The 113,140-nt window shown below is 39.1% G+C and overlaps 3 protein-coding genes and 1 long non-coding RNA gene across 11 annotated transcripts; 1 reads left to right on the top strand and 3 right to left on the bottom strand.

Annotated features, from left to right (window-relative positions):
* Nucleotides 1-18,904: 18,904 nt before the first annotated feature.
* Nucleotides 18,905-41,336, bottom strand: DRAM2 (DNA damage regulated autophagy modulator 2). Of its 3 annotated transcripts, XM_032249786.1 has the most exons (10): nucleotides 41,181-41,336; nucleotides 40,669-40,801; nucleotides 38,632-38,696; nucleotides 32,746-32,890; nucleotides 28,190-28,257; nucleotides 26,795-26,934; nucleotides 22,553-22,730; nucleotides 21,954-22,036; nucleotides 20,545-20,637; nucleotides 19,425-20,020 (listed from the first exon to the last, which is right to left on the bottom strand). In XM_032249786.1, the coding sequence occupies exons 4-10, from the start codon at nucleotides 32,874-32,876 to the stop codon at nucleotides 19,913-19,915; spliced, it is 801 nt and encodes a 266-aa protein (XP_032105677.1). In that variant the 5' UTR covers nucleotides 32,877-32,890; nucleotides 38,632-38,696; nucleotides 40,669-40,801; nucleotides 41,181-41,336; the 3' UTR covers nucleotides 19,425-19,912. The 3 variants fall into 3 exon arrangements, with proteins under 3 accessions (XP_032105676.1, XP_032105677.1, XP_032105678.1); XM_032249785.1 differs by lacking the exon at nucleotides 38,632-38,696 and having other exon boundaries at nucleotides 18,905-20,020; nucleotides 41,181-41,335; XM_032249787.1 differs by lacking the exons at nucleotides 38,632-38,696; nucleotides 40,669-40,801 and having other exon boundaries at nucleotides 19,653-20,020; nucleotides 41,181-41,320.
* CEPT1 (choline/ethanolamine phosphotransferase 1) lies at nucleotides 40,871-85,348 on the top strand. 5 transcript variants are annotated; one of them, XR_004260281.1, is made up of 10 exons: nucleotides 41,349-41,448; nucleotides 49,145-49,574; nucleotides 59,867-60,014; nucleotides 62,072-62,213; nucleotides 67,785-67,869; nucleotides 75,297-75,381; nucleotides 82,552-82,683; nucleotides 83,163-83,321; nucleotides 83,816-83,941; nucleotides 84,541-85,348. XR_004260281.1 is itself a non-coding variant. In XM_032249783.1 (9 exons), the coding sequence occupies exons 2-9, from the start codon at nucleotides 49,236-49,238 to the stop codon at nucleotides 84,658-84,660; spliced, it is 1,251 nt and encodes a 416-aa protein (XP_032105674.1). In that variant the 5' UTR covers nucleotides 40,871-41,058; nucleotides 49,145-49,235; the 3' UTR covers nucleotides 84,661-85,348. The 5 variants fall into 5 exon arrangements, 4 of the variants coding, with proteins under 4 accessions (XP_032105674.1, XP_032105672.1, XP_032105675.1 ...); XM_032249783.1 differs by lacking the exons at nucleotides 41,349-41,448; nucleotides 67,785-67,869 and adding an exon at nucleotides 40,871-41,058; XM_032249781.1 differs by lacking the exon at nucleotides 67,785-67,869.
* A 4,659-nt stretch (nucleotides 85,349-90,007) lies between these two features.
* On the bottom strand, nucleotides 90,008-107,442 carry DENND2D (DENN domain containing 2D). 2 transcript variants are annotated; one of them, XM_032249779.1, is made up of 12 exons: nucleotides 107,206-107,442; nucleotides 102,210-102,385; nucleotides 101,210-101,322; nucleotides 100,513-100,582; nucleotides 99,745-99,822; nucleotides 98,474-98,614; nucleotides 97,136-97,284; nucleotides 94,739-94,916; nucleotides 91,983-92,024; nucleotides 91,481-91,565; nucleotides 90,935-91,174; nucleotides 90,008-90,506 (listed from the first exon to the last, which is right to left on the bottom strand). In XM_032249779.1, the coding sequence occupies exons 1-12, from the start codon at nucleotides 107,261-107,263 to the stop codon at nucleotides 90,430-90,432; spliced, it is 1,407 nt and encodes a 468-aa protein (XP_032105670.1). In that variant the 5' UTR covers nucleotides 107,264-107,442; the 3' UTR covers nucleotides 90,008-90,429. The 2 variants fall into 2 exon arrangements, with proteins under 2 accessions (XP_032105670.1, XP_032105669.1); XM_032249778.1 differs by lacking the exon at nucleotides 107,206-107,442 and adding an exon at nucleotides 102,982-104,338.
* Nucleotides 98,848-99,738, bottom strand: LOC116531122. Its single transcript, XR_004260280.1, has 2 exons — nucleotides 99,311-99,738; nucleotides 98,848-99,232 (listed from the first exon to the last, which is right to left on the bottom strand). It is a non-coding gene; the product is annotated as an uncharacterized LOC116531122 (long non-coding RNA).
* Nucleotides 107,443-113,140: the final 5,698 nt, after the last annotated feature.

Below are 113,140 nucleotides of genomic sequence, written 5' to 3'. Positions count from 1 at the left end.
TAAACATGTGTGTACAAGTGTCTTTTTTGAATAATGACTTCTTTTCCTCTGGGTAGATATCCAGTAGTGGGATTGCTGGATCAAATGGTAGTTCTACTTTTAGTTCTCTAAGGAATCTCAACACTGTTTTCCATAGTGGCTGTACTAGTTTACATTCCCACCAGCAGTGTAAAAGTGTTCCTTGATCACTGCATCCATGCCAACATCTACTGTTTTTTTATTTTTTAATTATGGTCATTCTTGCAGAAGTAAGGTGGTATCACATTGTGGTTTTGATTGGCATTTCCCTAATCATTAGCAATGCTGAGCATGTTTTCATATGTTTTTTGGCTGCTAGTATATCTTTTTTTGAGAATTGTGTATTCATATCCTTAGCTCACTTTTTGATGGGGTTGTTTTTTTCTGACTAGAGTTTGTTGTAGATTCTGGATATTAGTCTTTATCAGATGTATAGATTGTGAAGATTTTCTCCCTCTCTGTGGGCTGTATGTTTACTCTGCTGAATACTCCTTTTGCCATGCGAAAGCTCTTTAGTTTAATTAAATCCCAACTATTTATCTTTGTTTTTATTCCATTTGCTTTTGGGTTCTTGGTCATGAAATCCTTGCCTAAGTCAATGTCCAGAAGGATTTTTCCAATGTTATTTTCTAGAATTTTTATAGCTTCAGGTCTTAGATTTAAGTCCTTCATCCATCTTGGGTTGATTTTTGTATAAGGTAAGAGATGAGGATCCAGTATCATTCTCCTACATACAGCAAGCCAATTATCCCAGCACTGTTTATTGAAAAGGCTGTCCTTCCCCTCTCTAAATTTTTGTTTGTATTGTCAAAGTTCAGTTGGTTGTATTTGGGTTTATTTCTTGGTTCTCTATTCTAATAGAAAATTCTATTTTAAGTTGTTGATGTGGGACCATTGGGTTCCCATGGTCTAAAAGAGTATACTCAGAAATATACATTTATGATCTACAACACTGACATTTTTAAGGAATGGTGCCAGTTGTTTGCTTAATATACCAAAGAATTTCTCTGTGATATCTCATTGTCATTTAACTTTTTTCTCTGTCTTCAATAGAGAATAGAGAATATTCCATTGGTGCCCTATTTTTACAGCAGTACCATACTGATTTGGTGACTATGGCCTTACAGTATAGTTTGAAATCAGGTAGTGTGATGCCTCTAGATTTGTTCTTTTTGTTTAGACTTGCTTTGGATATGCAGGCTCTTTTTGGTTCCATATGAATTTTAGAATGTTTTTTCTAATTCTATGGAGAAAGATGGTGGAATTTTGATGGGCATTCCATTAAATTTGTAGATTGCTTTTGGAATTACGGTCATTTTCACAATATTTATTCTACCCATCCATGAGTATGGGATGTCTTTCCATTTGTTGATGTCATCTATGATTTCTTTCAGCAGTGTGTTGCAGTTTTCCCTGGTCTTTTGACTCCTTGGTTTGGTATATTCCTAAGTCTTTTATTTTTTCAGCAGCTATTGTAAAAGGGGTTGAGTTCTTGATTTGCTTCTCCACTTGGTCACTGTTGGTGTATAGAAAAGGTATATTAATTTTGTATCTGGAAACTCTGGTGAATTATTTTATCAGTTCTAGGAGCTTTCTGGAGGAGTCTTTAGGGTTTCCAAGGTAAATGATCATATCATCAGCAAACAGTGACAGTTTCACTTTCTCTTTACCAATTTGAATGCCCTTTCTTTCTCCTGTCTGATTTCTCTGGCTAGGACTTCCAGTACTATGTTGAGGAGGAGTGGTGAAAGTGGGCATCCTTGTCTTGTTCCAGTTCTCAGAGGGAATGCTTTCAACTTTTCCCCATTTACTATAATATTGGCCATGGGTTTGCCATAGATGGCTTTTATTACATTGAGGTATATTCCTTGAAGTATATGCTGATTTTGCTGAGAGTTTTAATCATAAAGAGATGCTGGATTTTGTTGAATGCTTTTTCTGCATCTATTGATATGATCGTGCAATTTTTATTTTTAATTCTGTTTATGTGGTGTATCACATTTATTAACTTGTATGTTAAACCATCCCTGTATCCCTGGTATAAAACCTACTTGATCATGGTGGATTATCTTTTTGATATGTTGTTGGATTCAGTTAGCTAGTATTTTTGTTAAGGATTTTAGCATCTATTTTCATCAAGGATATCAGTCTGTAGTTTTCTTTTTTGATTATGTCCTTTTCTGGTTTTGGTATTAGAGTGATGCTGGCTCCACTGAATGAATTACAGAGAGTTCCTTCTTTCTCTATCTTGTAGAATAGTGTCAAAGGATTGGTACCAATTCTTTGAATGCCTGGTAGAATTCTGCTGTGAATCCATCTGGTCCTGGACTTTTTCTGTTGGTAATTTTTAAATTACCATTTCAATTTCACTGTTTTGTTATTGGTCTGTTCAGGGTATCTAATCCTTCCTGATTTAAGCTAAGATGGGTTGCATTTTTCCAGGAATTTATCCATCTCTTCTAGGTTTTCTAGTTTGTGTGTGTAAAGGTGCTCATAGTAGCCTTGAATAAACTTTTGTATTTCAGTGGTGTCAGATGTAATACCTCCTGTTTCATTTCATGATGAGGTTACTTGAATTTTCTCTTACTTTGTTTAGTCTTACAATCATTTTATTTATTTTTTTCAGAGAGCCAGGTTTCTGTTTCATTTATCCTTTGTATTTTGTTTGTTCATTTCAATTTCATTTAGTTCTGCTCTGATCTTGCTTAGTTCCTTTATTTTGCTGTGTTTGGATTTGGTTTGTTCTTTTTTCTCTAGTTCCTTGAAGTGTGACCTTAGATTGTCCATTTGTGCTTTTTCAGTCTTACTGATGTAGCTGCTTAGGGCTATGAAGTTTCCTCTTAGCACCACCTTTGCTGTACCTCAGAGATTTTGATAGATTGTGTCATTATTGTTGTTCAGTTTGAAGAATTTTTTAATTTCCATCTTGATTTTGTTTTTCACCCAATGCTCATTCAGGAAAACGTTATTTAACTTTCATGTATTTGCATGGTTTTGAAGGCTCCTTTTGAAGCTGATTTCCAGTTTTATTCCACTGTGGTCTGAGAGAGTGCTTGATATGATTTAAATTTTCTTCATTTCATGTTCTATAATATGAACTATCTTGGAGAAAGTTCCATGTGTTGTAGAATAGAATGTGTATTCTGTGGTTGTTGGATGAAATGTTCTACATATATTTAGGTCCATTTGTTCTAAGGTATAGTTTAAATCCATTGTTTCTTTGCTGACTTTCTGTCTTGATGACCTGTGTAGTGCTGTCAGTGGAGTACTGAAGTCCCCACTACTATTGTGTTGCTGTCTACTTCATTGCTTAGGTCTATTAGTATTTGTTTTATAAGTTTGGGAGCTCCAGTGTTAGGTGCATATATGTTTAGGACTGAGATATTTTCCTGTTGGACAAGGCCTTTTACCATTATAAAATGTCCCTCTTTGTCTCTCTTAACTGCTGTTACTTTAAAGTTTGTTTTGTTTAAGAATAACTACCCCTGTTTACTTTTGGTGTCCTTTTGCATAAAATGCTTTTCTCCGCCCCTTTACTCTATGTGAGTCCTTACATGTTAGGTGGGTACCATTGCATTCATTGTACTATTTGTTGCCTGTGTACTTTTTTTTTGTTTGTTTTTCTTTTTAACTTGTGTTACTGTTTTAGAGGTCCCATATGATTTATGCTTTAAGGATGTTCTGCTCTGATGAGTTGCCAGGATTTGTTTCAAGATTTAGAGCTCCTTTCAGCAGTTCTTGTAGTGGTGGCTTTTCAGTGGTGACTTCTCTTAGCATTTGATTATGTGAAAAAGATTGTATCTTTCCTTCATATATAATGCTTAGTTTTCCTTGACACCAAATTCTTAGCTAGTAATTGTTTTGTTTGACGAAGCTGAAGATAGGGCCACAATCCCTTCTTGCTTGTAGGATTTCTTCTGAGAAAACTGCTGTTAATCTGATAGGTTTTCCGGTGCTTCTGTCTCACAGCTCTTAAGATTCTTTTCCTTCATCTTAACTTTGGATAACCTCATGGCAATGTAGCTAGGTGACAATTTTGCAACGAATTTCCCAGGCATTCTTTGTGCTTCCTGTATTTAAATATCTAGGTCTCTAGCAAGGCCAAAGAACTTTCCCCCCAATATGTTTTCCAAGCTTCTAGAATTCTCTTCTTTCTTAGGAACATCTATTATTCTTAGGTTTGCTTATTTAACACAATCTTGGATTTCTTGGAAGCTTTGTTCATATTTTCCTATTCTTTTTTCTTTGTCTTTGTTGGATTGGGTTAATTCAAAGATCTTGTCTTCAAGGTCCAAATTTCTTCTACTTGTTCAATTCTATTGCTGAGATTTTCCAGGCATTTTCCATTTCTGCAAGTGTGTCCAGTGTTTCCTGAATTTTTTATTATTCTTTCAGCTATTTCCTTGAATATTTCTCCCTTCATTTCTTGTATTGTTTTTTGAATTTCCTTGTATTGGGCTTTGCCTTTCTCTGGTGCCTCCCTGACTAGCTTAATAACTCATCTCCTGAATTCTTTCTTGGGTAAATCATTTCTTGATTTGGATCAACTGTTGGTGAACCAGTGTGATTTTTGGGAGGTGTTAAAGAGCCTTGCTTTGCCATATTACCAGAGTCAGTTTTCTGGTTCCTTCTCATTTGGGTAGGCTCTGTCAGAGAGAAGGCCTAGGGCTGAAGGCTGCTGTTCAGATTCTTTTTGTCCAAGAGGGTGTTCCCTTGATGTAGCACTTTTTCCCCTTTTTCCTATGGATGTGGCTTCCTGTGAGCAGAACTATACTGGGTTTAGTCACCCAGCAAGTCTACCCAGCTCTGGGCTGGTAGTGGGGGTTATCCACAGAGTCCTGTGATATAAACCATCTATGGGTCTCTCAGTCATGGACACTAAGACCTATTCCAGTGGAGGTAGCAAGTGGGGGGTGCAATGGACTCCAAGAGGGTTCTTAGCTTTGCTGTTATTTTTGTACTTGTTGGCCTCCTGCCACGAAGTGGCACTTTCCAGAAAGCATCAGCTGTGACAGTATGAAGAGAAACTCATGGTGGATGGGGCCCTAGAACTCCCAAGATTATATGCTCTTTGTCTTCAGCTACCAGGGTGAGTAGGGAAGGACCAACAAGTGGGGACAGGGCTTGGCATGTCTAAGCTCAGACCCTCCTTGGGCAGATCTTGCTGCAACTGCTGTGGGGGATGGGAGCAAGGTTCCCAGGTCAATAAAGTTGTTACCTAGGAGGATTATGGCTGCCTCTGCTGAGTCATCCAAGTTGTCAGGGAAGTAAGGGAAGGCCAGCAGTCACAGGCCTCACCCAGCTTCCATGCAAACCAAAGGGCCAGTTTCACTCCCACTGTGCTACCCCAACAGCCCTGAGTCTGTTTCCAGGCAGTAGGCAAGCCAGGCTTGAGAACTTGCCCCAGGCTACCTGCCTCCCAGTTTCAAAAGGGCTTGGTTCTTCCCCTGCCTGTGGAGTCTGCATGCTGGATTCACACCTTCCCATGAGTTCTGGCCAGGAGGCTTCTCAATCCATTCAAATTATTACAAAGTTCAGCTGGAAACTGCCTTCTCCCTGTGGTGCTTATACTCCCTCCTCCTCTGGCCACCCTCCTGATGGATTCCTGTGGTGCCAGATGGGAGTGGCCTGCTTTGGGACCCAGCAAGCTCCCAGGGTATTTCTGTTGCTTCCTTTACTCCTGTATTTCACTGGGCTCTCTAAATTGACTCAGCTCCAGGTAAGGTCGGAAACTTCTGCAAACAGACCTTCAGTTTCTCCAGTGGATGTGTGTATTTGGGAGAGGAGACTTGCCCTTTCCCGTTTCCACAGTTGGGGCACTCACAGGATCTGGAGTGTCTTATGGGTCCTGCAGGAGCAGTCTGCGTCCTTCGGAGAGTGTGAGAGTCCTTTTGGGATTGCTGGTTCATTCTTGAAGTCAATCTGGCACTAAAATTCAGTGTGAGCCTCTGGATGCTGTTCTGTCCATCCAAGATGGAGCTGCAATCTAGTCCTGCCCTCTGTCATGACCTGTCTCTCCCTTGGGATTTTTAGATCCAAAAATGTCTTCGTATATATTTCAAATCGATATGTTGATTTGACATACAGATTAAGTTGGCAATATGTTCTTTTAGCTTTCTTACTGAATCATTGCCTTCATTACCTTCTACTTTCTACTATTTCTGTTAGGAAATCACTTTTGAGTCTTATTTTCCTCTCTGAATGATAATGTATCTCTTCTTCCCTTATTTTAAAGAAGTTCTCCTTGACAATGATTTTTAGTAATTTTTGTATGATGTAACTAAGAATAATTGACTTTGATTGACATTACTTTATAACATTTTTTGAATTTTCAGATTTCTTTCTTTGGTCTTGTATCAATCATTCTTTAGCCAGTATTTCTTTAAGTACTGTTTCATCCTATTCTGTCTCCACCATCCTCCTTCACTCCAATCACAATAGTATTTTTCATTTTAGCCAATGCATCTAATGCTTCACTTAAAATTATTTTTTGTCTCTCTGCAACTCCACTTAAACCTTTCAGTATACTACCACTCTTTCCTCTATGTCTAATGTGTTTTCAAATGGATACACTAGTTTCTTAATTTTAATTACCAAATTTTACTTCTAGAATATCCATTTTCTCCTTTTTTACAATTTCTGAGTCTCTGCAAAACATATTTGTCAGTCTTGTTATTTCATTTTAACATCCATGTTTGTTAATTCCATTTGGGTTTCCTTGTGTTATAAAATAGTTTCTTGGTATATTTATAAGTCTTGTTTTCCCATATACTCAAGTGGTTGCCAGATACTTTAATGTCCAATGTAATGCAAAAACTTACAGATGAACTCTAGATGACTTTATCCTCCACCAGAGAGAATCTACTCATGCTTCCGTTAGGCAGATGGGCTACAGGAACTAGAAATCCAGGAGTACATTGATTTATTCAAGAAATAATATCTGAAGCTGGAATTCGTACTCTATGAAGAAATAATATACATCTACTTCAGCCATACACTTGTTAGAAGTAGCAACTGAAAGTTGGGCTTGTTTGCCGAAGTCTCATCTCCTTCCCAATTATTTCAACATTTGTAATTGTACCATGAGTCTTCTGAAAGTGGTGCCTGGTTTTGCATCCTCTTAGCATCTGCTTTCAAAACTGGCATTGCCACAAGTTGAGAAAAAAGCAGTATCAATGGCAGGCTCACTTCTTTGGCCCCATGATGGACCAGTATCTGTGCAGCTCTTTGATGCCTTCTAGAAGACTTTTATATTTCAACACAAAACGAATTAAAATAAAACACATAAAAAATGCATCTATGATAAGAATTACATTTTTTTTACAATACAGAAATGTAAGCACTATCACAATCAAGAAGGAAAAGCAGTCCAAAACTCTAAAAGTTTCCTTTGCAGTCACTTGCCCCATTCCCAGGCACAAACACTGTTTTGATTTGTATAATTACAGATATTTTTGCCTTTTCTAAAATATCACAGAAATGAAATTATATCTGTCATTTCTAGCTACATTAATTATGTTTTTAAATTTCATTTTATTTTTTAACGTTTAATTCTCATGAATACTTTTGATATAAGCATATAATACATTATAATTAAATCTGGGTGATTAGGATATTCATCGTTTAAAACATTTATCATTTCTTTGTGCTGGGAACATTCCAAATACTCTTTATTTTATTTATTTATTTATTTATTTTTGAGACAGAGTCTTGCTCTGTCACCAGGCACCAGGCTGGAATGCAGTGGCGCAATCTTGGCTCACTGCAACCTCCACCTCCCGGGTTCCAGCAATTCTCCTGCCTCAGCCTCCCGAGTAGCTGGGACTACAGGCACACACCACCACGCCCAGCTAATTTTTGTATTTTTAGGCCTTCGATAAAATTCAACAACCCTTCATGCTAAAAACTCTCAACAAACTAGGTATTGATGGAACGTATCATAAAATAATAAAAGCTATACATGACAAACCTACAGCCAGTATCATACTGAACGGGCAAAAGCTGGAAGAATTCCCTTTGAAATCAGGCACTAGACAAGGATGCCCTCTCTCACCACTCCTATTCAACACAGTATTGGAAGTTCTAGCCAGAGCAATCAGGCAAGAAAAAGAAATAAAGAGTATTAGATGAGGAAAGGAGGAAGTCAAATCGTCTCTATTTGCAGATGACATGATTGTATATTTAGAAGACCCTATCATCTCAGCCCAAAATCTTCTCAAACTGATAAGCAACTTCAGCAGTCTCAGGATACAAAATCAATGTGCAAAAATCACAAGCATTTCTATATGCCAACAACAGACTTAGAGGGAGCCAAATCAAGAATGAACTGACATTCACAATTGCTACAAAGAGAATAAAATACCTAGGAATACAACTAACAAGGAACGTAAAGGACTTCTTCAAGGAGAACTACAAATCACTGCTCAACGAAATAAGAGAGAACACAAACAGATGAAGAAACATTCCATGTTCATGGTTAGGAAGAATCAATATTGTGAAAATGGCCATACTGCCCAAAGTAATCTAGAGATTCAATGCTATCCCCATCAAGCTACCAATGACCTTCTTCACAGAACTGGAAAAAACCACTTTAAACTTCATATGGAATCACAAGAGTCCCCGTATAGCCAAGACAATCCTAAGCAAAAAGAACAAAACCGGAGGCATCACACTGCCAGACTTCAACTTATACTACAAGGCTACAGTAATCAAAACAACATGGTACTGATACCAAAACAGAGACATACACCAATGGAACAGAACAGAGACCCCAGAAGAAACACCACACATCTACAACCATCTGATCTTTGATAAACCCAGCAAAAACAAGCAATGGGGAAAGGACTCCATGTTTAATAAATGGCGTTGGGAAAACTGGTTAGCAATGTGCAGAAAGCAGAAACTGGACCCCTACCTGTCACCTTACACTAAAATTAACTCCAGGCGGATCAAAGATTTAAACATAAAACCTAACACCATAAAAACACTAGAAGAAAATATAGGCAAAACCATCTAGGACATATGCATAGGCAAGGACTACATGACTAAAACACCAAAAGCAATAGCAATAAAAGCCAGGATAGACCAATGGGATCTAATTAAACTCCAGAGCTTCTGTACAGCAAAAGAAACCATCATTAGAGTGAATCAGCAACCAGCAGAATGGGAAAAACTTTTTGCAATCTACCCATCTGACAAAAGGCTAATATCCAGAATCTACAAAGAACTAAAACAGATATACAAGAAAAAAACAACCCCATTCAAAAGTGGGTGAAGGATATGAACAGACACTTTTGAAAAGAGGACATACATGAGGCCAACAAACATATGAAAAAATGCTCATCATCACTAGTCATTAGAGAAATGCAAATCAAAACCACACTAAGATATCATCTCACACCAGTTAGAATGGTGATCATTAAAAAATCGGGAGACAACAGATGCTGGAGAGGATGTGGAGAAATAGGAACACTCTTACACAGTTGGTGGGAGTGTAAATTAGTTCAACCATTGTGAAAGAGAGTGTGGCAATTTCTCAAGGATCTAGAAATAGAAATTCCATTTGACCCAGCAATCTCACTATTGGGTATATACCCAAAGAACTATAAATCGTTCTACTATAAACACACATGCACATGTATGTTCATTGCAGCCCTGTGTACAATAGCAACGACCTGGAACCAACCCAAATGCCCATCAGTGATAGACTGGACAAAGAAAATGTGGTACATATACACCATGGAATACTACGCAGCCATAAAAAACGATGAGTTTGTGTCCTTTGTAGGGACTTGGATGAATCTGAAAACCATCATTCTCAGCAAACTGACCCAAGAACAGAAAGCCAAGCACTGTATATTCTCACTTATAGGTGGGTGTTGAACAACGAGAACATGTGGACTCAGGGAGAGGGGCATACACACAGGGGACAGTTGGGGGGGTAGAGGAGAGACAATGGGGGGTGGGGAGGGATAACATGGGGAGAAATGCCAGGTATAGTATGCACCTAAAGTAAAATAAATAAATTTTTAAAAAAAGAAGAAAGATAGCTTTGCTGGATACAGTATTCTCAATGGAAGTTTTTTTTGTTGTCCTTCAACACTTTAAATAATGTCTTCCCACTTCCTTCTGACAAGGTTTCTGCTAAGTCTGCTTCCAGATGTATAGCAGCTCCCTTATACATTATTTTAGGATCCCTTTTTTTTGTCCCTGATCTTTCAGAGTTTGATTATATGCCTTGTGGTATTCTTATTTAGGTTTAATTCTCTTGGTGTTCTCTGATTTTTTGTATCTGGATATTCATATCTTTTTCTAGGTTTGGAAAGTTCTCTATTATGTCTGAATAAACTTTCTACCACAATTGCTTTCTCTACATCCTCTTTATGGCCAATAACTTTGTATTTGCTTTTTGAGACTCTTTTCTACATCTTATAAACATGCTTCTTTCTATTCTACTTTTCTCTCCTCTGTGTATTTTCAAATAGCCTGTCTTTGAGCTCATTAATTTTCTCTTCTGTTTGATCAATTCTGCTGTTAAGACACAGATACATTTTTCTAATGGTCAATTAAATTTTTGGCTCCAACATTTGTTTAGCTTTTAATAATTATTTAAAACTTTGTTAAATTTTTCTGAAAGAAACCTTATTTTCTTCTGTTTTACTGTAGTTCACTGAGCTCCACCCTCCCCCAGAAATGTATATTGAATTCTCAGTCTGGAAGGTCACGTATCTCTGTCACTCTAGGATTGATCACTGGTGCATTTAGTATATTTGGTGAGATCATATTTTCCTGGGTGAATGTGATGCTTTTGGACATTCCTAAATGTCTGGGCATGCATTGCAGATTTAAGTATTTATTCCAGTCTTCGCAGTCTGACCTTGCTTGTAACTCCTTTTTCAGAGGGCTCTCCCAGAGTTCAAAGTGGCTGTTGTTAATTGCAGCCACTTCAGCAGTACAGGGTGCCCTAAACCTAAGTATGCTATAACACTTGCTGATGCCTCGCCCTAACACATTGAGGTGAGGGGGAATTCCTTGGGTTTCCAGGGAAATCCTTCACTCTCTTCCCTGTTTCCTCCAAGCCAAATGAGTCCCTCTCTAGGCCTGGCTTCTTAGTGTTGAGGGAGTGTAAATGCAAGCACCGTCAGAGCCACCACAGCTGATACTGCAATGGATCACAATCAAGGTCCAGTCTGCCAAACCAGCACAGTACCTGGGTTTGTGCAAGGCCAGAAGTGCTACTGTCTGACTGCCATCGAATTTTATTCAAAACTGAAGGATAATTTAGTCAAAGGATGGTGAAGCATGGTGGGACTTTGGTACTACCAAGGCAGCAGATTCTCTTCTGGCCTCAGATGAGTGTAGGCACCATCCAGGAACAATGGTCTGGCATCAGAAGCTTCAAGATTTCTGCCAGTGCTTTATTTTACTGAGGCTGGGCTGCCACTCTCCTTTCCTAAAGCAGAAGCCTCTTTCCTGTGCTGCACTGCCTGGAGTTGGAGAACAGGTGATCCATATACTCCTACGGTCACTGCAGCTTGCGCCTTGCTGAGTCAAGCCCAAGCAAACAGCCTCTGAAACCAGTGCAGCACCAGGGCTTGCTCAGAACTGCAATTGACATGGCCTAGCTGTCAGAGAAATTTATTCAGGGCCTCAGGGAACTTTAGTCAGTTGGTACAAAGCAGACTGTCTGGGGTTCCTGCTGCTTGGGTGGTGAATTCTCCTCTAGCCCAGGGATATTTTAAGTGCTCCCTCCATGGGCATTGGTAGAATTCTCCCCAGTGTTGTTTCATTATAACAAGGCAGCACTGAGTTATAAAGCAAAACTCCACTCACATCACTCTCCCCCAAGCAGAGATTCTCTCTTCTTGCTATGCTGCCTGAGTCTGGGATAGCAGTGTTGCAGGCAATGTGAGACCATCCTTCCTACCCTCTTCAATGCATTCCTTGTTATTATGCTAAAACTGTGATCCCCCTCCTCAATTATTGCTGGTGAGGTACTGGTGACCCCTCACTTGAATTTTTGGTTCTTATAAAGGTGCTTTCTTGCTTGGATAGTTGTTCAGTTTGACATTCCTGCAGGGTGAACAATTGCTGGAGGGTTCTATTTGGCCATCTTTCTCCACTTGCATCCATGTTTTTGCATGTTCTTCCTTTCCTTTTATTGATTAGCATTTAATTCCATGAATATAGCATAATGTATACATCTACTAATCTTTTCTGGAACACTTATTCCCAGGTTGGGGTTATTATGAATAAGGTTGCTATAAAATTTCAGGTACATGTCTTGGTGTGAATTTCCGTTTTCATTTCTCATAGGTAAAAAACTATCCTATGGAATTGCAGTTAATCTGGTAATTCTAGATTTATAGTTCTTTAAAAAAAAAAACTGTCAATTTTTCAGAGTGACTATGAGAAATGTGTACAAATTCCAAGTCGTTTTTAAAAAAGGTGATCAATTGACTATTGCATTTGTCTGTTTCAGGACTCTACTGTGCTATTGGTCTATTTGTCTATCCTGTTAACACTATATTATCTCTTTTACTGTAACATTATAATACATCTTCAAAACAGATACAATAAGTCCTCCACCTGTTTCAAGATTGCTTTGGCTATTCTAAATGTTTTGAATTTTCAGATTTTAGAAACAACTTGTCAATTTATTTAAGATATACTGCTAGAATTTTGCTAGGGGTTACATTGAATCCATAAATCACCAAACAGAAATTGAAAATCGTTAACAATATTGAGTCCTCCAATACATGTAGTGACATACCTTTCCATTTATTTAGGTACTTTAAGTTTCTTCTCATCAATGTTTTGCAACTTTGGTGTAAAAGTCTTACATGTGTGTCACTGAATAGTTCCTAGATATATGGCTGTTTTATGCTACTGTATATATTTTATGTTCCATTTTCCAATTATTCGTTAATATAGAAATGCATATTATCAGCTGGGTGCAGTGGCTCACGCCTGTAACCCCAGCACTTTGGGAGGCTGAGGCAGGCAGATCACCTGAGGTTGGGAGTTTGAGGCTAGCCTGTCCAAGATGGAGAAACCCTGTCTCTTCTAAAAACACAAAAAATTAGCTAGGCGTGGTGGCGCATGCCTGTATTCCCAGCTACTTGGGAGGATGAGGTAGGAGAATCACTTGAACCTAGGAGGCAGAGGTTGCAGTGAGCTGAGATCACACCATTGCACTCCAGCCTGGGCAACAAAAAAGAAATAAAGAAAAAGAAAAAGAAAGAAATGCGTATTATCAATTACCAAATTACTTTTTTGTATCTGCTGATAATAATCACATGGTTTTTCTCATCTTGCTATGTGGTGAATTATATTGCTAGGTTAAACCTCACATATATACAACCTTTTACATTACTAAATTCTATTTTATCTTAAGTATTTTTGCATCCATGTTCACATGGAATATTGATTTTTGATTTTCTTTTATTGCACTATTTTGTCAAGTTTTGTACTGGGGTTGATATGGTTTGGATTTGTGTCCCTATCTAAGTCTCATACTCAATTGTAATCTCCAGTGTTGGAGGCAGATCCTGGTGGGAGATGACTGGATCACAGGGGTGGATCCTTCATAAATGGTTCAGCACTATTCCTCTGGTGCTGTTCTTGAGACAGAGTTCTCATGAGATCTGGTTAAGAGTGTGCAGCACTTTCCCCCCTCTCTCTCTCTTCCTCCTGCTACAGCCATTAAGACATACCTGTTTCCCCTCCGTCTTCTGCCATGATTGTAAGTTTCCTGAAGCTTCCTCAGAAGCAGAAGCTTCTATGCTTCCTGTAAAGCCCGCAGAATCATGAGCCAATTAAACCTCTTTTCTCTACAAATTACCTAGTCTAGTTACTTCTTTATAGCAATGGGAGAATGGACTAATACAAGGGTTATATTGGTCTCATAAAACAAACTCAAAATTGTTCTGTTCTCTAATGTTTGAAAGAAGCTGTGTAGAGTTTAATATTATCTCTAACCTACACATTTGATATAATTCTCCACTGGAGCAATCAGGAATTGTTTTCTTTTTGGCAACATTTATGATGATCAATTCACTGCTTTTGTAAATATGGAGATATTTTCATATTTTGTATTGTTTTTGACAAGTTGTGTTTCAAAAGGCATTTGTCCATGTCATCCAAGTTATTGAATTTATTGGCATAAAGTGGTTCATAACATGTGCTTATCTTTAATGTTAATAAACTATAATGTCTTCCTTTTTATTCTCCACATTAATAATTTGTGCTTCCTCTTTTTAATTTGATCAGTTTTAGTTTCCTAGGCTGCTATAACATATCATAAACTAGGTGGCTTGAAACAACAGAAATTTATTCTCTCACAGTTGTGTAGACTAGAAGTCTGAAACTCAAGGTTCCCTCTGAAGGCTCTAGAGCTGTCTTCTTTGCCTCTTCCTTACTTTGGTTGCAATCTTTGGCTTAAAGTTGCATCACTCCAATGTCCGCCTTCATTTTAACATGGACTTTCTATCTTTGCAAGGCCTTCTTATAAGGAAAGTAGCCATTGAATTTAGGGCCCACCCTACCTAGTATGATTTTATCATAACTAATTACATCTGCAAAGACCCTATTTTGAAATAAGGTCACATCTGAAGTTTCAGGTGAACACAAATTTTAGAGGGATATTATTCAGCCCAGTATATATGTCTTACTAGGTGTTTATCAATCTTATTTCAAAAAACTCACTTTCAACTTCATTTTGTGTGTTAATTTCCATCAACTTTGAAAAAGTTTTTAGTAAATATCTCTTCAAATATTTGTTCTGTACCATCCTTTCAATCTTCCCTTTCTGAGACTCAATTACAAGGATGGTAGGCCATTTCACTTTCCTTCAAACCCGAGACACTCTATAATTTTACTCCATTTTCTCTTTGCTTTTCCATTGGTATACTTTGAATTGCTTTGTCTTTGTTTATTGATCTTTTCCTTTATGTGTGCTCTTACATCATATTCATTTCTAGATTTCTATGTTTTGCTGTTGTTTCCATATTTCTGCTGAAATTCTCTATCTCTTCATGTATGTTTTCTACTTTGTTTTACTAGATCTTTAGGCATGTTTATCATCATCATTACCCTCTGATAAGGTAAACATCTGGATAATCTCAATTGGCTTCTATTGACTGATTGCTCTCTGGATCAAACTTTTTTTCTCCTTTGCATTTTTTTTTTTTAACTGTGTGCTGTAGACTTTTACAAAAGGACAGTAAGTATCAAAATAATAGTTACCACCAGAAAACAGCATGCTCCTTTTGTTAGGTTCAGAGTATGTATGACACTGAATCAATCTGATGTATGGTTGAGAGCAGTTGGGCTTTGTTGCAGCTGTAGATTAACTTCCTCCCTCCTTTCAATTACATATATAAAATTGTATTTTATATATATATATATATAATTATATACACACACACTCACATATATATATGAAACTAGGTCTCACTTTGTTGTCCAGACTGGAGTGCAGTGGTGTGATCATAACCCTGGGCTAAGTGATCCTCCTGCCTCAGCCTCCCAGGTAGCTGGGACAACGTGCATACACCGTCATGTCCAGATAATTTTTAATATTTTTTTGTAGAGATGCAAGTCTTGCTATGTTGCCCAGGCTCGTCTCTAACTCCTGGCCTCAAGCAATCCTCCTGCCTTGGCCTCCCAAAGCACTGGAATTACAGGTATGAGCCACTGTGACTGGCCCTTTCAAATACTGAGTGCATAGACAAGATTTTCTTATAACAGAAACTGGGATATGAGCACTGGTGAGATTTTAGTGGGTTTTTTTGTTGTTGTTGTTTCGTTTTGCTTTTCAGCTGAGCTGCCAGTTTTTGAAAGAACAGATTTTTCTTTGCACTAATCATAGTAGTTTATTTTAAAATTTCTGGGGCATTTTCCTTATAATCTATTCATGTCCTTGGCTTTCTGTGCCTCAGGTGAACTCTCAGTCATATTATCATGCCCTTTGGAGGACACAGTTCTTGGACCATAATGCCTCAGAATGAGGTCTGTTATTTTTCTTAGCTTCCTAATAAATGAGCACACCTTTTCTAAAATCAGCACACTGGTTGTTTAAAACCAAGGAAGATTTACAACACTAGACTTACAAGGGTACTAACAAGCCACTATTTCCTTTCATTTTGCAGCTAGTCTCTATTGGACAATCAAAGATAAAAGTTATCTTCCTCTTTTACAAATTCATTGAGTAGTTAAAAATATATGATATCTTACTACAAAATATAATATAATCTTAGTAACTTGGATGAATGTAAATGAAGTTCCTAAATTATATCAGATTTTGAGTTTGATTTTCTAAAATCTTATTAAAAGTAGACTAGTTCAGGGTCCTTCTAACTTGATTCCACCACATTTTTTTTTTTTTTTTTTGAGACAAAGTCTCACTCTGTCACCCAGGCTGTAGTGTGCAATGGCACGATCTCAGCTCACTGCAGCCTCCACCTCCTGGGTTCAAGTGATTCTTCCGCCTCAGCCTCCCAAGTAGCTGGGATTACAGGCAAGTGCCACCACACCTGACTAATTTTTGTATTTTTGTAGGAACAGGGTTTCACCATGTTGGTCAGGCTGGTCTTGAACTCCTGAGCTCAGGTGATCCGCCCACCTTGGCCTCCCAAAGGGCTGGGATTACAGGTGTGAACCACCATGCCTGGCTGATTCCACCATCTCTTACAAGCTTGTAATCAATATTCAGTTGGTACAAAGAGAAAAATCTGGGAGAAAGCATTATGAATTCTCAAAATCTTGATATAAAAATAGCAAATACATCCACTCCACCTTCTAATATTCAGTTTTGCGCCTACATCTAATTGCATGTGAGACGAGGAAATGTAGTCTTGCTGTATACCCAGGACAAAAAGGAAATATATTTTTCACTATTGGTTCACAGTATTCGCCAATTTTGTTAGCTTAAAACATCTTACTTTAAAAGTTAAACATTCAACTCAAAAATGTTGATGGAATTAAAGAGAAATGCCTTATCTGTTCAATCAAGCGACTGTATCTGACAATGGAGGTAAAGTATATTTTGAGATGAGAACTGTCTTCCATCACTTCAGCATCATGGTTAGGGTTGAACACACATTCCAAATTCTCTTTACTTGTAATCCCTCCACAAACCTGTAGTAGTCTCCCCTTATCAGTAGGGATATATTCCAAGACCTCCAATGGATGTATGAAACCACAGATAGTACTAAGCCTTCTATATAGTGTTTTTCCCTATAGATACATACATACATATGATAAAGTTTAATATATATATATATATATATATATATATATATATATATATAACTATGATAAAGTTTAATATATATATATTAGGTATAGTAAGACATGAACAACAATAACTAATAAAACAGAACAATTATAATAAATATGCCAGCATACTACTCTTGTGCTTTGGGGCATTAAGTAAAATATGGGTTACCCGAACACAAGCACTGAGATACTGCAATAGTCCATCTGATAACTCAGAGGGCTACGAAGTGACTAATGAATGGGCGGTGTCTACAGCATAGATATGTAGAAAAAAAGAGACGATTTACATCCTGGGCCGGAGGGCAACAAGATTTCATCACACTACTCTGAAGAGCCTGCAATTTAAAATTTATGAATTGTTTATTTCTGAAATTATTTTAATATTTTCAGACCATGGTTGACTGCAAACAACTGAAAATGCAGAAAGCTAAGCCATGGATAATGTAAGCCAACTGTATGAACATTTTTAGCCTATGTTATTTCTAAGGGTAAAAGTTAACTAATGGAATCCAATATTATCAAAGTTTTTTTTGTCTTAAAACAATTTCTTTAATGCATTGGTATGTATCATTAAGGCTCATGTTCTAGAAATGAACAAAGTCCATGTTTTTCCCTGAGCCACCTTCCACATACAAATTTTATAATTTTATAAACTTTGATTCTATCAATTTCCTTCTCCCCACACTACGATGCTTCATAACTAACAGTTTCCTTGACATAGGAATCAGGACTAAATGACATTTTGCAGACGTGTTACACCATGATTTTCAAAGGCATGATACTTTTTTATGGTTTGTATCCAAATTATTTCTAGCAATGTCAGCATTTAGTAAGTCAATTCTCATGGAAATGTCTCCTAGGTTTGCTGCTGTTTAATATAGGCATAGTATTTTATTCCATTTCTGTCTTACTAGTCCAGAAGACTTCAAAAATATTATTTATTGATTCTTGTATCTAGCAACTAATTTATAATTGAGGTCTCCAATACATAAGCATTTTTCTTTCTTTTTTTTTTTTTTTGAGATGAAGTTCCACTCTTGTTGCCCAGGCTAGAGTGTAATGGCGCGATCTCAGCTCATTGCAACCTCCACCTCCTGGGTTCAAGTGATTCACCTCTCTCAGCCTCCCAAGTAGCTGGGATTACAGGCAGCTGCCACCATGCCCAGCTAATTTTTTGTATTTTCAGTAGAGATGGGGTTTCACCATGTTGTCCAGGGTGGTCTTGAACTCCTGACCTCAGGTGATCTGCCCGCCTAGGTCTCCCAAAGTGCTGAGATTATAGGCGTAAGCCACGGCACCTGGCCCACCATATAAGCATTTTTCTTTGAATTGCTCCACTTGACAGTTTAAATGTTTCCTCACCATCTTTTCTTCTAGCCAGGGAACCATCTCTTCTAAATAGATAAACCTGATTAATCTTCTTCAAAGATTATTTTGCAAACCAGTTCATCACTGGGCACTTTCCAAATTAGCATTTTTTTCTTTTTAATTTCAGCAGGGATCTGTAAACTATTCTTTACCTGTACATACAGAGGTCCAAAGAGAAACAATCCAATCATTTGCATAACCAGAAAAAATGAGAAAAATGTTTTTGTAGATGCATGTATCACGATTATTTTGCATCTATTTTAATTGGATTGCCAATTTTGTTCTTTAGAATTTCGGCTCTACAAAGGTTACATTCTATTAAAAAGGCTCAATATTTACCCATACAAGACTATTTTTACAAGTAATTATAACTTGCTACAAATAAAAATCTAAGAAGCTCTCGACTACAGTTGTGACTTTTGTTTGATATTAATCATATCTGCTGTTATTCCCATACTTCTGAATATTATATGAATACTCACCTTTGTTTTATATAAAATGTGACTAAAGTAAATTTACCTATAGGTACCTCTCTCCTTCCCTCGTGATTAAAGTCTCACACTAGAGACTAAACTTCATGAAATTACTGCAAACATGTGTATTATAGAACAATTAGCTTAGGATCTGGCATTGCGGCCAGAAAAAAAAAAAAATCATTACCTACAAAATTTCTTGGGCAAAACTTAGGCCATGAAAGGGCTCACATGAATCCAGGCATACTTTCCTTTACAGGTAGATTTCAGAACAACAACAAAAAATTTAAGACTATACAAAATGATTTAATATGATAAAACTCCCATTTCAAAACCCAATTCTAAAGGATTTACTGACCAATGCTGATTATTTAGTCATGGAAAATGTCTCTTATAAAAGTGCTCCCAACAAAACATGATCTGCAATGATTTACAAAACCTGAAATGCTGGGCTGTGCAGACTGCTTGGTGCATGTCAGGTTGTTTTTTTCTCTTAAATAAGGTATAAAAAACTATGATATCACAGTCCTTCGACTTTATTTTCTGGGATAAAAAAGTATAGGCATAAGTGTTTTTAATAGTCTTCTTGATGATACCCTTTAAAATAACCTATCAAATGGCTTGTTTCGTGTTTCCTGATTATCAGTATTCATCAATGTTACTGTCAGCCTTGATTAACTGGTTGAAAATTTCAGAGCAGAATAAGCAACTTCCGTGAACCTTTCCCCAATCCCTGAGAATCATAATCATTACAGAAATATTTTATCTTTTCATCAAATATCTCTGGAAAGTAGCCGTGTTCGCTCATTGTTAATAGGGCAAGGTGCAGTGTCATAGAGGGTTAATCCATGTAAATTGGCTTCCACCCGTAAAGAAATTTTCTGGAACAGAAAAGAAAATTATATAGAGAAGTTTACTCCTTAAAGAGAGATCACTTCTTCAATATGTTCTATAGGCTACCTTGTGATTACAAATGTGAGTCAATTCTAATGGTAATAAGAGTGAGATTTACTGTCAAAGGTATTCCCTTTCGTACCAGTTAAAATCTGGAAAAACCAAGCTTCTCTATTCATAAAGTTCCTTGTTTTTCTTCGGTTTCTACAAGGATCAGTAAAACCAAATATTGTGAATGAACTATGTAAAGGTACTCAGAATCCATAAAAAAATTCTATGTAAGAATTTCTGAAATGTATTTTATAGCCCCATTTTCAAGGCTAAATCTTGCTAGCAATTCACTACTTCTTTAAACACAGAAACAATTTACCTGAAAAGTTACATCACTTGTTTATGGTACCAAATCATAAACAGTTAATTTTCAAAAAGGCTGGAGAGTTGTCTATGGGAAGTTCTCTTAGTCCACCTGAAGGCAGTCTGAGTGCATAAGTCTAACACTGTATTTTCTTACCTGAAAATCACGAATATAAGTCAGGAAAAAACCAAAGAAGGAAAATGACATAGACCATTCTGCTGCGGTAGTGATCATGTGAAGCACATAACCCTGAGTGAAAGGGGGAAAAAAAGAATAGTTTTGTGAAATTTCATTTAAATGATCTATATACTATTTTTTTTTTTTTTTTTTTTTTTTTTTGAGACGGAGTTTTACTCTTGTTACCCAGGCTGGAGTGCAATGGCGCGATCTCGGCTCACCGCAACCTCCGCCTCCTGGGTTCAGGCAATTCCCCTGCCTCAGCCTCCTGAGTAGCTAGGATTACAGGCACGCGCCACCATGCCCAGCTGATTTTTTGTATTTTTAGTAGAGACGGGGTTTCACCATGTTGACCAGGATGGTCTCGATCTCTTGACCTCGTGATCCACCCGCCTCGGCCTCCCAAAGTGCTGGGATTACAGGCGTGAGCCACCGCGCCCAGCTATATACTATTTTTTAAATAAAAAAACACACAACTCTTATAAAATAATCTGGCTTCTGAAAATCAACTCTTGACTTACCAGGCATATCATATCTCTAGAATTAAAGAGTCAGCATTAGGCAGTCCTCCTAAATGACACTTTGTTTCACTGGGAGCAAATAAAATTTCCACTTAAAGAGCTAAAACAGAACAGGATCATTTTTACTCTACAATCGAGAAATTACTACTGCCTTTCCCAAAGCCATATGATTCATAATATGTGACTAAGACAAGTTTGACAATACTCAGAATAAACTTAGTAAGTGCTATATTTATGATATTGAATTGTATATGGGTTACAATTGGGAAAATCCAGTAAGTTATTTCATTCATTCATTTTCACAAACATGTCCAATTTGGGACTAATTCTTAAAATATTACTTAAAACAAAACACCACCAAGTGGTTTGTGAAAACAGATGAATTCATGTTATTATTTCGTATATGTCCCTCCTCCTTTATTCTCAGGGTCCAAGATGCTATCCATTCAGATATCCACTATATTGAAACATAAATGCAGAGTCCATAATCAATTTCCAGATAACAAAAAGTGGAAGAATACATCTTTTCAATTCAGAAAACAAGTATGCAAAAAATAAATAATCTCAGTTGGGTATATTATATAATATACCCATATTTAGGTATAGTTTTCTGAGTCAATTTCTCAGAAAACTCTTTTGCCACCACAATGCTCTTCATATTTTGATAATATCTACATATCACAGGTGACAGGAGAATATGGATGATTCTACATAAACCCTACCATATCTAGAAAATAATCCTAATACAGACCTGATTATTCTACCAGAAGACTTTCATTGTTACTGATGAAATGAAAAATACATCAAGATTAACCAAAATAATTATCTTTAATATAAAACTAAGTTTTATAGACTGTAAGTTCTTACTTTGTCCTCAGGGTTCCAATGGAGTTTCTGTTCTAAATCAGTCCCAAAATTGCCACTGTGCAAAACTGATGAGCAAATCAGCACTATAAAAACACAAGTCAAGGAAGAATCTCAGAGAAGAATGAAAATCACTTTAAAGTCTAAAAGGATTACTCACATATTTATTGCTAAGGTCTGAACCCATTTTCTTAAAGACTGAATGTTACACAGCAGTGGACTGTAAACTAAAAATGTGCTCTGAGGGTCACAACGATATGGTTCTCACAGTCAATTCCCACCTCTTTGTTCAGAAAACTAGCAGTTCTATCATAATCTTTAACTAGATAATAGTTCTCAGAGAGGACCTTTACTCATCCTTCATTTCTATGAAGTGAATATGATCAGGCTAAACAGTTTTTTGTTCCTAGCTCAATTACTGAGGTACTGTGTACAATCTGAATTTCATATTTTAAAACCTTTAGTTTAGGATTGTGAACCTAAGAATCTCTCCTACCAAAAAAAAAAAAAAAAAAAGTTCTTACAATGCACCAATAGTGTTCACTTACATTTTGTCATTCAGTTCCCTTCCAAGTATAGCCACACTGTACTGTGAAGGATACTGCTAAATGCACTTACTCCACACCAGATAGCCAACAATAGTCTGATCCAGAAGACTTGTTTGCCATGGATTTTAGGCTGCATTTGGTAGGAAAGGATGGTCTGAACAAACATATACAATGAGCCCATACTAAAGGTGAGCACAGCTCCACTTACATGTGCAGCAAAAAGGGCTGTTTTCTGAGAGAGAGAAAGAAATAAGTCAACAAAAGAAACCCAGAACACATTGGCAACACAACATTTAAAAGCACAAGCCAAAGATTTCAACAGGACATTCACTAAGTAGAGAAGCTCAGCCAGTTCTACAAATTACTTTCTAAAGTAATTTTCTCTCCTAATACTCAGCATAAACCTGAGAATTAGAGTAAAACCAAACTATTTCATATACTACCACTGAAAATATAATATGAATTATTTATTATTTTCTTCACTTAATAATTATGTTTACTTGGTGCCTATTAGGTGCTAGGCACTGTTCTAAATCTTCAGATCCACTAGACAGTAAAACAGACAAAAATCCAGCCCTCACAGACTTTAGTAAAGATACATAAACAATAAACATAAACTTTAGAAATACGGAAATTCCAGTGTATCTGGTGGTGATAAGGGTCATAGAAAAAGCATAGTACAATAAGAAAAGATTGGAATGGACTGCAGTATTGGGCATAGGGAGTTTCCATTTAAATTCAATTTAACTGTAAATAAATTTAAAGACTCAAGAAATTAAAACATGCTTCCTTGGCTATAGTTTGATTGGTTTTATATAGTTACACTCCCATAAGCCAAGGAACACCAAGGATTACTGGTAATCCCCAGAAGCCAGGAACAGATTCTCCCTCTGAGCCCCCGGCAGAGAATCAACCCTACCAACACCCTGATTTTAGACTTCTGGACTCCCGAACTTTGACAGAATAAATTTCTACTCAGTCACCCAGTTTGATATTTTATTATGGCAGACCTAGAAAATTAATAATTCTGCTTACTAAACTCTTACTACTCTCCTTTGATACATTTTGTAAGAAGAAAAAAAATTTCCTTCAGTAGATAGTGAAGACACTTACCATGTATTTATTTTACTGAACACCATATACAAATTTGTATAAAAAGAAATTCAATTTTTATTTTTTAAGTTAGATTTTTCAAATACCATCTTATAGCAATTATCAGGCATCTCTCTAAATGCAGGCAGCCATAGCAATAAGAGAATTTTTTCCAATCCTGCATAGTTCCTTTAGCCTCTTAGTAAGTTACTAAACAATTAATGAAAGCATGTTTGTCCTAAGTACTAAACTAGGTGCTGGAGATACAATGGTGAACAAAACCATTGTGCTTACAATTAATAAAGAAATACATCAACTAAGAAATAAAAATAATAAATTTAAACCACCATGGATATAAAAGGCATTATGGCATACCAAATAGAGGAAAACAGCATGTGAAAGGGAGTTAAATACGCTTGTGCTATTTAAGGAGCACAAAAAGGCCAGTGATACATACAATGGAGACATTAAGAAGGGGAATAATGTAAAGTTAGGCTTCAGACGTAGAAATAAGCCAGATCATACAAGATCTTTGAGTTAGTTAGGCAGTTTGGTGGTTTAGCAAATTATTTTTTTCTCTCTTGATTGTATCTCCTTTCACATAATTTTTAAACCTGTAGAGCTTTAAGCAAGGGCACAGGGAAGCGAAGTAAGATGTATCTACATTTCCAAAAGATCACTTTTACTGCAATATGAAGAAATGATTAAAGGAATGTAAGAATGAATGCACAGGAACCATTAAGGAGGCTATGGCCAGTAGCTCAGGTGAGAGATGATGAAATCTAAACTACTTGAGAAGACAATAAAGATGGAAGTAAAGATAGAAATGAAAAGAAGTGAATGTCTTCAAAAAATCCTCAAGAAGTAAAACCAGTAAGTCCCAACTCCATTTAAAACATAGTGCTAGCCTCTCTTCCTAGCCAATACCTGCAAGGGCAAACCTTATAGACCTGACTTTGTAAAATTTTTCCTGTATAAATCACCTAGGGTTTGTCCCATAAAAGAAAAGGGGGAAGTGGAGGAGGAAGCAGTGCACTCACCACTTTAATTAAATAGTAAAGGTTTACTCTGGAAATGAGGGAGATCCTGACTAGTAGAGCGGTGAGAAAAGAAAAAAAAAATTTTTTTAATTAAAAAAAAAAAAGAAAGGTAAGAGTTGTTTGATATTTGGGTGATGCTACAGGGTCTGCTTATAAACAGTGCTCAGCAATACAGCCATCAGTGAAAGATGAAGAGGGCATCTAAAGTTGCATGAAGAGATGTTATCAAGAGAGAAAAAGTAATTTAATTCAAAATTACAAGTCCAAAGGGACTCTTGTGGTGAAGGTAAACTAGAATAAAAGCTAAAAGCAAAACAATAAAGTATATAGGCTACCTTAAGTAAGTGAGATAAAAGGTGGAAAGGCAGCTTGTGTGGGTGCTATCAAGAACTGTTACTGGAATTTGCTGGGCTGTGTAAACAAATATTGGAGATTCATTTTTACCGTAAAAGTAATGAGAAACATTGTTATATTGACCAAGAGACAAGTGAAACAGAGAATCACCATTTTTAGTGTGACACTAAAATTCCCCAAAACATTTAACAATGAGCCACAGAAACTGATTAGGGAAGGCAGAACTCTATTTGTGGTACAGACAGCTAGCTAGTTGTCCATTCAAATTGTTGTTCTCCTTTTATAGTATAAACTAGCTGCTGGGAATTAACGTCAGCAAAACTACATTTTTTTCCAGGGTCCATTTCTTCCAACTTGTGTACAACCCCCTGCACCTCAATATCTAGCAAACATGAATGTCAGTGGAATTACATGAAATTACATGAATTTTTGTCAGGTGACAAAAATTCTCTCCTTCACCAACCCCAGCTTAGGTTCCTTTGAACTCTCTTATCAACTAGGTCCTGACTTCTGGGTTGCTATGTTCATCTCTGCATTGCCCAATTTTAGCAAGAATCTTGTTAAGTCAGTTTAGCCAGAATCCACCATCCTCCACATCTTCACTATAAATATAATTATCACCTCAAGTGATGTCTAATCATCCTGGCCTGCCTTAACCAAGAATCCTATTAGGTCACTGCTATGGTTTTGACATTTGACTCCTCCAAATATCAAGTTGCAATTTGATCTCCAAAGTTGGAAATGGGGCCTAATGGGAGGTGTCTGGGTCACAGGGGTGGATCCCTCATGAATAGATTAACATGGGGGTTTGGGGGTGGTAAATGAGTTCTCACTCTATTCACTCCTATCAGAGCTGGTTGTTAAAAAGCGCCTGGCACCACCACCCCTTGCTTCCTCCCTTGTCATGTGAGTTCTGCACACGCCAGCTCCCCCTTTGCTTTCCATCAAAAGTGTAAGTTTCCTCATCGTAACCAAATGCTGGCATCATGCTTCCTGAACAGCCGGCAGAACCATGACCCAAATAAACCCCTTTTCTTATAAATTATCCAGCCTGAAGTTTCTTTCATAGCAATGCAAAACAAACTAAGACTGTTTAACCAGAATCCCTTAACCCCTATGCTTCCAGCTTAGTAATTTTCCATCCACTAACCACTGCACCCTGCTCCACAGCTGTAAATTCCCACTTTTACTTTTATTCAGAGTTGGGCCCAATGTTTCTTTCCTACTGCTCTCTCTGTGGAAAACTGAAAAATATTTGATAAAGGTTGACCACTACTTTAAGTATTTGACATTATCTTTTCCTGAGAAAAAGCTAGAAGAGTTACAGTTCTTCCTTTTATTTCCTCATATACAAGGCAGGACACCTACAAATGCAGGCAATCAATGAAAATACCCACCAAACCAGTAAATAAAATAGGTAAATGACTATAAATTGTTAGACATATTAAAAACTTTTAAAATCTATAATTGTGTCACTTATAATTTATATTAATTCTGTTTCAGTACTGAGTTGAAGTAATCTCCAACTAAGTAGTAATGAATAGTCTAATAATTCATTACTAGAATTACTAGAATTTAGTGAATCCTAAAAAAAGTTAAAACAATTTGTATTTGTTCAAATTTTTAAATATGACTTTTTCTCATTGCACAAATAGCTATTTCTAATAAGGTCAAATAATTTAAAAGAAATGATTTCTATTTTGTTAAGGTAAAGAAATAACAATAGCATGTAACTAAATGCTTCAGGTTTCCCTTTATATGTATATTTATGTACTTAAGGAAAATACCTATGCTGGGCTAAAACACAAACCTGGAAGTTTGCCACAACAGAAAGTCCTAAGCAACTCAGTATTCCAAGTATAAGGCCAGCCTTGTTCAATTTGATGATAAGGTTCTCTTCAGGACTCAGAGCATGAACTTGCTTATAACGAACATAAATGGTAGCAATGCCTGGGAAAAGATAATCCAAAAAACAACAAAGTAATAAATAACTAAGAAATACAGTTGCCAATGAAGAGTTCACAAAGGTCACTGCTATCCAGCACCACAGATTTTCCTTTTAAAATTAATCAGAGAGAATAAAAAGAAATAAAACAAAAAAGCTGTAGTTTTGTTTTTGCTTTTAAGTCATGGGGTCTCTCTATGCTGCCCAGGCCAGATTCCAACTCCTGACCTCAACTGATCCATTGATTTCAGCCTCCCAAATTGCTGGGACTATAGTCACATACCTGTGTGCCTGGCTCATGCTGTGAAAGTTTAAGAACCTTAAGATTGTATTATGGAACTACTGATGTCTCCAGTGACTAAGCAAACCATTTGCCTTCCACGGGTCTCATATTTACAAATACTTACAGTCATATAAAACACAAAATATTTTTGTGATTAGCATCAGAATCAGAAGTAACTAGTTCTAGAATATGTATAAAATGGGCATAGGCAAAAATCTCAAAAGCTTGTATGTGTCACACTCATATTATTTTATTTCAAATTACAACTTGGCTCAATAAGATGCAGTAGCCCACGCCTGTAATCCCAGCACTTTGGGAGGCCGAGGCGGGTGGATCACGAGGTCAAGAGATCGAGACCATCCTGGCCAACATGGTGAAACCCCGTCTCTACTAAAAATACAAAAGAATTACCCAGGCATGGTGGCACGTGCCTGTGGTCCCAGCTACTCGGTAGGCTGAAGCAGAAGAATCACTTGAACCCAGGAGGCGGAGGTTGCAGTGAGCCGAGATTGCGCCACTGCACTCCAGCCTGGGTGACAGAGACTCCGTCAAAAAAAAAAAAAAAAAAAAAAAAATAGAACGTTGCTCAAAATCAAAACATGGTTCCAAGTTTATTCTTTATTTATCCCAAAGAAACTTAGTTGGGGTTAGTTGTGGTCAGCTGCATCTATAACCCTTTGTTCCTTACTGGTTGCGTAAGAAGTCCACTAAAGTCCTCAAGAAGTATTTGGTTATATTTAACAATTTCCATTTGAATGAATAGTAGAATAATCCTATATATATTTTTTAAAGGTTTATTCCCATAAGTCAGCATTTCTAGAAAAGTGTTTTTCTTTTAAAAGTAACATAATTATGATCCATTGTTTAGTGATAACATACTCTCAAGTATAACAAGTAACACTACAGTGTTGAAAAAAGAAAATACTGTAGCAATTTGGCTACTAAATATCATTGTTAATATCACTTTCACTACTTACATAAAACTGCTGCGATATTTAGCATTGCCCCAAATAAGCATTTTTCTGGAGCTACTGTACCAGTGTCACTGAAAGAAAAAAAAGGGAGGTATGTGGATTTCTCACTAGATAGACACATATATTTCTTCTAAGGGATAAGAATACCAGGAGCTACTTCAAACCTCTTATCTTTTATAAGTCCATGAGTTCAACTCATATATCATTTTATACAGAGAACATAACAATTTGAGTTCACAAATATATGCCTACTTCACTTTTTACTCACATCATTTTAGGATTATTTCTCTTCCACATAGTAGAAATCAATACATATTGATTTTTAAAAGCTATCCTCAGTATGTTAAGATTCTGTTATTGACTTACTATCATTCAGGCAGATGCATTTATCTGTCCCACCAGAATATTCCCTAAACACCACATCTTTCACAACTGCCTTTTTGCACCTTTTGCTGACTATGCCTGTATTCAATTAATACCTATTCACTGACTGATCAAATATTAAAAGTATTATCAAGCACTTACCATGTGCCAGGCACCATTTCAGGGACAGGAACACAGTGGTAAATAAAATAGACAAAGCCCCTGCCCTCGCAGAGCTTACATTCAAGACGTTTTGAGTCTCTTCCTCTCTATAGTCTTGGAAAACTCCTCTAGCAGATAGTGACTCTCCCGGCATGCTTTCTGAACTTTTATAACTTCACGCTTCTGAACTCACTTACCACACAGCATTGCAACGTAACCACTTGCATGCCTGTCTTTCAGAGCAGTATGCAACACACAGGGCCAGATTAAAAACCTACCATTTACTTACTGCAGGACCTTACATTCATCCTTTTATCTGCCTAAAAGTATTCCCTTCATTTGCAAAATGGGGTTATTCATTCCCTCCCAGCCTCATCATATCACTATAAGGATGAAATGTAATAGTAATGCATATTAAGTATCTAGCATAGTAGCAGGCTAATGAGAGATACCTATTAAATATTAGTTCCTTTTTCCCTTCCTCAAACTACTACAAAGATTAAAAGGACAATGTCTCTGGCCTTAAATTGATGTACTACAAGAACGAGATAATCAGGGTCTCAACTAAGACAATGCAATGGGAAGAAAAAAGAAATAGAAAGTTACAGCTGGTAAGAACCCATAAGATTTGTAAACATTTAGATTAGGGGCATTAGGAAATGGAAAGTATTAAACATGAATTGTAAGGCTTTCTCCTTCTAACTTTACAATTCCATGAGTCTTTCTCTTAAAAAAAATAAAAATGTAAAAATAGAGAAACAAAAAATAATGTATTTGTAAAGAAAAATTACAAGATAATAAAATGTATCTTTTGCTACAAAAGATTTTAGTACTCTTTGACCATCTTCAGGAGTAGGGAATAAAGGGTTTTTTGTTTCTTCTACTTTTCAAATTTTCTACAATGTATATGTATTATTCTTAGAAAAAAGAAATCTGTAATTTTCATAGGTATACTCCAAATGATGCATGGGTTTTGGATTACCCTGTAAGTAAACAAAGGCATGCATTTCCAAAATGGTTGGCTAACTGTTCCTTCCTTTGGCTCAGGACAGAAAGACATACACTGGCCTACAAATGGAAACAGCCATGCCCATCACCTCATTACCGTAGCACTTCATCTCAGTAGTCACCAAATGTTGATCATACATCATCACCAAACAATGTCTGACCATCTAACATCAAAATATATGGTTAACATTATTCTATATGTTAAATATTGGCAAAGTTTAAATGTTTTTAGATTATATATATATATAAATTGTAATATTTCTTCTCTCACCCCAGTGGCTAGTCACTCCCTTGGGCAGCCACTGCTTGAACCAACTAAGAGAGCTCTTGAAGTACACTTGTAGCAAAATTGCCTTTGAAGTGAAATTTACATTTGGTTATGTCTACTGGAGCTGTTAACAGCTACACTTTTTTTTTTTCTTTTTTTGAGACAGAGTCTCACTCTGTTGCCCAGGCTAACAGCTAAACCTTTTGGATAGGATGTAGGAACTGAAAAGAATTTTGCAGACTATCTAGCTTAACTCAACCATTTTGCAGATGAAGAAAATGAGCCTACAAGAAATAAAAATAAGTACTGGAGTTTAAATATGTGTGTCAGAATGCTGGAGAAAGACCTCAGGGTAATACTAAGTTCAAGAGCAGAAAAATTTAAAAAGCAGAAGGGGCAGAACAGAAAAGGAAGTGTCTAGGGTGCTTTAAAGAAAATCACATGCAGTCCCATCAAGGAACTGAAACTCTGAAAAAGAACTAAATGGCCTCTTATATTACAGTAGTCCCTTAGTATCTGTGGGGGACTGGTTCCTGGATCCCCATCGTATAACAAAACGGGGATGCTCAAGTCTCTTATATAAAGTGGTGTAGTATTTGCATATAAACCATGCACATCTTCCCATATGCTTTAAATTGTCTCTACATTACTTATAATATCTAATACACATCATTCCATTCCTGTGGATTCAATATAGTACTTGGCAGTGGGCAAATTAAAGTTTTGAGACTTGATATTTATTTCCCCAAAATATTTTCAATCTATGGTTGATTGGATGTATAGAAGTGGAACCCATGGATATGGAAGGCTGGCTGTATTAAAAGTTCTTCAAAATGAAAGTTCTCAGATGGAGACAAGTTCGCAGATGGAGAAAAAGAAATACTCGGAAAGACTCTCAAAAATCTTAAATATGTATCTTCCGGAGTTACTAAAGAATAATGTGGCTACTTAGGCTACACGTTCCACTAGCAGAGTGGTAAAATCAAATTATTCCTCGAATTGGAACCTTAAATTATAAAACATTTTTGGGTTTTGTAAATCTTCCCAAACTGCATCCAATCTGTTTACATCCTTTGTGCCGTACCATACCACTATAGAAACAACACATGCAGACAGTAATGCCCAGATCTTTTCTCGACATTTGTAAAAGATAAATTTAACCTTCCAATTTATCATTCTTTAAAAGATTACTATTTTCTGTGTTGGAAAGGTTATTTTTCTGAAGGTAAACAAATGAATAAATGAAACAACCACAACTGCAGCAAAACAAAGAATATTACTCAACAACAGCAACAAAATTTGGCATCTCTGTGAGGAGATGATGTTTCAAAGGCATCACATAGAGGTTGAATACTTTTAGGGGAGGACCTAGGTGAAAGCATTTAGATTAAAACACTGGTAGTTGCTTAATCATATTTAATAATAACAGTATTTTAATAATTACGTTTTCATCATCTCCCTGTCCTATGTAATTCATTCAACTTTTATACAGAGGTTTAAACCTCAATAGCTCAGAAACCATTCATATGATTATGATTTCCTCATATCTTTTCTGTGAATGCATACATTGATGCAACACTTTTAGAGGTATGTTTGGAAATGTCAAATAAAAAATGTAGATGCCCTATTACCTGTTTAGCAATCTTACTTCTAGAAATCTACCTCACATCAGTATCCATATGTTGTTATACGTAATGAAACCTTCATTATAGCACTGTTTGTAACAGCCAAAAAAAGGGAGGAAGAATAAGCAATTTGTATATCAATATCCTATCACTTTTTAGTATACGTGCTGCCGAAGCGAGCACCATCCTATCACTTTTTATAAACAGAACAAAATTTAAAACGCAAAACAGTGAGAAAGAAGGAGAAAAAAAAGAGTTTTGAACAAAAGTGATAACAAGATAAACCAAACTCTGGAAGGAAATCTACCAAACTATGAATTACCTCTAGGGTATAGAAACTGGAGGCTGTCAGGAAGGGATTTTCACTTTTTATTTTTATAATCTCTCTAGTACTGTTTAAAATTTGTTATAATAATTACTTATTGCTATTGCAATTTTTTTTTTTTTAAAAAGAGGGTTATGGACATAGCATATGCAACTAACTACCCATTCTTCATTCATTGTAAGATTTCAAAAACATTATTGATAAATTTTTGGCAGCATAAAGAGTAAGAGCTTAGCTTCTAGAGTCAAACTGTTCAGGTTTAAATCTTGGTTCCAACACTAACTGAGTTGTATTCCCATGAGCGAATCACTTGACCTCCCTGCACCTCATTTCCTTTTCTCTCAAATGAGGATCACAGTTCCTACCTCATCTGGTTGCTATAAGGATTCAACTATTTAGGATACGAAGAATGCTTAGAAAATCACTTCCTACACAGTAAGTATATCAAGAAATGTTTGTCATTTCCATTATCTTTTCATATTATTATTATTGTTTGCAGCATATTTTTTAAATTTAAGGGGAGAATCATTCTAATTCTATATTCTCAAACAACTTCAAATACTTAGAAAACAAGGCATTAAGGAGTCTCAGTTCAATAACCAGTTCACAAACTGAATCTTACTGGGCTGTCTCTACATTTCTCTATCACATAAAAAAGTCAAATTCAACTCCTTTTTACATTCCCTTTATTGTTGTAATGTCAGTGTCAAATCTGATTTTTAAAAGCTTGACATTAAATATTGGCTTCAATGTTAAAATAAGAATGAGGCATAAAGAGTCTGCCATACAAAGAATACATTTCACTTACCTGATATAAGGTAAAGCTGGGTCTATATGGTGGAGTGTTATTGCAGTAATGTATGAAAATATGAAAGCAGCAGACGTCCAAATTACAAGGGCTGAAGGAAGGAAACTGAGGCCTTGCTGAAACCACCACATTTCAAACAAGTTTTCTGAAATAGAAAAAACAAATTAGAAAAGATAATTCACAAGGGTTTCCTCATCCTACTTTAGCCATCCATGCCCACAGCCTTGTACTTACCACCCCAAGCTGTTCCACCTCTGAAATCATCCCTTATGCCATACCCCAACACCCGCTCTCCTTCACCTTCTTAGTGAGTGGAACCAAGATTCACCACCCACTTGACATAGCTAGAAACTTAACTTTCTGTCCCATATTCCCATAGGAAGTACTGAGTACCAAGTACTGTTTATTCTACCTCCTGAATTCATTTCAAATCTACCCCTTTTCTCCATCTTCACTGTCACTACTTTACCCAACAACTATCACCTCTTGGCCAATTATTATAATTTCCTAAGCAGTCCCTATGATATTGCAAAATATAACGTATTTGGTCTTCATCCCATTTCCTGGTAAAAAGCTCTTAAAATCCTTGGCATCTCCAGGGTCTTCTATATGCTAACAAGGCTTGCAGCCCATAGATAGCTTCAGGATGGGAGCTGGTCACATGAAACACCAAGGCCTAATTAGAGGATTGGATGTTCAGTCCTCCATCCCCAATTCCAGGAAGGCAGAGAGAGGATAAGAGTTATGTTCATCATGCCTGTGTAATAAGGTACCGATAAAAACCCAACAGGACTGGGTTCAGAGAGCTTCTAGACAGCCAAGCATGTGAGGCTCCTGAAGGATGGCACACCCAGAGAGAGCGCAGAAGCTCTGTGCCCTTTCCCACATCGCTGGCCTTATGCATCTGGTAAATATAAGCATATCCCTGAGTTCTGTGAGCCACTCTAGCAAATTAATCAAACATAAGAAGGGGGTACTGGGAACCTTGGTTTATAGTCATCCAGTCAGAAACAGGTAAGACAACCTGGGCTTGTGATTGGTGTCAGACGTTGTGAGGTAGTCTAGTGGGACTGAGCCCTCAACAAGTGCGATCTGATGCTATCTCCAGGTAGATACCATCAGAATTGAATTAGGAGACATCCAACTGGTGTTGACTGGTGGAGATTAATCTCTATACTTGTTGATGATCAGAGAAGCATTGTGTTGATTATTGAGTGACAGAATAGGAAAAACACTTCGGTTGACTTTTCTTTTCTTTTCTTTTTTTTTTTTTTTTTTTTTTTTTTTTTGAGACAAGTCCTCACTCTGTTGCCCAGGCTGGACTGCAGTGGTACAATCACAGCTAACATCAGCCTTGATCTCCCTGGCTCAAGTGATCCTCCCACCTCAGCCTCCAAAGTAGCTGGTCCCACAAGTATACACCACCAGGCCCAGCTAACTTTTTTTTATTATTTGTCGGGATGAGGTTTCACTATGTGGCCCAGGCTGGTCTCAAACTTGTGGGCTTAAGAAATCCTCCTACCTCAGTCTCCCAAATTGCTGGGATTATAGGTGTGAGCCACTCAGCTCAGCCTAGTTTTTCTATTATTTCTCAGTCTTCCTTACTATGCCTTAACGGTGTTTATGAAATACCTTAAATATGTGAAATATGTACTTTCCTCAACAGAATTAGAGGTTAAGACAATTGTCCAAGGTCATAGAGCTGGATGTGACGGAGACAGGATTCAAACTCAAGCAATGTGACTCTAACACTAAATCAACTATGCCACACTACCATAGCAAATTTCTTGCAGATCTTCAAATGTGTCACGTGCTCTGGCACACCTTCAGACCTTCATGGTGACTAGAACACTACCTACCCAGTTAACCTTTATATGTTTTTCAAGGCTCAATCCTTCCAGGTTCAGTTGAGGGTCCCTGCTTTGTTTTTAACAGCACCCTTTACTTCCCCAACCAGGGCACTCACTGTACTTAACTTGCTTGTTTGGTTTTCTCTTCCTCACTAAACTTTAAGTTCCGTGAGAGCAGGAAACAACTGTTGTGTTCACTATTACATTTTCAGCTCCTACATGGGGGTAGCAGGAGGCGGGGCAGAGACAGAGGGCTTAAATATACCTGTACCACACATCACCACTTTCTTCCTTGAATTCCAGACTAAGGATGTTGTTAAGTAAGAATGAGTCAATAATGTGAATTAAGAAACACTGGTACAACTTCATGCTTTTAATTCTTTTAATTTTTAAAAATATAGAAATACTTTTAAATTACAGTACTTCTATGCATGTGAGAATAATTTCATGTTTGAAGGAGTATCTTTTCCTATTTTGATGACCTAAAGAAATAAAGTATTTTTCATGAACTTTTTGACTAGTTACAGCTTCCTCATCTGAGACTGACTTTCCAAAGAATGAAATCTCACCCTTTTTTTTTTTTTTTTTTTTTTGAGACGGAGTTTCGCTCTTGTTACCCAGGCTGGAGTGCAATGGCGCGATCTCGGCTCACCGCAACCTCCGCCTCCTGGGTTCAGGCAATTCTCCTGTCTCAGCCTCCTGAGTAGCTGGGATTACAGGCACGCGCCACCATGCCCAGCTAATTGTTTGTATTTTTAGTAGAGACGGGGTTTCACCATGTTGACCAGGATGGTCTCGATCTCTTGACCTCGTGATCCACCCGCCTCGGCCTCCCAAAGTGCTGGGATTACAGGCTTGAGCCACCGCGTCCGGCTAATCTCACCCATTTTTGATTTGTATTTGTCATTTACTCCGACCATCTGATTTGTTGCTAAATATGTACATTTGCATTTCGTAATCTCCTCTCTTCTCTTCCTTTTTCCTTGTCAGTCCTTAACCTCCCATTAACATTTTTTTTCTTCATCTGTTCAGTTAATCACAACTCCTTGCCAAAATCCTATTGGTGCTTTCTTCAGCACAGGTTTCCAGGACAAGGAAACTTTAATTTACATGATTCTGAGTCATTTCTAGGATCTTTAATTTTTCATCTCTCATCTCTTTAAATGTTAATTTCTGTTTCTGATCATTCCTATAAGTCCTTAGGAGTCTCTGTCAGTTCAGCTGACTCTTGCACATATGTTTTATGGCTTTTGACTGTGAGCTTGTATTTAGACAATTTTAAAATCTGGGAGTATTCTAAAAGGCTTAAATGAAGGGTGAGTCATTACAGTGAGGATCTGTATTTGTTTTTTCCAGACACTATGGTATATTACCAACCCAGGCCGACTTTATGTTAATTTCTTGGCTTCTGGATTTTTAGACAGTGTAGATATATAAATGTGAACTTTGACTATGAGTGATGGCAGACCCTCCAGTTTCAAGTTCTCAGGTAGTATCTTCATTCCCCCACCTGGAGCTGTGGTGAAAATTTACAAATTTCTTTGTGATCTCTCTTTACCAGGAGGGAGATATTTTTCTGGCCCACCTTTGAATGAGTATGTAGACTTTTGTGGGTCCTCACTGAATTTGGAGGAAGGTGCTTCTCCAATACCATGAGTTGTACAATTTAAACTTTATTCTAGAAAAACATGACCCCCTGAAACATAGGTACCATTTACATCAACTACCATGGAATGGCACCCATGGGAGCTGTGTGCCTGGGAGGTTACAGGGGTATGAATTCTGTCTCTCCACTTTGGGTAGAAAGCAGCTGTCCCCTGTCCCTGATTGTGTTTTACTTTTGCTGTCAGCCAAATGCCCTCAAAGGAAACACTCTGCTACTATACTGCTCTAGTTTCAGCTCTCTTTTTTTTTTTAACCTTTTAGCCCTGGAGATTTCCCTTTCTTTCATAGAAGACCTGTCATCAATTTAATGAGCAATGTAATTTATTCAGCATTTAGGTATTTTGGCAAAAGTGATTTTCAAAATATTTTGTCTACCTCATTGCTAGCAGCAAAACCTCCTCCCTCTTTTGTTGTTTTACTTGTCTAAATCCTTCCTTTTTTCTTCAAAAGCTCAAATGCTATCTTCCACAGACAATGTCACCTAATCCATTTGTATATAGAAATAGGCACCCCTGACCGGGTGTGGTGGCTCACGCCAGTAATCCCAGCACTTTGGGAGGCCGAGGAAGGCAGATCACAAGCTCAGGAGTTTTAGATCAACATGACCAACATGGTGAAATCCGTCTCTACTAAAAATACAAAAATTTAGCTGGGCATGGTGGTGCATGCCTGTAATCCCAGCTACTCAGGAGGCTGAGATAGGAGAATTGCTTGAACCTGGGAGGCGGAGGTTGCAGTGAGTAGAGATTGTGCCACTACACTCCAGCCTGAGTGACAGCACAAGACTTTGTCTTGGAAAAAAAAAGAAAAGAAATAAGCAGCCCTTTCTCTGACAGCACCTGATTTGTGCATCTTTTATAGCTCATTATATTCCACAGTATGAAGTGAGAACAGTGTCTTAAAGGAATAAAATTCTTCCACTTCTCTACCAAGCATAGCAGAGGGCCTTGCCCAAGGTAATCCCTCAATATTTGTTGAATGAACAGCCAGAGCAAAATCCTTGTAATTCCCAAAACTGTTCATGATTTTTCTGTTTCAGTAAACAACAACACCATTTTTTCAGGTTATCAGGATTCTAAGACTTCAGAGGAATCTTAGGTTCTCTCATATAAAGTCCTCATATGCTGTCACCAAGTCATGGCAATTCTACAAGTCATTTAAACCATTCTTCTTCCCAATTCACACTGTAACCATGTGATTCTGACTCTGAATTCTCTTGGCCTGCTTTTTCCTTCCCCTTCACCCATTCCACCTGCATTACCAAATTAACATTCCTAAAGTATTCCTCTGCTCAAAACTTTTAAATAAAATTGTGTGAACTTGAGCAAGCGTCATAACTTCACTGAACCAGTTTTTCCTTTGAAAAATGTAATAGGAGAAATAGTGGAGGGACAGAAGGGGGTGGAGAGTTGGGGAGAGAGAGCATGGGGAGAAATGCCAGATATAGGTGATGGGGAGGAAGGCAGCAAATCACACTGCCATGTGTGTACCTAAGCAACAATCTTGCATGTTCTTCACAGGTACCCCAAAACCTAAAATGCAATAAAAAAATAAATAATAAATAAATAAAATAAATAAGAAAAATGGAATAATGTGAGGCCGACGTGGTGGCTCACACCTGCAATGCCAGCACTTTGGGAGGCTGAGGCAGGTGAATCATGAGGTCAGGAGTTCAAGACCAGCCTGGTGAGCATGGTGAAAATCTGCCTCTACTACAAATTCAAAAATTAGCTGGGTATGGTGGCATATGCCTATAATCCCAACTACTCAGGAGGCTGAGGAAGGAGAATAGCTTGATTCATGGAGCCAGAGGTTGCAGTGAGCTGAGATTGTGCCACCACACTCTAGCCTGAACAACAGAAGAGGACTATCAAAAAAAAAAAAAAAAAAAAAAAAAAAAAAAAGAAAGAAAGAGAAAGAAAGAAAAATGGAACGTTATCAGCACAGACTGTACCATCTGATGCAGCAACTACTGCTGCATGTAACTATTTAAATTTAAATCTCAATAAATTAAAATTAAATAAAATTTTTAATTCTTCAGTCACACTGGCCACATTTCAAATGCTCACACACCACGTGTCTAGTGGCTACCATGCAAGACAGTAAAAATTTAGAACATTTCCAAGACTGTGGAAAAGTTCCACTGGACTGTGAGGGGTAGTGTTTGTACAGCTTATACTGAAAGCACAAGCAAAGAACCTAATGCACTGATGATGGATAATACATGGTAGTTTTTAGTATTATCTGTTAAATAGTATAAAATAATACCCATTTCATAGAGGTTTATTCACGGATTAGATAAGATATGCAAAGTATTATCAGAGATAATCAATATGTACTTGTTCTTCTTATAATGTGAAAAATGAATTACCTGTTTTACAAGTTCACAAAATGTTAAGTCTTCAGATCTGCTCATACCTGCACCTTTTGTAAATCCTAATATCCACACACAAAGAAAATGAGAAGTTTTTCTCTCAATCCACATAATTTAAAACATGTACAGTTTTAAGTCAACACACCAATATTTTTCATGGGCAGAATACTAGGCTATAGCATTGTTAACAGGTTAATTTTCTTTAAAGAGTTGGCAACTGAGTTTTTCATAATGATGTTGTACCATCTTAAATAATGTTTTAATTCCAGGATATCAATTTTCATGTGCATTCTCACATCCAACACCTTCACTAGCTGAAAAAGGATAGAAGGAAAAATATTGAGTCTTCTCCTATAGAGAGACAAAATGAGGGAAAAAGTAGCTTTGTTATTAAGCTAAATAAAGCAGTTGCAAGTCCATGTGATGTAAGGTAAAGAACACAGCTGTGAAGTGAGATTTATCTAAATGCAAGTCCTACCTTTACTACTGACCAACTGTATGATTTCAGGCAGCTTACTTAGCTTCTGAGTTACAGTATTCAAAGAGTTGTTCTTTGGAGTGGAACAGAATAAGCATACACTATAATAATGATAGCTGATTTATTAATTCTGTAGTCATAAAGCCACAGGTATGGAGTACAACCTCTATGTATGAATTTTTTCTATATATGAATTATTTTGGATTTGTATCTTCTTAGGCTTTCAGAATCTTACTTGTTTAAACTGGCAATTTACAGAAGCAGGACTTGAAATGGTTTACCAGTTTGTGAATGACAGCTGAGGAATTTAAATGCATGGACTAGGTGAGGAAGACTAATTGTCAATGTGTTTTTGCCTTTGAAAGCTGCAAGCATTGCTGAGTAATGGCCAACCAAACAAAATTAAATTTTAATGATTCATAATTCAGAAAACCGTTCAAAATAATTGAGAGTATACAGGAATAAATTTCATTGAGCAGTAAGAACATTTAATAAAAATGTTCTTGCAGGCCAGGCGTGGTGGCTCACACCTGTAATCCTAGCACTTTGGGAGGCCGAGGCCGGCAGACCATGAGGTCAGGAGATGGAGACCATCCAGGCCAACATGGCAAAACCCCGTCTCTACTAAAAATACAAAAATTAGCTGGGTGTGGTGGCGTCCGCCTGCAATCCCAGCTACTCGGGAGGCTGAGACAGGAGAATCACTTGAACCCAGGAGGTGGAGGATGCAGCGAGCTGAGATCGCTCCACTGCACTCCAGCCTGGCAACTGAGCGAGACTCCGTCTCAATCAATCAATGAATGTTCTTGCATCTGTAGCCTATCTTCTCTGCTTTCTGTGAAGTTCCATGAATCAAATCAAAGCTGTGATTACAATGGCTTTTTGTTTTTTGTTTGTTTGTTTGTTTTACAAATACTTAAATGCCTTTGGTAATAAAATGAATTTCTCATGCTGTCTTCACCAAGTGGTGAATGCTAAGAAATAAGAAAGTAAAGTCTGGATGTTCTAAGTGATCAGTCAGAAAGCTCTAAGCTTATTTTAGAGGTGCACAGAACCATCAGGCTCAAAATAAAATATAATTTAAAAATACTTACTTTTCTAAACTCTAACTTGACCTCATGACAAACCTAATATTCTCCTAATGGTTAAATTCTAAAGAGTCTAAAAAATTAAGTAATGTTTTTGTAAGATGCGTCTAATGTTACATTAAGAGAAATGAGGACAATCTGTTAATGCAATGCAAAACACAAGAGTTGCATTTGGCTACTGATTTATAAATTAAAATTTGGGAGAACTGGAAAGATTACTTCTACGGTGTTTCTGTGTTTTTCAGATGTATCCTAAAACAAAGCACGGATGTAAAGATACCCAAGACCAGCAGTTTCCTTTCTGTGTGGGACCCACCCACTGTGATAGAATTGAGTGTAAAAAACCGAGCTTCGTGTAAACACACAAGGTCACCAGGGATCATAATTTCAAACTCTCCCCTCCCCCTCGCTCCTTCCAGCCACCAGTGTATCTGAGCCCAGAACTAACAACAGGAACGTGTACTCAACCGTAGCTTTTGTGGGACTGGGGTGAAGATTCTTGGTAATCCTCTCCAACAAAACCAGAGGAATTAATTAGACCGCTGGTTTTCTCCAGAGGCGCGAAGCACTAGGCCGTTTGAGGATCTCCGCCCCGCTTTGCCTAAGACCAGGAAAAGACGCGAGAGTCGGAACTTGGCACCAGGCACTGCTTGGGGTAGGAGAGGAGTAGGGGAGACCAAGGACGCGGACAGAAAGGTGGAGCACGGAGAGCTGAGCCCACTGCACTCATCCCCGCCCCCGGCTGCCCCGGAGCCCACCCGCAGCTGCCGCCCGGACCAGCCCCTCTCTGGCGCCTGGCACAGGGTAGCCCCCGGAGGCAATGAGAGCCAGCATGAGACTCGCGCGGCCGCCACGCGGGTGAGGGAGCTCCAGGCTGCACCCACTTCCCCGACCTGCCAGATCCAACCCTCTGACGCACCCTTCTAGAGCGAGCGGCTCCAGGTGCTGGGGCCCATCCCTTCGCCCCTGCTTCGGCTCACCTTACCAGACAGACCTGCGCCAGCAGCTTGCGCGGAAGCCCGCCGGCTGTAAGACAGGGCGGAGCTGTGGGGCGCGCTCCCGAGCAGACCGGTCGGCCCCCGGGGCGCGCTCATGGCCCAGAGGAGCGCGCCTTTGGCGCCGCTCATGCAGACCCTGTTTCCCTTTACGGCAATCGCGAAAGTGTCGTGAACGCGCTGCTGCCGATCAGTCACCCAGTCGGCTGGAGTCGGAGGCGTTATTTCTAGGGGTGTGTTTGTTGGGGTCGGGGTAAGGCTACCGGTCGCGGTCACCGGGTGTGAAGGATTTGAAGGACATTGTGGGGGCCACTTCTCCCAGGAGGGGTGGAGAGAGGACTGGATGCTCTGGGGCGTATCTTTAGGATATAGCTGTGTATGGACTCGCGCGGGGCGAACGCCGTCCTTCGTCCTGGCGCAGGGTGGCCTCGCGCGCGCGGGGTTGTGGGGAGGCGAGGGGCGACTGCCCCCTTGCTCCTCTGTAGAGAGGTGGGGTGGCGGAGCGTCGGCTCCGGAGCCCGAGGGCCGTTGGGTGGAAGCTGAGGGTAGGAGTGGGAAGAACTGTGGCGGGCCGGCGCTGGGCGGGCCGAGGGGTAGGGGCGTTACCGGTGGGGAACGGACCTTGCCTGTCGGGTCCACACCCTCCTGCTCGAATGCTGGCAAGTGCACCCACCGTGTGGTATCCTCTGCCGGGTTTGCCTCCCTTTAGAAATGTGGTGCTGATGTTTGCGGCTGGGCCTCGCTTCTGGTCAGCAACTTTTCTAGAAATTTCAGCCTATATTGATAAGCTGTGAGATTGCTAGCTGACATTTATTTCAGCAGTATTCTTGCGAGGAGAAATAACCAGAAGAGTTGCTGGTGTTTGACAGTATTCCCAGAAACACTGCATGAATGGGATCTTTATATTTAGCCATGTTTAACTTGTTTTCTTCAATTCAATGCTTGGCATTTTGGTGTCATTTTTGCCATTTTGCATCATTAGTATTGAATATATGTTTGCTTGAAGTCTTTTAGTTCATCAGTAAATCCAGTATAATAGGCAATTTCATAGTTGTCTTTCAACAAATATTAGTGTTTTGTTTTGTATGTGGGCAAGGAATAAAGATTCATTTCCTACTCCAACTAGTAGGAATGTGTCCAATACACAGATGTTGAGTTGAACGACTTAGAACACAAGTTAGACTTTGGTAAGGACATTTAGAGCATTACTAATTTAGAACCATTGCCATTTACATAAAATTCGAGTTGAGGTACTAAAAGCATTTGGTTTCATATTCGTTTCATGCTGAGAAAAACTAATTAAAGCCCTTTGCACAACTTGTTTACAACTTGTTTTTCTTTTTCTTTTCTCCTTTTTTTTTTTTGCATAACAGTAACAGCAGCTACACTACTTGTTTTTACAACACATCTGTTTAAGAAATAAATTAGATAAATCTGCCTTTATTACACCAACCACATTTTATTGCACGGTCAATTTCTTTGTTTTCTAGGCTGCGGATTTGTTTTTTAAGCTGGCTAAAGGTGCTGATGTTCTTTTTGAGGGTCATGCTGTGCTGTTTTTTTTAAGGGACTAGAAGAATCTATAAAATGCCAAGCTGTTGCTGATTTTTGTGTTGTGTGTGTGTGTGTGTGTGTGTGTGTGCGCTCTTTTAAGGGGGAAGAGAGTTATTTCCTCTTTCAAGGAGTGCAAGATTTCACTTCAGCAGAACGCTAGATCTAAGCTGTGTTACACAGCCCTGTTTTTGCTTCTGAGTATGCTGAAAAGGTTTTTGTTTTTGTCAACTTGCTCTGTGTATCACTTGTTAAATAATGCTGAACTTAATCCTGTGATCCTATTAGTTTTCTTTTCTTTTTTTTCTTCCTCTCTTTCCTTGTTCTTTATAATTTGCCCTTCCTTTCTGCTAGTGTAGCCATGACTATTTTTCTTTAGGTAGCCAAATACCTGTGAAAAGACTGTAAACATACTGCTGAATCAGTGCAGATCAAAACTTGGCGCCCTTAGACCTGGTGGGGATGGAAATTCTGGAATTTCACACAACAGATTGGATATTGTGTAAGCTTACCCTATGCACTGCTCAGCAGTTAGAGGTTTTTTGTTGTTGTTGTTGGTTGTTTTGTTTTAATGTGATATTTGTCAGACTTTCCCCATGCCGAAGTCCACACAGGAAATAAGATAGGCAGTATCCCATTATCCTCAGCTGATATAAACGAAGCTGTTTTGCATGATAGACTTTTTTAGTAAAGGTATTAATTAAATGTCTCTGTTTATACTTTTGTGCCTTTGTTGGATTTTCCACTTAAATAGTTATGCTTGCACAAAGAAAATTTTTTGTCTGACCATGTGTTCTCCTTTGGACTTACAAAACAGTTTGTTGACAGCATTCATAACTTAGCTGTTTATGAGACCCCACCGTCCCCCTTTTGAGCTTCTTAAAGGTATGGAATGGTATATTTCAGTCTTTCCGTTTCCTCAGAGTCTAGAACAACTAAGTGTTCATTAAATACTAGATGAATAATTTTTGTTGATTGTGCATAAAGTACTAATTACCTGCTAGCAGAGTGTGGTGGCACATGACCGTAATCGAAGCTGCTCTGTGGCTGAAACACAAGAATCTCTTGAACCCAGGAAGAGGAGGTTGCAGCAAGCTGAGATCGCACTACTGCACTCCAGCCTGGGCGACAGAGTGAGATCTTGTCTCAAAAAATTAAAATAAGTATTGATTATCTACTTAGTGCTAAGTATGGTATGAGCTTGTGGGAAAAGAATGTTAACAAGACAGGCTTTGCCTGTGTACTTGTAGAGTAGACAGAACAGTGTGGGGGAAAGACCAAAAAAAAAAAAAAATCAAAAAAGTTGAAAGTGTGGTAAGTGCTCTGAAGGGAGCAGAGTGCTAGAGCCAGATTTTAACAGAGTAGGGAAGTTAACTGATGACAAGTGAAAAGGCTACAATAGCTATAGGACTGTTACGGTATTATGAAATGACTTACAGCTTTACAGCTGATGGAAATTTTCTACAGTTTAAAATATTCACTTTTACGATTATGATGTATGAAAACATATCCTCAGTTAACAAATAATTTTGGCTGTGTTCTAAAGTAACAGGTTTCTTTGTAAGCACATCAGTTGCTCTCCGTTACATCCAAGTAAAATCACCATTCTGCCTAAACTCTTTAAACTTCATTTTATCCCATCCTCCCATCTGATTTACTCCTGTCCATCCATAGTGATCTCTCTTGTACCTGAGTAAGACAAACTCTTTACTGTCTCAGGGCGTGTTCCATTTTCTGGGATTATTCTTCCTCCTGCTCTTCTGAAATGTCTGGCTCCTTCTTTACCTCTGAGCTTGGTATAAAAGCTACTTCTTGAAGACTGCACCCTATTTAAAATGTGTACCGCCAGCTGTTTTCTAGCTCAGCACTTTATTTTCCTCATTGTGTCTATCACAGTATATAATTTTATTTGCTTGTTTATAGTTTTAATTTATTTTCCCACTGGACATCGGAGTTGGGATCATGTCTACCTCATTCACATCCTTCATATGTTGGCTGAATGCATTTGAAACTTGTAATTTTGTAGTTTTCTCATAAAAAAAACCATTGAGATTGGTGGCTGCGTTTCTAGGCTAGCCAGCAATAATTTCAATTTCCTACTTTTTTATTTTTGTTACTTGTGCTGTGGTAAGAAAAGGACATTTGCTGCTCATCCTTTTGGGCATAGGCCTGCCTGCATATAAAAATTTCAGGTGGATAGAATAACTTTTAGTTTTTTTTGTTTGTTTGTTTTTGAGACACAGTTTTGCTCTGTTGCCCAGGCTGGAGTACAGCTGCGTGATCATGGCCCACTGCAGCCTCAAGCCCCTGGGTTCAAGCAGTCCTCCCAACTCAGCCTCCCGAGTAGCTGAGACTACAGGCACAGGCCAGCATGCCAATCTAATTTTTTTTTTTTTTTTTTTGTATAGACGTGGTTTTGCCTTGTTTCCCAGGCCGATCTTAAACTCCTGAGCTCAGGTGATCCACCTGCCTCAGCCTCCCAAAATGCTGGGATTACTGGCAATGAGCTACTGCTCCCAATGTAGAATAATTTTTTAATATTCTACCTCCTTTCCATATTCCCATCCCATATCCATGTTTCCTTTCTTTCCCTATTGTCCTGATCTTGCTACTGTAGCCACCTTCCCTATGTGGCTCCATATGCTTGCTTTTCATTTGCTAAAATTCAGAAATTTCTATTTTTTTCTATAATAGTTTTCATGGCCATAGTCCCTGGATCTCCGATGTGAAGGTAGGAAGAGTGGAGATGAGCCTGTGGCAGTGACTGCAACCTCTGTATCTATATATATATGTTGAAAGTAAAGTAGCCATCTGTAGGCCACAGACTACATGTATCTGAATTTATATTTGCAGTGTTGTTGCTAATAGCTTCACAGATACAATGTTGCTACAGTGTTGGCAAAGAAAACCTTCAAAAACTCATTGTGTCTTTTCAGGTATGAATTTATTCAATGGCTAGAATAGATCTGGAAAGGTTTGATAAAATGTAGACTTTTATAGAAGAGAAATAGAAGGTTAAAAAAAATCTAGGGCACAGAGGGGAAAAACTGGAAAGGAAAGTATCAGACTATCAACTACTCCTGCCAAATGCTCAAACTTAAAACCATTGGGATCAGTTGCTTACAGCTATTTAGTGCCAAAAGCAGGATAGCACTCATTTTTTTTCTTTTTTTTTTTTTTTTTACAGTAAGAGGATGGAACCCTGCAACAGTAAAATACAAATGGAATTGACTAGATTTTTAATTACCATTTCAAGTGGAATTCCATAAGAGCTATCACTTACCAAATACAAAAATATATCATTGTTTGACTATAGAAAATTTGGCTATGATGAAGCTAAGTTTATTGGTGGTTAATGGTCTCTCATTTGATCTAAAGTGATCTTATCAGCAGTTATTTGATATTATATAAACATTAAAACAGTTTTAATGAGTAGCTTTGTGATACAATTGTGTGAAAGAATTCCTCAAAATACAAGGAATTAGCTTTGTTCTCCTTGATTTGAAATATTAATTTTTTTTTTTTTTGAGACGGAGTCTCGCTTGGGCTGGAGTGCCGTGGTGCAATCTCGGCTCACTGCAACTTCTGCCTCCTGGAGTCAAGCAATTCTCCTGCCTCAGCCTCCTGAGTAGCTCAGATTACAGGTACCTGCCACCATGCCTGGCTAATTTTTATATTTTTAGTAGAGACGGGGTTTCACTATGTTGACCAGGCTGGTCTTGAACTCCTGACCTCATGTGTTCCTCCTGTGTCGGCCTCCCAAAGTGCTGGGATTACAGGTGTGAGCCACTGCACCTAGCAAAATATTAAATATTTTTATTTCAGGGCATCTCAGTTGGTTAATTGTGACACTGATGAGTCTCTTGAGATTTTTGAAAATTTATTTAAGGGCATTAACTTGACTGTAATGACTGTTTTCTAAACCAAATATTGAGATATGTAATTGACAGAGGTTTTAGATGCCACCTTAGGTCATTAGTAACATTGAAATTTTGGAATTTGATATTTATGGGGATATAGGAAAAGAAGTCCTGGTCTGTATATGACACCAACATTGTGTTCACATGTCCATACCAGGCTATTGGCTGAGTGTCCCCTTCCCCGTACCTACTTGTCCATGTGGTAACTCATAAGCTGAGTCCCTACAATTTCATGTTTTGTGGCATGTGAACCTGTGCCCCACTTCCCAGAATGCACATGAGGCTTGGGTTCACAGTCCTGTAGCCATGGCCCAGTCTCAGTTTAGTGCCTTCCATTCTGGGCAGCAGGAGCACCATACTCCAGTCTACCACAGCTGCCTCTGGGCGTTGGCCTGGTTTCACTGTGTTCCTGTGCTATGTGCTGCCTCCCCTCCACCCCAAACAAAGTGGAACCTGCCACTCTCAGGACCACCCTGCAAAGGCAGAATAAACTGGATCTTGTCACAGCAAAAAAAATAAAAAAGGACAACCAAGCATGTTTTGGCAGTAGATCCATTGGCGAGATGTCCTAGACCCATACCATTTTTGGGAATTTCATCTTGCTTTCTGGATAGTTTCCAACCAGAAGATCAAAGCATACCTATGCCACTAATCTTATCTATTAAGATTCTTTTTCTTTTCTTTTCTTTCTTTTATTTTTTAATCTTATGGTCTCTATTCCTCCTCCTACTCACTATGGTGGTTTTCTCACAAGGTTCTTTTTTTTCGTTTTTTGAAATGGGGTTCTCCTGTTGCCTAAGTTGAAGTGCAATGGCTCGATCTCAGCTCACTGCAACCTCTGCCTCCCAAGTTCAAGTGATTCTCCTGCTTCAGTCTCCCGAGTAGCTGAGATTATAGGCGTGTACCACTACGCCCAGTTAATTTTGTATTTTTAGTAGAGACGGGGCTTCTCCATTTTCATCAGGCTGGTCTCGAACTCCCGACCTCAGGTGATCTGCCCACCTCAGCTTCCCAAAGTGTTGGGATTACAGGTGTCAGCCCCATGCCTGACTAAGGTTCTTTATTCATTTTTTCTCTCTCCATGCTTAATCCCTTTGAGAACTTTTCTACTTTCTATTTTTAACTAGACTTTAGCTTTTAAGTTGATGACTTGAACTTTTCATCTCTTACCAAAACTCCAGTTTTTTTATTTTGTCTAAAATGTCTCTACTTAAAATTTACATGAATATATTTCTTTCCTACCCTCATCCCTAGTTCCACTTTCACTCCCTACGCCCCAAAAGCCAAAATATAACAAATTGATTTTCTTTCCCAACTTGCCGTTTTGAGAACAGTACCAGTATCTTTAGCTGTTGACTCCTTTTTTCTTCTGTTCCTTCACCTCTCATATCTAATCCCTAAGTACTGTCTGCTAATTCTTCCATCTAAATAGAAATTACTTCTAGATTTGACTGTCTTTCAGCTTTTCTTTTTTACCATCCTACTATATAGGCCCTCACCACTTCAAACCATTGAGATGACTGTACTTACTAATTTGTAATTGTTCTCACTATTTTCTCCATCCTGATTCATCTTGAAAATACTCTTGTATTTCCTTGTGCTACTTATTGTTATCTCTAATCTTTTCTAAATGCAATACAAATACTTCAGGGATTAAACTCAAAGTCCTTTATCAGCAGTCATGACTTAACCTAGTTTTACTTTTTTCCTTCTACTTCCTCATTTCATCAGGACTCTATGCTAATACATATATACTGTCTTCTTTTTTCATTGTTGTTTACCTCCACTGAGAATACCATCTATATTCCTTTTTTACCAATAAGAAGTTTTATCTTTTGGCTTAGTTTAAACCCTGTGTTTGTTTGTATACCACTTCCCAGCTGTGTAATTTGTACAAGTTAATTGAGCCTTAGTTCATTTTTCTATAAAAATGGGGTTAATTGATAGACCTTGCCTTCTAGGGTGGTTATGAGGATTAAAGCAGTTAGTATATAAAAAGTGTTTAAACTTTGTAATAAGAAGGGCATGCCCAGTAATTTTAACTGTTACCATTAAATAAAAATCTAGTTGAAGACTCATTTCATTCAAGTCATTCCTCTGATACCAATACTAATTTGCTAGCCTTGGGACCTCAGTTTTCGTGTTTGTGTAATGATGAGGTGATTTCTAACATTTGTTGCATTATACAACTGAAAGCAGTGTGAAAGAGAAAAAGAGTATGAGCTTCAAAGTCAGACAAACTATCAGATAATAGGAAGCATACTATTATTAAAGTCTCTTACTATTTTTTGCTTAAAGTTGAGGTTATACACTTTCAGTGAGAACTGGAACCAAAATCACGTTCCTAGTTTTCTGGTCCTGTTTGATACTTACTACTTTATTGGCAATTTGATTTTTTGTTTCCTAATTTGGTGATGTTGGCATAAGATATAAATAATGGCTGACAAGTGTATCCTTTTTTTTTTTTTTTTTTTTTAGGTAAGCACCAGCCACAAAAGTCTACAAAAGAAGGTAAATTACTGTCTTTAAATATATATTTAAAAAAATAAAAAATAAAAAAACAAGATCCATGAGTGGGCATCGATCAACAAGGAAAAGATGTGGAGATTCTCACCCGGAGTCCCCAGTGGGCTTTGGGCATATGAGTACTACAGGATGTGTATTAAATAAATTGTTTCAGTTACCAACACCACCATTGTCAAGACACCAACTGAAGCGACTAGAAGAACACAGATATCAAAGTGCTGGACGGTCCCTGCTTGAGCCTTTAATGCAAGGGTATTGGGAATGGCTAGTTAGAAGAGTTCCCTCCTGGATTGCCCCAAATCTCATCACCATCATTGGACTGTCAATAAACATCTGTACAACTATTTTATTAGTCTTCTACTGCCCTACAGCTACAGAGCAGGTAAGAGTTTCTTAACAGATTTCAACATTTGCTGTATACCAAAAACATTGTAATTGGGATCTTGGGGTCATTTTAACTAAAGATAAAATAATCTGAACGCCATCTGTCAACTATTTTAAAATAACACACACTGTGATAAAGCTTGTAAGTACAACCTACAGATTGTTGTTTGTTAGAAACCAGAAGCCAAGGGTAACTCTGATCCTAGTAGGTAAATTAATGTTAACAGAGTTTAAAATGTTCCTTTTAAAACTAAATCTGAGTTTTTTTTGTAAAAAAGCTTCATGTTTTTTTAATGGTAAAGTCTTAATAATAATAATAATTAAAAAAAAGGGAGAAGTCTTTGGTATTTAGTGTGGCAAGACTGTAAACTAGCCTTATCAAAACGTTTTTTTTTTTTTTTTTTTTTCCATTCTAGTAAGAATTGTTCAATTTCCCTTCTCTCTTCCTGTAAACATGTATGCCTGATAGACTTCAGGTATATGGCTTATTATTCTAACAATTGTGGCAAAGGAAGTGTAAGAAAAAGTCAATATAATGTATTTTCTATTCCATATCCTGCTCTGGCTACCATTAAGAAAGGATACCTGCTATTGCTTACAAAGATTCTCTCACATAGGCCTTCTCAGATCCAAGCTTCTCTTCTACTGTTACATTCTATTACCCTCTGTACCCATTACTTGAAACCAAAACTAGAACTCTATCGGAATGGATAAATTGGTATTTCTTTGGTTTAAAAATTTCTTGACCAAAACATGAACTAAGCTAGTTACGTAAATGAGAGAATCATAAGCATTTGTTCTGCCTGTATTAGTTAGACTGATCAGTTTCTGGTAATTCAAGACAATAGAAGATAATTCTCAACCAAACATGTCACAGTGACCCTGAGCTAAATGAGATGGTAATGGCTACAGCATTCCTTGTTTTAAGCTTGAAGTAATTTTTTAAAATAATCTCAGATTATTTGTCCTTTGAGATAAAATGACCACCATTCAACCCTGTATTTTTCTTTTTTCATCAATTTGTCTGTTTCCATAGGTAGCGCTTAAAGTGAATGGTTATTGAGGGTCACAGGTACCCATAGAATATGTGATTCTGTCTTTTTCCAGGTGTTCATTTCCCATCACCCTTAATTCCTCTTTTTTTTTTTTTTTTTTTAAAGGCAGGATCTCACTCTGTTGCCCAGAGTGGAATACAGTGGCGCTGTCTCAGCTCACCGCAACCTCTGCCTCCTGGGTTCAAGTGATTCTCCTGCCTCTGGGATTACAGGCGCACACTACCACTCCCGGCTAATTTTTTAAATTTGTAGTAGAGGGTTTCACCATGTTGGCCAGGCTGGTCTTGAACTCCTGACCTCAGGTGATCCGCCTGCCTTGGCCTTCCAAATTACTGGGATTACAGGCTTGAGCCACCATGCCTGGCTCCCATTATCTTTTAAACTCTCTTCTTATTGCTCAGTTAGGTTACTTAAAAAACGGAAAGCAGTACTTTACTTAAATGTGTCCTTGGATTCTTTATCGCATATCCTTTAAATTGTTTCACTTGGGGCTTATCTGAGAATTTGATTGCCATTCCCAGTGGAGTTTGGTCCAAATCATGCAAATTATTAGAGATATAGTAGAACAATAGGAAGGTGGGTTGATTCCAGTGGAGGACCTCCAGCACTAGTTCTAGGATGGGAATCAAGGAGTGAGACCAGGTTCAAGGATAGTTCAGCCACTAATAGTCATTTATTGAACACCCCAGAGTATACCAGGTAATGTGTTCCCCTAAAATACTTTTTCTGGGCCTCTGTTCTTAAGTGATTTGAAATTATTGGAATAACCCAAGAATTATGTTGGAAACGGGTTTATATCATTGGGAAAAATCCACACCAAGACAATGGATAACTCAACAAGGCTAGTTTACTTCCTGCAAGAAGGGTGCAGTTCACCGGCAGTCTTGCCACGAGAGCACACCTGAACAAGGGAGACAGGGGCATTTATAACTTTCGTAACCTGACACAATTACTCTACTGCTATGTCCAGTTTCTGTTGGCCAGAACAGGACCTCACATTCTATGCTTGACCTGATTAGCTAAAAAATTGGAAATGTCCTGAATAGGTAAGGAGAAAGAAGATGAGGAAGAAAAGGAAGCTAGTCAGAAGGTCAGGAAGGTTTCCAAATAAGGAATAGCGTGCACTAGGGTTTGGAGCTTGCCCAGTTTTGTTCACACATGCCAGAGCGAATCAAGGTAGCTGATTTAAGACATAGCTGATTTAGAGAATGTATATACATGGTTATATGTTTATACTAATAGTGGATGATGGCCATAGAGCAAGAGATCATAACTCCTTGTAATGTAGTCTAAGATACAAACTTTGAACTTTCCCATCTCTCACAAATGAGTTAAACTTTTAGGGAGACTTCCAGAATGGAACCTATTCTTTTCACTAGTTGTGATGGTTCAGAATTGCTGCTAGGAGGAATCAAGGCAGAGTATGACTGGGCTGCTAATTGTTGCTCTGCAAGGGAAGGTAGTGGCCTACAATGGAGATTCCCGGGTGCATTTTTAGCTACAAGGTAGCTATCCTTGTTAGGCTCAAAGCAGAATGCATTTAAATAGGTCTTGGTTGTCTTCTATGACAAGCTGTTATTATCTCTGATCTTCAGAAAGATATGTAAATTCTCTAAGTCACCTTCTTTAAATCTTACTTTGTGGTATGAGGATCATACATTCAGGATACCTAGCATATAATGTTCAAAACAGTAGATGGTTATTGTTTCATTGGTCAGAAAGATTAGATGTATAATTTCTTCTTCCACAGCACCCTTCCCATTTGCGATTTCCTCTAATAATACGTAATACATTGAGTCACAAATTCATCTAAGTCCTTATTTCTTTTGTGTTTTTCTTTATCATTATGTTAGAGTCAGAGAATTCCATAAATTTTATCACCCAGGGAAATTCTCTTTCATTATATCTCTAATTCTTTTGGGTTTTATGCCAGTGGATGATGATTAAGTTTCATGTCTACATGTATAGTATTGTGAACTTACCATATATTTTTTATGTTACTAATTTCTTTGAATGGGTTAGAGTTTCAGATACCAATCTTTTGGTAGAAAGGAAGGTAATTATTATAATAGTTTAAGCTTAGTTTGTTTCTTTTCTTAGAAAAAGCAGTCTTTTTTGTAGATAAGAAAATAAGTTAGTCTTTATTTTTCACATTCTTAGGGTAGAAATGTAGACTTCTCTCTTTTTATATGGAGAGCCAAAATTTCCGCTTGATCTGTTTGTTCCTAAGTATTTAAAACTTCATTAGCTAGTAGCTTTAATTTTAGTGTCATAAATTAATTTGGAATTTGTGTTGCAACTTGATATATGTTAATATGCTTGTGTTCACCTTGCCACTGTCCACATGAAAAGCCAAACTCTGTAAAATATATGAAGAGATTTATTCTGAGCCAAATATGCGTTATGAGTGACCATGGCCTGTGACATAGCCCTCAGGAGGTCCTGAGAACACATGGCCAAGGTAGTCCGGGCACAGCTTCGTTTTTTAATTTTTGAGACAGAGTCTTGCTCTGTTGCCAGGCTGGAGTGCAGTGGTGCAATCTTGAGTCACTGCAGCCTCCGCTTCCTGGTACAGGACTACAGGTGTGCGCCACCATGCCCAGCTAATTTTTGTATTTTTAGTAGAGATGGTTTTCACCATGTTGGCCAGGATGGTCTCAATCTCTTGACCTGGTGATCCGCCCACCTCGGCCTCCCAAAGTCCTGGAATTACAGGCATGCACCACTGCACCCAGCCAGCTTGGTTTTATATAATTGAGAGGGGCATGAGACATTAATCAAATACCTATATGAAGTACATTGGTTTGGTCCAGAAAGGCAGGCCAACTCAAAGTGGGAGGACTTCCAGACTGTAGTTGAATTTAAACATTTTCTGTTTGAGTTTATCTTGAAGACCTGGGCTTGATAGAATGTTCAGGTTAAGATAGATTGTGGAGACCAAAGTTCTTTGGAAGTCTTACAGTAGCTGCCCTTAAGAGACAATAGATGACAAAAATTTCCCTTTCAGGTCTTAGTCAGTCTCTTTAGGATCGGGAAGGTCTGGAAGAAAAAGATCTATCTATATAAAGACACGTAAGACAGATAAAAGAAATTGATGTTAACCTATATTATACCCATGAAAACCAGAAATGAGCTAGGCCGTTACCAAAAAAGAGCTCTGTCAAATTTCAATATAACTTTTTGAAAAATTATTAGTTGTTTAAATGCTCATTTGTTTTTGTTTTTATATTGCTAAGTTTTAATGATTTTGATTCAACTCACTAAAAAACAACTTGTTAGATTTTTTTTTAGCATAAAAAGTGAAGAGAAAGTTGAAATGGCACATTGCCCATAATTTTACTGCCCAGTTAACTTATATTGACGTTGAAAAATGAAGGGGAAAAAAATTACATAGTTAGAAAAATTCAGAGTGGCATAAAACAAAAAGTAAAATTTTCCCTTTTTTATCTGCCTTGCCTTCCTACCCCTCACCCCAACCCCTCTTCTCAAATGTAATAACAGTACTTTTCAGTGACACATCACATCCTGAATTTTATTGAAAAGAAAAAGCAACATGCAGAACACACACTACACCATTTGGAAATTGTTTAAAATATACAAAATAAGCCTTTACTTAGGATTGTGTATATATATGTGCAATCAAGTCTAAAAGTAAACATGGGACTAACAAAGACTAAATTCAGGTTAGTGGATACTTTCAGGGGGACACTGCATGATGGATTGGAGAGAGCTGTTCATGAAGCTTCAATTATGTTTTCTAAGCTAAGAGGTTTGTCAAGGGTGTTCATCATATTTTTAAAACTTTTTGTATGTTTTAAATAGTAATAAAACTCACATGTGTACCTGCGCATATATATGCCTGCCAAAATCTTAGGAGTAGTTTTTCTTTTTCCTTTTTGTTGGCACATAATAATCATACACACATGCACACACATATACACAGGATACAGTGTGATATTTTATAACACATATACAGTGTATAATGATCAAATCAGGGTAATTATATCTATCACCTCAAACATTTATTTCTTTGTGTTAACATTCCAGATCCTCTCTTCTAGCTTTTGGAAAATATGCAATAAATTATTGTTAGCTATATTCAGCCTACATGGCTGTAGAACACTGGAACTTATTCCTCCTACTATGCTGTAACTTTGCATCTGTTAAACAACCTCTCCCTATCCTCTCTTCCTCCTTACCCATCCTAGCCTCTTGTAACAACAATTCTTCTCTCTACTTCTGTGAGAATTTTTTTTAAACTCCTGCATATATGCCTGATTTATTTCACTTAACATGATGTCTTCCAGGCTCATCCATTTTGCTGGGAGTAACAGGATTTCATTTTTCTTTATGGCTGAATAGTATTCCATTATGTATGTACACTACATTCTTTATTCATTCCTTTGAATGAATAATAGGTGTTTGATGCCATATCTTGGTTATTATTATTATTAGTGCCGTGATAAACATGGGGGGGTGCAGATGTCTCTGATATACTGATTATCTTTCCCTTGGATCAATACTCAGTAGTAAGATTGCCGGATCATATGGTAATTCTTAGTGTCTTGAGAAATCTCCATATTATTCTCCGTAGTGTCTTTTAATTTACATTCTCACCATCAGTGTATAAGAAAGAGCTCCCCTTTCTCTGAATCTTTACCAGCATCTGTTAATTTTCTCTTTTTATAATCTTTGTAACTGGAGTAGGATAAATATCTCATCAAAGTTTTGATTTGCATTTCCCTGATGATTAATGATGCTAAGTATTTTATTTTATTTTATTTTATTTAGCTGTTGTTAATGGGATTGCCTTCTTGATTTTTTTCCCAGCTAGTTTGTTATTGGTGTATAGAAATGGTACTGATTTTTGGTATGTTCATTTTGTGTCTTGCAACTTTACTGAATTTAACAGTTTTATCAGTTTTTTGATGCAGTCTTTAAGTTTTCCCATATAAGTTTATATTATCTGCAAACAGGGACAGCTTGACTTCCTCTTTGCTAATGTAAATGCCCTTTGTTTCTTTCTCTTGCTTAATTACTCTGGCTGGGATTTCCAGTACTATGTTGAGTGTGGAAAGTGGGCATCCTTGTCTTGTTCTAGTTCTTAGAGGAAAAGCTTTCACCATTTCCCCATTCGGTATGATGTTAGCTGTTGATATGTCATATATGGTCCTTGTCGTGTTGAGGTATGTTTCTTATATTTATAATTTATGGTTTTATCTGGAAGAGATGTTGAATTTTATCAGATGCTTTTTCTGAGCCTATTGAGATGATCATAGGATCTTAGTTCTTCATTCTGTTGATGTGATGTGTCACATTTATTGATTTGCATATGTTGAACCATCCTTGTATCCCCAAGTTAAATCCCACTTAATCATGGTGAGTATCTTTTTAATGTGCTGTTGAATTTGGTTTGCTAATAGTTTCTTGAGGATTTTTGTATCTGTGTTCCTCAGTAATACTGGCTTGTAGTTTTCTTCTTTTATTGCATCCTTGTCCGGTTTTGATATCAGTAATGCTGGTTTTGTAGAATGAATTAGGAAGAATTTACTCTTCGATATTTTGGAATAATTTCAGAAGAATTGGTGTAGTTCTTTAAAAGTTTGGTAGAATTCAACAGTAAAGGTATTCGGTCCTGGGTGTTTCTTTGTTGGAAAACTTTTTAATACTTATTCATTGTTGTTATTTGTTGTTAGTCTGTTCAAGTTTTCTATTTCTTTTTGGTTCAGTCTTCGTAGGTTATACATGTCTAAAGGTGTGTCTGCTTTCTCTGGGTTTTCCAGTTTGTTGGCATATAGTTGTTCATGGTAGCCTCTTATGATCTTTTCTATTTCAGTGGTATCAGTTGTAATGTCTCTTTTTTTTTGTCTCTGATTTTATTTATTTGGGTCTTCTCTTTTTCTTGGTTAATCCTCGCTAATAGTCTGTCAATTTTATTTATCCTTTCAAAAAACCAACTTTTCATTTTCTTGATCTTTGGTGTGTGTGTGTGTGTGTGTGTGTGTGTGTGTACACACAACATATGTGACATGTGTCGTATGTATATGTACATATACACAACATGCATTCATGTACATATATACACACATATACACATTTGTGTGTATGTATATATAATCTATTTCATTTAGCTCTGATCTTTATTCTACTAATTTTGGGTTTGATTTGTTCTTGCTTTTCTGGTTCTTCGAGGTGGATTGTTACGTTGTTTATTTGAAATCTTTCTGCTTATTTGATGTGGTCATTTATTTTGCTTTATTCTTCCCTCTTAGCACTTTAGCTGCTGTATCTCATAGGTTTTGGTATTTGGTGTTTCTGTTTTAATTTTTTCCAAAAATTTTCAACTTCTTAATTCAGATTCATTTGTCATTCAGGAGCATGTATTTGAACAGTTTGCAAAGTTCCTCTTGTTATTGATTTCTAGTTTTATTCCACTGTAGTCTCAGAAGATGCTTGAAATTAAATGACCCCAATACAAATATTTAAAAATTTGTTGAGACTTGTTTTGTGGCCTCACACATGGTTTATTCTGGAGACTGTTCCGTGTGCTGATGAGAAGAATGTGTATTCTGCAGCTATGGAATGAAATGTTCTGTAAATGTCTGTTAGGCCCATTTGGTCTATAGTGCTGTCTGAGTACAATGTTACTTTGTTGGTTTCCTGTTTAAATCAGGACTGTCCAATCTTTTGGCTTCCCTGGGCCACATTGGAAGAAGAATAATTGTCTTAGGCCATACATAAAACACTAACGATAGCTGATGAGCAGGGGAAAAAAAAAACATTTACAAGTTTATGTTGGGCCGCATTCAAAGCTGTCCTTGGCTGCATGCAGCCCACATGTCACAGCTTGGACAAACTTAGTTTAGATGATCTGTCCAATGCTAAAAGTGGGGTAACATTTAATAGTTGTTTTGATGTATCCTCCCAGAAAAAAAAAAATTACTCTTGCACTAGCATGTGTATGTGTTTGTGTGTACGTAAAATCGTCAGTTCTGTTTCAAAAATTTAGTAAAACCATGTGTTTCTTGGAATTTCTTTTACCTGAGTTGACTCATGTAACATATCTGCAAGATTTTACAGGTTGGTTAATTGCTACATTGTGGTAAGATTATTTGTTTATGTCAGTTCTTCCCCATACATTTATTAGGGCATAATGAGTTCCTGGCTGATGCGCGAGTTCCTTCATTCATTCATTATCTTCCCCATGGTCTTATTGCAACTGGGATTGTATTTAGAGTTAGAAGGCTTTCTTCTTAAATACCTCTGAGAAGTATGAAATAATATGTACAAAAAAGAAGTATATAAATATTAGTGTATCATTGTGCAGATTCACATGAAGAAAGGAAAATCCAAAGATAAGAAAACTTTTTATATCTGTGATTGTTTTACTATTTCCTAGGATTGTGTGTATACTAGTTATCTTTGTTCTGGAGCAACACTTTGCCCCATTAAAATCTTAAGCTTAGACCCCAAGAAGTCCCTAGATTTCTTGTCCCCTAAGGCAGAGGTATTTGGCAGAATTTTCTGTGATGATAGACATGTTCTATGTCTGTGGGGTCCAATATAGTAGCCATAGACACATATGGCTATTGAGCATTCAAAATGTACCAAGTGTAACTGAGGAACTGAATTTTAAATTTTATTTAACATTTATTTCAAATAGTCACAGGTGACTGACGGCTGCTGTATAAGACACACAGTTCTAGAGAGTTACTGGATTCCTTTCGGAGCAAGAAGCAGTAGACCCAAAGTGCAGAAGACAAAGTTCTTAGTCATACAGGATTAATTACTCAGTTCAGTGTGCATGCATGTAAAGTATGAGTACATAACTGCATTTATTGCTTTCAGTAACTCTGGCTTAGCAGAAGTATGTACTAGGTCCTTTGAATAATCTCAGTGTCTTAAAATACAAAACTCAGAAAAGGTTTATGAAAAGATTCTTACCTTTTAATAACTGGTATTAAATAGGTCTCTATCAGAGAGAAGCTCCTTTGCAGTACAGAATATACTGAATGTTATTAGCAGCCCTGAGTGTTTAGTATTCACAGTGTAACTTAATAACCAATATACATTAAAATACCTTGTGATTATAAATTATTTTTTATAGCCTGGACAGGGGAAAATAATGAAAAGTGATAAAAAAAAAAATACTCTTCTGCATTCCTAAGGATAAATCAAATAGGAGTGCTCCTTTTAAAATATGCAACATTTAAATTTAATAGCAGGCCGTATGCAGTGGTTTACACCTATAATACCAACACTTTGGGAGATGGATCACTTGAGGATCAGAAGTTCAAGACCAGCATGGCCAACATGGTGAAACCTCGTCTCTACTAAAAAAAATTTAAAAATAAAATAAAATAAAATAAAATAACCAGGCCTTGGGGCACATGCTTATAATCCTAGCTGCTAGGGAGGCTGAGGCAGGAGAATCTCTTGAACCCAGGAGGCAGAGTTTGCAGTAAGCCAAGATTGCACCACTGCACTCTAGCCTGGGTGACAGAGCAAGACTCCATCATTAATTAATTAATTAATTAATTAATTCAATACCAGCAGTTCAATTTCTGTTTGGGAAAAGAGAATTTATTTGAAAATGTGACTATGGATTTGAAAAATAGTATTCTGAACACTCTATGCACTGGATATCATTTTCTAGTTATTTTATGGTCCATTGGAGAGGTAACATTTAAAAATGTTACAAGCCCAAATAAATTCAGAAAATGGCAGCCCATTATGTCCCCCTCTTGAGTATTCACAGGATGTATTAGCAATAGTAAGGACTGGAAGAAGTCCTATAGTAAAGAAATCAATTTAACATTGTTTAATGTTTAACCCAGTGTTTTCCAACTTGAGGTTAGCACGGAATTTTTCGTGTAATACCTGTAAACATCTTGAAGAATACAGTTTTGGAAAAAATTCAATAATTGACCCTTCAAATCTAAACATTGAGAAGAATCTTATGGAAGACACCTACCTAGTTCAATCTTTTGTGGTATTTCTGTAATCTCCCTGGTAAGTATTTAGCATCTGCTTGAACACCTCTAAAAGCAGGAAATTTAATTCTTTTATAATTCTAATTGTTTCAGTGAGTTCTTCATTATGTAGCACTTGGATCTTCTCTCCCATGGCTTCCAACTAGCAGTACTTCTCTAGAGAACCTGCAGGTAAAAATATTTTAGTCAAACATGGTAACTGTATGTCTGAATACTCTTGCCTTTCTTACTTTATTTCACAGGCACCTCTGTGGGCATATATTGCTTGTGCCTGTGGCCTTTTCATTTACCAGTCTTTGGATGCCATTGATGGGAAACAGGCAAGAAGAACCAATAGTAGTTCTCCTCTGGGAGAACTTTTTGATCATGGCTGTGATTCACTATCAACAGGTATTGTTGCTTTTTTTTAATGTTATTGATTATTAACAATGATTAAAGCAATGTGATGAGCAATGTTAGAATATATGTTTAGTTATCAGAATAGGTAATTTTGTATTAAATTTTAGTATTTCTTGAAAGACTATGAACCTAGTTAATATTTGTTCATTATTAGTAGTGTTAGGGAATTTAGAAGTTAGTTTCTGCTTGTTATTTTTAGCCCCAAATACTGTTTTGGCATCTTTTGTTTTTCAGAGCTTGGGGCATAATTGTTATCATCAATACTCTTATGAACTATAAATGAGAGTATAGTGGTAGGAGACTAGTTAGGCTATTTGTAGTCTTTGTATATTTAAATGAATGTTATATAGACATGCAGTTTTATGTTATAGATTCAGATTATGACTATGTCATGAGCTCAGGTAAAGACTACTACAGGCTGGTCAAGGTGGCTCACACCTGTAATTCCAGCACTTTGGGAGGCTGAGATGGGCGAGTCACGAGGTGAGGAATTTGAGACCACCCTGACCAAAATGGTGAAACCTCCTCTCTACTAAAAATACAAAAAAAAAAAAAAAAAAAAAAACTACTACAAATGAGGAGTATTGTTAATATTGCATTGTGTACTAGAAATTTGCTAAAAGAAAGTACATTTTAGGTGCTTTTACCACAGGAGAAAAAAAGATAACTGTGGGACATAATGGATAGGTTAATTTGCTTAACTATAGTAATCATTTATATATATTGCATGTTTTACACCTCATATACAATTTTTAAAAGAAATAATAAAGTGCTAGCAATAACTGAGTAACTCTATTTGGATTATAAGCAATATGTCTTTATTTGCACTGTTTTGCAAGTTTTTAAAATAACAGTTTATTCTGTTTTCAGAGGGGAAAAAGATATTTAGACACTAAATGACAGTTTTTCAACTAGTCTTCCTGACAGGAACTCATCCCTCCCCTCTTATTTTTGTTTTATTTAGTTCCTCAATTATTTTCTTGTTATTTGGCATGGCACTTAAAATACTTAAAAAGAAACAAACAAAAACCCCTTATAGGGAATTCAGATTTACAGGTATAGGTGCTTGTCAAAATCATTGCTTCAGCGTATCCTAACAGCAGCGTATTTAGTAGAGGAGGAGAAGCAACTAAGCGCATATAATTTTTTAAGAATCAAATTAAGAAATATTCTAAACTTCTGTTGAATAAATAGTAGTTGGCTGTCTTGAAAGGCAACAACCAGCCGACTGCAAGATGGCAGGTATCCTGTTATTTATTTTAAATGGCAGTCATTTTTTCGTTGTAGTTTGAGTTCTAGAATTTTATAGGAAATCTTTTTTTTTTTTTTTTGAGATGGAGTTTTGCTCTTGCTGCCCAGGCTGAAGTGCAATGGCGCAATCTCAACTCACTGCAACCTCCGCCTCCCAACTTCAAGTGATTCTCCTGCCTCAGCCTCCCTAACAGCTGGGATTACAGGCACCTGCTACCTTGAGCCAAGCTAATTTTTTATGTTTTTAGTAGAGTTGGGGTTTCACTATGTTGGCCAGGCTCGTCTCGAGCTCCTGACCTCAGGTGGTCCACCCGCCTCAGCCTCCCAAAGTGCCGAGATTACAGCTACGAGCCACCATGCTTGGCTCCAGGAAGTATTTTTCTATGTATGTCACCCATAACAATATCTGTTAAAAAAAAAAAAAAATAGTTATCAATCTGAAGCAAGTAAGTAGGTCCCCCTGGGGATTATATAGCCCCTTTGTTTTTCTTTCTTTTTGGCTCTGCCTTGTAATGTTTTGCTGCTCATTAATACTAATGTCTCTAAGTTAGAAAAATATATGAAGAAATGCTAAAGTATTTTAGTTGCCTTCAAGAACTTTGCTTCCGCGGAGTGATTTGGTTAAAAAAAAAAATTGAAATTATGGGGTAAGAGATTATGTAACAGATTATATCCTACTTTCCTGTTGCAATACATAACTGAGAGAAGCTTGTGCATTCACAGCATATCTTTTCGTCTTATCTAAAAATCATTGTTATTCATTTTATTTGGTTTTCATTGTGATCTTTCTTCTGCAGTTTTTGTGGTTCTTGGAACTTGTATTGCAGTGCAGCTGGGGACAAACCCTGATTGGATGTTTTTTTGTTGTTTTGCTGGGACATTTATGTTCTATTGTGCACACTGGCAAACATATGTTTCTGGAACATTGCGATTTGGAATGTAAGTAATACTTAATGGTAATTTTGTTTTCTCTTTCACATGTGGAGAATGTTGCTTTATTAGCATTTGAGTATTAGAAATCGATCATATCGTTGTTAGTTTAATAAAAAAAAATTTTTAACTTCACTATTGTAGGTATTTCCTAATAGTCTCTGCATTTGTCCCTCTGTTACACTTTTTTAAAAGGAGATATCAGAACCTCCCGGCCAGTATTTTAAAAGTAATACAAAAAGCAGTAGCCCCTCTTCTTTGTCTTTCCTGTAGAAAAATTCACTTCTTTTCTCTACCATTATTTACCTTAATTCCATTTTTATTTTGACATATAAGAATGCATTTCCAGGAAAAAAAAAAAAAAAGTTTCTGAGAGCAGTGCCCTAATCCAGTCTTAATTTTTAGTGTTTCTATTGTTTTCAAAAATGGCATATTTATAATATCTGGATTTAACGTTATGTTTCGTTGGTTATTATCTCACAGTTCACTTTCAAGGCCGATTTTGAAATCTTATTTATCAGTCAGCCCTAATATATTCTCTTTCCCTTTCAAGTAATACAGCACCAACCAAAGAAAATTAACCATGCAAGTAAAAGAAGAGTAAATAGTGTTTTTAGGAGTGATTTGATATTACAGCTTTCTATCTTCCAGTCTTTGAATTTCCCTTATGATGTTATCCTGTGATGAAATATGTATTTAGAGAACTGTAAACAACTCCATATGGTTGGATGATAAGATGCCTGCAGGAGATAAAGCTGGAGAAGATCCAGAAAATCAAGGTCCTTCTGTGCTCTGCCAAGAAATGTGGGCTTTTATCCTGAATCTGCAGGGATCTTTTGTAGGACCTAAAGCAGGGAAATGATAGAAGTGCCTTTTAGATAGAAAGATCAGTCTGGCAGTGAGGCAGAGGGTAAATTGTAGTAGGCTGTGACAGAGCAAGGAGACCCGCTAGAAGAAGCATCAGCATAATTAATGTGAATGATGAAGCATTCACTAACACAGTGGCAGTGCTGTTGCAGAGACGTTAGTCTGGAGAGAGACTTTAAAGGTAGAAACTACAGGGCACTGTATATATTTGGATGTGGGGAATAAATGAGGGGACAGAGAGTGGAATGACTCCCCGTTCCCTTCTTAAGTGGCTGGATAAAGGTAGAAAAAGGCACTATAGGAAGAGGAACGTATGTAAAAGGAGCAGTCTACCCAGAAACATATGTGGGGGATTTTAGACATCCAAATAAAATGAGAACAGGAAAAAACTTAGAGAGCAAGCTTAGAAAGAAGCTCATGAAATTTATTGAACAGCCAGAGTAGTAGGAGGCATACTGGAATGTAAAACCAGAAGGATGCATTTCACAAAAGAACGTTGCTAAATGCTGCCAAGACTCAAAATGAGGACAGAGAAGTGTACATTGAATTTGGCAGTATGAGCTATTCATAGTAATTTTTGTGTAATGCGGGGTAGAAGCCAGACTGTAGGGGATAAGAAGTGAATGGAGCAAGTAAGTAGTCTACTATTTATTACACATTATATAAGATTACTTATAAAATGTGTGACTGTGATGTGAAGGAGAGAAGCATTGATTAGAGGAGAGAAGCATTGATTAGAGGAGAGAATATGGGCTCAAAGGAAGGAGGGTTTTGTATTTTTATGAGAAAGTTTTGAGCATTCAGAAGAAATCTGCTAGAGAAGAGATTGAAGATACTGAATAAGAAGAGAGGGAATGATTTATAAAACCACAACCAAAGATATAGGATCAGAGGAGATCTAGGGTAAAAGGTAGAGTAAGTAGAAGAAAACCCTGCCATTGACCCTAGAGTGCTTGCTTATAATGGCTGATGGGACTAAAAACACTAGATATATTAAGATCTGTTTGAATGTAACATATGAACTTAAATATTAGTATTAGAAAACATTGGTTTTAATTTGGGAAATTGTATTCAATTTTCAGAAATTGTACAATTGCATTGAAGGAACACCAAATTTGATTTTTTAACTAAAAGCAGGCTATAATGTTCACAGAAATGTGCTGTGGCCGGGCATGGTGGCTCATGCCTTTGATTCCAGCACTCTGGGAGCCTGAGGAAAGAGGATCACTTAAGCCCAGGAGTTCAAGACCACCCTGAGCAATATAGACCTGGTCTCTACAAAAATTTTTTTGAAAGTTAGCCAAGCATGGTGGTGCACGCATGTGGGAGGATCACTTGCGCCCTGGAAGCAGAGGTTGCAGTGGGCGGAGATCGCACCTCTGCACTCATCCAGCCTGGACAACAGAGCAAAAACCTGTCTCAAAAAAAGAAATGAAAAGAACAAAAAAGAAATGTAGTGTAAGTGCTCTACGTTAGGGAGCCATTTATCAAAACAGCAATGTAACGGAGGCATATAAAATAAATAGAGATATACATATAGATACATAGAATCTACAGACTATATATATCCCTAAGGACTTAAAAATACCATTTTACATTTTACATATTTTTTTCATGAGCATGTAGAATAGACAGATGTATAATAGATTAAATATTGAAGTGTTAATTATTAAATATTGAAGTTTGTATGCATGGAGAAGAAAGTCAAAATTTGGTCAGCTCTGAAATGTAGTTTGAGTAAAGAAATTTTTAAAAATCACTTGCATTTTCTTACTCTTTTCTAGAGAAAAGTGAATGCAGCTTTAAGTACCTTAGGAATCTTATTTTTAAACATTTTTATTTATTTGAATTATTTTGATTACATACATAAGTGAAAAGAATCATGAGAATTTATTTTTTATTTATAACTTAAGTTGTTTTAATAACATAAAACAGAATGTTTGCCAGATAAGAAATTTCTGTTCCTTGGTCTCTTTAATATTACTATTTTTAATTGCTATTAAGTTTGCTTATAGTATCTTGAACAAAAATAGTCACAGGATTTTAATTCATCTATAAAAATAATTCTCATTGAAGTCTAGCATTTTGATAAAGCAAATGTGCTTTGGATACATCTTTCCTGAAATTATGAGCTACATCTTCCAGCAGTTTGCTCTGATCACAGCTAAAAGCTACCTTGCAGAGAGAATGTTAGTGCCTGTGACATCTAGACAGCCTCCTCTTCTCACAACACCCCTGGATTGAACAAGTAGAGATCTGACAGAGATGAGTACTCTTGTCTGGGACCCTTCCAGACTCAGTCCATTAGGATTTTTACTAGCCTGAATATGAAAGACTGGGAACGAAAATGGGATTAGAAACTAGAATTTCATGGGATTGGATTGTAGAAGGTAAATATGAATCCAAATTGATTTATCAACATTTGCAAAATACTCTTTAAGATGCATAAGAATTATACTGAATGAGAGAGTTTACATTTAAAGGCCTAAACCCTCTACATTAGTTTTTTTGTTTGTTTGTTTTTTTGAGACGGGAGTCTCGCTCCGTCACCTAGGCTGGAGTGCAGTGGCGTGATACCAGCTCACTGCAACCTCCACTTCCTGGGTTCAAGCTATTCTCCTACCTCAGCCTCTTAAGTAGGTGGGACTACAGGCATGTGCCACCATGCCCTGCTAATTTTTTGTATTTTTAGTAGAGACAGTGTTAGACTGTATTAGCCAGGATGGTCTCGATCTTCTGACCTCATGATTCTCCTGCCTTGGCCTCCCAATGTGCTGGGATTATAGGCATGAGCCACCGTGCCCGGCCTATATTAGGTATTTTTAAGTATATAACTTATAGCTGTATATATAGAATCATTTCTATAAATTAAATGCTCAGAAATCCTAATCGGTCTTTAATAAAGCTATACTTACACAAAATATCAGTCCCAAAAAAAAAAAAATATATATATGCTGTAAAGGTGGAACTCACTTAAATTTATCATTTCAGGAACAAAGTACTCTTCAATTGTGTTTTCCAAGACAAAAAAAGAAATAATAAATGTTAATCTCTAAGTTATCTTTTTTGTATATCAGCTTGGGCAAGCCTCGTAACTTTCATGGACCTCATTTCCTAATTTGTAAAATAAGCTTTAGATTAGATGACCTATAAGGTTCTTTCTGTTAATAAAGTTTATGAGCCTCTAACTCTACACAGATATTATTATTACAAGTGTTCTTATTCATAATTATAGTAGGCAGAGTATTGATCTTCACCTTTATTACATTTTTCAGCTCATGATTCTAAAGTTTCACATTTACATTAGCTAAAAACCCTGTCACCAAATGTTTATTTCTATGTAAGTAAGTAGCTTCCCCCTCTTTCTTTTCTATAGTTAAATGAAAAAAGTTAATAGGCTATATATTCCACTAGGTAGTCTGACAAATTTAGTTCATCTTTTTATCCAGGTAATTTCTAAAGAATAATTATTTGAAGACCTCTTGATAATAAAAAAACTGTTGTTTGTTAATGTGTAATCCACTTTCTATGGATTAAGAATTGGGAAACTTTCTCATACCTGTATAGAATCTGTTTATCTTTAAATACCTAATACTTATCACATGAATTATTAAATACCAGAGATTTTCCTCCCAGTTTCCAGTTTCCCTGTGTAGCTTTTTTTCCAGCAGTGATTTGTTCATTTGGACCTCAGCTCTGTTCATTTAATTTTTTTTATCAATTGTCATAGATGATGTCCTAAATCAACCATTTGTATTAATGTAAAACCTAGATTGCAATTTGGCCTCTCAGATCACCAGGTAAAATCATGGACATCTTACTCTCTCATTAGCATTCCTCAGTTCTTAATTTTTATTTAAGTAGTTTTTATTTATAGTTTAGTCTGTACTGCTACTTTTTTTGTGTTATTAGCTGTGTTTCCAAACTTTTTAAGTGATTGAACTGGATGTTCTACTTATTTTTATCACTAGTAAACTAATCCAAGGTAGTAGAGCATTATAATGCTGGTATGGAATTAGGGAAGAGAAAGAGGAAACAGGAAAAGTTCTGGACTGTAGATGGTCAGGAAATAGGATAAGGAGATGGCCAATTTGATTTTTGCTCTAACCATATCCAAAGAGAAGTTACTCTTGATTAGATTCTTTCCCACTTACCCTTTCCACATATGTGCTAGTTTTTGTTGTTTGTTTGTTTGTTTGTTTTTTGAGATAGCAGGGTAGGGATGTGATGAGACTTGGGACAGTGAAGGAGCACAAGATGAATTAGTCGTTTTTCAAAATGTACATTGGGACTTCTAAAAAGAATTCCTATCTACAGGGAAGTCTAGATCGGTTCTGGTGCTAAAGGGATTTATGTCACAGTGTAATTATTTGGCAAGTAGTATTCACCACTCCTAGGTAATTAGAGTTGATTCTGTGTTGTGGTAGTACTGTTTCCAGCTGCCTACTTAAAAGTCATTTTTTCGGTATATGACAGTCTTAATATTTTTAACTTTTCTTCTGTTTTGAGTTGGATAAGAACTATGTATGTATATATGTATGTATGTATGTATAGGATAGTATAGTACTGTATAAAATGTATCATTCCATCTTTAGGTGTCTTTGTAAGAATAATGCTGCTTTTTAAATCTATTTTTGTTACCTGTGTTAGTAGGGCTCTTTAGCAAAAGTTCTGAGTAAAGTTATTTTGAAATGTTTGTTTCCTTATGCATAGATTCGATGTTACAGAGTCCCAGATCATAATTATAATATGCCAGCTTCTCACAGGAACCCTGGGTCCTTGGTTCTGGAACTTCACGGTAACTGCTAGAATATTCATGCTATCTGATGTACAATGGTGTGAACTCAATAAAGACAGCACCTTTGTCATGCACAGAGTAATTAAAACATGAAAAATCAAAAGTCTTCCTGTTGGTATGTCACAAACAGGTTATTAGAAAACATAATTTTAATACATAATAGGGCAATAAAAATCCACCCTATTAAATAAAATTTTTGAAAAGTGGTATTTCTGGTGATTTGATGCTAAAGCCAATTCTCTCTTCTGTTTGCCTATTGTGCCTAGTATTTTCATTCTGTATACTATTTTTTAAAACAAATACCTTTCCACCAGTAAATAGAATTTTTTTTTTATATTTTGAAAACAGAATAAAGCAAGCAGAGTTTTTCTTAGGTAAGGAACTTGAGATCATCCTATATAAATGTAGGAAAGATTCTGCTTATTCTGTTAACTTCTTCAGCATATCCTTTAAGCAGTCTAGTACTAGTTCTGCTGCTTGAGTTTACAGCAACCTTGGTGTTACAAAATATTTATGCTGGAAGCTATTCTCATTTCTGTTTGTTTGCTTAATGTTTTTCTCTCTTATTTGTGCTTTTGAAACTAAATATCCTTAGCTTTTCATGTCTCTATAGTCATTCTTTGAATACTTTCCTTTTAGTTTTTTTTTTTTCCTTTCAGTAAATACACATTTCTGTAATGTGCTGTTTAAGGTAATATTATTGTTTTCCTCTTTTTTTTTTTTTTTTTTTTTTAATTGAGACATGGTCTCACTCTGTTACCCAGGCAGGGGTGCAGTGGCACAGTCATAGCTCACTGCTGCCTTGAAGCACTCTTCCTACCTCACCTTTCTGAGTAGACAGGATTACAGGTGCACTGTCACACCTGGCTAATTTTTTAATTTTTTTGTATGTTGCCTAGGATGGTCTTGAACTCCTGGCCTCAAGCAGTATTGCCACCTCAGCCTTCCAAATACGGGAGCTACAGGCATGAGCCAGTGCATTCACCCTTCTTTTTCTTCTTACAACTCCAATTTTCACTTTATGACTTTTAAAAGCCATATTAGGAAATGTTTTTCCAGTAAGATATTCCAGAATCATTCACACTTTAGCATAAGAAAAAATAGAGCTTAGATTAAACTTATTTGGCAGTTCAGAAAATGTTGGGGAACTGTTCATATGAAAACCTGACAGATGATAATGCAAGGGTGCATTAGGTTTCCTACATTAGATCTCTTGTCCTGGAAAAAAAGAATTGTAAACATTTTAATATTGCTTCAATAATATAGAAATAGTTAATTCCTTGTTGGCCGAGTTCTTTCTGAGAAGTAAATTGCAGTGTTGTAAATCTAGTTATTCAGTGGCAGTAATGATGGCCTTGAGGACAAAGTCATAGTAAGGGATATTCTGCATCTTTTTTCAAAATAACTTTGAAATGTGGAGAATACAGGTGTCCCTCTGTATCTGTGGGGAATTGGTTCCAAAATCTCCTGCAAATACCAGAATCCAGGAATGCTCAAGTTACTGATATAAGATGATGTAGTATTTGTATATAAGTCATTCTATGTTATTTATACCTCACACAATGTAAGTGCCAAGTAAATAGTTGTTATACTGTAATGTTTAGGGAATAATGACAAGGAAAATGTCTGTACGTGTTCAGTACAGACACAGCTTTTTTAAATTAATATTTTTGATTCGTGGTTGGTGTAATTCATGGATGCAGAACCTACAAATTCAGAGGGCCAACTGACGTATATATTTAGCCCTCCTTTACCCTTATACTGTCTTCTGGTACTTTCTCCAAAGACCTGTAGCTTTATGCTCATTGTAGCTGTCTAGATTTATAATTTTTGATAGCTCATTTTTTATTATTGTTGATTATATTCAGCAAAGGTCTATTCTACCAGTGTTCTTAATGAAATTAACAGTCTGAATATTGACTGTATCTACTTTCACCTTGTTTGTCTATGATAACAAAGTATCCTATATTTATAGATCCCTTTCTGTTAAAATATTTATGGAAACTAATGCATTTTAACATCATAAAAATATTTTCAAAATGTTTTCTCCATATATACTGTCTTTTCTTTTGCCAGTTGCTAACTTGCAGAGGTTTTCTTTTGCTTTTAATACTTATTGCTTAAACTGATTTGATAATTAAAATGAAATTTTTTTAATGAAGTTTGGAAAAAAAAAACTTCAGAAAGAATTATCCTAATGATTTGTTTCTATATTAATTTGATTTATTAGCATGTAATCTATCCATAAGCTATTTCCTGTTGTATTCTAGCATTTTTTGTAAAAATGTATTAGAATACAGAAGCAACATCCTGAAATATGGAGACATCTTAGCATTAGCAAAGTTGAAAACTTAGGACATATGTTTGCCCCAGTGAGTTGATAGACTGAAAATTAAAAGAGTTTTAGCACTGCATAGGAACAACACTCTGATTTCTCTTCAAGGTTGTACCTCTTATTTTTTCTGTAACCTTGGAAAAGTCACTTGACCTTTCTAAATTTCCTTATCTACAAAATGGTGATATTTCCTACCACCGAGGGTAGTTGTGAAGATTAAAAGCGTTAAGAATGTAATATGCTTACTACAGTGCTAAGCATATAGTAAGTCTGTGTTATTGTTATATTAAGACCTGTGTTAACTGACTCCCAATAGTTGGCAAATTTTTTGTTGTGCCAGTTAGAGAGAAAGAATAAGTTCATGATACCTTTATTTAACTCAAAGATTGTGAGAGGATTCTCCTTTCGGATCTTACTGTTTTCAAAGGTGATAAAGATAGACTGCCCCTTAAATTTGAGACCTATACTCTAGTTCTTTTTATAATAGAGGACTTGTTCTATTCTAGCCTTTGGCTATATTTTTCTCTTACTCAGAGTTATTCAATGGGCTTTTCCTTTTAGTCTTCTCAGAAAGTCTGAAGATCCATATAATCATTCATGTGGTAGGTAATATGTTTTTAGTAATTAAGCTTATTTTAAAAATAGACTTGTCTTGTTGGCTGTTTTCCCAATCTATAACATTTGAATTAAAAATACTTCCAAGTTATTGCTCAACTGTATGATTAATGTTATTTAACATTAAGCTTACTGTGTCCAGTTTGTCCCTTATCAAGGGTAGAAAGTAAAATATTCAAAGTCAGTGTATTGAATTTCTAGGCTAATCTTTATTTCAGTCCACCAATAGTTCACCCCACCTATGGTATTTCCAGTAGTGTCTATAATAAATGCCATGCTCTGGTTATCCATAAGTTACCTAGAACTTCAGATCCATTTACAGATAATTACAAATCTGGAGCTAATAGCGGTCTAATCCTTGAGTAGGAATCTAGATATCTTCAAATAGATGGCTTTTTTTAAACAAAATCCTTTTTAACAATAGCTCACAGGTCGAATTGTATAAATCAGGGATTCTTTGACATTGTGAATTTATCCCTACTGCATATTCTGTGTTAACTAATACAAACAATTGTGTTGCCAAATTACAACACAATTATATTTATTATTTATAGTTTAACAAAAATACTTATGTTTACAAAATAACTGCAGGTATCTCTTTGAAATGCATATGGCACATCTAGAAGAACAATAAATTAGATTGTTCCTGATTTTAGAGGGAAAAGACATTAAAAATTTGTGGGAAAGATGATTAATGTGCTTAGCTTTCACAGAATACCATTTAAATCTCTTCACATTCCTCAATTAAAACTGACTTCTGAAATTCAAACCAAATGAATTTGTCAGATATTTCTCTGAACACTGATAAACAAAAATGGAAACTTTCAAAATAGAAAATTTTTCATAGTTAGTTAACTTACTTTGAAGTTGTTCTACTCCTTTTGAAAAGTTATTTTGTACTTCTGGTGTAAAAACTGCCTTGATCAGGGAGTTTCCTAAGCTTTTTGTAGTGAAGAAGACCTCAGGTAGTCACTCCGACTAAAGAGATACTCTGTTCCCTTGTTTAAAAGTTTAAATTATTCGTATTCATTTGGTACACTTTATCTCTTTTAATCAGTAAACCATTCCGGTGTTGTAAGGAATGATTGGCCTAATTTATTATGGGCGTTGAAGGTTATTTTGACCTCAGACTGTCAGATTTGTAGCTTCCCCATCAGATGAATGGTTTGCTTATTATTTATTTTTTTGTGACAGCCATCAGAACGGTGTTTGTTTCTGGCTTGTCATAGTAATTTAAGTGTGTCGTGATGAGAATATTTATTATGGGTTATCCCCAGTAATTAGAATTCTTTTTTGTCTTTTGACAACCTATATTAAAGTAGAAATGGGAAATTATTATTATCATCATTATTATTATTATTTTGAGACTGAGGTTTGTTCTTGTTGCCCAGGCTGGAGTGCAATGGCGCAATCTTGGCTCACCACAGCTTCCACCTCCCGAGTTTAAGTGATTCTCCTGCCTCAGCCTTCCAAGTAGCTGGGATTACATGCATGTGCCACCACGCCCAGCCAATTTTGTATTTTTAGTAGAGATAGTGTTTCTTCATGTTGGTCAGTCTGGTCTCGAACTCCCAACCTCAGGTGATCCACCTGCGTTGGCCTCCCAAAGTGCTAGGAGGTATGAGCCACTGCGCCTGGCCAGGAAATTACTTTAAAACAGCACCAGTTAAGATGTTCATATACCTTTATAGGTATAGAAAATTGTGGTTGATACCATTTAATTTTCTCCCTCTATAATTTTAGGCTATAGAAATCTAATGCTACACGTAAGAGATTTGTTTTCCCATATGTTTTGTTAAAAAAGTCACTGGTGTTTGATTGCTCTTTGACCACATACCCCATGTGTCTTAAAGGGTTTTCTGGTTTCTTTTTTTGTTATTTTTTTCTTGGTATGTTAGCAGTGGTCAGTTTCTTAGTTTTGGTTTTGAGGAATAGTCCCAACACTTGAGAATATTACCACTGATGATTCTCCATTTTTAAAATAGTAATAACAATAAAAAGGAAGTGATTACAGACATGCCAAATTCCTGCCTTTATATAATATTCTGTCCTCTAAATAACTGTGTGTTTCCTGTATGGCCTAAAAGATTAAAATGAGCCTCATTCTAGTATTGTTAGTGTCAATTGAGCTCATACTGAGAGACTTCTTAGTGGAAAGGTGGAAGAATGGATTGTCATGTAACTAGCTCTCTTCTAAACAGAATCATATACTCTTGTTTATCATTTCTGCCACCTGTCCCTCTTAGCTTGCTTTAGTTCCCATCCCTGGGAATGACTTTGCACTGCATGCACCCTTTTCACTGACAGTCAAGAGTAGAACCACACTTCCAGGAGTGATGATAGGCAGTTCTCATGATTCAGAGCAGAAGATTCTCGTCCTGGTGTTCAGAGTATTCTTCTAAATCAGATAAGCAAATAAGAAAATATATTCTTAACTAACTACCAACTGGTAAGTAAGTTTTCCCTGGCCCTCTCTTCATAACAGTAAGGCATTAGAATGGTTAAGAAAATTCTGTCTTTGAAAGTTTCAAATGGCTATTCTATAAAAGTTGCCCTAAGAATCCCAATTTGAGACTTCGTAAAGATCTTTCATGTTTCCTATTCTCTTTTATATTCATCCATGGTACAAAGATTAATTGCATGAGGTTCCCTCCATTTTTATTTTGTAATTTTATACTTCTGGCCCTTCCCCTTCCAAAAGGCTACTTCATATATCCAGCAAAATGTTCTAAGATGTCTACCCTCCTCCACCCAAGACAGAATCGATCATCTTTGATACCTACCTGCTTAGTCTCCTGAATCTGCTACTGTGTGTAATTCCCCTTATTGGCAACACCACTCACCAGGTCAGCTCTACAGATTATTTTTAGCCTAATTCAGTCCATTTTTTAAAATAAATGTGTATATCAAGATAACTACATCACTATATGTTTGCAGCTAAATAAGCTTCTGTTTAAAAAACATTCTTGGGCAAACAAAGACCCGCGTTTTTTAGTTGCAAGAGACTAGTTTCAACCCAGTTATTTATCACAGCATGACAGCTTATGTATCTTAAACTCACATTACAGATTATCTGCTTTACATATTTTTAGAAATGGGGGCTCTGTTCTGGGAATTGAATCCCTTTGCTATTATCTACTTTTCTTAGACTAACTACTTTTAATAGATAAATTACTCACGTTGTTGAAAAGCTAGCATTATAGAAAAATATACAGCGAAAAGTCTCCTTATTCTTATCTCCTAGCTCCCTAGTTCCCATACCGTACTCCTCAATAGGTACCCCTTATTCTTAGTTTGTAATGTATCCTTCCAGAAATTTGTTATGCAGTTATTGGCAAAAATAAAAGTGGAATATTATTTGTCTCTTTTTTACACAAAAAAATAGCGTCTGTGCACATTCTGCAACTTTTTTTCACTTACTATATCTTTGCTACTTTTATATCAGTATATAGAGAGCTGCCCTACTCCTTTTAAAAGCTGCAAGAATTCTATTTTATGGAAGTACCATAATTTATGTAACTACTCCCTCTGAGGGAATTTTTTTAAATTATGCTATTATAAATCTGTAGTGAATAATCTTGTACAAACGTCACTTTGTGCAAGCATATCTGTAGGGTAAGTTCTCAAAATTAGAAAGCATTTGAATCCAATAATCTAAGAATGATAATCACAAAATTGTAGAAAGTGCTAACTGACGAAGGAAAGAAAAACCAGCGTATGTTTTGCTTCTCGATCTTTTTGCCCATGTTCTTTTTTTCACACTTTCAGGCTTCTAATTTCTACTGCCCTGTTTTTGCATGAGGTTTGTCTCTTCTTGACTGCAAAATTATTTTCAGTAATTCCAAAGCTAATTCTTGGCTGCTTTCAGTATCTTCTTTGCAGAAGTCTTAGAGTAGTTAACCTAGTAAGAATAAGAATTTGAGAATTGGATGAGATTTTTTTTTCACACCTATACAATGGCAGACATTAAATGAATATATCTAAAGAGCAGTAAGTTTTACAAGGTCTCAGTTGTTTATGTTACTTTAGTTAAAGCTCACCATTTATTTCATCTGATACTACAAAGCACTTATTTCAAGATTTCATATTTTATAGCAGTGCAATGTAATTCTCTGCTTCATACTCAAAATTTAGTACCTCCTCAATTTTTCTTTTCTTTTCTTTTTTTTTTTTTTTTTTTTTTTTGGTGGGAAAGGTTAACCTATGGTTTCAAGCCAACTTCAGTGAGTCAGAAATTTCCTTTCGAAAGGAGGGGTTTTTATTGCTCTTTGAAATTCATCAAATTAAATTGAAAGGCTTTGGATTTTATATGATTTTGCTCATAACAAATTTTTGACACCTCCTTTTCCCCTTTCCTCAATATTTGAGATGTTTTTTTTCTATTGTGCATGATAGAGGAATGCTGCTAAGCTTGCAAGTGATTAACTTAAAATTGCTGTGAGTAATTCTGCTCTTTTGGCTTTTTGTACCTAATCAGAATTGATGTGACTGAAGTGCAAATCTTCATAATAATCATGCATTTGCTGGCAGTGATTGGAGGACCACCTTTTTGGCAATCTATGGTAACTTTGTTCACATTATATATCCCATGTAATGCATGTTCTCTTTTGCTTGTGTTTTCTAATATGGGATAATCCAGTTAAAGGGTAATGTGTGCAATTCTTTTATTTTTTCTGAACACGAAAAGTCATAGCAGTGTTAGAACACAACTTATCTTTAGAGCGTCGTACATTTTACTACTTGGAGTTAAGTGGAACTTTAAAACTATTCCAGAGCTGTTATTTGTAAAGGCCATTGAGAATCTGAATTAGTATTGTCATCCCATTTTACAGATGAGGAAACAGCAGATAATATAACAAGTATCTGCTTGATACTCAAAATTTATTTTGACAAGATTAAATTAGACCTTTTATTCTGTTTCTTTACTACATGAGTCTACTAGTTTGCCTGTCATATACTTAAAACTGAATAACAAATATAAGATTGTAAATTAACTCTGGCTCCAAAACAGGATAATGCCTGTTGAATGAAATCAGTGCCATGGGATTGTTTGAACAAGGTTGGACCTTGATTTCCAGGTCTACCTGAAATGTAGTCACTTCTACAAAAACAGATTCTTTTCCACAAACCTCTGAGGTAGGGAGTAAAATATGGGGGCCAAGAACACAAGCTCTGGAACCAGACTCTGCATTTGACCCAGGCTCCACTGCCAACTGTGTGAGCTTAATGTGTCGTATAACTTTCTCTGGCTTAGTTTCCTCCTCTGTAAAATGAAGTCATTAATAGTACCTATCTAATAAAGTTATTTTGTGCATTAAATGAGTTAATATATTGTGTAAAGCACTTAGAATAGTGCCTATCAAGTAATAAGGACTCGATAAAAGTTGTTGCTGCTCTTACAGGTTTAATATATTCTTTCATATTTGGGTTGTCATAGTTTGTACTCCCCTGGTCATTAGTTAACTCTCAGTCACTACCATCACCCCTTCAAAATATAGTATTTATCATTCATTTGGTGAAATCTTACCTAAAAAATAATTTACTAGGCCTAAATTAATGTAATTCTTAAAAATCAGATTAAAGTATAAGGGAAATTTACTGAGCAACATTTTCTCCTTACCTAACTCACTTTAGGATGGCAAATTAGGTACTTGAGGAAGTGTAATTGATACACTACCCGAAGTATTTATTGCTAGAAATAAATTGTTAAGTATCTTTTTGTTGGGAAGGTGAGACTATGAGGGGCGAGGAGATGAAGGAATAAAAATAATCCACAGTCAGCTGGGAAAATTCTGAAACTATTCATTATGTACATAATACCATTTATTTATATATCTTAGATTTCAATATAGAGGCCCTATTGCCTTTTGAGACTAATGTGTAGGAAATATGAAATTTATTACTTTTGCTCTTCAGTAGATTAGGTTTTTTTTTAATAAAAATTTTCCCTCATAGGAAGGAAAAAATAGTTTTTGTTGTCCTGAAACCAGATCATAAAGCCCAAAGCTTATCCCGTTCCAACTTAAAGTTTTTATATCCCTTGACTACATTGATTATTATTTTTATAAGCCTTGTATACCAAAATTTTCCCCCCAAAATTATTTATAATATCTTGTACGTAAAGTTTCACTAGATCAATATCCAAAAAGCAGTATTTCTGGCTTGATTACTGGAAAACAAGTCGGTGTTTGGTTTATACAGGGTAAGTATCCCTTGTCTAAAATTCTTAGGACCAGTATTTCAGATTTCAGATGTTTTCAGATTTTACAATATTTGCATATACATAATGAGATATCTTGGCATCTTGAGATACCAAGTCCAAACATGAAATTTATTTTCACATACACCTTATACGCATTGCCTAAAGGTAATTTTATACAATATTTTAAATAAATTTCTGCATGAAACAAAGTTTGTATGTTTTGAACCATCAGAAAGCAAAAGCATTTCTATCTCAGGCACCCATGTGGATAATCTGTGGTTTGGCATCACTAACTCTGAATTTACATACTACTGTTCAACAATCATTTTCTAATACTTATTCACACATAGATATATTTAGCAAAAAAATAAGACATCTCATTAATACAGTGAAGAGATAATGTGTTCAGGGTAGCGAAGTGGCACAGTAGCATCACCAGAATACCTGTGTGTTATCACTGTTAACCAAAAAATATCTGCAGGACTTTTTGACATTTTCAACAATATCTTTACACCACAAAGCAGAGAATAAGCAAAAAACAAAAACAAAATTAAAAAGCAGTAATGCACTTGGTTCTTGGCCCCATGTCAGGCGTTGTGGAGAACCTGTTGTTGGAGTGTCCAGCCTGCACAATACATTTTATTAACCTTTGTGGATATACTTACGTGATAGGATATGGGTCTGTGCGAAAAAAATAGATCACAGCTGAAGGGAGCTGGGAGGGTCATTTTTCCCTTGGAGATGCCGAATAAACTTTTGTGCACCTACCTTTTGACTTCGACCTGTCACATAAGATGAAATGTGGAATTTTCCACTTGTGGTGTCACATTGGCACTCAAGTTTTAGAATTTGTAACATTTTAGATTTCAGATTTTCAGATTAGGGATGCTCAACATATGTGCCTAATTATTTTTTATAAATATGGAAATGCATAAAACATTGTAAATGAAGTTGTCTGTACACATTATACACATATCCTTATTTCTTAGATGATGCCTGATAGTAAATTGCTTCAAGTATAGGTTTTACCTTTTTCTATTAGGATTTACACATATAATCTACACATGTACATAGTCTATATAATTTTTTTCTTTTATAAAGATCAAATGTTTTGTTCTATTTTGTAATTAACGTAACAATCCTATTATCTGAGGAAGCCGCAGATTCACAACTGAAATGGAGTTCCCAGACCCAGTAACGTAGCAATCTAATTCCAGGATTAGTGAGCTTAGGTTTCATCAGGAAAACAGATTCTCCCCCTGTCCCTTCATCCTGTTGTTAGCACATTGGTCCCACTGTTAGCATCTTTAAACTAAAAGGGAACAACCTGACTTCTCTGGTACTGTATTTGGAGACTTAGTGAAATATTCTGTTTTTTTCTTTTTTATCAACTCCTAAAACAGATTCCCATAATTGACCTCAGATCGCTATATTGTTTTTTTCTTTTTACTTAGTATTATGGGTTGATTACCAAATATGCTGTTTTGAATCGCATTACATTAGTAAAGGAACAATTACTACATATTGAGCTCTCATTTACTTGTGTGCCAAATGGAGAAACGATATTTACCTAGGGCTCAGGTATGAAATTTACATCTCTTCTAAGATGGAGGCCATAAAATGGAAATTGCTTTCCAAATCCTCATTAAATTAAAAGGCTTTTACTGACATTTAGAAAGCAAGTTTATGGTCAGAATAAATAAAAACAGTGCAAATGTCTTCATTAAGGCTGATTCCAGAAGATCAGCTATTTTGTAAAGGTAAGTAATTTGCATCTATTACATATGGAGTACCTATTCTTTGCCAGTTTTTTTCCCCAAAGAGGTAAGTTTTTACCAAAGGTTATAGTTAATGTTGTTGTTGTTGTTTTCCCTTTTCTTTCCAAAGGAAAGAAATTGTCTTCATGCCTAAAAGTCAGTGCTTGTTTTATACTTTGCAAGAAACAAAAAGCATATTTTTTGTTTGTTGCTTCCCCAAAAGACATTCCTTCTAGAATGTCTTGGAATTATCTTCTATCATATCACTCTTCAAAAAAAGAAAAAGAATATGTTCTTACTTTGGAAGAGACTTACATATAACCAACTCATGGTTATGTTTGATTCTTTTAAATGTAGTAATTGATCAAATTATATTAAGCCACAAGGGACTTTCTGGAATTCAGTTAAGGCAACTAGGTGAGTGTTACTACAGTTTCAGGATTCATTTGGTCAGACCAAAGACTATGTAGTATAAATTGATTATATCTTATTTTTGAACTATAAGACTTTAAAATGCCTTTACACTTAAATAAATCTGATATGTTCATTTTCCTTGGTGGACACTGTAATTATGTTAACACTTGCTGCATTTTGGTGGAATTCATTTACATTAAAATGATTGACAAACAGGTGTTCCCACATTCTTTGGAAGAAAGTGTCTAATCTCAAAATGATACTTTTTATTTCTGCTCTAATTTACAAAGCCTATAAGAACATTTTATCATGCTTATAAGAAAACTAGTCAAAGTTTACTAACTGATATTCTGCATTAATACAAACTGTTGAACCAAAACTTGACCATTGTAATATGGTAAAGATACTGATAATTTTAAGATTTTCTTTTTTTAATGTCCAACCTTTTTAAAAGTGAATTATATTACATTGTTATTTGGATGCATATCTTTGTGGTATGAGTCTGGAGAGTTTTCTCCTGGCTATAGGACAGACACCATGACTCAAAGGAAATCTTACTCTTCCCAACTCTTGAAGACTATTGAAACTTCAAGCAGGCCTGACATAAAGATGTCTTTGGTATAGCTCTTTGGCTATTTCTAAAGCACGGATGCACTTTGGCCACCTTTGATGAGGTCCAAGATGATGACAGAAAGAAAAAGGTTGGGAAAGACAGAATGTCCCCATCCTTTGTGACCTCGGGGAAAGACAGAATGTGCCACCCTCCTTGATCTTGAGTGTGGGATGAGAATGGCAACCCTTTGTGTTTTTTTTATAAGTAGTGCCAATTTTTAAAGGATCACCTGGTGAGGCTCGGAATTCCTTTGACTCGAGCTTTCCCTTCACTTTGCCTCGTATTTTCTTGATAGATAACTTTCTTTTTCATTGCTAATGTGGGAGCAGGGTGTTACTTCATGTTCTCCCAAAGCAGAGTTCTACATGGAAAGTAAAAAAAAAAAAGGGAGGAGATCTCAATCTTCATTCAACAAATGTGTATTGAACACCTACAGTAACCAGGGCCCTAGAGAGAATATAAAATCAGTTCAAACAAAATCCCATACTTAGGAGCTTATGTTTTGGTATATATAGCTAACATATATGACAGAAGTGATGAAAACCTTAAGAATCTATGATACTTTGCTTCTAGGCCAATAGCTTGCTTCCTTACTTTGTTGTGATCCAAGCCATGTACTAATTTTTCTGGCTTTTCTAATGTTTGTGCTTATTATTCTTTCAAAAGGCAACTGTTTTTATGATCCCAAAACAATTTCACCAAGGTATAAATACAGTTATGACTCTCATTCAGTTCATTTATGACATAGATGACTATTATACAAAGATGGTATTCATTTAGTACCCTGGCCCTAATACAGGGCTACCCCTGTAATGGAGTAATGCTTTGCTTCTTTTGGAATCTGAGGAAAGTATAGTCTTTTCCCCTTTGCCAGAGTGATCCTTTGTCTCAAGTCAAAAGTCGGAGGGATGGTAAGAGAGGCTGAGAACCAGGAAACTAGCCACAGTATTGAGTTTCAGCCAGGTGCATCAGATTGAGAATATAATGTCCCTAGTTTATTGAACAAGAGCAGAAAAATATCTTGGAGTTCAAAGCAACCATGTTGTTGATTTTCTCCATTATTGAAAACGAGTTTTGAACTTAGACTGTAGGGGTTGGAGATTTAGGGATAGAGGATGACCATTTAGGATACTCCATAAAGTTTAGGACTTGACTTTTAGGTTGACCTATTTAATTTTATAAAATTTAATACTGCTACAGTACAACTTAAACTTGAATATTTTATTTTAATTTTTGTAGAGCTGCATTTTTGCAAGAGGTAATCGAATTATGCAAACAGTGAGCTCTTGAGAGTTTTGAAGAAATGAAATATGAAACATTACGATTTAGATCTAATCTTACTGAGGTTTTCTATATACAAAAAAGTAGGAAATGCCACATTTGCTATTTGATTTTCAAAGTGTAGACAGGTGACAGCCCTACAAAGTATAAATAACCCTAATATAAAATGTTTTTATTGCGGCTGGGCATGGTGGCTCACACCTGTAATCCCAGCACTTTGGGAGGCTGAGGCCAGTGGATCACTTGAGGTCAAGAGTTGGCCAATATGGTGAAACCCCATCCCTACTAAAAATACAAAAGTTAGCCAGGTATGGTAGCAGGCGCCTATAATCCCAGCTACTCAGGAGGCCGAGGCAGGAGAATCACTTGAACCCGGGAGGTAGGAGAATCACTTGAACCCAGGAGGTGGAGGTTGCAGTAAATGAGGATTACACCACTGTACTTCATCCTGGGCAACAGAGCAAGACTGTATCTCAATTTAAAAAAAAAAAAAAGTTTTCATTGTAAGAACTCATGGCTTATTAAACCATTGGGGGCTTTTGGAATCTTGCTTCTATTACTAGACTACATCATTTATTTTACTGTTGCTTTCTGTTCAATCCATATTGGACAAAATTTGAGACCAAAAAAGCTAAGGGAGGGATGAAAAAAAAAAGAGACTCTTAAATGATTTTTAAAATTCAGTACAAGTATATTTCATTTTAAATGATGGATATTGTATTTGCAAGATTAAATGCATAATATCAATCCACTCTCTCTCCCATACTTCAGGTAAATAAATCCGCATTTTCAGTATGCTTTATGAATATATTATTCACTTTTCTGAAAAGTACATTTAAATGTTAAAATTTTGGATGCACAATAGTAGAATCTGTTTGAATGTACTTGACCTGTTTTTTCGCCTGCATATGAATGCCTTCTTAGTTGCCTTCTGCTTTTACTACCTGCCTGTATCCTAACAATTTGGAGTTGGGAACTCTTCTGAATATAAATTTTCTATTCTCTACACTCTGCAGATTTGTATATCTAGTTGCAACATTTCTATTATGCTTGATACTTCCTCATAACAATTATGAATGTTCTACAGATTTAGAGATAGAATTAAAAAACATATACAAAGAAAAAGGCAAGGTACCCTCCTTTTATTAAAAGGCCAGAAGACATCCTGGTTCACTGTTGGGAGACCACTGGGATGCATTAGGTGAATCTAACTTAGCTTGTAACACAAGTTAATAAAGTTGAATCAGTTTTTTTTAAGGTTGATATCAGAAGTGAGATTAATTTCTAAATAGTCTCATGTCTTGAGACTTGCTATATTGCTTATAATGAAAAGGAAACTTTTATTACTTTACATATTTCTTAAATAGGGAATGGAAAGTTTTGGGGAAAATGAATCAAATATTAGACTGTTTTCTTATTTTAGTTCGTATATGTTTTAATTGTTTTCTCTCTCTACCCATTAAAGATTCCAGTGCTGAATATTCAAATGAAAATTTTTCCTGCACTTTGTACTGTAGCAGGGACCATATTTTCCTGTACAAATTACTTCCGTGTAATCTTCACAGGTGGTGTTGGCAAAAATGGATCAACGATAGCAGTAAGTATGCATTAAGATTTTCAACACCGTTTACTCTAGGACTTGGTTTTGTTGTCACTTTGTTTTTTATTTCAAATGTATAACATCATTTAATTTAGAGTTTATATTTAGCCTTTAAAGAAACTAATGTTCCAAACTTCAATTTTATATATACTTACCCACATTTATATGCTTATGTATGCATACTTTTATGCATACACAAACACACTTAATCACATGTTTTTTAAAGCATGAGCTGCTTTGTAAAAATAAGCCTGGTCTCTTAAGTGAACTCCTCAGTTTGTGCCTAATCAATTTATGCTGCTGCTTTTCATTAGCTCTTCTGGTTTGTGATTTATAGAAATTGCTATATGAAAGTAATTTGTGCCTGTCAGACATCATGAGGTACCTGAAAGTTTGGGTTGAACTATTCTGCAGCAGATCCATGTAGTATCTGATGAGTACTGAATACTATTAACTCTTCTCTTCACTCTGTACAGGGAACAAGTGTCCTTTCACCTTTTCTCCATATTGGATCAGTGATTACATTAGCTGCAATGATCTACAAAAAATCCGCAGTTCAGCTTTTTGAAAAGCATCCCTGTCTTTATATACTGACATTTGGTTTTGTATCTGCTAAAATCACTAATAAGCTTGTGGTAAGCACCTGAGTTTTTATTTATTTTGTTCTTCACATTCATCTTATTCTGGTTTTATGGCCATAACTCTGTATCTTCCTAAATGGGTCTAGAGTTTGCTCTCCTTTAATCAGAATCTCTTGATATCAACATGGGAACTATTTTTACTGTTTCGTGAAGCTACAATTTGAAGTTACTGGAAGTTCTTGGAAAATGTACAATTTCTCACCCTTTTATACTGTTTAATTTGGTTGTTCAGTTTATCTACATTCTTCAGTCTCAATCTGGACACTCAAATTAAGGCTTCTTGTAAAAGTATCTTTTGTAGAGTTAGTTGACATGATATATCCCTTTCTTTCTCAGACACATTTCATGTTGTTGGGTTTTTAGTTTTGGCAATTCAACAGCTATTCCTAAATAATTATTGAAAGTTGATATCTCAGCACAATATAATTTACTATGTAGCTCACGATTGTTCTCATATGAATGCATACATTATTCTGTTTTATTCATAGGTTGCACACATGACGAAAAGTGAAATGCATTTGCATGACACAGCATTCATAGGTCCGGCACTTTTGTTTCTGGACCAGTATTTTAACAGCTTTATTGATGAATATATTGTACTTTGGATTGCCCTGGTAGGTATTGTACTATGTCTTATTTCATGGTTTGAGGGTTTGAAGTTTACTTGTTTTCTTATTTTGATGAGACAGTCATGATAGATAGATCATATAATTGTAATGATTTGGAATGTCAGAAATCCACATAAATGGAGCTATGTGAGAGTTCTGTAGCTTTATATTTGAGCCTTTTATTTTATTTTTGCATTAATCTTATTAGTCCTGCCTACATCAGGTGGGACTCATAAATTGCAAATTTCTGACTGAGTAAAAAAGCATGAATTGGCATACTACACCCTGTGGGCCTATAGCCTGTTTTGGTAAATACAGTTTTTGAAACACAGCTATGGCCATCCATTTATATATTGTCTGTGGCTGGTTTCGTGCTGCAGTGGCAGAGTTAAGCAACTGTGACAAATACAATACGGCCCACAAAGCTTACAATATTTGCCATCTGACCTCTAAGAAAGAGTGTGTGTGTGAAGGAAAAATTGTGAGGAAATTGAATTATTGTACAGAGTGGAAGGAGAATCTGCAAAGAGAACAGATTGAACCCCTCTTTACTTTCAGGAAACTTAGCCCAAACGAGTGCTGAGAATGTCTCTTTTTATTTCCAGATTTTTTCTTTCTTTGATTTGATCCGCTACTGTGTCAGTGTTTGCAATCAGATTGCGTCTCACCTGCACATACATGTCTTCAGAATCAAGGTCTCTACAGCTCATCCTAATCATCATTAATGATGTAATTGGTATTATATAGGAACACCATGTTTTCTGCAGGAAAGAATCTGAACATATTAAGGAGAATGGGGGTGCATAAGAACAAATATAATTTATAATAATCAATGTTGTATAACTTTTATTCTTTATTATTGGTAACGCTCCCTAACTATCCTGTGTGAGAATGGGAATTTCAAATCCCATCCTGTAAATTGTATGTTGTCATGCAGGGTTTGGGCCAAGAAAGCATGCAGAAAACAATGCCATGTGATTGTAATTATCCTGGACTCAGAATAATAATATGATGGGGAGCTAGATCCCCGGTGGTGGAGAATTCTGATATTCACTATTTGCAGGCCAAAAGATGATTGCTTTATAATTTTAACAAATCATCATCTGTTAGTAACATCCTTGTTTAGTGTCTTCTCAAGTTTTCTTTACTAAGGAGTTCAGCGTGTGACACAGATACATCCCACTAGCTTATGAGGTGGAACCAGTAATAAAGACCTTGAATTTGGATTGAAAGGTTTCCTATCTCTACATTGTTGAGGAAGTTTTTTTTTTTCTTTTTTTTTTTTTTTTTTAATTGGTCAAGAAATGTTATCTCTCACAGGCTTGGGAAATCCTGTTAGCATGCAGAATAATGTGGTAACTTTGTCAATTTCCCATTTTATTTTTTTAAATAAATATATGATATGAAAGCCAATTTTTTCTCAGTTTTATTCAGTGGAAAGATAAACTAAGTTTTAATGTTATTTTTTTGAATTTAAGCAAACTTTATTTCTGTTCTTTAATAAATAAGAAAACTTGGTCCACTGCATTGTTGTGATATGTCTTGTGACCTTTCTATTTTGTAGAAACTTTAACTTTTTATTTTATTTATATATATATATATGTGTGTGTGTGTGTGTGTGTATATATATATATATATATATATATAATTACATTTTAGGTTCTGGGGTACATGTAAAGAACATGCAGGATTGTTGCATAGGTACATACATGGCACTGTGGTTTGCTGCCTCCCTCGCCATCACCTATATCTGGCATTTCTCCCCATGTTATCCCTCCCCAACTCCCTACCCCAATTCTCTCTCCCTTAATCCCCCCGGCAACAGACCTCAGTGTGTGATGCTCCCCTCCCTGTGTTCATGTGTTCTCATTGTTCAACACCTGCCTATGAGTGAAAACATGCAGTGCTTGATTCTCTGTCCCTGTGTCAGTTTGCTGAGAATGATGGTTTCCAGGTTCATCCATGTCCCTACAAAGGACACGAACTCATCATTTTTTATGGCTGCATAGTATTCCATGGTGTATATGTGCCACATTTTCCCTGTCCAGTCTAACATCAATGGGCATTTGGGTTGGTTCCAAGTCTTTGCTACTGTAGACAGTGCTGCAATGTACATACATGTGCATCTGTCCTTTTTTTTTTTATTGCATTTTAGGTTTTAGGGTACATGTGAAGGACATGGAAGATTGTTGCACAGGTACACACATGGCAGTGTGATTTGCTGGCTTCCTCCCCATCACCTATATCTGGCATTTCTCACCATGCCATCTCTCCCCAACTCCCCACTCCCCGCTGTCCCTCCCCTATTTTCCCCCAACAGACCCCAGTGTGTGATGCTCCCCTCCCTGTGTCCATGTGTTCTCATTGTTCATCACCCACCTATGAGTTAATGTGGTGTTTGATTTTCTGCTCATGTGTCCTTATAATAGAACGATTTATAATCCTTTGGATATATACCCAGTAATGGGATTGCTGGGTCAAATGGAATTTCTATTTCTAGGTCTTCCACAATGGTTGAACTAGTTTACACTCCCAGCAACAGTGTAAAAGTGTTCCTATTTCTCCACATCCTCTCCAGCAGTTCTCATGTTGTCTCTTTTGATCAATTCACTTATATTCCTCTCTATGTTGTTTATTCTCATTAGCATTTTGTCAAACCTTTTTTCAAGTTTCTTAGTTTCTTTGCATTGGGTTAGAACATGATCTGTTAGCTCATAGAAGTTTGTTATTACCTACTTTCTGAAGCCTGTTTCTGTCAGCTCATCAGACTCATTCTCCAGCCTTGTTCCCTTCCTGGTGAGGAGTTGTGATCCCTTGGAGGAGGAAAGGTGTTCTGGTTTTGGGTATTTTCATCCTTTTTGTGCTGGTTTCTTCCCATCTTTGTGGATTTATCTACCTGTGGTTTTTGTGGTTGGTGATTTTCAGATGGGGTCTCTGAGTGGATGTCCTTTTTGTTGCTGATGAAGGTATCTCTTTCTGTTTCTTAGTTTTCTTTCTAACAGGCCCCCCTGCTGTAGGACTGCTGGAGGTCCACTCCAGACCCTGCTTGCCTGGGGATCACCTGCAGCGGCTGCAGAACAGTAAGGGTTGCTGCCAGTTTCTTCTTCTGTTATCTTTGTCTCAGAAGGATACCCATCAGATGTCAGCCTGAGCTCTCCTTTAAGAAGGGTCTCTTTGGTTATACAGGGGTCGGAGATCTGCTTGAGGAGATAGTCTGTCTCTTATAGGAGCTCAAGTGCTAAGCTGTGAGCTCTGTTGGTCTGTTCAGAGCTGCCGGGCAGGTATGTTTAAGTCTGCTACTGCAGAACTCATAACCACCTTTTTTTCCCAGGTGCTCTGTCCCAGAAAGGTGGGGCTTTATTATAAGTTCCTGTCATTCTGCTGCCTTTTTTCAGAGATGCCTTGCTGAGTGAGGAGTTAGCCTAGTCACAGTCTGCCAACAGAGGCGTTGCTGAGCTACCATGGGCTCTGCCCAACTGCTGTGTGAACTTCCTTGCGGTTTTGTTTATAGGGATATGGTTGGAACTGCCTCGTTAATGGCAGACTGTCTCTGTAATGGCAGACTGCCTTGGTAGTGGTGGACTGCCTCAGTAATGGCGGATGCCCTTCCCCCACAGAGCTGGACCGTCCCGGGTCCAGCTATGCTTGCTGTGAAACTCTCAATCCAGAGTGTTTCAGACTGCTGGTCTTTGTGGGAGTGGGACCAGCCAAGCCAGATAGATCACCTGGCTCCATTTCACCCCCTTTTTTTCCAGTTGAATGGGCGACTCTGTCTCCCAGGCGTTCCAGTCACCAGTTGAAATGGCGCCCGGAATTGTGTGAGTTTTTATGCGGGGACCCGCTGCACTGACTGAAACAGCTGCACTGACTGAAACAGCTGCACTGGAGACTCGTGGCCCTTTTCCGTCTGGGAATCTCCTGGTCTGTGGGCAGTAAAATTTGTTTGGAAATGTGGTGATCACTCACCCTCTGTGTTTTCACTGGAAACTACAATCCAGAGCTGTTCCTATTCAGCCATCTTGGATCCAGAACCAAACCTTTTAACTTTTAAAAGAAGAACTTTGTTCATCTTTCCTGTTAATGGGTTTTTAATGTTATAGTCTTCATTTACGTGATTTTGTCCGTCACTTAGAAATCTCAACCCCTTCCCCTAAATTTTCAGCAAGTGCCTGGGCCTCTCTACGTGTTCCCTTTGTACTCTCTTTTTCTGGCACTCTCCTTTTTTGGTATCTGGACTATAGTTTGAAATGGGAACCAGATATGTTTCCACTGTATACAGGTAATTCAGTTGCTTGAATAAGAGGGACACAGGAGAAAAGATTTAAACTATTGGCTAAAATGAGGTGTCTTATTATTGATTTTCATCTATATCCTGTTCCATAGTAGGAATAAACAGTGGCTACACCATCTTACATGGCAACCAGGGTGCTGCTTGCATGCACTTTTAATGATTCCATCAGGCCCATGTAGATTGGATTAGCAAGGAGAGGTAAACCTTTAATTCGTTGGCCAGACTATAGTGGGAAATGAAAGTCTGTCGTTACCTTTCCTTGCTAGCAATTGCTCTAGCATCTGATATAGAGAAATACATACAGGAAAATATTAGGGCAGATCAAACATTGAAAGCTAGGACAAAGCAGGACAGAGAAGGAAGGATGATTCTACTTGTTTGGCACAGTTACATCAGCTGTCTTACTGACACATCAGGTATTATCTATAGTGGAAATTGAGAACTGGAGAGGCTAAATGGCATGCCAGTGTCAGTTGCTATTTTTTCAGAACAAAAATTAGAATCCAAGTCTGAATGCTGGTGAAGTGTTCTCTCCTATACTATACTGGGCTTTAGTGGTCTAAAGCTGTAAAGCAAGATGTTGGGGGCTAATTGAAATGTGTGTATTCTCCCAGATTTTTTTCAGCATAGATGGAAGCTGAAAAGCACTCAGATATTTAGTGTGTGTATCCTTCATCCCTAAATACACCATTAGCATCAGATCAAGGGTACATTTGTAGTAAACCTCAGCAAACCTTACCTGAAGAACCTTTTAAGAAAGTACAGATTTCCAGGTCCTATCACTAGAGATGATTCAGTATATTTGGGATGAGGCATAAGAAAGTATTTTCACAAGATTCTCAGGATTCCAGTTCCTGTTCTGAAACCTTTGGAGTTACAACTATATTTAGGCACCACCATAAACTACCGAAAAAGATGTAATTCCTAGAAGCTGTGAAGAACAGCAGTGTAGCTCAGGATGGTGTGTGGACAGTGGGACATCTGCCACCTGCAGTAGGTCCCTGTGCTCCCAAAATCAAATTACATTGACTTTAACTTCAGTTTGTCTTATTCCATCCTCCAGAAACTTTTGTGTTCTTTGTACAGAATTCAGGAACTTCTGAGGGCCACACTCAAATACATTAAAAAGGTGGAATTTTTGAAAATAAGATTCATCTAAAAAAGCTTCCCAATGCTTGAGTAGAAACTATCAGTGGAGGTATCAAGGGAGGAGAGACGAGGTGACCACTAAACTCCTTCAGACTCTTAAAATTACAATTATTTTCTCAAAGGGGAAGAACATCAGTGCAGAGATCCCTTCACTTTTAGCTAAAGAACTGTGCTACTCAAAGATCAGTTGGAGGTAGGATATCTAAGACTGAAGGTAAAGCACTAGTGCAAACTGAAAGTGATGGGGAAAGAGACCTACTTATGGAAGCCAAGTAGTGTTCTTCACTGGCTGCTTTTGACTGAAATTCCTATCCTCAAATTATTAAAAACTGAAGCTGCTTCCCTTCAGTGAGCAGACTCTCCTCCCAGGATTCGGAAAGCACACCTGACTCCAAACCTAAGCCCTGATGCCCTGTGTCCAGTGCTGCTGCTGCTACTTTTACCAATCTTTTACCCTTCCTGTTAAAAGAAGTGGAGCTGCTGCCCCCCATGATTCTGTTACTCCAAACATATCCCCAGGTTCAGGACGCCCATGGCCGGGTCCTCCATTTCTAGTCCACTTGATTCTTATATGTATTGCCTTATTTACCTGGTCCTCCACCCATAGTAAAAGACGAAGACGCACATAAACATAAGATTTTCCTCTTTACTCATCCTTACATGTCCACAGACTTTATGTGGAGAGGCTGAGCCTTTCAACCACAAAGTGTGTTCTCTGTTGAAGATGTTACAATGATGGGAGAGGGCAGTTGCAGCAGCTTCTAACCAAGTATATACAATACCTGTACTACTGTTTCCTACTCTGTGTCACCTGCAAAAAATGCAGCTCTGAGCCCAGTTCTGTGAGCATGGTGTCAGAGCCCTCCAAAGCCCCAAGAAATTGATACCAGGGATCCAAATCTCAGACACCAGTTTTAAGCAATACCTGGATGTCAAGACTTAAGATTGAGGTAATGGATTGGGGGGCTGAGAACTTTGCTGATCCTGCCACACTGGCAGGGGCTGAAGTCCAGAACTGGAGTGTAGCTTTGGTCATTCTTGTTCACCACAGCTCTTATTTCACAGTTTTTTCTCTTGGTTTCTTCTGCTTCTTCTGTTCCTCATATTCAAGTATTTTCTGTTGGAAATAGCCTGTGGGTTCAGATACAGGTGTTAGAGGCATCTGATCTGGTCAAGCAGACTATAATGAGCTCAGGAATAAGGATCAGAAATAACCTGTATGCTCCCCATACTCCCATCCCTGGCAGGATAGCTCTGCCTTCACAAGCTTCTGGAGATCCATTAAGTTTGGTCCAAAGAGGAGCCCATAGACAGAGAGTACTTAGCAGGAATTAGCTGTAGACTAAAATAGAGGAAAGGGCTCAGTCCTGTCGGCTAATGAGAAAAACAACTTCCACAAATTGGCAGCCCATTAGACATTTTCTTAGGTTTCAGGTTGTCATTTCAACTCCACTAATAAACGTCTACCTACAGCTATTTTGTGGGTTTCTAAAGAGAAGTATTCTTTCCTCCCCCTCCTCTTTATCCTAGAGGTAACCCTCTCTGGGTGTAGAGTGTACCTGCAGGAGGATTCTTGCTCTTCTCGGCTTCCTGGATGAAAAGTGAGAAGAGCTGTGTCTTCACAAACTTCTTCACAAATCGGCGTTTGGTCTTGGAGGTCAGAGCCTTACAGAAGGATCGCTCTTGGAAGTGGCCTTGCCCATTTGCCTCCCGCTTGATATAGGAAGCATAATGACCCACAGTCTTGACAAAGAACTGCACAAAAGGACCTGAAACATGCTCGTTGATTTGTTCTGCAGCTGCAAGAGACAATGAATGCCATCTCAGAGAGTAGCAGAAGGATGAAATTACCAAAACTCACCTCCAAGCATGGCTTTCTTGCAGGCTGAAAGCTGGAGAAAGCTACAGGAGGTCTGGGTATGGGTCCTCTGTCATTGCTTAGGAAAGAATACAATCCCATATTCAGATTTGCCCTAGGTTCTAGGTCTCTAGGGCTCGTCTAGAACTGCTGAGTGAGTTCATTTTAGTTCTGGAAGGGAATGATTGAGAATCATGCCCTTGCACTCCCTGGGGAGACCCAAAATAAGAGGGACCCAAGGACTTACTCTTTAACTCATCAGTCCCCTGACCAAGAGAGTCTAAGATGTCATCCTGAAGCTTTGGTGGCAGGATGTCTTTTTCATCACCAACCTAGAAGGACAGAGCTCAGAGGTTAAACAGGAAGACGTGTGGAGTGAAGGGAGTTGGCAGAAAAGCATGAGGAGGTCATGAATTCTACACCCCCACTCCACCCACAGATAATCAGCCACATAGGACAGAAATAACATAAGCTGTTTCTTGGCCTTCAGTTTGACTCTAAACATTAGCAAGAGATCCTCTCCATCCCAGTGGTACTTGATTTATATCCCTTGCTTGAAAGGCACAATCACTGATTGTCTTACAGTGAGGTCATCTGTGTTTATGTCCATGGGCTCCTTGAGAGAGATGCGGTCTTTTTAGCACAGATTTTCACTCAACAACAAAGAACTTAATGTTTGTTGAAATAAGTGAAACTAGAGTGGTAGAGTTGGTGATGGGCCTGCAGGGGATCTGAACCCAGACACTTACCGACATTAAGAAGGTTCCTTTACAAAGATTGACCAACAGGACCTGAAATAAACATAGAATGGCTTTCTCTGGTCCCCTTTCTTCATAGATCACCAGAGGATTTACCATCTCGATTTCTGCCTGTGGCTGTAACTTTCAGCCCAGGTGGCAACAAAATCAATATCTTCAATTCTCATTACCTGTCTAGCATTCTCCTTTGACACCATTCCCCTCTAGAAATCTCAGTTCCCTTACTGGGAAAGGGGTGTTTGTTGGAAGGGAGTAGGAGAAGCAGCTAAGGTAGACAGGGAATACAAGATGGAGAAATCACGGCCAGGCACTCCTTTAATAAATCATGAACTTCAGAACCTGCTTCTACATGGAGCATTTTGTACATTGCACACATAAGTGCTTTACACGTTTGATCTCAAGCAACAGTCCTGTGAGGTAGACACCATCTCCATTTTGAAGATAAGGAAACGGACCCAAAGAAGCCGCCCGAGGTCATACTATACTGCTAGTAGGAGAACCAATTTTTTTCCAAGCCTAGACTGATACTCTTGAGACTGCATTCCTCTCTACATTTCCCCTTCAACTCCCTGCTCTCTGGGACAGAGACCAACATCCTTCTATTTTTTTCATGCTTGCAACAACTTATGTACAATTTTCTATTAGAAAAACTCCCTCAGAGCTTTGGGCCTTCCAGCCGGAAACAGCAAAGGAAGGAAATGAGCCCAGGATCAACAGAAAGAGGGAAGGAAAGGAAGTGAGGAGACCATGTGTCTACAGTCCTCAGGTGAGATAAGCACCGGGCTGGAACTTGGGGACCTCGGTTTTAGCACTGGCTCCATCACTGTCCAGGGAGCCTTCAGTCTAGACTAGAGATTACAAATAGGCATCCCCCTGGCTGATTCCAACCAGCAGATCTGTTTCTTTGATCCTCACAGTACTTTTAAATAATTGAATTGGTTTCCAGTATTTAAACTGGACTATCTCACATAAAACTTGGATTTGGGGCCTCTCCTGAAAAGTCAGGAGATCTAACTCTGGTCCACATTTCTAAAGGGCAACACTCAGATGGAACTGAGTAGCACCTGTCTGCTTTAGGCAGGGCGTGTTCTCACCAGTTTACCGTAATTACCCATCTCCTGTGTTGGTCATTTAAATGACTGCTGGGCCTTTCTTTTCCATTTGTGACCCTTGGTCTTGACAATAGAGAGAATGGTCCCTCCACTGTGCCTTCTTCCAAATATAATGAAAGAGAGAGTGGAAAGTATGCCAAAAAATAGAGCATGCTCTGTAATTATCTGTCGTCAGGGGAGAAAAGTTGAACTAGTCCAGGCCTGAAACCACTTGTATACATAGGCTCAGATGCCTTCATGAAGGGAAGGCTGTTCCTTTGAGGGATTGGGAGGAAAGAGTGTGTATAAATAATTTGTTTTTCACGATTGTTCCCAGAAATCTTTCCAGTATTTGGGGATATTGTCTGTGGAGTAATCTCTTACCAAAAGCCAGAGTCTGAGTGGCCATCAGGAGAGGAGTCACAGCTTCCAGGGAGCTGGAGCTGCAGAGTCAGGAAGTTTCATAACTTCTGGGGTTGGCACATTTAAATGTTTACTGCTAAACATGGGGCTAATATTCTATCCCAGTTAGTCACAAGGCTTAGGCTGGTTCAAAGGGCATGTGTACTCAGCAGTCCTAAGGAAGGACAACAGGGCCGGTGGAGCAAAGAAGGGAAACAGCCTACTTTACCTCTCAGCAATAGTTTCTAAAGGAGGGGATTTGGTTTTAGCTGTGCTAGGTTCCACTGTTGTCTGTGTGGCCTTGGATAAGTCTCTGGAACTCAGGTATCTCTTATGTAAATGGGGAAATCCTTCATGCCTCTTTAGTAGCTGACTTTTAGACTCCTATTCTCCCTTTAGTAGGCTCTAGCGAGTCAATGTTTATAGCCAGGACACATTCCCAAATCCCTCTTCTGGCTTCAGATATAATAACATGCTATCTTTTCAAAGTCCCTACTGACAACTCTAAAGCACATGTTTTGAGTTACTTTTCCAACACTGGGGATAGATTTATGCTTTTAGTGCCCATTTTGACAACTGAGTCCTCTGGTGTGTCTGGGGCACTGCCAAGATGTAAGAAGCTAACAAAATCAAAGAGGATTTAGACCTATATCCTCATTAACCAACCTTAGCTCTGAGCTACTCAGAAAGATGACTTGCTGCAAAAACCTGCATTTTCAAGACCCATAGTTTGCCAGGGGGCGATGTTAGCTCACTTCCAAGGAATTCAAATACATTCCAGTGGGGTGTGTGTTGTATAGACCAGCTGTGTCATCCATTTGGATGAGATGGAACACCCCAGTGACTGCTCAGTAGGGCCAGCTGGCATAGAACAGTCTGATGACCCCTGAATAAGCTATCCACTGCCCCTTAAGCCTAAAGGGAAATCCTTCAGAAGGGAGCCTGCATTTATTGAGCATCAACCATGTGTCGGGTGGTAGGTTAGGATACAGAAACTAAAGAAAGAGGTGTCACTACACTGCATGATCATGCAGACATAGGAGGGTGGGCACAGGGGCCCTACAGCCCTACACAGGTGGTTTCCCCAGAATCCTTAAGAACTGAACACTGTTATCACCATTTTAAGATGAGAAAGCTCAGGCTTAAAGAGGTCAGATAACTTGCCCCTAATCACACAGCTGTAAGCAGCAAACCTGGGATCTGAATCCCAGTCTGCCTGGCTCCAAATCGTGCACTCTTCTTGCCACATCATACCTCTTCCATAGGGCTGTCCATGACCTCCTGCTGGAAGCGCATTTGTACTCCAACCATGAAGGGGGTGGGGCAGCAGACTGTGGCCAGAAGGCTCTCAGGGACAACAGGGATGTAGGTGTGTGCCCAGCTGAAGGGGTAGAGCAGTGCAGCGGCAGCATGGATGCACTGAGACAGGGTGCTAGGACAGAGCACAGAGGACAAGAGTCAGGGGGCCCTTACACCTCCATGCTACACACCCCTCATCGCCCAACACCACCAGCAGCTACAGCAGTGCTGCCCGCGCCCGTGGCAGAAAGGCAAATCTGGGGACCATGCTGGACACAGAGCTTAAACGTACATTGCTAGAAGGGAGGGACAGAAACTAGAGAGGCTGAGGCTTCACTATCAAGAGGGGCCTTGATTTGATCCTTCTTTTCCCAGTTAGTCTTCTCAACTTACTATTGACCAAAAGTAAAAGTGACTCCAAAGAGGTGAGGGAAGAAGAGTTGCTTTCATTCAAGCAGATAATTGATTGAGCCCCTAGGATGTGGATACCTGGAAGAGTAAGACCCTGACCCTGCTTTTAAGGAATTCAGTGTAGTTAAGAGACAAACATGTAAGCACTAGGGGCCCAGCAGAGAGGCAAAGCCTTTTTATCTCCCTATGGCTATCCACCCTCATCCCCAGCCTTTGCCCTACACAGCCCCCTCTGGGCACTCAAGGCTATTAGAGATTACCAGGTTGCTGCCTGAGTAGCTTGGGAAATTCCCAGGTTCCAGGAACCTCTGCCCAGCAATTCCTGCATGGAAAGTCCCACAAAGGTGTCTCCTCAAGACTTTGCAGTGAAACATCCCTCTTCACGCCTGCCCAAGTCACAGCTTGGCCCTACTCCTCATGCCACCACACACACACAACCCCACTCTATCTTCTCTTTTCTCCACTGGCTTTTGTGACTGTTCTTTACTGCAGCCAAATTGCTTCAAAGTCAAGGCCAATAAAAGCACAGATGCAGGAATCCTTGTTTCAGTTCTTGGTTTCAAGCTAGCACTTCCTGAATTAGCAAACTTGAGTCTCTGAGAGGCCAGCCAAGGCCTAGACTGACTGGAAGTCCCCTCCCTATCTGAGCTTCGGAGAGCTGAAAAACTCAGTGTGGGAAGGAAGTAGGGAGTGGTAGGATTTCCCTAAAGAAAGTAAACGTCTGAGAGGTAAATCCTGCCAACCTCCACTTCCCAAACACTGATTTGAGGAGGAAAGGCAGAATCCCAGCTCTAGTCACACAGGCACTTCTGGTTTCCATTCAGGGCTGGGAGTGAAAGAGCTATTTCCAAAGCAAAAGATGATGCCACTCCCTTCAAGGATTACCTACTACTAGTTCCTTTTTGGTCATCACCCATTTTTACAGAATCTTCAACACAGAGACCCCACTGCTTGCCCAAGTTTCCTCTCTGGAACCCATGACATTCAGCTGACCCTGTGATTTCTACTGACTCCCTAACATCCTTTTCTTCTTCCAGGAAAGATAAAAGCAGGGTTGTCAACCTAAAATCATTGGTTTTCTCCCTCCCCAGATATGAATAGAAAGTCCACCCCTACCCCTACTGTTTTATGACTTTTTTTATTCTCCATTCTATTACATCTCCCCATGTCCTCCTCAGATTTGAAGCCACTAAGAGGTAGAGACCCTGATACAACAGTACCCTGCTTCCATTAACACTGGGATATACTCAACTGAACTGAAGAACAGCAGCCGGCACTAAGCAACATGTGCTCGGCAGGGTGTTAGTTACCTAATGTGCATTTCTTCATGTAATCCTCACCACAGCCTGATGAGGTCATCACAATCATTATTTCCATTTTTAAGAAGTTAACAAACTAACTTAAGGGGAACCTCATAGCTAAAAGTAGAAGAACTGGATTTAAACCTCCTAATTCTTCTGATTTCAATCCCTATGCTTTCAACCACCATATAATTCTGCATCCCCTTCAGGTGAAGGACCATGTCTTGTTTGTATCTTCCCAATGCTTGACATCTGGCAAACAGGTGACACACAATGTTTGTTAAATGAGTATCTACCTCCTCCCCTGTTCTCCACCCTCCCTCAGCCTTGCAAGGGCAGAACCATGTCTGCATCCACCCTAACTGGTCCCATCTGGGCTGTCCCAGGAAAACTTCCTGTCCTTCTCCCAGATAAGTCAGGAATATTCCTCAGGCCCAGGCAGCAGTCCTGCATGGAGGCAGAGGCAGTGGGGGCGGTTCAAAACAGCTGTTTCTCTTGGTTTAAAGTACAAGGACCTGGACACACGGGGGTGGGCACATGGGCCCTACAGACCAGTTTTTCCTTAGAGAACCTCCAGTCTGTTCCCTTGAACCCAGGGATACTGGGCAGTTCAAGTGAGCAATTTGGGGGCTCGGCCTACCTGAGACCTTCAGCCAAGAAGATAATTTTTCTCTCCAGCACAGCAGAGGCAAAGATCTGAAGTATCTGTTCAAAACTGAGACAGTGCAATAGAGAACTAAAATCCACATGTTCTAGGTGGGAGTCCAGGGGCCGTGTCAGTGAAATGAACTGTGGGGAAAGCAGAGAGAGAGAAGGTGTCACTACACTGCAAGATCATGCAGACCCCAGAGTGCTGGGCCTCTACCAGCCTCTGTTCCTTCTCCCCCAAGGAATGAATATGACTCTGCCTCTCTTTCCCCTGCTAATGGGCTGCAGGACAGCTCTGATGTAATCTCGAGTATGGCCCATAAGGCCCTGCACCCTCCCTCGCTTGCCTCCCCGAGCACACGCTCCTCTCACTGCACTTTACCACATGGGCTTCCGTTTCTTGAGCAATCCCCTCTTTCCTGCCTTCAGCCTTCACAGTGTGGGCCCTCCTCCTGCACTGCTCTGCTTCCTTCATTCTTATCCTCCTTCAGGTCACAGAAGGCCCGTCTTGGTCATGTGATACTTTCCCGTCTTCTTCTCATGTAGCACCCTGGTTTCTTTTTCATCACAGTTACATAATTTTTAATTCAATATGCACTGGTGTGTTTATTTAACATCTGCCTCCTCCACTGGACTTATAGTTCCAAAAGATCAGGGTCCACATTCATGTTGGTCACCATTGTATTCCCAGAAAAATAGTATAGCTTGGCACACAGCAAGCATTCAGTACTTTTTTTTTTTTTTTTTTTTGAGAAAGTGAAAACTTCTAGCCTCTCCCCTTATTTTCTTGTGGGGAAGCCAAGGTTCAAAGGGGTATGCAGATTATTCAGAGTTCCAGGAGTCAGGACTGGAATTCTTAGAACAGTGTTGTACCTGCTTCCTCGGTGTGTTTGGTGCCTTAAAACAATAGCATTCCCCTGTGCATGGGTGGATACTCGGAAGTGGGGACGGATGATAAGAAACGGGCAGATGGCGGGTGTAAGGTGGAGACAGGACAAACAAAGGGGAATGGTGTGGGGGTGGGGGCAAGTGGCAGTCTAGTGCCTAGGGGGAAAGTCCTTTATAGCGCCAGAAGCCTCCAGTTACATGGTTTATTTATTATAAATAAGAGTCTTGGTGGCTTGAGCAGTAACTAAATGCTTGTGGGTATCAAGTTAGGATCAGAAAATTTGCGTTTGATTTCAGCTTTGTCCATTCTAACCAGTCCCAGTCCCTGTCTGGCTCAGTTTCTCTGTACTTTAACCTGGTTAATAGTACAACAGTGGTGAGAGGTGCCACAGATGCCTATGCTCTCCAGCTAGAGAAGGTCTCACCCATTTTGCTAACCCACCTCAGTGCCTGAGTCAGGGATGAAGCTCTTGAGAGTGACAGTCTTCCCAGGAGCAGGGAAAGCTGCCTCTCGGAGGCCCTGCATGAACGGGTAGATGACAGCCATGGAGATCTGATGTCTCTTCTCCACTTCATCCAGGATCTGCAGGGAAAAGAAAAGAACCATGGGAGGCATGGCTCAAAGGGACACTACTGGGCAGGTGGCCAAGACTCTGTGCCCCTAAGCATCTCACACTGGTTCAGCGGATCCTCATGTATCTTTTAGGGTCCTCCAAAAACTGGTCCTCTCCCTCCCTGGCAGAGACTGGGCTCATGCTAAATAATCTGTGGTTTATCTCCCACATGAGACTGCTTTTATCTAGCTTCCTTCTTTTTATTCTCTCTCTACCAATCCATAGTCTTCCCCTCTTCTAACACCAACATAAAAGTATCTCCCTGGGAAGTCATCTCAAAGTAAACTCATCACCCATGATGGGACCATGTCCAGTCATGCTGGTTGGAGCAGCAGCCAAGAAGCCTAAGCCTCTTAGTACCACTCTGTCCTCCAACTCCCGCTGTAGATTCCCAGGGTCAGAGGCTGCCTCCATCCCTAGGAACACTACACAAAGGAATGCACTGCCCCAGCAAAACTGACAGAGTTCCCTCTCTGCCTCCTCCAAAGGTCCTGCTGGAAGCAGAGCATAATGAAGTCCTTTCTGGCCACCAATGGATCGCATGGCCCCATGGATTCTGCTTAAATCCTGACTCAGATGCACTGGCGCTCAAATTAGCTCCAGCAGAAGAAGTCCTGGGGACCTCAACTGTTCTTCTACCCTTGAAGGAGTCAGAATGAGTCTACCTCATATTTGTCTAGTGCTCTGCCTTTTATAAAGAGTCTTCTCATATATCACCTCATTTAAGCCTCACATCAACCAGCAAGATAGGAAGGTGAAAGATTATTATATCCATTTGACAGATGAGGAAATTGAACCTCAGGGTAGAAGGCGTTTGAGTTTCTTCCCCTTGTCCTACTTCAACTACTTTCTTACTTGGCTAGAGTGGGAACAGTGGCTATCTCTGCAAGGAATCCAGTCCCCTAGATTCAATTTCCACATTTCTCTTAAGTGCATGCCCCTTTGCCTCAGTTTCCCTAAGTGTGCTTTAATGCTGACTCTGGCTATGGGAGAAGAGCTCCACTAAGGGCTTAGGTTGCGCAGGCAGGACTGGCAGTCAGAGAGAGCCCGGAAGATGGACAGGACTAACAGGCCCTGAGGAATCCTGTTCCACCCCTACCTTGGAGAACAAGCCGAAGCAGCCAATGCAGCTGATGATGCAGTACACTTGGGGTAGGCGAGGGCCAGGTCCGGCAGGCTGGGAAGAGACAGAGAGGCTCCTTCAGTGCCGCAGCCTCCCCAAGGGCTTCTCCCAACTGGGTCTGAAGGAGTACAAGGCTGAGGGCTGGGGAGGGGGAATTTATAGTGAATGGTGGGTGCAGCAGGGATGTCAGAGTAGCCACCAAGGTCAAAAGAAGAAATCCTTGAGGGTACTGGGTGGGTTGGTGGGCAAATGCTGCTGCCTTCAGTGCCAGCATAATTTGGGGTCAGCAAAGAGAGGGAGCAAGTGTGCCTTAGAGATGAAGAAAGGGCTAAGGAGGAAGGCACTGTAAAGGTGACTTGGGGAATCCTCCTGAGACCTAAGATTTGAAACTAATTGTCCAAATCCCAGCCTCTGCTCTGGGAGGCTCCAGGGACCAAGGTAAGCAGGCCTGGATAGAGCAGGGAGACAGAGGAGTCAGTTGGAACCTCTCACAAAGAAGAGCGTTATTGAAAGCCAGGAGGAACACAGACCAGAGCCTAACCAGCAGGGGGAGAAGGGGCATCAGGTCCTCGTGCTTGTGGAGCTGCAGAGGGAGCACTAGCATGGCAGCAGGTCCTGGGCTGTGCTCTCTCTACAACCAGTGCTGCCAACAAGACTGGACTTCTGCAGCTCTGGCTTGAGCAAGCCCAGCTGTGGAGCTGAGCAGGCTTCAGAAAGGAAGGGGCAGTTCTAGGCTGCACAGACCAATAGGCGCCTGCAGTATCCAATCTTTCTGCTCCCATCCACATTGGTCAGAACGAAGGAGAAGGTCTCCCTAAGAAAGAGCAGACAAGCCTTGATTTGCATTGCTCACCGGATTCTGAAACAGGAAAGTGGTCAGCATTAGAGGAGCTGATTAATCATAGGAGTCAAGTTAATCAAGCTCTAGACACATCATCTCATCTAATTCTCAAAACAACTCTTGAGGTAGCTTCAGTTATTATTCCCACTTTAAAGATGAAGGAACTGAGGCTCTGAGAGGCTATTTCTAATTCAAGGTCACTCAACTCATAAATGGTGATGTCAAAGCTCCAGCAGCTGAATTCCAGGGCTTATGCTGGAAGGGCCTTTGCTATTGCCTTCTTAGAGGCCAACTGCCTTCTGCTAAGCCCAGCTTGAACCAGCAGCAGAGTCAAAAGCAGCAACTATTGTTTCTAGGACAGGTGGGAGATTCTGGCTCTCTGGGCAGAAGGGACTGATCAAACTGATAGCTAATATCCCTGGACTTGAGGAACCCCAGGCCATTTGTTTGTAAACCCCAGATGTTTACAAACAAATCAATTCCACTCCCAGACTGAAAAATCAACAAATGACAGCAATGAGGGAGGCTACATGAGCCACAGAACTCACACTTGTTCCTCCTCCCCAAATCCAATACCCTTGCCCAGGGCAGAGCAATTACCTGGGATACTCAGTGAGTGATGCCCACTCATTACCATCTGGGAAGCAGAACAAGGGGATAGCTTTGAGCAGCCGCTCCTCCTCCTCCTGCTGACCCCGAAGCAGGTTCTCCCGCTGTTAGGAAAAGGAAAAGACAAGTGGATATGAAGCTGGGGGCAGAGGTAAGGAGGAGAGGGCTTGAGAGGTGGTGGGCTTCCTTTGAGGCTCTAAAGCAGTCTGGGGATAAGCTTCTCCACTAGCATAGGGATGAAGGGTGCATTTGCCCATCACTCTGCAGTTTGCATTCTGGGTCTGGTTGGAACAACTCCAAAGCTGAAACAGCTCCTCCTGGGTCAACTCGACATAAGCTTGAGTTTGACCTCAGTATCTTGAGGATCTACATAAGAAGGGGACAGGGCCATGTTGAATATAGAAATGCCCTGAAATGGCCCCTAGGAGGACCGCATCAGAGAGGTACCACATCAGAAAAGAGAAGTGGCCAGCTCAGTGGCACACCTGCTAATGAGAAGGGTTAATGAGGATTCCCACCCCTTTACCTGGTGTAGGATCAGACAAGAAGGAGTCTGATGCTTGGGCTCAGGCTGAAGGCTGTGCCTGACCACCAGTTACATGCCTGCCCCACTCTCTCCTTCCCACACATCCCAGAGAGGGGACTCCTTCTAGAAGGTCTGGCAGAAGGCAAGCTTATCTACAGAGAAGGGTGACTGAAAATGGGATTTGGAAGACCTGTGAGGTCCCCTAAAAGCAAACTGATCTAGCCTAGTTTCCCTGCTAGGACGCTTAGGTCAGTCCCTCACAAAGAAGTTAGACCTAGATTCTGCGGGTGATAACAGAACTGGGGCTGTGCTAAGAAGGAAATGGAGAGCAGCGAACTTGGAGCTCAGGGAGGCTCTAGGCGCAAGCCCTGGCAGGGTGAAGAGAAGGAGGTAGAATGCCCATGCCTACCACCTTCTAAACATCCCAGTCCTCTGGCTACCCCTGCCCCCTCCCTCAGTCCTTACCTTAGGAAATTGGTAGGTGATTATAGGCTCGTAATCATCCTCTGAACGCTTTTTTTTTAGAGAAACCACAAGAAGGTATTCAAAGAAGTGCTGCCCCCCAGCAAAGTTGGGCAGAGGGTGCTCCTGGGGCTTTTCTGGTTCCTTTAAAGCTTCCTTTGAATTGTCCTGGGGCGGTCCTGAAACCGAGACACCAGAGCCCATTTAGTATAATATCATTGATCCATTCCTGGAGTGGAGTCTGTGAGAATCTGAGTGACCTCCACACCTCAAGGCCTCTTTGCCAATGCTGAGATACCTGGACACTGTCCAGCACAACCAGACACTCAGGATCAGGGCCAAATGGGCAGTTTCCACAGCTGCTCTGGGATACTTGAAACCATGGGAAGCCAAGAGGAGGAAAGAAACCACCGATGCAGAAGCCACAGAAATATGCTGGATAGGCCACAAGAAGGCCAAGGCCCCGGGGTACCACAGAGACTGCCTAGCCTGTTGGATGCCCCTGGCAGTCCTGGCACAATATGCCCTGAGAGTTTAGTTCATACTAGGTGAATAAGAACAGGCCCAAGGGGCATGTGACTGTGACCACACTAGCCCCACAGAGGGCATGACCAGTCTTAAAAACCAGCAGAGGAAACCTCCTGGTCCAGTCACATGGGGAACCATGTGGAGGCCAAGAGATAAAGGAAGAGGAGGAAGGAGGATTTCAAAGAAGAAATAGTCCCGCCTAAGAGGGTCACCTCAAAAACAAGGAAGTGGGCAGTCCGGTCCTGACCTGCTCTGGGTCGAAGCAGTCGATGTCGGAGGAGCCTGAATGCCCGGCCTACCACTTGTCCTTCCATTGCTGGACCTTCAGGGCAGAGCAGACTCCCCTCTCCCCTAACACAGAAAGACTGGTGACAGAAAGTCTGAGAAAGGGGCTGCTGCTTCGGACTCCAGCCACAACTCTGTGAAGCTAAGCCATGTGCTGTTTTCCAGAGAGGGGAGAGCAGTTTCCATCCTGTGCACCCAGTGGTTGAGCAAGAAGGATGTGACAGAACCCAGGAAGGCAGCAGAAGCCAGCACCAAGAGAGTCAGCATCCTGGCACTGCAGCGCAGATCTCAGCTCCTCCCAAGGGCCCCAGGGTGTGGTGAGAAAAAAGGTCATGAGCAAACACCTCTGGCTGAAAGTAGCCAGAAAGGCCTGACTAGTTCTGGGCTAAGGGTTTTGAATCTGGGCTGCAAATTGTACACAGAGCTTATTCACAACCTCAGAACAGTGGATAGTGCTTGATAGCATCAGACTATGGGCACTGGAAACTCGCTGGTCTCAGGATAGAGATCCTATATCCCCATCACTTGGATTGCTGACCTTTCACTTCTCAACTTGGTCAACGGAAGTCAAAAACCCCAGCAAGGCCACCTGCTGAATCCTAGAACTTCCAGGACTTCCCGACTGAGAGCACATGGCCAAACACTCTCTGCAGCCACGATGCCACTGTCCTCCCCTGATTAAGATAAATAGACTTGGCCTAATAATTAACCAAATATATTAACTCTTCCAACAAAAGAAGGAGTTCTGGAAATCAATACCCAAAAGCCTCCTTTTCTGATGGTGCAGGAGAGAGTAAAGTCCATCTCTAAGCCGAGAGTTCTTGATATTTTGGAAATGGCTACACTGGTAAATTTCACCCCCTGCAATACATCTTGTGGGCTAAGGCAGAGAGTTCTGTCACTGGCATTTGTTCCAGGGCTCCAGCAGAGTCCTTCTTCCCAAATAGGAAGCACTGACTCAGAAGACTGTCCCCAGCCTAAGGTAGGAGGCTGATTGCACCAGCAGCTTGAGAGCGATTCTGTGGAAGGCATCCGGGTGATCTCCACCCAACCCCTATTTCTGCTCACCCTTCCTCCCAGTCAGGCCAGGTCAGCTGTTCTGCCCAAGCTACAAGCTAAGCTGCTAGCCCACTGCTGTGTCTGGAGACTAGGGAAGAGAGAAAGAATAGCAAAAAAACACCTTGGATTCTCATAGAAACCCCTGAATTAGTAAATGCACGACTTTTGCCAGGAAGCTGCCTTAAAGGGAAAGCAGGAGGCAAAAGGACCCTCTGGGGCCACTTCTTTTAGAATATGCAGCCAGGCCGGGTGCCAGGCACGGTGGCTCATGCCTATAATCCTAGCACTTTTGGAGGCTGAGGCAGGTGGATAACCTGAAGTCAGGAGTTTGAGACCAGCCTGGCTAAAATGACAAAACCCTGTCTCTACTAAAAATACGAAAATTAGCTAGGCGTGGTAGCAGGCGCCTGTAATCCCAGCTACTTGGGAGGCTGAGGCAGGATAATCACTTGAACCCGGGGGATGGAGGCTGCAGTGAGCCAAGGTCATGCCACTTTACTCCAGCTGAAAAAAAAAAAAAAGAAGAAAAAGAAGAAGCCCTCTGGAAGAGAATGGGGTGCTGGGATAGGGTAAACAGATGCTTTGCTCCTAAGTGGTCCAGACCTGGCTTCTGTGGCACTAGTAAAAGCCAGGACTCATGGCCAAGCTCATTTACAGTAAATAAGGGTGTTCAAATGCTTTAATGGGTGAGAAGAGTGAACCAGAACACTTGGAGCTGGCACCACGCCTTACCTGCAAGCTGCACAGACTTGTTGCACAATCCTTACCACCCTTCTGAGAAACAAGCATCTTCCTGATACAGATGGGGAAGCTGAGGCATAAAGTAATTCAAAAGCTATTAAAATTGGCAGGATTTGTGGGGGTGGGAATTAGGAAAGCTCCCAATCCACGCTCCTCCTCTCTGGCTGCATCTCTTAGGCTATCCCACAGAGATTTTCAAAGGACAGTGAGAAACAGAACCTTATCACCGATCATTCCAGATTCTGAGGAAACTGTGCCTTTCCCTAAATCCTCTGGGCTGCATTTTCAGTTCATTTTCTTCTGCTTTATTACAAGAGCCAAGAGAATAGCAAAATTAAGAAATCATTGTCAAAAGAAAGTAATTAGACTTTGGGGATAAGGCTTAAGAAATGCAGCAAAACACTGTTTTCTCCTCTTTCAAAAGGGGTTATCAACAGGAGAGAAAAGCATAAGAGAAAACTAACACACATCAAACTCCTATGTTTCGCATAAGGCATCTCATTTAATCTCCAGTGCCCTAGAAACGAAGTATTATCCTGAGTTTTAGTTGAGGAGGGAGCCACCCTTTCTAGGGAAATCGGGAATCTGGTCACACTTGTTCCTCCACCCAGAAAGCCTCTCCCACAGGCACCTGACTGAAGTCCCAGATCTGACTAGAATATAGGTGAGGGAACCTTCTGAAATATAGGCGAGGGGACCTCCAGAATATTTGCTGGAACCTTGATCTGGAAAGCTGGTCCAACCCTTCCAGCTCAACCCAGGACCACTATCACATCACTCCAGGTCACCAGGGTACTTACACACACACACCCTCCCTCCCCCCTAATATACAACTGCCCTAGGGCCTGAAAGAGGAAGGGGAGAATCCCCAGGCAGATGGAGGATGGTATGGAAGATGAAGAGGTCACACGTTCCTGGCCCGACAAGTGTTAGGCTTCAGTTCTTACAGTTCCTCGGTATCGGGAAGCGCCTCCAGGCACAATCATCGACCTCATGTTGGGGTAGGGGTGGGTGGGAACAACGGGAATGTCTCCTCTGGGCTGCACGGGGCAGACCCCTTCCATTCACACAGATGTCCCAGGGTCTGGGAAGACCAGGACAGACCAGGCCAGTGCTCTCCAGAGAACAGACAATGTCAGCCTCATCCTGCCTTCTGCTCCCGCCACTGCATGGTCCCAGCCCTCTGCCCCAACCTGTGGTCTCTGACCTCTCCCAGATGGAATGGCCAGATATTGGAGATCTGTGTCTAGAGAGGACACTGCAAATGGGGAAGGGGCAGGGTGTGTCAGGAGGAATTTGCACAGGACTAAGAGCAGATTACTCAGAATCAGAGGTCACTGCAGTTCAAAGAAGGGAGGGCTGACCTCACTCCCTGGGGTCCCCCCCCAAGTCCCTCTAGGGCTTGGGCTAAGAGAGGGGCTCATGTGGCCTCCTGGCGTGCCAATGTTGGAAGGGGCGGGTGGTCTGGGAATGCCCCCTGCTCACTTTCTAATCCACTCTTTGCTCCTCAGACGGCGGGACCTCTGAGCAAAGTATCTAAGGGTCGTGGCTGCTTAGCCATTGGACTGGCTGGTGGCAAACCACACAAATATTTGCTGAATAAATGAATGAATTTCTAACTGCCCTCCTTCCAAGCCCCAGGGCTCTGCTAAGAAAGAAAAGAAGCTGCTTCTTTAGTTGACTTCTAATTTAATCCCCACAATCCTGGACGGGGGGATTACATCCATTTCACTGTTGCGGGGCCGAGGGAAAAGGAAGGGGGTGCCCTGTCTGAGCTACACGCTGGAAAGCAGCAGCTGTGCAGGTTCCACCGCAGCTCCGCTGGAGGCCACACTCGGAGGAGCACCGGACCGCGGGGCTGGGGGTGGTAAAGTCATTGGGGAGACCGGGGTTGGTGGCCGGTGGCTATCTGAGGAGCAGGCGCAGGGGCGCTGACTCGGAGGAACTGGGCAAAGGCCACGGAGGGGTACCAAGGCAGCGAGGTGGGGCGGGGCGGCGGGCACGCCAGGAGCTGAGGCGGTGCCTCTGGGAGGGCACCACTACCGGGGCGCGTTCAGGCACACTGCGGTTGCACCACAAGCTTCCTGGATGGAAGGACACGTGGCCCCGGGGCCCCACAACGGTTTCCTGTGTCCCGCCGCCTTCCCCTCGCCCCTGCAGGCCTGGCCCGGCCGCCGTTTCCAGCCCCCGCCCCCACCTGGCTCTCTCCCTTCTGCCCGCGCTCTCTCCCGCTCACCTGCCCCCGCGCAGCTTCCTGAGTCCCCCTCCAACCGCTCCCGGATCTCGACGCCCGGTGCCGCCCTCCCCCGGGCCCCCGCCGCCAGCCCTAGCCCCGGCTCCCCGGCGCTCACGCCGTCCCTGCGCGCTCTCCCCGGCCGGCACTAACCCCCAGAGCCGCGCTTCAGTCTCAGGCTGGCTCGAAGGCGGCGGCCGAGCCCATCCATGGCCCCTGGAGTGCCCGGCGCCCGCTCCCAGCTCCGCGCTGGCCCCACCCCCCTATCCTTGACCTCCGCGGGTCCGACACTTTCACTTTCACGCGGGGGGAGGCCGAGGGAACAGGTTCGGGCGGCGCGGCGCACCTTCCGGGCTCCGGCCCAACCTCCGGGCGCACCTGGGCGGGCCCGCTCTGCCCTCGCCCTGGGCAGGGCGGCGTGGGGTGGCAGAGGGCGCTCGACGCGCGTCCGGGACGGGGCGGCGCCATCTCGTTCCCACCCTCCGTGGGGCTCCCGGGGAGGCTTGACTTACCTAACCCCCCGCAGCCCGCAAACGCGCGTGTCCTGGCTGAAGTCACCGTCTTCCAGGTGGCTCCAAACTAATCCCAAAAGGACGGAGTTTTCAGTCCTCACACCTTTCCAACCCCTCCACACCTTCTCCTGCAACTGCTTTAGCCTCTCGACCATATCGTCTCACTCGCGAGGTTCCTGAGGAGGAACTGGAGATGTGGATTAGGGGCCTGACCCTGCCTTGCATTCAAACTTGTCCTTGGGCAGACCAGCAAAATGGGGGTAACCCTGCCATTCCACAGAAATGTGAAAGTTCAGGAATAGAAAATTTTTTCTAAGTTGTTACATAATACAAATTTAAGGGACTATTATTGTCGTAATTGTTGCAGCTGTTCCCTCTCCCATTCTAACCCCAATGTTTCAATGCAGCCTTTCTGCTGCTTCTCCCTTTTCACATCTTATTAACTTCCAAATATGTCCAGGCTTTAAACTTCAGATATCAGCCATGACATTGTGGGTCTGCTAAGCCCACTTCCTCCTGGGAGATCTGCCCTAGTTTCCCGCTCTCTCTCAGGACATTATCTGTAGGGCGTGGATGTACAGAGTCCATCTGGGGTTGCCTTATTCACAATGTTTTAAGGTCCGTTTCAGGAGCATAGGCAGAGGGAAGAAGGGACTCTGGCAGAAATATGTCTGGGATCTGTGGGTCTGACTCCCAGACCTACAGCCCTCTTTTCTCTTCCCAGTCATGGCCTCCAGGTGACTCTCCAGTCACCATGGGTGAGCCAGAATTGGGAATCCAGCCCTAGTATTAAACTGTCTAGCCTTAGCCCAGAGATTCTAAAAGTTGACTTTACTCTGGCCGTATGCAATTTTGCACTTAATTACAGTCTGTTTCTGTTCCCTATTCTTTCTGTATTCCTGCATGCAAGGACATATCCCTTCCCCAAATACCTTTTCTGGGCTGGACCCTTGTCTTACACATCTCTCTGTAAGAACAATCGTTGCTCATGGTAAACCTGTTCAATTGGTTGCATATTATTGTGCCTTAACTTCCCCAGTGTATTTTGTAGTGTTCCTAACCAAACTAACTTCCTTTCTTTAAAAGCAGATGAAGAAAGCTGTGTACATGTGCACCAAAAAGATAAGTACAAGATGTTCAAGGAAACCTTATTTGAAATAGACTCACACTGGAAATAACCTCAAATGTCTATTTATAGTAAAGTGGGTGAATCGCAATATATTCACATAATGAAGTACTACATAGCAGTAAAAATAAATAAACCACTGCTGCATGCAATAACATGGCTACATTGCACAAACATAATGTTGAGAAAAGGAAGCCAGACACAGAGTACATTACGTAAGAGTCTATTTATATAAAGCTTATAATAGGTGAAATTAATCTATGGTATGAGAAGTCAGGATGGTGTTACCTTTAGGGAGAAAGAAGGAAATAATGATTAGGAAATACCATAGGGCTTCTTTCTAGGGCGCTGGTAATGTCCTATTTCTTAACCAGGTGGTAGATACATAGATGTATTTGCTATGTGATCGTTCTTGGCCGGGAACACTTAGGCACTTTTCTATATGTATATGAGACTTTAAAAAGAGTTTCAAAGTATTCGTTAGGATGTTAGGGTGACATTAATGAAGATAATGAAACAGGAAGAAGCTAGTTCAGAATAAAATTAGAAATTATTGGGATGGGAGGAAGTAGAGCTAAGTATAAACAGCATTTTTGAGAAGTGTGGATAATAGGAACAAGTTAATTGATCCATAGTTAGAGGAAAATTTGGGTTTAAAGTGATGGGTTAAGATGGGAAAGATGAGAGCATATTATGGGTATAGCAATGAGAACCAGCAAGGGAAGAGATTTAAAGTATAAGAAAGAGGGTATGCAGATGGAACAGAGTCTGAGAGAAGAGGGAGGAGGGGGCCAATTAGAAGCTTAGGTAGAAGTTTGGCTTCAAATGGGAAAAGGAAACTTTCCTTTTTTTTTTTTTTTTGAAACAGAATTTTGCTCTTGTTGCCCAGGCTGCAGTGCAATGGCACAGTATCAGCTCACTGCAACTCCACCTCACAGGTTCAAGCAATTCTCCTGCCTCAGTTTCCCAAGTAGCTGTGATTACAGGCACATGCCACCATGACCAGCTACTTTTGTATTTTTAGTAGAGACAAGGTTTCACCACATTTGTCAGGCTGGACTCAAACTCCTGACCTCAGGTGATTCACCCACCTTGGCCTCCCAAAGTGCTGGGATTACAAGCATGAGCCACTGCGCCTTGCTGGGAAAAAGAAACTTTATCTGAGGGAAAAAAGAGATGAAAATGGCTATAGATGTTGATAAATGTGCAGATAAGGTAGCAAGAAGTTAAAGGATACCACAGGAGGCCTCAGTTTCTGCTAAGATGGAAGGTTCTTTTCCTTCTTGTAGCTGCCATCTTCCACTGTCCCTTAGGTCATTCTCCTAGTCTGGCTGTAGAGTAGAGGGGAATGACCCTAGCCTTCTTTTTTTGAAGGTCTTGAAAGGAAGCACACAAATAAGTTGTATTCAAGGAGGCAGTCAGTATGACATAACAGAATGAGCCTGGGGGTCTGACACAGACGAACTTGGACCTCAGCCCACTTTGCCTCTTGCTTGCCCTGTAGCCTTGGGTTAGGCATTGCACTTAGCCTCACTTTTCTGATATAATAAAATCACCTCACAGGGCAGTTGTGAGGATTAGAAAGAATATATTTGTAATACAGATTCCAAATTTCATACGTACCTTTAGTCCTCAAGTCACTGTAGTCTCAGCTCCGGAGTCTGGCTCTGTCACCCAGGCTGGAGGGCAATGGTGTGATCTTGGCTCACGGCAACCTCTGCTGCCTGGGTTCAAGTGGTTCTCCTGCCTCAGCCTCCGGAATAATTGGGACTACAAGCACGCAGCACCATGCCCAGCTAATTTTTGTATTTTTAGCAGAGACAGGGTTTCACTACGTTGGCCAGGATGGTCTCAATCTCTTAACCTCAATGTCTGCCCGCCTTGGCCTCCCAAAGTGCTGGGATTACAGCCATGAGCCACTGTGCCCAATTCACACCTGTAATCCCAGCACTTTGATATTACATTTCTCTTAATTGCAGAAAGTACTGTCTTTTACCAGGCTTATGTCTCCAGGAATTTCTGAGAAACCTCAAGAAACACACACCCCAAAAACTAATTCTGATATTCACTGGTTATTAGAGTCCATCATGGAAATCCAAACTATTACTTTCCCTTTCACAGTTATATCCACTTGTCTGAAGACATACTGCTATTATTTTCCCCTGTGCTATTTTGCCCAATTTGGACAATGACTCTATCTTCAATTCCATATAGAGATAGCTGAGGTCAGAATAGGTTTTGTGGCCAGATGCAGTGGCTCATGCCTGTAATCCCAGCACTTTGGGAGGCTGAAGCAAGCAGATCACCTGTGGTAGGGAGTTCAATACCAGCCTGACCAACATGGAGAAACCCCGTCTCTACTAAAAATACACAATTAGCCTGGCATGGTGGTGCATGCCTGTAATGCCAGCTACTTTTGGAAGCTGCGGCAGGAGAATCGCCTGAATCCAGGAGGCAGAGGTTGTGGTGAGCTGAGATAGTGCCATTGCACTCCAGCTGGGGCAACAAGAGTGAAACTCCATCTCTTAAAAAAAAAAAAAAACAGAATAGGTTTGTTAAGACTTTGTTGAAGGTTTGTTAAGACTGTGTTTTGTGATACGATAAGTACATTATAAAATGAAAACCTAAAAGTGTCACCACTTTTGAGGTCTGCATGAGGGTCCTCCTTGAGCACTTCTCTGCCTACCCCTAGAGCTGCCCCCATCTTGCAGGGACCAGATAACCTGATTCCAGTGGGAATGCCCTTGAACCCAGCTCTGCCTCAGTATTTGCATATTCCAGAATGATTGACAATAGCAATGTTTATTACATTCACAGGGAAACCCAGTTCCACACTTAGGATCTAATCTCATCTTTTGGCACAGAGGCACCAGAACAACAACAAAAAGTAAAGCAACCTTCATTTCCCCAAGGATAGGCCCATCAGTACAGAATACCACCGTCAATTGGCCTGCACAGTTCCTCTTCCTTTGAAATGAACAAAAGCTCAGGCTGTCTCAAACTATGTATCCTGCAAGCCATCTGAACTCTTACCTTCTCATCTCCTATGAGAAATAAGTTGAATAATAACCTACACATCTGCCAGAAACAAGCAATGCTATCCAGGATTAGGAAAGAACATCTGAGTATTAGAAACAAAGGTAGCCTTTTCTGTTACTACAAGAGTTCCTAAAGCTAAACATTTCTCAAATTGGGCTGGACGCAGTGGCTCATGCCTGTAATCCCAGCACTTTGGGAGGCTGAGGCAGGAGGATCACAGGTCAGGAGATCAAGACCATCCTGGCTTAAACAGGGAAACCCCATCTCTACTGAAAAAAATGCCAAAGATTATCTGGGTGTGGTGTTGTGTGCCTGTAGTCCCAGCTACTCAGGAAGCTGAGGCAGGAGGATCACTTGTACCCGGGAACCCAGGAGGTGGAGGTTGCAGTGAGCCAAGATCACGTCACTGCACTCCAGCCTGAGCGACAGAGCAAGACTCTGTCTCAAAAAAAACAAAAAAGAGTTCTCAAATCTCGCTCTTCTAGAAAGGGTCTCTGCTCTATATTTGGTATTCGAAAATCTTTTAAAGTGCTAAGATTTCAATCCCAACATTTTGCACTTGTTGATCCCTATGCTGGAATGTTCTTCCTCCCACTCCTCACTCTACTAACTACTGCTTAATCTTTGTATCTTGCTTTAACGACCTTTTCTGAAAAGACTTTTTTGACCACCTCCCCTTTCCATTTAAATTAGATCTTCCTGTTCTGATTTACCTCAGTCACACCATTTCCTTAGGAGCATTTATAGAACTTTGTAGTTATATATACATATATATTTCTGAGATTATTTGTTCAACTATTCTCTCCCTTTCTAGAGTCATCCCCAGGAGATATGGATCTTATCTCTTTTGCTCACTTCTCTGTCCCCATTGCCTAGCACAGTGCCAGGCATACATCAGATAAACAGTAAATATTTGTTGAGTGAATAAATGTATGAGTTAATAGATGAGTACTATGCAGAAAGCTTCTATCTCTAAGGAGATAGAAAATTAATGTAAACAATTTTTATTTTCTGGGTTCTACTCAAGGCAAATACCCTTGCTGGATATATGAATATACTTGTTCAAAGATATATCAGATGATGGAATCTGATCGTGGTAGTCCTGGTTTCCTTCCCCCAGGTTGATTCATGGTGGCCATGTGATCCAGGTGTGACCAGTGAGAGCTAAGGAGATGTCTAATCTAGGAAGGGAGGCAGGAGGCAATCTGCCAGGAACTCCTGGGATAGGGTTCTCCAGAAACGAGGCTGTTTCCTTGCCTCTGGGCATCATTGGGTTTGGATATAATGACAGGAACTGGTGAGATGAAGCCAGCTTGTATAGCACAGCAGGGATAACAGGCTCTTAGGGTAATGGGGCAGGAGTCAGGGATGGCATGTCAGGCCTGAAGCTGCCTTCACTCAGCACTGCTTG

Source organism: Sapajus apella, unplaced genomic scaffold, assembly GCF_009761245.1.
Source record: "Sapajus apella isolate SASKATOON/1434 unplaced genomic scaffold, GSC_monkey_1.0 scaffold69, whole genome shotgun sequence".
Classification (NCBI taxonomy): Eukaryota; Metazoa; Chordata; class Mammalia; order Primates; family Cebidae; genus Sapajus; species Sapajus apella.
Note: the sequence above shows the minus strand (reverse complement) of the source record. Positions and strands in the feature narration are given on the sequence as shown.

Bases quoted from the DNA above. Each gene is read 5' to 3' on its own strand.
- DRAM2 (XM_032249786.1), bottom strand. From the start codon at position 32,876: ATGTGGTGGTTTCAGCAAGGCCTCAGTTTCCTTCCTTCAGCCCTTGTA. The intron at 22,037-22,552 runs GTATCCTTCACA...GTGTTTTTATAG, and splicing joins TGGAGTAAGTGCATTTAGCA to TGCTGATTTGCTCATCAGTT. The intron at 20,021-20,544 runs GTAAGAAAATAC...TTTCTGTTCCAG, and splicing joins CTTATATTCGTGATTTTCAG to AAAATTTCTTTACGGGTGGA.
- CEPT1 (XM_032249783.1), top strand. From the start codon at position 49,236: ATGAGTGGGCATCGATCAACAAGGAAAAGATGTGGAGATTCTCACCCG. The intron at 62,214-75,296 runs GTAAGTAATACT...GTACCTAATCAG, and splicing joins GGAACATTGCGATTTGGAAT to AATTGATGTGACTGAAGTGC. The intron at 83,942-84,540 runs GTAGGTATTGTA...TTTTATTTCCAG, and splicing joins TTGTACTTTGGATTGCCCTG to ATTTTTTCTTTCTTTGATTT.
- DENND2D (XM_032249778.1), bottom strand. From the start codon at position 103,048: ATGGAAGGACAAGTGGTAGGCCGGGCATTCAGGCTCCTCCGACATCGA. The intron at 98,615-99,744 runs GTAGGGGTGGAA...TTTTCCCTGCAG, and splicing joins GCTTCGGCTTGTTCTCCAAG to ATCCTGGATGAAGTGGAGAA. The intron at 91,566-91,982 runs GTAAGTGTCTGG...CTGTCCTTCTAG, and splicing joins AAGGAACCTTCTTAATGTCG to GTTGGTGATGAAAAAGACAT.